Here is a 138,780-nt window from a genome sequence, read left to right as displayed (position 1 = left end):
GGGAGCCACAGGGATGATAGCTCCACTAACCGTACGGTGTCTGCTCCCCCGGAGGAGCTCTCTGCTGCTCTAGTTTTAAACAGGTTTATTCTATTACCTCTGATGTAACATATTTTAAAAATAAAAAATTAAAAAATTAAAAACCAAAACCTGCTTGTGGCTGCAGACACCAGTTCTTGCCCTGGTGAAACCCGTAAGAATTTCAAACCCGTTTAAATGAGGACAAGGCAAAACCAGGGGTTGAATGCTCGCTGTCTGCTGCCAGGCTGGCGAGGGGGGGGACTAGCATTGCTTTTGGGATGGCAAAGGATTGGGGGGGGCTGCGGGGACAGGGCAGGGAAGCTGCTGCTTTGGCACGTCAGGATTTCAAATACGGGTAGGGGAGACTAAATGAGAAATGAAATTACCCGTTTTCCTTTAGGAAGACAAATCGATACTTATAATTTGCCACTTTTAAGCGCGGTGAGGTTCCGCAGAGTTGGCGAGCGGCCCCGGCAGGCAACTTCAACCCCATTCCCTCTCCACCTCGCAGCACCGTCCCTGTTAACCCTTCCTTCCCTCGGAGGAGCGGCAGCTGGTTTATAAACCGCAGGACTGATTCGGGCTGCCTTCCCACCCAGGGCCGGGGCCGGGCTCTGGCGGGAGATCAGCTCCCGCATTGCAAGGAACCCCAGGGCAGGCTCTCGGACACGCAAAGCCGTGTTGAAGAGAGAGCATCACCCCCCTTCCCTCTTATTTTTAATTTGCAAAAACTCTCTCTGCCGCTCACGGCTCTGCCCCCCCCCCGCCCCCCCCTTGCTGCTCCGGGCACCGTTACCTGTGCTGGCCGCCAGCCCCACGGCTCTCCGGCTGCTCGGGCACCCAGCAGTAGTTGTCCGCTGCGCTTTTGGCCGGCCGCTTCTCCCGCTTGGCCACCCTCCTCCGGCAGGCCAGCAGGGCCAGGGCGAAGGCCAGCAGCAGCAGGATGGCGACCAGGCTGCCCAGGATGTAGTAGAGGAGCAGCCTGGGGCCGTCGGCGCTGTGCTCGGGGCCGGGCGCCGACCCTACTGCCGTGGGGGCCGGCAGCGTTGCCCCAGCGGGGACGCCCAGGGTCTGGGGGATGGCCGTGGTCCACGGGGCGCCCGCGGCCCGGGGGATGCCCGTGGTCCGCAGGCCGTCCATGGCCCGGGCGATGCCCGTGGTCCACGGGGCGCCCGTGGCCCGGGGGCTGGCCGTGGTCCGCAGGCCGTCCGTGGCCCGCGGGCTGGCCGTGGTCCGCGGGGCGCCCGCGGCCCGGGGGATGCCCGTGGCCCGCAGGGTGCTGTTGGGGGCCCCCGGGGGCTCCTCTCCGGGGGCGGGTGTGGCGCGGCAGCCGCGTCCGTCCTCCTCCGGGAGGAAGCCGGGCGGGCAGAGGCACTCGAAGCCCCCGGGCAGGTTGCGGCAGGGCCCGGGGCAGGGCTCCCGCAGGCACTCGTCCACGTCCACGCAGGCTTCGCCGCTGCCGGGCCGGCGCTGGTAGCCGGGCCGGCAGGCGCAGCGGAAGGAGCCGGGGAGGTTGAGGCAGAGCTGGGGGCAGACGCCGGGCCGGGCGCACTCGTCCTCGTCGCGGCAGTGGCGGCCGTCGGGCCCCGCCGGCCGGTAGCCGGGCCGGCAGAGGCAGGCGAAGCTGCCGGCCGTGTTGCGGCACTCCTGCGGGCAGGGCCCGGCCAGGCACTCGTCCACGTCCAGGCAGCGGCGGCCGTCGGGCGCCAGGGCGTAGCCGGCCTCGCAGCCGCACTCGAAGCCGCCGGGCCGGGCGCGGCAGGTGCCCTGGCAGGGGTTGGGGCGGCAGGCGTCCTCGGGCAGGCAGGAGGTCGCGTCGGCGGCCAGGACGAAGCCGGGGTGGCAGGCGCAGCGCGGCGGCTCGCCCGGCGCCTCCAGGCAGCGGTGCTGGCAGCCGCCGTTGCGGCGGGCGCAGGCGGCGGGGCAGAGCGGCCCGGGCGGGTGCCAGGCGAAGCCGCCGCCCGCCAGCGGCCCCTTGCAGACGGCGAAGGCCGGGGCCGCGCCGCCCTCGCACTCGGCCTCCGCCAGCGTGGCGAAGGGGGCGGCCGCCAGCCGCGGGCTGCGCACCCCGAAGGGGGTGGTGTAGCGCACCCGGCCGGGCCCGGCCAGCGGCAGGGGCCCGCACATCCCCCGGAAGCTGAACTTGCAGAGGAAGGCGGGCAGCGGGGCGCGGCAGGGGCCGTCGGCCCAGCCGGCGGTGCCGGGGGGCCCGGCGGGCCGCAGGCTGACGCAGCGGGCGCTGAGGCAGGTGACGGCGGGCTCGGCCAGCCAGGCCGAGTAGTTGCCGGCCTCGCCGCCGGCCGCCCAGGCGAAGCCCCGCAGCGGCTCCTGCGGCTGGACGCAGCGGCCCCGCGCCAGCGCCAGCCCGATCCAGGCCGGGCCCGGCCAGGCGGCGGCCGCCAGCAGCGCCCGCAGCCGCTCGGCCTCGGCGGGGCTGCGGGCCGGGGCCAGCTCGCCGCCGTTGTGCCGGCAGTGCTTCTGCGCGCCGCTCCAGCCCAGCTCGGCCCGGTGCAGGGTGTAGCAGGCGGTGCCGGCGCAGAGCACCTCGGCGTCCTCCCCGCCAGACCCCGGCGGCGGCAGCAGCAGCGGCAGCAGCAGCAGCGGCAGCGGCAGCGGCAGCCGGGCGATGGCCATCCCGCCGGCTGCACGGACGGGCGGGCGGACGGAGGGACTCGCCAGCCGCCGACTCACATCCCCTCGTCCCGCCGAGCTCGGCCTCCGCGCATCCTGTGCTCCCGGGTCTCCTATTTATCACCGGAGGCTACGGCTTCCTGTAGCGTGCTCTGCCTGTTGTTGGCGGCCCAGGGCTCGCCGCGCTGCCTTCCCCTTCCCCCGGCGCAGCGGGCTCCTCGCTCCCGTCCCGACGCTCCCATCCCAAGGTGCGCGCCGGCCTTCGGCCCGTGCCGCTTTTCTGCGGGAGAAACTAGCCGCGTTCCCGCTTGCCTTGGGGTTTTTCGAGGGCTCGATCGACTCGCTCACCCAGCAGATGATTTTTCTAAGCCCTAATAGGGCCCTACAGTCTTAAAGCATGGATTGCTAAAAGGGGAAAAAAAAAAACCCAACAAAAATAAAGAGCCGTGGGATCCCTCGCTATCGGCCTCTGACAGAAACTGAATATTTGGCGTGGTGTCTCATGCGCACGCTACATTTCCAGTGCATTTTTCCCCTTCTTCGTGCGCTTTAAATAGACCGACGGGCCCTGAAATGGGAGTTAGGTCGTGGGAAGGTCCAGGCTGCCAGGACGGAGCCGAGCTGGGCCGGTCCCCGATGCCGTCCGGAGCAAACCCTCCGTGCCGAGGGAAGCGCTGGCCGGCGGCTGCCCCAGCATCACACGGGTGAGGGCTGATGCTGTGATGCTCTGCGTTAATAACGCGCTCATCGCGTGACCCCGCTCCGGTGTAGTGCAGCGAAGCGGCTGGGCTTGGCTGATGTCAGTGGCTCTCAGAAGGCCATTAGAGAAAGGGCAGAGGCATTAATATAGCACGCTCTAACCTTTAAACAAACATTAATGTTGCGAAAACCCTTAAAAGGGCTTGAGGCAACTTCTCCACAACGGCGTTTTAGGATCCAAAAGCACTTTAGCAGCATGATTGCAATTGAAATATTTTGAAATATTTAAATTCAATGTTTACTGGGGCAGAATTTGCTGTGCTTATCCTTTTTCAGACCAGGAGATGCCAAGCAACACGGTGACTTCTTTTTTGCCCCGGCGCTGCAGCGGGTGTGCTCACCGTCGGGGTGCCGCAGCCACGCACGCAACCGGCCGTGCACGTATGCGAACCAGCGTTTTGCACGTCTGGGCACCCCCCCGTGCATGTCCTGCTTTGTTTTATTGTTTTATTTTACTGTAAAGCTGTCCTTCTCAAGCGGATCCCTGCCCGCAGAGCAGTGTCTGCAGAGAGGTCAGGATGGTGACAGTGTAACAGAGGGTGACGATTAATGGAGCGCCCCGAAGAAGGGAGGACTGCAGGAGAGGCTCTCCAGATGCGCTGCTCCTTGTGCTTTCCGCTTGCTGGGATAGCAAACGAGCAAAAAACTCATGAGTTTTAGCAAAAAAAGCTAATCCTGGTTCCCTCGCTGGCAGTCCGCCTGCCCTTCTGCGTCCAGGGATCATCTCCTGGAGCTTCCCTCTCGCAGCAGCTAACTCGGACTTTAACCCCTTGACCTGTGAGCCTGTCTTATCTTTTCATGCTTAGCAGGCATCCGTCATAACCGTGAATTCAATGTTCATTCCAGTAATCTTCCTATTTGTTGATTTATCTGCTTTTTGTGTGCTGAGTTAGCTCAGTAACGCGGTAGTGAGCGACAGCAATCCAACCGAGGAACCGAAACGAGAAACCCCCTTGTTCGCTTCCCTCCTTTATACCCTAAATAGAAGAGTCTCCAAAAATCCCAGTACTGAAGACTCCAGATGTCCGTCGTTCTTCCCCAGACCTGTTTATGCACAGCGTTCCTGGAAGACCCCCGCTTGCTGGGATGTCCTCTGGTCCGCAGCAGGGACCGCTGCTGGGTTTTGGCTCTTGGCACATCTGAAGGTTGCAAAGACCTTTGATGCAAAGGAGGAGGGGGCAGGAGCTGGAGCCCCTTCACCAACCTCTCCTGCACCCTACAGTTTGGCAAGCTACGGGGTGGCACTGGCTGCGCTAAAAAAAAAAAGGGAGAAGCATCATTTGGGTGACGCGGAGGTGTCGCTCCTGTCCGAGCTGAGAATAAGATGCAGGGATCCAGAGCTAACACTGTGAAACCGCGGAGCACTTTGGGTCAGCAGCCACACCGAAAAACTGCGTTGGGAGGAAAAAAATACTTTGATGCCATCTCGAATGGGTTTTATTCAGAATTTCCTACTGGAAAAAATGTGGGGAACTTTCTTTCGACTTGTACAGAAGAAGAGAGCTCAACACAAAAGCATTTCCTTTCTGCAAAACGAGTCCATGTCTTTGCTTTTATAAAAACACTGCTAGTGTTTGCTCTTTCCAGCTGAAATGGTCAGGCACGCCGAGGCCTCAGCTGACAATGTGTTTCAGCAACCCAAACGAGCATTTTTTGTCCAACCAAGTTCCATGGACAAAAAATGGCCACTTCTAACTGTAGCTCCTCCGGACATTTCCAAGCTGGGGTCATGGACAAAACCCAAAACACTTAAAAATCATTCCTAGGTGCATGTCTAAGAGGTCATTCCAGCAGAGTAATTAGTGAATTGCTGGTGATATTCTTCGTTAGGATGTGTACGAGGTGTAATCAGGTAGGAGTCAGGGCTCCTGTCCCAGGGAAGAGAACTTCTTTTTCAAGCCAGCGGTGTCGGAGCCTTTCCTTTGATTTGCAAGAATATAGCTAATAACTTTTTCCAGTGGCTTTATTTTTTTTTCCCCAATAAATGTTTGAATGTTCCTGCTAGAGCTGTTTATGGGCTGGTTACGATTTCATGGACAGGAAACCTCCCCCCCCCCACTTTTTAGTGAGATCTTCATCTGCGAAGCTTATGCTAATATTTTTACCCACGGTTTTGGCAAGAGAGTAGTTTTTGGTAACTTAAAAACACATGGTGCTTCTATTGTTTTTTATTAAATATGCCACGCTATTTAAATTTTCTTCTCAGTTGGGCTGATGTTCCCATTTGAAAATCAAAAGTCCTGGTTCCTAAGTTAAAAGGGGTTTTGTTTCTCAGCCCCCCACGGCTGAACACGTCTATAAACCCTTGTTTCACATAATAACCAAAACCAAATTATCTTCTGGAGACCAGAAATCCTGCCGAATGGTATGCCGCACAGAAAAAAAAAATATACAATTAAATTAAAAAAAATTAAAAATCAGCTTGCTGAAGGAACTGGTTAAAAAATGTTTCTCCAAGGCCAAAGAAGGAAACGTGTACCGTCTGCCTGACATCAGCCACGGCTGTTTGTGCAAACCCCCAAGGCTGGGACAAGGGACAATGGGGCCGGGGGGGGACACACCTGCGCCAGCAGCGGCCGGAGAAGAATAGGAGGAACTGGGCTTCCTCTGGGGACGTCCTCAAGGACGTGGCGTCGGGTCGGTGGTGTGCAGCAAACCGCCCGCTGCCCCGGGCGAGGAGCGGGGCCTGGCAGCCCCAGCGCGGTGGGTGGGCTCTTGGGATGGGACAGCATTTTTTGCTTGTGAAATTTGGGGGAATTTGGGCAATGTGGAGCTGGGTTGACTCCTGCTAATGCCAAACGCGGGCACTGGAGAGGCTGCTGCGTGTTTGCATGAGTGCACTTGGGTTTCGATGATTTCCAGCAACACCTTATTGGGTATTAAGATTTTTACCATCTGCTTTTAAAGCAAGAAAATCTTAATACTGTCAGAGCTGACTGGAACATTTTCCAGCCAAATATTTTTGAAGGATGATGCTCGGTGGCCGGTGTTGGAGTCCCTTGCTAAGAAGCAGGAATTAGCAGGGCTGTAATGGAAACAAAATCCTAAGTACCAGGAACAGGACATTGCTTTTATTTAGTTTCTAGCTACCATCGTTATTATATTTTTGGCAACAGGAGGTGCATGTGCTTGCATGCCTTGCAGTCAGCTGGAGCAGAATACTGATTTTTGTTAAGGCTCTCATAATTATGGAGCCGTGGCGTGTCGTTAGCTTGTTCATTCAGCAACTCGAAGCAAGTATTTCTGACATCCTTTTCGGCTGCAGCCGGGTATGGGGAGGTGTTCCTCCTTCCCTGCTCCCGCTCCACCGGGCTTGCCGTCCCGGCAGGGTCAGCGGAGCCCCGGGTGCTGTCTGAGATGAGCCCCAGGAGCCACAAAGCCGGCTGCTTAACGCTTTAGCCAAGCTGCTGGAGACCCTGCGAGTTATTTAAAAATGCCTGGAAGGAAGTAGAAAAGCAAACAACATTGAATACAAGGGCAGGGAGGGGAAAAAAAACCACTTCCAAAACCCGGAGCGTAACGGGACGGGTGGAGAAAGGCTTTGCAAACAGCCGAAGCCGGCTACTGGGAACCATCTCTGCAACTGGGAGGGGAGCAAGCGGGGTCTCGCCCTTGTGGGGGGGATCCGTTTGCACCAGGTTGTTGTCTCGTCCTCGTATTCTGCTTCTCAAACTGCCGATGACGTTACAAGCCTGGTTCGCCGTGGCACCCAGGAGCGGGCTGAGCCTGCATTTTGAGGGAACGCAGCACAGTCCCACCGGTGCCGCAGTTTCTTTGTTAATGCAATACTTGTCTTTGCAGGAAATAGATGCCCTCTTCAGTTATTATTTATTTATATATATCTATATTACAATATTACACACACAAACACATACGCATACTTCGTATACAGGTTTATAAACCTTATTCTACATATTTTTATCAACAGGTATATTAGAATTCCCTTTGGGCTACAGAAGGTTCTCCTAAGTCCGCCTGAGGAATATCACGCTCTGCAAATCCTCCCAGGATTTTTGCAGGGGCCTTTACACAGAGGAAGAAAAATACTCCCTGTGAATAAATGCAACACAGTCAACTTTATAAGAAAAGCAAATGAAAATATTTCACATTCTTTAGTGGTAATGGCTCGGAATGATTTTTGTAAGACCTTCTTTTAGTGCTGTTAGTTTTTCTAAGTGGCTGTAACAAAGAAAGGGCCTCAGCGTGCAGGGGAAGGATGTGTTTCCACCTTGCTTTCGGTTGTTAAAACAGCTGGGAAGGCTCGTGAAGCACTAACACAGCCTGTGATCCCCACCGGGATAGCAGAGGTGCCGCAAAAAGCCGCTGCCGATGGCCGCAGGAGGAAGCTGAGCAGCCAGCTGGGACCGGGCGATAGATAGGACCACAGCCAGCGTTATTCGGGTTTATCCTGGAGCAGACAGACCGCAGAGCCCCAGAGATGTGGTCACCCCCAGTGCCAAAGAGCATCGGCTTCGGGCATCAGGTCCACGAAGCCATTTCTGCATCAGGCTGTGCAAATCCCGCAGGCACCAGGATCTGGATGCTTTTGAAGAGCGAGGGGTTTTTAAAATAAGACGTTATCAGCGGCTCACATGAAAGGCAGCCCCATGAAGAGAGCACTTCCCTCTCCGCCAGTCTCACTGGCTTCGCCCGCCCGCCCGGCGGAGAAGAAACGGTGCCTTTTATCCCCAAAGGCTGGGGCCGGGCATCGTGCTGCGCGCCTCTGTTTATCTGTCCCGCCTTTCCCTCCGTGCTGCGGACGATGCTGCCCGTTCGAGGTGCAACGCTGGAACGGGGGGGGGCTGGATAAAAGGGGGGTGCTGGGGTGGGGATGCTCGAAACCGAAACAGGCATTTCAGCAGGAAAGCGGTTTGGCAGGCTCTCAGCGGAGGAGGACGTGGGGCCGGATCCCGTGTCCTGCAAAGCTGGTGATTTTTTTACGGGCTCTGCTAGTTTCGGAGCGGAGCCCTTCTTGAGCAAACGCAGGCGATAACCGTGGAGTCGGGAAGGGTTACTCGATGGTCATGGGCCAGTGGCTGTGGCCGGGGAAAATGCAGCTCGTGTGCCAGCCTCTGCCACTCTTCTGGGAAAAACTGCGTTTCCCTGGGATGTTTTTTCACCTTCAGAAACACCTTTTCCCCCTGCTCCTGAGGAAGGGACTACCGAGGGCCAGCAGCAGTCCGCTCTGGTTTTCATCCCCTTCTGCAAAGATCCCTGCAGAAAGTAGCCACCTTTTCCAGAGCAAATGAAAACCTGTTTAAAATGACATTTACTTTGAAAAGTTACCGTAATTTGGCAAGCTGGCCCTGTTTCGTGATAATGAAGGTACTCAGTTGCTTATGTGTACGGAGGCAGCACCAGGGAGCCTCTTTCGCGGCTGAGCCTTGCCACACAGACGCGAGAGAAGAAGGCATCCCCATCTGCACAGCACCCAGGTCTCCGTCCTCACCTCGCCGCGTGTCCTGCCTTCCGGAAAACTGCACAGAAGCAGCAATCCCACGCCCAAATAACGCTTGGACCACCTGAGGCTAATAAATAGTCTTATTTTATTGAGCTGCAGTCCTAGCAAACCTTGGGAGATCCAGTAAAAAAAAACCCACCGAAGTATTATTGATTCATTAAGTGACGAGGGTGTTTGGGTTCCAGCTAGGAGTGTCTTGGTGGGCTGGGTGGGAGGACACCGAGACCTTACATCTCCCCTGCTGTAACGGGATTGCCGGGGTGCTGCCATGCCTTTCTCGAGGGTTTTCTTTTCCCTGGGCTCCCCTGGTTTTTTGGAGCAACATAGCGATTCATTGCTTATAATGATTCATTGCTGAGGCAAGGCGTGCGTTGCGCGAGCTACGGCTAAAGCAACTAATTGTATTTTTTCCTTTCCAAAGCGATGGGTTTTGTGGGTTTTCCCTTTGTGACCGACTCTTGGCTTATTTCGTATAGGTGATACCTGCGAAGAGCGGTTGGGTCCTTCAGCAAGCAGCCCTCACCTGGGTAGCACGTCTGCCCAGGACAAGGACCTCGGCAGGGCGCAGGGATCGCCCCGGGGATGGGACGGAAGCCACGGCGGGGTTAAGTGGGATAGATTTGTCCTCCTGCTGTTGGCAGTTTTAGTGAGGAGAGCACTGTGTTTTTTCTCCCTGGGAAGAGGAGTACAAGAAGGATGGGAGTGGGAGGAAAATTAAAACACATGTGGCGAGGACAAGATGGGAGGGAGAGGCAGCACGCATCCAAACTCATAAACTGTCCCCTTTTCACTCATTTTATTGCCTTCATTTACTTCTCTGGGTATGAGATTCCCAAGTAAATTGTGTGTCTGTCTTTATTGGCAGCTGGGGAGTGGCTCCGAAATGTTATTTTTATGAAGTTTGTTCCCCGATGAAATGGGTGGTTTAAAGGGCAGATGCTTACCAGGACTGGGTTTCTCGTCGCCCTGTCCTCTCTCCTGCGGTCCCGATGGCTGTGGCAGATCTATATGTTTTTTCTGGGGAGCTGCTTATGCCATCTATCATATGCTAACTGTCAAGCCTTGGGACCTGCACTTGCTTTTCCATTTATAACAGGCTTTGCTGCTGTTATTTGTGTAGCACAGCTGCACCAAGCGGTACCGAGCTGGGCTTGGGCTCTGCTGTGGCTGGTTCTGTACATACCCACACCAAAGAAAAAACCCCCTCGCTCGGAAATATTTGTAACCTACACAAATTCCATCTGAACAGAAGGATTAAATCCAGTGGGAGGGTTTCCATTTGCAGTCGGGGAGGGGGGTGTGAAGCGACACGAGGTGAAGGTCCTTGCCCCGTGCCACCGGAGGAGCCCTCCGCTGCTCCCACACCCTTCTGCACACGCAGGGGCTATGGGACCCTCCTTCAGCGTGCTCGTGGAAAGCGCCTGCTCCGTCCCTGTCACTATAGAGGTATACCAGCTACGTATATACGTTGTCCCAAAAATCGGGGTTCCGTTACCCGGTGTGCAAAATGCTGATACACACACAGAGCAGAGGTATTCTAGTGCATATCTGCGCAGATATGGGTGCCTGTCCCAAGACGGCGCACCCCGCATTCAAATTAAGTTATTGATACACAAAGCATTAACATATTCGACCTCCTAATACAGGTGCAGTATTCTTCTGTTAAATGATTGCTTAAAACCTCTTCGCCCAGCACGTAAATTAACACGCATACTCAGTTGTTGTTCCTCACCTTCATCCTGTGAGTCAGCGGAATAATTGGGGTAGGTGGTCCGGGAGTCGGTGGTCGCGATCTCTCCCTGCCAGAATTACCTTTCCCCTAGTTTCCTACTTTTTTGGCAGATCCAAGCGGTTCTTCATGGTTTACTAACTAGACTAGTAATACATCAGTTAAATTTCCGCTTTTCCACAGCCACATCCTGCTTATTAGACAAAGGTACATTGTATAAGTTCCTATGGAGATAGGGTAGGGCTCTACGGTGTAAAATAATTTACAATCTACGGTGGATTTCTATTAGCAGCATCAATCTTTATGTGAATCGTATACTTACATTTGAATATTACAACATATATATCAACCATAAAGGTGCTGTTCCTACAACAGCACCTTCTCCATGGCTCTGGCACTGCTGGTGCTGTCAGCATGCTGTTCCGACTGCAGGGTGGAAAGCCGAGCTCGGGGACAGCAGCCTGCACCCAGGGCCACCGGTGTATGCACGTGCCGGGGGGGTCAGCGCGGCTGGTTTCGGAAAGCACCGCGTGTAAACCCAGCCTGCCTGAGCCGACCTGCACGGCTTCCTTTTCTGCAGCAGAGCCGGCCCCGTGGTCCCCATCCCGCTCGCGACGGCACGCGCGCTTCCCTGGGTGGGTGATAATCTGCTCCCTCTGTCCCGCGTCAAGACTTAAATCGCAGCAAGGGAGATTTCCGTTAAATATTTGGAGACTTTTTTAACTAAAAATTCCTGGCCGGGAGGCAGATGAGGTGTCTTGCTGGGGCCCTCCTCCGGCATCGCTTCCACGTGCGCTTCTGCAGACCTGCCGCACTGGGACCTGGGCTGCGTGCGAAGTTAAACCACGTGTGTGAGTGTCTGCAGGAGCGGAGCCTGGATGCGTCCCTCCAAAAGACTCGGCGACAGCCTCGTCCGAAGCCTCGGCTGCAGCTCAGCGTGCTCACGGCTGGCGGGCAGAGGGGGAGAGGGGCTCGTACCCCCCGGCTCAGAGTCATGGCCACAGAGCTGTGTCTTTTAAAAAAGAACAAGAAGGTCCTTTTGGATGTAAAATGTCTTCTGGGGGCTGTTCGGAAAGTCTGTTCAAAAATAAGGTTTTCTGCATTCCAGCAGCTCTGATGGAGCTCCCCAGGAGCCTGGAAAACAAGATTAAAAATGTGATAGTTTGATTGGCAAGTGCTGGATAAAATCCAACCGGGCCGGGTCCAAAAGTGTTATTGATCTGACCCGACGCTGAACCGCAGCACCGAAATCGGAAGATCCGCAGTGTCAAGTTATATTTCCTACGTGCACACCGTTGATTTCGAGGTCTCGCTGTACTCTCTTACCTGCCAGGATTTCTCTAAGTGCGTACGTGTTCCTATGTCGTGCATACCGTAAGCAATAATTTACAATAAAATTGTGCACTTTTCCGTTTTTATTGTAAATGGCTTTCTGCTTTGCCTCCGCAGCCTCACAGGCTTTTCCCTTCTCTTCTGTGGGACTCCCTGAGCGTTAGCTGAAGAGCTTATTACTCAATATTTAAAGAAAGACCTGAGATGTCAGGGGTGTGGTTACAGTCACACCTTCAGCCACCGTGAAACCTGGGGCTGTATCACCCCCCGGAAGGAGTGGACATCATTAGGGCGGGTCGATGTAATTAGTCTCTCTGGGAGGACATCCTCTGCTTCTGCTTCTCCTTCTAAAGGCTCCTGCTTGTTTATTTTCCAATTAAATTTAGCAGGAAGGGGGCAATTAAAAGAAAGGCATGAAAGCCCGGCGGCTGGGTTGGTATCACAGGCTGCAGCGCAATGGAGCTGCATTATCTCCATCTCCCCAGGCTCTGCACTCCACAGATAAAGATTTTCTTTTAATTCCCATTTAGTGAAAGGAATTATCGCGGCCCACAATCTCTGTCTTCCCCTTCCCCTCGCCCCAACGTATCGCTGTTTGCTGTCTACAGCATGACTCTCCCAGGGGACCGAGAACGATTGCTGTCATCGAGCATCCTCCTCCTCCTCCTCCTCCTCCTCCTCCTCCTCTCACTCGCAGCACCTTTCCCCGCCTCATTAGCCTGTAGCTAAGTGTTTGGGATGGCCCGTGCTTTAACGAGCCGGGGGAAGCGACGATGTGAAGCGCGTGGGATGGGGGCCAGCAAGCAGAGCACAGCAGCGTTAGCACGAACGCAGCGCTAGCACGAACGCAGCGCTTCAAACCCCATCCCGGTGCTCTGCAGAGAGGTTTCGGGGGGCGGCTGCTGCCTTTTTGGCGTGCCTGTGACAGCTCAATAAGGCTTGCTTCGCTGCCCGCCTGTTGCACTCTGCCTCTTTGGATGAACTCGCTGTCTTCACGCCGCAGCAGCGTGCTTTCCGCCCCGCGGGGCCGGCGGACGCCTAGCCGCATCTGCTCGCCCCGATAAAGTAATTCCATAACCTGGGATAAACTCTGCAGGGCATCATTTTGCAGGGTTCAACTGAGGAGCCAACCCAGCTGCTCCCGGTTTGCTGACGGCCGAGAGAAGCGTCTCCCCCCGAGACCCGCAAGAGGCTGCGTTTGCAGGGAGCCCTTTGCCGGGAGTGTCTCTGCGTTGGCTCAGAGGAGGGCACCGTCAGGGAAGTCTTTAAGTCACTCCTTTTGGGCAGAGCTCCCTGCAAGCCCCGAGGAAGCGTCCCGGGGTGAAGCTGGGTATCTGTGCTGCCTAAACCACCCGCCACGCTGCCACGACACAGGCACAAGAGGCCGCAGCCCCTGGGGTTTCCTTGGGTTGCTGCGCCTGGAATTTCCAAGACGAGCCCAGATGATGGGGGTCAGGCAGCCCCGGGGCTGTGCTCATTAGGGTTTGATGGGCATCAGGCTTGTCCAGCTGCAGCTATTTCACTCCCCCCAGCACACTTTTTTTGAGAGTTTGGGCTGCGAAGACCTCTGTGCATCACATATTGCTCTAAATTCAATGTGTGTTGGTGCTACAGACTCCAGATGAGCATCTGCAGGCTTTGCTCCAGCAGGTAGGGGATGAAATGGCTGCGCTTCACGCTGCTAAATGGTCCGGTGAAGCTTCTCGGAGGTGGTTTTGTCATGGCTCTGCTGGTCAGTAATTCCCAAGAAGCAGTTTTGGTGGAGATTGCTGCAGGACCGAGCTGTGGTGCGTCCTGGACTGCTGTGCCCAGGCTGCTGCTGTGGCTTTGGAGGTGTTGAGCTCTCAGGCTCCTCATCTTGGTTATGAGACCGATCGCTGCCTTAAGGCAATGGGCAAGGCTCGGGCTTGTGGGTTTGTCTTGGGAGAGCCCGAACCCAGAGCCGCCCTCTCCATCTAATGGCACCAGCCCCTTCCAAGGAGAAGGGAGCTGAAGCGATCTGGCCGTTTCCCTGGTGGGTTTGCCTTTGGTGAGGGTGATGGGTAACGCCGCTTCTTTGTTGCGGGCCACAGGAAAATGAGTTGCTTGTTGCTGGTTAAATGCTTGCAGTTGGTATTTTGGGTGGTTCTCTTGGAGGACGTGCTGCTTGGTAAAGCGCAGGGGAAATGGGGCCCCAGCCGTGGATTTTTATGGGCTCCCAGCTGTACAGCAAAGATCAATGTCACGTTCGCATTGTGCTTCAGCGTATTTATGCAACACGTTGGCAAAACACAGGTCAAAATGCTCATGCAACGTTTGCCTTTTATTTAACTGCAAAAAGATGGGACAAGTCCCTCTTCCCAGAAACCACATTTTAATGGTTTGTGGAAAGGATAGCGTGGTAAATAAAAGCACGGGACCCTGGTGGTGGTTCCTGACTGATTTGATTTCTGGATATTGCAAGGAACTCGTATGGCTTTCTACTGCAGAAAACATCAAAGTCATCTTGCTGAAGAATAAAAAATAATAATAATTAAAACCAAAAAAATCTTGGAATAAATCTCCTTCAACAAAACCCGTTAGCAGAAGTAAAATAAGCCAGGGCAAAACTGGAACAAACTGGCAGGGTTCGCATGCAATACAGAGGCTTCTGGTATCTACGTGGCAATGTGGCGCGTAACTTATTACGTGCGTTTTTTCTCAATATGCTGTTTCTGTGTAATTGTGGTGAAACAAGCACAGATGCGAACTCCCCAGTCCCAGCACCCAAAGCTTGGCGTGCCCTTTAATGGTCTGAAAACCTTGTTATTCATTAATGAAGTGCAACTGGCCCGACAGATGCTGTGTGATTAATGAGTGGAAGGACTGTTACTCGGTGGCTCGAAACACTGGGGAGGGGGTTCCTGCAGCTGGCCCCTCTCTGTCTGGTGTGTGTTTTGCTCTCCAGTTACTGCAGCATTCAAAACCAGCTCGTATGGAGAGTTTGATCCTTTGGCCCTTTTACCCTGTATTTGGAAAAGCCTTACTAAATCCCAGCGTAATTGTCCAGCAGAGGTGATGTTTTTGATGGAGTAAGTGGATGGAAGGAAATGGTGAGTGAGGAAAGGAAGGAGCCATCCCCACCCAAATATTCCCTCGCTTCTGAGCACCGGCACAGTGTGCATCTCTCTTCGTGCCTCCCTTTTTTTTTTGTCTTAGAGGAGGAGGGGAGATTTGCAATTTGCATGGCAGTCCAGATTTATGGGCTTTTTTTTTTTTTAAATCCTGGCAGTGTGCCGTTTAAGGACCCTCCCTGCAGCTTTATCAGCTTCTGCAGTTTCTTGCTGTTGTCAATGTTTCTCCAACATTGAAGCAACTTTCAGGCTAAAGCCAGGGGGAGGCTGGGTAGTTTTGTGTTTTGGAATTTATTTTGTTTTAACCTTCCTGAGAGTAGATGCAATCAGGGCACCGTGCTGCTGAGCTCGAGGCAGCCCAGGCCAGCCTTGCCCGCTGGTCGTGCCCACGCAGGGGGCTGCTCCCCACGCGATGCTCTGTGCTCTGGCTGGGTGCTCTGCAGCTCTCCCGGGGTCGGCGGAGGCAATCGGCATGGGCTTTGAATGCCTCCTGCTTTTCAGCATCAATAGCCAAAAGTGGATTTTTCCACCTATTTCGGAGCTGTTTTCAGCAGAGCCGCTCAGCTGCGTAGATACCCAATGTTCAAAACAACCTTGTTATCGAGCCGTTTCATATCTCGTGCAGATAAAACCCAAGCTGCTCTTGCCCTTATCTTGTGCGTGGACCTTGGCTTGCTTGGGCAGCGTGGGTAGGTGCTCCTCCCAGCCGGGCCGCGGTCCTGCTCCTCTGCACCCGAAATCCTTTGAGCATCCTCCAGCGGGGGAGCGAGGGGGGGCTGCCAGGTCTGGCTGGAGCATGAGGTGCCAAGCTGGCAGCACGCAAGGGGAAGACCAGGAGATGGGGGCAGCTAGAAAGGTCTGCAGCACCTCTGTTAGCAGGACGGAGGTGAAATAGCGACAGCCACCAGTGCTGAGAGAGCAGCTTTGTGCCCCGAGCTGCTGGTGGCACCAGCTGAGGTTCCTTCTTATCCGTGCGTTTCTCTGGTGGCATCCCAGTAACTTGGCTGTCCCTGTCCTGGCTTGCTCAGGCGAGACGTTTGCAGGTGTGATGTGGGGTCTCTGCCAGCTGCAGCTATTTCACTCCCCCCAGCACACTTCTTCTGAGAGTTTGGGCTGTTGAGGACCTTCTCTGTGCTGTGCATCACATATTGCTCTAAATTCAGCGTGTGTTGGGGCTACAGACTCCAGATGAGCATCCGCAGGCTTTGCTCCAGCAGGCAGGGGATGAAATGGCTGCGCTTCACGCTGCTAAATGGTCCGGTGAAGCTGATGGAGCTGAGGGAGGGAGCTGATGCAGTGTGTTATTAGCAGCTCTAACGATAATGGGTAACACATGCTGCTGGAGGTCAAATAAGGACACATGTCACTGCCTTTGGGCTGAAATCCTCCCAAAGTGGGGTGCTCGGAGCCGGAATACACCTGGCAGAGGAAGGCTGAGCCACGGTACTGGTGCTGGGCTCCTTGGAGCGACTTTGATGCTGTGCCGTAAGGAGTGACTGGCTAACCCTGCAGGAGCGGCGCGCTCGGCAGCGGGAGTAACCATCCTGCAAAACGCATCTGCTTGTGGGCTGAGGTGCGCTCGCCTCCGTCCTCTCCCCCAGGACAGCTCCAGCTTGCAGGGGTCCCACGGTGGCCTGGGTTCTGTCACCCAGATAGAGAAAGCTGTGGTGGTCAGACCTCAGCCGTGCCAGCCCGCCTCGCCCATTGCACTTGGACCCTGGGCGTTTAAAGCCAGGTATTTCACACATTGTCTCTCCTTCTTCTTCCCCAAATTAATATGGGCACTGATAATCTCTGGCTGACTAATAAATCACGTTGCGCAACAATGATAACAATAGCTATAAAAAAAAAGGTAATGTTAAGAGTTTCCCCTCTCCAAAAGCAACCTGTGCTGCAGAGTCGGGAAGGAGCTGAGGAAGCAGAGGGCTCTGGCTGCTGTCCCCGATGGGCCGATAGCCACCCTGCTGCGATAGCCGGGGAAGCCGGTGGCATCCTGCAGGGAGCAGGCTGAGCCCTGTCCCTCTGCTAGAGGTGTTCCAGGGCTGCTTGCTGAGCGTCCAGGGAGGTGAAATCACACTGAATACCAAGGGCTTGACCTAAAAATGTTGGGCCTTGGGGGAAAAAAAAAAAATTGAGTGTGCAGGGGTTTTTAGTTGGCTTAGGTTATATACGGGGTGCTCTTCCCAGGCTCTTTTTCCTGCAAGGGGAAGGACTGGACCATAGCTGGAATATTAGGCTCTCATAGAAACGACCTGGTAGCAGCAGCAGGGGATGCTTTGCCTCTTAACTTGTTGTTGTAACTTGTTACAGTGATTTTATTTTATTTTTTTCCCTCGTGTCCGAAAGCTCGGTGCAGTGCCTTGCAAGTGCTGAAACTGCTGACTAGTTTGTATTGGGTGGTCTGGGGCTGCATATCGATGGGGTGTATCACATGCGGTGTCGTAATAACCTCTTGCCACATCTTCCTTGCAGATGGAGCGCATTTAAGAAAACAGGAGAATTAAATTAGATGCTGTCCCTTAGCGCTTGCATGCAGAGGGATCTCTCCTCCCACTGACGTGCTGGTAGAGCAAGCAATCTCATACAACAAATACTTCGGGGGGGAGTTACGCTGTAATGGGGGGAAGGTGAAGAAGAGGACAGACGTAAAGAAACCCCAACAACCCCTCCTTTTAATTTCAGAGGGAGATTTAGGGATATTACTGTTGGAATCCCACCAGGACACCTGGCTAATGCACACACCCTCTGGCTGCAAAAACAAACTGTGGGATTTGGACGGCCAAACGATCCAACCCACCCTGTTAAGTTTGGTCTGGGATTTTGAGCTCGGAGAACTCGGGGTGAGTGGGAACTTGCCTGCTGATGACCTGCAATCTGAAGCATTTTTTTGCTGTGGTGGCAGAGTAAGAGCCTGCACCAGGGGGGTGCTGCAGAAAATGCTTCAGCTTTGCCGGATACCCTGTTATTTCTGAATCTCATCGTATATCCTGGTCATCCGCATCACCAGGCGAGATGTTGGACAGTTTGGCAAAAAAAAAATGCAGGGTTGTGCTCCTCAGCCTCCTCGAGGATGTTCCTGAAGCAGTGGCTGGAGCAATGTGGCCGGAGGAATTGCAATACGCCATCCCAAGCAGGGACTGCCTAAGAAAAGGAAAATGTGGCTGTTTCATCTGCTCCTGCAATTACTGGCCCTGAAATACAAACTGGCCAAAGAGAATTGCTAATTGCAAAAGCCTGGGGAAGTTTTGCACATTTTTTTCCTGAAGTTGTGTGTCTGTTCTTTGCGGGGAGCTGGCGGCAAGGGCAAAATATGGTGAGAAAACATTTTTAGCATACCCTGATACTTTTTTTTTTTGCACATGATACTTCTTTTTGACTTGGGATTCTCCCATGTCAATAGTAAATGCTGGAAGGGATTTCCATTTTAGCTCACTCCATTTGGTAACTCTGTGTTGTGGTTTTTTTTTTTTTCCCCCAGTGCAAATGAATAAAGGTTATTAAATACCCATAGCAAGGACTGTGGAGTACTGATATGGATACTGGAAATTCAGACATGTGCCCGCTCTTCAGAGCCTGCAGCAGCCCTTGTGCAACACTGGGCCTGATAGTTTAAAAAAAAAAACAACCAACCCTAAACCCCCAAAGCACCCTAAGCAGAAGCGAGACAAGCGTGCCCACGCTGAGGCTGCTGGTTCCTGGCTAACGCAGAGCCCAGGAGCAGGCCCACGGGCTGAGCATCCCTGCTCCCTTTGCTAGCCCCGATTTTGGCCGATTTCCCCTCTCCGCGGCTGCTTAACCCCGTGCAGCTCCTCTTGCATGGAGCAGGAGCGTGGGGTGAGGGACTACAACCCCGCTGCTCCCGCTCCCCGCAGCGGCGTGAGGCTGTGGTATTTGATAGCGGTGACGCTTCGCCAGCGTTATGTTGCATTTCAAAATAAGAGGCAAAGTATTTCTTTGCTTCAAAAATGTTGGGGGCTCCTGCGGTTTCCTTTGGTCTCCAAGTGCTTCAGAGCTGGGTGTGGGGAGAAATGCTTTTACTAATGCTTATTGCTGAAGTTTTTGCTTCTCTTTTTTTTTTTTTTTTCCCCCTCCTTTGAAATTGTAAGATTTCAGCAAAAGTTAAGACTCAAGAGGCTCAAAGCTGAGGTTTTCCTCGGTAAACAGATACTACTTTCAAAGCGGTTATTCTCCAGTATATTGAGGAAAATATTGCACAAGGGAAATATTGTATGAGTATGGGAGGAGAAGAGACAAGCAGGGGCGTACCTGAGTCGCTAACCACACTGAGGTCTAATAAGGAGCTTACTGTGCACCCGTAGCTTCTCTGCACCTCCCGTTCCTGCCTGCAAATGCAGCACAGATACTTTAATTCATTGCAGCCTCAGAAGTGCTATAAAGATGAATAACACATCGACCGGGAGCTACAGCGGCCGATGCTGGCTGTGTTCCCGCAGAGAGTGCAACGTATGGACGTGGGGCAGCATCTTCTCGAATAACCCTGCCTAAAACCCCAGGGGATCGAGCGCTATCCTAATCAGCTCTCGTTATTGCTGGACTATAATGATATATCTCATTGCAAATGGCTTTTGCCAGTGTAGATTTGACACTTTGCTGCGCTGGTGGATGTACAGCGCTGATCACCCCGAGCCGGGCTTGCTGGGCGGCCGACGGCTGCAGCGAGCCCTCGGAAACCAGCCCGAGCAGGAGGGTGGACATGGGTGGGTGAGCGAGTCGCGGCCTGTCTAAATATTGAATTAACAGAAAGAAAGTATTGCACCATCTCTCTCTCAGGTGATATGTGAGGACTTGTTTCCCCTTCATATTTATGGTTCACAAGGTTTTTCCCATGGAAAAAAGGTTGTCCTTATTACGTAGGAATGTCAAGCCGTGGGAAGCATCTTTGACCTAGAGCCAAGCTTGGGTGGCAGGCAGTGCAGAGAAGTCTTGAAGATGCCTAGAAGCTTCAGCTTTTAGTTTTGCCCTTGCAATAGGAAGGGAAAGAAATGGGTCTCCGTTAGGGCTGCAAACGAGACTCGAGATGAACAAAGCGGAGCATGTTCCAGGGCTGGCTGTCCTCGCCATCTCAGAGATGCAGAGCCGTGGCCGCGCGAGGATTCTTGCACGGTGCCCCATTTTCACTTAAAACTGGGAGCAGGGGGGTCCGAGGTGGTCGCCCATACTCTGTGTCCCCCCGCTTTGGTGCCAGAGGGGGAATCCCAAAGGCAGCACCACCATCCCTTGCACTCGCAGATCCGGCCCCCACCATATGCGATCCCACCAGTGGGGACGGTCGGGTCCAGGGCGGACGTTTGGGGGGCTCTCCTTGACGTTTAGGACAGTTGTGCACATGCATAAATGAAGGTGTCTCCAAATGCCTACGGCTTCCTTTCTGGAGCAGAGCCATGGGAGTGGTGGGCTTTTTTTTTTATTAAATATTAATTTCCTCCCTTTACAGACTGTTTACCCGTAATGCACAATTTCCTGCCTGCTTTCCCTCGCCCTCCTGTTAGAGTTTCTGCATTTGTGGCTTTTCCCCCAAACTTCCTGGCTGAGGTTTGCTGCCTGGCAGCCCCGAGTGTGAAATGCATGGATGGGAAAGAATTCAGGTGGCACAAACCGGTTTAAATGGGGTATTGGCTTGCTCTGGCTTTGCAACCCAAATTCCAGCTTCTTGCTGCGGAGCTAAGTGTGATTTACTGGTAATTCCCACACCCTGTGGGCCCAGGAGGGACTGGGGTGACTCAGCGGGGAGGGTGCTGGTGGCACCATGCCTTTGCCTCCATCTCCAACACACCCAGCTGGGTTGTTTCTTACTTTTCTATTTTTCTTTTCTTTTTTTTTTTTGCTGTGCCAGCCCGGCTGCATTGCTCTTCCTCTCCCCCATTACCTCCCGCTGATGCACTCGCTCACGTGAAGGAGCTGGGTTTGGAGGCAGCCGAAACCTGCCTGAGGGAAATGTGAAGGAAAAGGCAGGGTTGTAAACAAACGGGGGGCTCGGGAGGGATGGGTGTTGCCCTGCCTGGGCAGCAATAGCTGGAAGGAAAGGGAGGGTGGAAATCCTCCGAGGGGACAAGCGGCTCCCCTGGACCCTCCCTGATTTCGCAGGAGCATCAGTTGGGGCTCGGTCGGGTGGCGTGGGATGGGTTTGCTTCTTCCTCCCTCCTCTACAGCCTGGAGAGTGGGTTAAAAAAAAATTAATATAGCCCAAATGACCAGGGATTGATCAAGGGATGTGGCTCAACAAGGTCATGAAATTCAACCTGCAGCGGTAGAAGAAGGATAATTAATTCTTTGCTTTCAAAAGTGGTGGTATCGTTCTGCTAATAAAATTTCTGCAAGCAAATCAGTCTTCTGTGCGTATTCTATCCCCAGAAGGATAAAATTTGTATGACATAGACTGGATCTTGGGTCATTTGTGTGCACTGCCCCTCTGGGGGACTCTCGGGGGCTGCCCCGCGCGGGATTGGGTTTGAGCTAACTCTGGCCACGACCATAGAAATGGAAGCCGCAGCATCCCAGCCGCACTGGCAGAGATGCCTCACTGTGGCAATGCTTAACGAAAGCGTGGCCGTAGTCTGCGTGGTTTTTGGAAGATGACTCCCAAATTCAAGGTTCGCAGCAGCCAGGCAGCGCTGCCTCCCTCGGGTACCTCCTCCGCGATGCTGCAGCTCTGCCGTGCCCTAGCTGTGCACCTTTCCCACCCACTCCGGAATCTCCAGGCATCTCCAAGAATTATTTTTGTGCGTATTTTGCTGTTGTTTGCTTTTTTGGGGCTGCTGAGCTGGCAGGAGAGCCCTGAGAATGGTAGCGCAGATCCAGGCAGGCATAAAGGGACAAAGGGTCAGAGCATCCCAATATCCACCCGCCTCTGCACTCTGTCTTATGTGATTGCTTTAGGGGAAATTCAGGGTGCAATGAGAATAGTCAAATTTGCTGCCGACTGAAGAGGCTGCAATGCGCTGCCAGCACCGTTGGGGTGGGGAGAACAGCATTCCCGTAGAAAAAAGGGGGGGGGTTTACAAAATGCTGTCATTAATTGGGGAGTATATCCGCCACCCGCGGTGCAAGGAGGCTGGCAGCCCCTCGCTATGGGATGCGGTCACCCCAGCCCCTCTCTCCATCTGCTGCCAGGGAGAGGTCCCATCAGGGGGTGCATTAAGAAGGAAGATGAGCCTACAGCTCAAATGTGGTGTGTGGTGGGTTTTTTTTCCAGAAGCTTGGCAGAAAAGTATCTTGCAGCACATGAAAATGTTGAGGTCATCCCCCCCAGGGACCCCGTGCAGAAGGAGCTGATCTGAGCAATGCGTGGACTGCTCTCGCTGAGAGCTTTGCAATTTGTGTCTTCCACAATCAAGCTCTTTTCGAGGCATTTCTTTAGTTTTACCCGGCAAATGCTCGTCTTCAGAAGAGGAGGATGAGGGTGGACAGACTGCCCAGGAGGGGCAGGTACCTTCGGTTTGCCCTGGGAGTGTGGGTGCAGCGCAAGCGGCACTTGCCCTTCTAGTGACATTAGAGCAACCCCAAGAAAAAAAATCTGTTTTCCTTTATGCTAATGAAGTTTGTCACTCAGAGGCGAAAGAAACTCGATATTTATAGCTGATGTGCAGCGTGAGGAGCTGGAAGAAAGATTAGCCCCACTCACTTTCCGCTTCCCCGCTGTGAGTGTGGATGCTGGCTCTGGGCATCTCTCACGGTACCTCCAACTGGGAATAGCGTGGGCTTTTCATTCCTATTTCTTTCTTTTTCTCCTCCTTTTTTTTTTCCCCCCATTTCTTTGCAAATCCAGACTTACATTCTGGGAGAGAGCATTGCTTTTGGGAGCCCCAGCCTGTGCCTTTCTGGGGCCAGGGGCTTTTGCAGAGCATGCCCCTGGGTTTCGGTGGAGCTTTCGCGTGTGCCCACCTCTTTGCAAGAAGCTGCCCTGGCTTTTTGCAGGGAGCTCAGCAGAAGTTATGGATGTGTCAGGAGCCAGCTGGTAAGCATTGCTGGAGCTTTATTTCTGGTGTCATCAAAGCTGGCTGAATCCAGTATAAACAAGTGAGTTATCTTTAGCTAACATTATTCAATATAAGCCTCATAATAGAACCATATATAAACAGAAAGTCAAGGGGAAGCCAAAGATAAGCCCCATCCATGTGAGCTGCCCCCCGTTATTTTGATGGTTTTGTTTTCTAAGGCACAGGGTTCAGCTGGAAGTCATGGCTAAGGTAGCAAAAAAAAGTGGCTGGCTCTTCATTCCCGAGAGCCTGGATGCTGGGAGGGCTCTGGGTTTAAACTCCAAAGGTTTGGATCCCAAGTTCAGCAGATGCCCTGGAATAACTGTTCCCTTCGCTCCTTCCCCTATTTCTAGCTCGCATCCCCTGGGATTTGAACCTTGGAGGCTGCGAAAGCTGCGGCTGGGTCTATTTTCTCACCTGGGACGTGTGATGCCGTGGCTCCCAGGGTGAGGAATTCCTGGTCGTTCCCTGCCCTGTGGTACATGGAGCCGGGTCCCACTCTGACCCCTTCTCAAATGCACAGAAATCCCCTAAACTAGTCATTTACCTGCTGACTGCATCTGCTCACGTGGCAAGTATTGCGCTTAACCGCGGGCAAGCAATGAACTGTGAAGACTTTTCCAAGTGGGAAATAAACGTCTGTTCCCACCCAGGCCAAAATAAGTAAATAAATATAGGTAAATTTTCCTTCACATCTCAGTCCCTGGAATCACACGATGCTTCAGCTTTCATTTTAAAAAAACGAGTTTCTAGCCCCTTTGGTTGTGGAGAAATGCTCAGAAACCTACCCCATCCTTGCACTTAAAACCCCAAAAGGAAATAAAATGGGGGGGGGGGAAGCTAAAAAAAGATGACAAAATGCTATCAGCATGATCCTAAGTCATCGTTTTGAGCAGAAGCCGGGCTGTGAATCACATGGCTCCTGAATACGTGGGCGATGCTAACCCAGCCTGCCCTGGGCAGGGGCTGGCCCCTTTCCTTCCAGACCCAGGGGAGCATCTCTCCACACCACCGCCCCTTTAGGAATAATAGCCGGGCTGGAAACTTTTCACTTTAGTGGTTTTAACAGAAACCCACTCGTGGCCGGACCCGTTGGGAGGTGTTGCCGTAAATCTCGAGCACGTTGGGGTGTCTGTTGTGCAGCCAAGGCAGACGTGCCCTCTTCTGGCTGAGCTTCACAGAGGCCATCGAGGCTCGTTGAGCCTGGGATCGCTAACGAGAGCGGGATTGCGTGGTCCCTTTGGCAGGATCAGAGCACTAAGCGTGCATCCTGCATCATTCTGAGAGCTGGTGTAATTACAGAAGTCCTGGAGTACTTCCATTCTGGGGGAAAAAGATTTGCCTTTCACCCACTTCTTTTTTCTTTTTTTTTTAAAGCCAGGGCGATGACCACGTACAGGCTCTCCTTGAGCTCCCGGGAGGTGCATTTTGACAGTGGTTTTCATAGCTTGCGGTAGAGCGGATGGATTAAAAACCCTCACGTAAAACAGGAGGGAAGCAAAAGCCTTGCGCTGTTACAAGCTGTTGTTTACCTTAGCAATGATGGCATGGTTTGGGGGGAAAAATACCAACAAACCCCCCCACCTTTTTACACGGAAAGTGAATACTTTGAGTCATACCCCTGAGTACAGCTTGGGAGAGCTGCCACGACCTTGTGGAGTATATAGAGCAATTCCAACATGGTTTTCATTTTCCATGTGCTCAAGTTGGTCCAAGTTTTCTTTCCTTTGGTGTTTGTTTTTTTTTTTTTTTAATTTAACTCTTTTACCACTTACACCTTGTATTTACCCACGGAAATGGGGCTGCTCAGCATTTCAATGGCAGGAAGGCAGGAGCTGCCGAGCCCCGCGCGGCATCGCTGTCTGCCGAAAGGTCAGACCTCTGCATCCGTCTTATTGTTGTGCCGCTCGCGATGCTGGTGGTGGGATCCTGGGGTGCTTCCTTACGTTTAAATGGGATGGAGGAGTAATCGCTTCTGAGCTGGGCTGCCTCCCCATTGCCACCACCCTTGCCTGCAAAACTGATGTAGGGCTCAGAAAAAGGGCATCCCTAGAGCTGGATGGAGCACCTCATGCCAAACTCAGGGCAAACCAACAGCTAGGAAATCAGTATGCTTTGGGGAGGAGGAAAAAAAAAAAAAGAAATCTCTAAAATCACCAGGAAAAGGTCAAGCAAGGTTTTACTTTCTCGCTTTGACTCTGGGCAGAAGCAAATCCCACCTCATTTGAAGGCCTGCTGCGGTCTCAGGTTCTCCCGGGCAGGTGCTGGTACAAGGCGCCCTTTGCTCAGCATCGGTGTTGATTCGTGTGTGAATAAAGTCCGGGTCCTGACCCCGGGGTGCTTTGAGCTGCCGAAACAGGCTGGGCTGGCACTAAGCGGTGAGCTGGAGAGCTAGCAAGCTGGCGTGCTTAAATCTGCTCCCAAGCTGGTATCGGGCTCACAAGGACAGCATCGCGGCCCTGGGAGGAGGAAGACCTCCAGATGCAGGAGGTGGCACAGAAAAACGTCAGTAAATCTTCCTGTAATAGTCGGTGAAACAGAATGGATCCCATCCAGAGGTCACTGCAGCTGGGGCAGAAACTTCTGCTCTCTTTGGATCGTGTCCATAATTAACTTGCTCAGTGAGTGCATTTCCATATCAGCCTAATAACCTGCGGTCCGTGGCACAAGGAGCCCCTTCCCTCTCAGCTCCTCGCCCCGCAGGAGGCGGTGGGAGGGGAGACGTGCAGCTGGGACAGATCTGTGCGACGGTCGCCGTCTCCATCTGATGGCAGCTTGCAGGTGGGTAATGACCCCATCTGCAGTATTAGTCAGTCTGGTAAAGCAATGAGTAATTAGCTGTGGTCCCTGCTGTTGTGGCGCATGAGGGTTAAATGAGTAAAAGGGCACTGCTTGCAGCAAGACAGAGGTAAACGAATAAAAATTGTGTGCCCAAATTGAGGCACGGGTTGACAGCATTTGGGGATCAGGTCCCTGGCCTTAAGCCTGACTTAATTTACCGGAGCTGCCAAGCTCTGCTTTAAACCACCTCCGAGGGTTTCCTCGGCAGCGCCGCTTTGGAAAGCGAGGGTCATGCTGCCTTCCCCCCTGCCCCGTGGGCAAGGTGAAATCTCTTTTTCCTCCAGCGCGGTGCTGGTTGTGCGGTGTCCGTGGTGGAGGGCAGAGGCGAGGGCTGGCCCCCCGCCGGGGTTTTGCAGGAAAGCGAGGCGCTCCGCAGTACAATGCATTATTTCCTGCAGGGAGGGACCCTGCAATACAGGAAAACATCAGCAGTTTTCTGCAGTCATCGCTCGGGCGCTGGCCGGCCCCTAGCCGTCCTGCCTCCCCCGCCACCGTGCGCCCCCAGCACACGGTCGGGGCCGGGACCCCCGGGGCTGCACCCCACGGGCACCATCTGGGTGGGGAGGAAGGGCGTTACAAGTTTTTTGCTGTAACAATGCATATTGCAACTATTTTTTTTTTAATTATCAAGCAAGACTAGATTTTTGATTTTTTTTTTGCTGGAATGGAGCTGCTCTTCACACTCGTAGCACAGCATCTTGCATCCCTGCTGAGCTCAGATGTGGGTGCACCCTGTGTGAGTGTGCAGGTATCCAGAGCATCCGAGGCTGGCCTCATTGTTCATGGATGCTGAAGGCAGCCTTGTTTATAATTATTAACCTCCAGGATAAGAACTTCATAAATAAAAGATGGGGACGTGGCAACTGTTCGTACCGTGGGCTATAAAGATAAGAGCTGGAAAGGTTGCGCAAAGCCAGCCCGGACTGTTCTCCGGCCGGAGGACGCGTGCCCTTCGTCCAGTGTCTGCATTCCTCCTCCTTATCGCTGTGCGGCAGGAGCCGGGCGCTGGTGCCAGGGGATGTGCTGGCTGCCTGGGTGTAGGTGCCTGAGCTGAAATGTGACTGCTTTAGCAAAAAAGAAATTAAAAACAAACGTAAATAAAAAGTGAATAGCCCCTTGTCTGGTGCGGCTCTGCACTGGGGAGGGAGAAGGGCTGGGCTCTAGGGTACGTCTCGGCCGGAGGAAAATATCCCCTTGACTCTGGACCTGGCTCTGGTTATTTTTTTTCCACCCCCTGTACTGAACTGCCAAAAGCAGTGAAGAAAATGCTTACTTGGGGGTTTAAAACAAAGGCACTTTATCTCTTTTACAGCACTATTTATTTGCGTCCCCATAGGCAGGCTCCTCCCCTGCGCTATGATAAACATGTGTCTTATAGGCATCCGCTGCTTGATTCACTTACCACGGGGACGGCTGATTAACGGAGCCGGGGGCTGAGGTCACTGGTATTTTGGGGCTTTGATGCAGCTATATCCTGAGACCGCTGGCACCAGGCGAAAAATGTAAACAGCGACAAGAAAGATGTATTGGGCTCCGGTCTCCATCTCCAGAGACACCGCGACGCCGTTATCGTTTCCAAATCACTTGCTAATCTTCTCGGGAGGACTCGGATAGTCACAGGACAGAGATGTCCCATCTCTGCTTTAGGAAGGGGAAACCCACTGGCTGCTGCCCGCAGAGCCGCAGGGATCGGGGCCGTATCCAGAGCTTCTGGGGGGCCGCATCCTGCTGACAGTACCATGTGGAGGCAGCTGGTCCCGCGGCACGGAGGCGGGGTTCTCCCCCTTTCCGAAGCTTAATGTTTTCCCATATTTCAGTGATACACACGCAGCTTTGACCTGTTGATGAGTGCCTTACCGTAACTGCAGCTGGTATGGGATTTCATTGCCATCTGGTTAAATAATGGCCAACCTCACCTAATTCTCATGTTTATAATTTGGTTGAGATGAGCAAGAAATCCTGTCGGCGTCTCGGGCGTTCCCTCCCCTGCAGTATTTCCAAGGCTTTTTTATCTTTCCCAGGAGCTAGGCTATCTGCGGATGCTTTCTGAGCATCCACGGGGATTTCGGTGAAGGACAGGGTGGCCCAAGGACAGGTGAGCATCCCGCTGGAAGTGCGGGGTGACGGAGGGAAGAGCCCTGCAGATAAGCATCTGGATCCTGCAATTGTTATCCAAAAAGGAGTAGCGGGAGGAGAAAGGTGGGGAGGAACAAGGGATGGTCCCGGTCTGGGGGGGCCGAGCGTGGGCTCACAGAGGATGGGACTGTTGTGGGGGTGTTTGCAAACTGCTGCGAGCCCTTGGGGGTGCGAAAGGAAAAATCCTAGCTGTGCCGCAGTGCCTCATCCCTCCCAGACACCTGCACGCCCTGGCCTGATCCAAACCCAGCTGGAGGCAAGTGCAGCCTTTCCACTGACCTCACTGGGGAAATATTCCCTTCCCCCCCTGTTTTTGCAGGAAGGAAAGCATTGGGGAATGAGAGACTGGACATGCAGAAGGATTTAAGGAAAAATGCATGCCCTTGGCTGCGGCAAAACGCAATGAACCTGTGCCTAAAAGCTTAGCTTGTCCCCAAAGCCCTCTTGGGACTTCCTGATGAGCAGGCACCCCTTTTTTTTGCTGCCAAGACCCTACAAGGGCTTCTACTGAGACCAGGGCTGTCTCCAAGCCAGACAACTTTGGCTACAGGAGGTCCGGGGGTCAGCCCTCCCACCCCCCCAAAGTAAAAGCTTCAAATTCTCTTTTTCCCCCTAAGGCTGCCCTTTGGGACCAAGCAAAAGCGCTGTGCTGAGGCTGGGCTTCCCGTTAACCCCTCCTAACGAAGCTGATTAATTTCTCTGTTTAAACAACTCATTCTGGGTGGTTTGGCGTGGTTTTCAGAAAATTATCGTGAAATGCTGGAAAAGCCTCGTCAGTCAGCTCTGCCTATCAATATTGCAACACGCCGACAGGAGAGCCAGAGCTGGGGGTTCGTTACAGCAGGCAGAAAGAGCAACTCCGAGATTATTCTTAGGGAGGTGCGTTTGTGCCGGTGGGGAAGCAGGTTGCACCACACGTGCGCTGTAAATTAGGCAATTCAGAAAATAAAGAGAATATGATCCCCATCTTGCAAAGAAACAGAGGGCAAAGTTACTTTCCCAAGTAGATGCCATCAGAGTTATAGTATTACCGGCATTGCTGCAGCACCCAGGCTTGGGTGCGAGTCGGGGCTCCCCTTTCCCGTGGTGCAGCAGACCCTGCGCCCGACGTGGAGCCGGGGCAGCTTGCCCTCTCTGCCCCTCTGGGGTTATAGCGGGTGGACGGGTCGCTCTCAGCTACGCAAGATGCTTAATTGCATTTTTGTATTGGCAGAATTTAAAACCGGCAACATCTACTTGAGCCTTTAAAGGGCAGGGGTGGAAACGCAGCATCCCACGGTTCAGCTCCTGGTTGCAGGAGTGCGCAGTGCTGGCGCTGTCCTCCTCCTCTTCCTCTGGGGCTCTTCCCTGCCCTATTTTTCAAGCTTGCTTTATTTATTTATCATTTTTGCTACTAATGGATGGCACCAAGAACAGCAAAGCCGTGGGGTGACGGTCTAACACTGCTCCTGGTGACACCTCGCTTTACCGGAGTAGCGGAGTCAGTAACAGAGCCCCATCCAAACCACAAATTCCTTTCTAGGCGATGAGAAATTTCGCCTGCTGAAATTGGAACCCCTTTATGATACGATCTGCATGTCTTCTGAGAAAGAGAGGTTTTTAACCTAAGAGAGTACTCCTTCATTTATCCTCGGCAAATTCCCATCTTGGCTCATCAGAGCAGATTCCTGCAGCCCCCCCCGGTTTAGGTACAAAAGCCACAAATCACTGGACGCATCGTAATGCTGCAGACTGAATCTCAGATATGATCTTGCTCGTACGTGTGTCTCAAAGTTCGCAGCGCTCGGGACTGACCTCCTGTGTAACCCAGGCTATAAATTTCACCCAGCAGTTTTGGTGCTGACCGAGAATAATGTGTGTTTGAATTCTCACGTAGCTTTAAAAAGCCGTTTGGTCTTGATTAAAATACTGTAAAGGTGGAGAATCCACCGTGTCCCCGGACAATCTGTCTTGGGGTTAAACAGCCGCAGCTCCGGTAAGGGGGAGAAGAGGAATGAGTGTTTTATTTATGTGTGATCAATCTGTGCACGTTGGCCCCAGTATGTCTCCAGGTGTTCCAGCCGCAGCCGCTTACTGAAAACACCAGCGCACATATTTGGGGATAGCCAGCGCTACGCAACGGCCTGAATCCTCCTCAAGCCTTTCGTTGCTGGCACGAAGCAAACTCCTGTTTTGCTGATAGGGCATATAGCTTCTTTCTTTGTGGAAATCATCACGTACGTTTATTACAGCCACTAACTTAGAAGGAAGGAACGCTGAAGCTTTGCTGTTTTGAAACTGAAGCTGCGAGTTGTTTGTGGCAGTCTCGTGTGCGGTGTGCGTGGCTTCGGTTGCGTGGCCAGCCTGCAAGCTCAGGGTTTCAGAGAGCAGAAGGGCCACGTTGCTGCCGTGCCATCCCTATGCCGTTGCTTCTCCGTCCTCCTAACCCCACTGCTCCGTTTAGGGCCCTTCGGGATCCCAATCCCATGAGCATTTTCCATGGAAACTAGACGGAAAGCATCCCTGAAATGTGCTTTTATTCCCACACTCCCCCCCCGTTCACGCACTTGCACTGGGTTGAGCTATCCCTCCTTTCCTTGCGGGCTGTCTGGGATATCCATCACTTATCGAGGACTCTTAGGGGCTGTGCGACCCTCTTCACGCCGCACGGCCGAACCGGCTGCACGTGCAGTACGTGAGCAACGTCCGCGGCTCTCGGTGCCGAAGGGGAGAGAGCAAACCCCCGGCAGTCCCGCAGCCCCGTGAGAACAGGCTCTCTGGTATGAATCGGGAGCTGCTGAGATCACGCCAGAAAAACACATGTTGTGGTCCTCGCTCTGTTGCCATGGCAATGAGCTCTTGGTTTACATCAGCGGAGCCGGACGGGGTCATCCGCGTTTTGCCTGCCTTCCCAAGGAGCTCCCATCTTCTCCAGCCGTGCTGCTTTCAGCCCCAAACCTGACCGGGGCAGGAGAGAAACTGCAGATCTGGTTTGGTTAAGGAGATGGCACACAGAGCTGCACTGCCTTAGTTTTTTTGTGATAAACGCTGGTCTGCACAAAGGAGCTCAGAGACAAAGGCAGGCGGGGGCCCGATTTACCAGCAGGGAGGAAGGGACACCCTGTCCGGACCCTCCCGGGCTGTCCCGAGGGAGCCCCGCCATCCAGGTGCGAAACCCATCGGGATGAGTCGATGGGAATGGCTCTGCGGGCACCGCTGGGACCAGGGGGTCACTGCCGCAGGGTGTGGGGTGCTTTGTGCTCAGGATATTAGTACCTTGGCGGGGAATTGAGAGCGTCTTGATGTCTGCGAGTACGATATTTTTATTAAAAAGCCAACTGCATTCTTTCTTCCCATTGCTTATCCTCGTTAGCCCCAATCTAAGGAGAAAAGATGGATTACGCTGCCTGCAGCGGCCCCCCAGGAACACAGGGAGCAGCAGGCAGCAAGCAACGGGAGGTACCTGCTCCATTTTGGGCTGCTCTCGCGGGCTCTTGCTATCCCTTTTGCTGACCCAAGATCACGCTAGAAAAAGGAGGTTATTTTTGGATATCCAAAAACGGCTTTAAACTGGCAAAGGGGACAGAAAAATTGCAAAATGAGGATATGCTCCAGTATTCCTTTCAAGTATTCCAATCATCTCTGGGAGGAATGTCAGAGGAGCTGCACCGGGCTGGGACGCTGGGCACGGGGGTGGGATCTGTCAGTCCCCCCCTTTCTGCCTGCTCCTGCCAGGCGGGTTTGCAGAGGCATCGCGATGGTAGGGCGGGCTCGGAGCAGCCAGCGGTGCTTTTCAGGAAAAGCTTTTACATCTTCAAGTAGCCTGGAGGGGATTAGAGGGAGCAGCCTCTTTCCTTCAGGGAAATGGTGTGAATACACAAACTCCAACTCTTGCAAACATTTCAAATTTGGGACAGCTTGAAAGGATTACAGAAAATCAGCAAACACGGGTCCCCCGCGAGGGCCTTTGAGGCTGTGTGACTGCCTCGCTCCGTCACAGCGTGCGTGCTGCCTTCGTCATCCCAGCCCGGCTGACTTTCAGCTTACTAAGGGATTAAACACAGCATTTGTAGTGCTTGAGTCCACATGTGTCACCGGCAGGAACCCCCCGGACGGTAGCTCTTGTCTAGTGGAGCTGCTCCGGCAGGAGGGTGGGTGTCTCAGCACAGCCAAATGCATTGGCTGTTTCCAAGCACTGCCCGCCAGCCCACGACCGTCCGGCTGAGATGATCTTTCTCTTTATTTTCTCTTTATTTTTACAAAACCTAGATATGCAGAACTGTTGTGCACAGCTCACGGGCTCCGGGCGGACAGCCCGTTTGGAAGGAGAGCGGATTCCGTGCCGATGTCACGTTAGTCCCCAGGCACCAGCGTCTTCGCACCTCGGCTGCGTTTTTGGGGCAGGCAGTGTGGTTCCCCTAAAAACGCAGCCCCAGAAGCACCTGGGGATGTGATGTGCCTGCAGCGAGGGCCTGACGGCTTTACCAGCGGTTCAGAGGCAGGAACTCCACCCCAGCTAGCGCAGCCCTGCCAAAATAAACAGGCGGGCTGCATGCTGCTGCCCCAAGGTGTTGAGGAAAAGGGAATTCCCAGGCTCGTCTTTGGAAGCGGCATGTTTGTGCTGCTGCTCGAGGGAAGAAGGGTCCTCTGGGAGGGGGGCCCTGCCTGCACGACCCCCCCAAGCTGCCATGGCTGAAACAGCAGCCCTTGCTGAGCGTGATGCTTTGGGTGGGATGCACACCAGGAATGTTTCAAGGGCGAGCAGTTGCTTGGCTCTTTCCAAGGATGCCGCAGGTCCGAGGCTTGCAGCAAGGTGTGGAGATCTTCCAGCCTCTTGTTTTTATCTTTCCCGTTTGGGTTTCCCAGCAAAATAACCTAAGTGACTTTTTTAGCCCCATTTAGAAAGTTCAGAGGAGGGGAGCGGAGGGTACCACGCCATCTTTCTCTGCTCCGTCTCTGCCAGCGAGTTAGACACCCAGCTGCTTGACGTCGTGGTGCAGGTGCTGCACCCTGTCCTTTAAATAAAAGGATGAGGCTACTGGGGTTTTTTTCTGTGCAGAAGCAAAGATGGGATGTTCCTTCCCATGCACTAACATTTTCCAGAGGAACAAAATTCCCACCCTGATCCTCACGGCTCAACCCACAGTGATGGGTATGGCATGACTTTGTGCACCTTGTCCTGCGGCTGACGGGTTTCTCACGGGCTGGTTAGCACCGGAAAAATGCAGGAAATATTGTGCAGCCCAATGGTTGGCATTTACTGACATGAGATTTCTGGGCTTATAAATGGCTGTTTGCTTATATCTCGGTTCTAGGTGTGTGTCTTGAACTCCCAACCTCTTGCTCTGGAGAGGAAAGTGCTATTTGCAGAGCCACGCTCACACGGATCCACTCATAAACTTTTCCATAACCTCTGCTGGCGAGCGCGCAGTTCCCTTGGGAAGTTTTAAATGTCATGTTGCGCATCCGCCGCGTCTCCTGGCAGCACGGGGTGAGGAAAGGTCCACTGTGTTTGAAGGTCTGTTCCTTGGCCCCGGAGCCAAGGAGTCCATCCAGGCGAGATAGACTTAAAAATGAAAGAAAAAAACCTCTGCTCCCAGAGCACCTCTACCCTGCGCGTGTTTGGGCAGCGCGTGCCACCACGGTGACAATTTCCAGCCAGAAGCCAGGTGATGCGGGGAGAATGTTTTGGTCCGTAAGGAAGCTGATGTATAAATGTTGCTGGCAGTAAATGGCTGAAGTCTAGAGACAGTTAATCCTCCAGGGCTGCGAACAAATGCAGAAAGAATCTGGGGGGGACAGTCATTTCTGGCGGCTTTCAGTGGCCTCTGATTTTCCTCTGCTTTCCTGTGCCACCAGCATGTGCTGAGGAGGAACTCTGCTTCTCAGCCTTTCAACGTGCTGTGGCAAGCTGTGCTCTCGGAGGTCTCTGGCTGAGCTGCAATAACTCACAAGATTAGCTTAAAAAGTAGTCTTGGATCTTTTTCACTTCCTTTTGGCTTCTGAGCCTTGCTAAGGCATTTAGGTCTCTGCCAGACTTTCCTCTGACACTTTAAGGATACAGCCTGTTGTCTTTTTTCTAAGGATAGGTTTTTCATGTCTTCATGTGTCTGAGGTAGGGCTTAAAAATACAGACCCACTGTATTTTGGGATGTTCTTCAGCCACCCAAAGCAAGCCTGGGCTTGGCTCGGGTGCACCCCGAGCAGTCCCACCTCCGGTCCTACAGCTCTGCGGCAGCCCCACAACTGTGGCCAGACTGGCACCGTCCCCGCACGCTCAAACACCTCCCGGGGACCGCAGAGCTGCAGCAGCAGAGATTTTGGCTAGTCGTGCATGCCAAGGAGACACGTCTATTTACCCACCGATGTGATCGGAAAAGCAGGGAGTGGTGTTGCTGTGGGGTCAGCGCAGCAAGCCGTGCTTCGCTTGCAGTCTAAGCCTGGGGTGGGGAGCAGGTTGCATATGTCTCCCGAGGAGAGAGAGGAAACGTGGGACGTTCAGGACAGCCTTTGATGAGGAAAGCATCCTGCGCGGGAGCGGGGACCTGCCCGGGGTGGTGCAGGAAGGCTGGCACGCATGGCAAGCACACCCTGCCCTTCCTCCTGCCCCGGCTGTCTTGCACAACACCCTCGCCCTGCTGCCTCCTCGCTGGGATCCCCCGAAACCAGGGGTAGACGGCTGACCTCAGAGCTGAGCCCCCCGGTAAAAAAGTGGTGGGCTTCAGAAAGGGAAAGCCTTTAGCAGAATTGCCGGCTCTTCTAACAAAGCACATCAACCATTTCCTCTGCTTTCCACCAGCAGCGATCTCGAGAGATCCACTGCAGAGTGGCCAGGAATGGTAAAATACCAGAAAAGAGGCTCTGCCCACATAGAGCAGCGGGGCTGCGGCTTGCGGAGCCTCCCTGCGCCGTCGGGAGAAGCTGCAGTGGGGACTGCTCGCTCCTGCCAGGCTTCCACCCACGGGAACCCACATCTTCTCCTGGGAAGCCCGCAGCAGCCTGATGAGACCACACAAGGGCTCGAGCCGAGGCGCTCCCCTTCATCAGAGCTGAAAATCACCCCACAGCAACAGCGATAGCGAGTTCGGAAACCTTGCGTTCGTTGTTTTATCTTCAACAAGTGAAACGTCTCTGGGGTCGCCAGCATTAGTCAGCTGCGGGGTGGGTGGAGAGAAAACAGCCTAGCAACTGAGCAGCACGCCAGCGGGACTCCTGTCCCCTCCCTTGTCTTTCGGAAGCTCACAAGTCATCCGGGATCTGTCTTTGAAACGATACAACTCTGTGTAATGTGTTATTGCGAGTGGCGACAGCCTGTAATTGCTTCAGAGGTGCGGAAAGCCCTCGCCATGCCGCAGCGCTTTTGCAGCTCGGCTGCTGGTGGAGGAAGATGACTAAGTTTCCTCTCCTTCCTCGCCCATGGTGGTTTTGAAAGGCTCATCCCCCTCGGCTGTGCGGTGACAGTGCACGGCTGGCTCGGGACGAGATGCTTACCGTGGCTCGGGACGAGATGCTTACCGTGGCTCGGGACGAGATACTTACCATGTCTCAGAATGAGATGCTCACCACGGCTCGGGTGCTGTGCACGCCCAGGAGCATCTTCCCTTGCAAAACCTCTGGGGGCTGAAAGAGCGATTTTGGGATGCTCTGCTGGCATAAACAGTGCTCCGTAAATCTGTTGTCAGGCCCTCCATGTAAGTGCAGTTGGGATGCTCTGGCACATCCATAATAAATATAATTACACTAGCAGTAGGCACCTGGTGCTAATTAATCTTCATTATATTTCAGTGTGATAGGTGAAAATTTTCTTCCTCTACATAAAAACATGCTGCTTAACACACTGGGAGAGCCTCCTGGAATAAGAGCAGCACAGCTCCGGGAGAGGTTCATCGTTCGTGGAGGCCACGGCAGCGTCTGGCACGTCTCCGTTTCCATCTTGACCTGCCACCGAGATCGCAGGCACGCAGGGCCAGGTCTCCGGCCGCTGGAAATCCTCGCAACCCCACGCCTTTCTCTGAAGCTGAGCGCTCTGACAATTTCTGAGCTGCGAAAAGCGATGCACAAAATGTCAGCCGCCTTTTTTGTCACCTTTCAGATGCTGGTGGGGACCCGGTGGCTCTGCCAGTGTGATTCCTTTCCAAGAAAAAAAGAAAGTTTTAATGTAAATAGATGTCCTTTGCCAGGCCTGCGTTGTTCTGCAAGCTGGTATAAAACGTCTTTTTCCCCTCCAGCGGTTTCCTTATGTTGTTCGGCTTCTACAGGAACTGGTAATTCAAGCTGATTTATACAGATTCTTAATTTAATTTTTACCGCTTTCAAACCATGAGATAATCGCACTCTCCAGGGCCGTGCGGCAATTAAAAATACATTTTTATAAAGTGACACGACTGCTTACAGAGCCTACCATTAACGTCAGAACGCTTTATCGCTGACGCGGTTCGAGCATGAAGATGGAGAGGAGTGTGAGAAAGACGACACGCGCCTAGTTGTATTTAACCGAAAGCCCCTGTATTTGCCCCGTTTCCAAGGGCGCTTAGAAATAAATCAAACCAAATCAAGCCGAGGTTTTTGCATGCGTTCTGGGGCTGGTTTGCGTGGCACGGGGGGCTGCAGCTCGTTATCATCCTTGAGCATGTTCGTTTTGCTGCATGAGTTTAGATAAACGGTGCGTTAGCTGAGCGAGGGGGATGACCGAAGGAGGGAGGCAGATGATGAATGAGAGCCCTGGCCTTTGCTTCATTTCAGAGCTTCTGGCAGGGAGTTTTTATTTTGATTATTTTCAGAGCAATAACAGAGAAATGAAGCAAACCACAGCTCTGAGGTGCAATGCACGTTCTCAAAATAAAACCAGAACAGAAACCTCAGCCCGATATAAGCCAGTATTGCTCACGGCTGTGATTTATCCGTGTTTTTTTTCAACTAGTGAAAAGGCAGGAGTTTCCAAGCCGAGATTGCAGGAGGGCCAGGGTGTGTTTAAGCCAGCGTGGTGACTCGGAAGCGTCGCCGTTTTGTGCGGCCGCGTGTTTTTGGTGCAACGTGGATTGCACCAACGTGGATTGCAACAACGTGGATTGCACCCTGCGGGTGGGAGGTGGAGAGGGGCAGGAATAACCATAGCCCAGACCACTCCAGCTGCGCAGGGTGTAACAGATCGTTTTCCAATTAAGCGGAGCAGACTAATAAAGCAATGGGTGTTAGGTATGGGATAGGAAGCTGCCTGGTCATGGCCACGATTTCTGTAATTGCTCAGCGGTCCTTCCTTCCCAGCCTGCCTGGGCTCAGCCCCTCTTCTCGCTGGGTTTGCCTTCCAAATTGCATCACGAGCGCCCAGCTGACTGTACCTAAAGTTGCTTGTCGCAGAGGAATTCGAGTCAAACTGCTTCTGCATGCAGTTCAACGTTTCCCCTGCAAAACTCTGCGCCCGCCGTGCCGTCTCCTGCGCGTTGCAGCATCGCTCGCACCCTTGTCTGACATTGTCTCCCCTTGGTTTGTTTACAGTCTCCAGCCAGCGCAATCGAGGGACTGACTGAATTTACATCTTTTTGCATTGATATGTGGGATTAAGAAAGCAAGCCACACTGGCAACGTCGTTGCCAGTTGCTCAGCGAGTCTCTGCACACAAAACAGGGTTGCTTTGCTTATGTTCATGCTCAGAGAAATTGCTTTTTCCCCGCGAGTGCATTTTATCTGGGGTGAGGGAGACGGAAGGCTGGTGCTCAGCGTAGGAGAGGTCAGATCCGTACCTTTGGGCACTGGAGTTCATTTTGCCTGTGCCTATCCCAGTAAACTCGGCCTCGCCCGGAGCCTTCTCCAGCCCCGTGCCCAGCTGCCTGGGCTGGTCTGCATCCCTGCTGTTAGACTCTCCCCTTGCAAAGCTCCGCACATGCAAGCCGCCTTAAGTTCCTGCTCAACCTCAGGCTTTCCCAAAGCAGCTGTGAATACTCGGGTGCTGCCTTGTTTAGGCAGCTGCTTCAATGAGACCCATCTTTGGGCAAATCCTGACCTCGGACAGACAGGTTCATCCCCACTTGCAACCAGGAGAAGCCGAGCTGTGCCGCATATACACAGCACAACTTCGCCTTCAGGTACAAAAGGTTTAGGCTTGCATTAGAGTTCCTGCGAGAGCATGTTTGCAGCAACGTTGTTTTCTTATTTCTCTGCAATGCTAGTTTATAATCATATAAAGAGCAATGAAATAAAAATGTAAAAGCCCATCAGCGCACAATGTTCTGGGATTTTAATTAAGGTGAATTAAAACTCTGTAAACTCAAACTCCACCCGAAGGAATATTTTTCCTTTCTCCACCCTGGCATTTCTACAGCTCTTGAATTTGCGCGTTTCTGGCGCTGTGCAATCATTAAATATCCTGAAGTAAAAGCAGATGCTTTTAACAAAGAGCTCATGGCCTGAACAAAAGTCACCGCTGCTATACCAAAGGGTGTATGGCCTCTCACTAGCCCTATCGCTATTTAGGAATTTTTTAATGGTAGTTGGGGAAACATTCTTTTACAAAATATCAGTTATTTGCCTGAAAATGTTTCTGTATACTTATTTTGTGTATTCGAAGAGCAAGGTGGCCATCGTTCTGCAGTGCAGAGCAGCAGGTCTCAGCTGAGCTTACGCTTGGTCCTGCTTCCCGCAATGAAAACCATCCCTGAGATTTACTACTACATAATTATTTGAGATAAGCACAAAGCTAGTAAATTATTGCAACCTTGGTGAAAAACTCTGCAACCCTTCTCTTCCTCCTTCAGCTGAAGTTAATACAGCCCCTCACCTTAGATGTGGAGTAATCTTGACTTTCACAATGTACAAAGCAAGCCGTATCATGACAAAAACAGATGTAAAAACCAGTCTTCAGTTCCAGCTGTCGCTCTGCCTGTTCAGTCCATTAACTCCTGCACAGACTACGCTGCGTTTCACTGACCCATTGTTAATCTCCTTAGACAGATTAATCCTCCTTTTTATTAATTATTCATACGCTCAGGCAGCGCGACCCCACGGACGGACGGCAAGCAGGGGTAACGCAGAGCAAGCCCTTGGCAAGGCAAGCGCCGTTTGCTGACCTGGAAGATAAGCAGTTCTATAGCCAAGGATACAAGCTGTAAAAACAACGGGAAAAGAGGTAAAATGAAAGCAGAGCGCGGAGAGCCAAACAGCCGGAGGTCCCCTCCCCAACCCACTCTTTTAACCCCGAGGCTGGCATAACCCTGAGCTACAAACGGGTACCCTGCTCGCAAGAGGCTGATGGAAATGCCCGTTGCAGTCTTCCCACTTGCACCGTCGGAGCCCTAGGGCTCTCAGGCTCTGCCTGTACGAAGCAATTTAGACATGCTCAAGCCCCGTCCTGGGACTGAGGAGGGGAGCAGCCTGCATCCATGGCACTAAACTCCATCTCCCGCACAGGCGGGCCTTTTGGCATGTCCGAGCCTCCTTCCCCAGTTGTTTGGTTTTTAAGCTTTTCTTGCAATTCAGGAAAGATGGTGATCTCCAACTGCTCCAGTTTTTATCATAATTAATATCTGCAAGAGGGAACGGTCCCATCTACACCGAGAGCTCCCGCAGAAGTGGGACATCACTGCAGCTCCACCATGGCTGGAGCAAAGGACCGGGCCTGCCCCTTCCCGCACTCCCAGGAGAAGCGGACCCACCTCCTCATCAAGCAGAACAATGTTCTCATTTATTTCCTTTACTCCTCTCCGCTGTTACCCTACGAGCGAAATAATGAATTATTTCCCATCCAAACATGGAGCCTGGGGGACTGGAGAGGGCAAGGAGGGCTTAGGGGAAAAGCAAAACTCCCTGGGAGGAGTCCAAAAATAACCAATTTGTTAACTTCCAGCACAAAACTTTCCTCCTCCTTTTCTGCGTTTAATGACCGTGCTGGGAACAAATATTGATGGTTAAAAGGGGATTAATTATGTTTTTAATGAGCTTGAACATTCCACTTGCACAGAAACTGAAGCTCGCTGCGGACCACGCAGAGATCATGATGTCCCATCGGCATTTTCTGTTAGCGGTGACAGATCTCGGCATGGCCCTTCTCCAGGCAGGACAGCTGAAAGGAGCGTACAAAGACGGAGTAAAAGATGAAGGCTGGTAAGAAAACCGCATTGGGCTGATTCTGCATCCAGGAAACCTGAGTCAGGTTTTCACACTAGTGAAGTGTTGCAGCTAGACTAAATGCGTCATACGCTTCCATTTATATTAGTCTGTTATCTAATTACCCCTACAGGAAACATAAAGCCAATATTATTTAAGTAATCTAAAGAAGTTTTCATGTCTCTTTTCTGTTTGATATCTGGCAGGTAATCATGCCCAGTGCTGTGGTGAGAGCTCTTGGTAGTATCAGAGGAGATACTGCAAATTACAAAACCTCTGGAGTTAGGCTCGACAGGTAATTTGATAAATCATTGAAAACAAAAACAGAGGCTAGAAAGGTATTGCTGTTCGGTATCTATGTGAATCACGTATTTAAAAGGCAGGCTTCGTTCCCAGTCTGGCGCTGGTAAACATGACGTGCTTCATGAGCAGCCATTGCATGAAACAGCAATTTGTTGCCAAGAGTTCCCATTGCCTTCTTTGCAGTGCCGCTGTAATTTGCCACAAAATTGTGTCTCTGAAGCGAGAAGCAACGTGAGAACCCATTTATCTGCAGGTTTATGAGCAGGAAGAGCATTCTCCGAGTCTGACAGCAAATTCTTCTGGTCTCCAGCTGCAGCTGTGAGATGACAGATCTGATTCAAAGATATCTCAATGCCAATAAAAACCGGGGCTTTCAGGCTGCATCTTACTGCCCTGTGGCTGGCTGAAGCCCCCCGGCCCCACCTGGTGCAGTTTTCCCGAGGCAGCAAATGCAGAGGTGATACTGGTATATAAATACAGAGTTCATTCCCTGAGCCAACTCCAGCCTGTTCTCAAGCAGGGTCACCCAGAACCAGGTGCCAGGACCATGCCTGGCTGGCTTTTGAGTATCTCCAAGGATGGAGACTGCACAGCTTCTCTGGGCAGCCTGCTCCAGTGTTTGACCGCCCTCACAGTAGAAAAAAAAAGATTTTTCTCAGACCACCTCCAGGACAAAGTGACTGGAGCTCAGTGGCCAGCAGCAGGGCTCTCGGGGCTGGGGAAGGACGTGGATCACTGCTGAAGGTTTTAACAGGGCAGCTTTCCTTCCAGTGTACCGGCTGAAACGGCTTGTCCTCAACTTCTCCCTCTCATTCTCTGCTGTAGCATCTCCTTCTCCTGGTGTGTCTCCTCTGTGTTGTCTCTTCTTTCCCCATCTGCAGCACGCTTGCTTCTTTACTTGTATTTCAAAGTGTACATATCAGGTTTCTTGGATGAAATCCCAGAGCTCCACATGTGGCTACTTGTGCTGGCTTTAACCCAGATTTCTGGCCAAAGGAAGAACGTGGCGCTGCAGGACCTGGTAGTTATGGCCAGGGATCGCCTGCTCCCGTGGTAATGACCTCTTCCTGCCCAGTATTTCGGATGCCCAGCACAGCAAGGTTGCCACCTGCTTTGGAGGGAGCTGCTTGAAACCCAGAGCAACCCTCAGGTGACATTTCAGATGCATTCAGTAGTTAAAGTTCAGACCTGCCATGCCTTGGCAAGTCCTCGAGCACGTGCTTTGTTTTCAGACCGCAAGACGCCCTGCAGATGTACTTGCGTATTTTCAGGTAGCTGCACCTTTGAGTCCATCCTCACCTCCTCATGGGGGTTCAACAGGTGGGTAATTTACATGCATGTAAATTCATGCAAACGCACTCTGACCAACGGAGTCAGTCCATCAGCTCTAACCAAGGTGTTTCTTCTGATGGTTTGTTCCCCAAAGCCGCTACCAACTGATGTAGGAAAGGAACATCTTTAGACCAGCATCCATGCTGGAAAACCAAGGGCACGCTAATGGATAAAACCTGTTGACTACAGCCGCAGCCTTCAGGAATGCTTCCCGGGACCCAAGCTGCGCAGCTGGGGTCCGACCTTCAGGAACGCGCAGACAATGACTAATCATGAAATGTCCAAAAATATTTTGCCAGGTGTTTATTTCTCCAGGCAGCTGCCTTTTGCATGTTTACTCATCGCAGGCGAATACTCCACGTCCAATGTGGTGATAAAAAGGGCATTTTCTCATCGCAGGCAGGGAACAAGCAATAGCAGTTGGAGGTACGAATACACCCACGGCAAAAAGTTCAGAGCCAGATCATACGTCCCTGAAGACACTTGGGTCCAGGACATGGCTTCCACCCCTCCACAGAGAGCAACCAGATGCAAACCTAAATTCTCATCTTTTTTCCAAATCATCTGGATTCTCAGATCATGATGAGGGCCCATCGCTAAGGAAAATCATCACTGGGGGGGGAAATATATTATCGCTGTGAAGACAGGAGATGTGTACATATTAAAAAAAAAAAAAGAAGCGTATAGGCTACCTCAGATGTCTAAAAGTCAAGGGGCTTCTCTGAGATTATATGGAGGGGCAGACCCTTCCCAGGGGTGACCCTATTCTTTTGGATGCGTTCCCATCTGCCGTACGTGAAGCACTGCGGGCTGGCTCACGCCAGGGCTGAGATGGGTATGGGAACATGAATCGAGTCCTTGCCTAAATTAATGGCTGCATTATCATTAGAATACTGAATTATGGTCAGAGGCAAGGAAAGAGGTACAGGTGTGGGATTTTTTTGGTTTGTTTGGGGTTTTTTTCTTGCAGTAGAAAAATCTTGGTTGAGGACGAGCTGCAGGAAGGCACCTAGGTCCTGGCTTGCCGTGCAATCACCTGGTCCCAGGCAGTAGCCAAGCTTTTAGGGATCCACGTTGGTGCAGAGCGGGGATTTTGATGCCAGCTGTAGCCTGCAGGCACCAGGGATGCTTTGCTGCTTGACTGGACTTCGCAGGAGGGGTTTTTGCACCAATTTCAGTGAGTTTGGGGTCTTGCAAGGCAAGGCCACTTTCTGGGGATCGAGGGAAGATGCAGCTAGTCATTGCAGAAGAGCCCTAGTCCAATGTATTTGGACTTATTTCTTTTCTTGAAAATTCTCATCTGTTGACAGCTGGGATCAGGTGGAGTTTGTCTGGCATCACCCTCACCAAATCGGCAGCTATTTTAATAGAAGTCTTGGTCAAAATAAAGGCTGCTAACATTAGCAGTGCAAGGCTGGGACTGTATATCTGGCAAGAAATTGCTATTTTCTTGCCATTAAGAATAACTTTTGGGTTTTTGCTCTGTTTCTTTTGGCTGGGAGCAAGGTGCTAATATTAATTTATTCTCTGCGATCCTCTGCTAATCCATTTGGCCTTATGTAGGAGAGAGGAAAAAAAAAAAAGCCTTTTTTTCCCCTCTGCTGATTGCATATTTTTTTTATATTTAAATGCCTGTAACTAAACAGGAGGCGGTTTGTTTCCAAGAGGAGAAAGCACTAGCATCCTGCAGATATCAGCAGTGTCTGTTAGCCAGAGACTAAACATCATCCACCTGCTTTCTAGATTCTGGACAGGGAAACCAGATCTTTATAATCTTTCACAAACCCCCAGACTCAGCAAACTATTTGAATATGGGCTTGCCTGGAAATGTGGAGAGTTATGGAGTTAAAAAAAGGTTTGCGTACAGAGGGAAAGCTTGCCTGAGCTCTCCAGAGCTGCATCAGACCTTCGCTATTTCCTGGAACGTGACAAAATCATACGCTTCCAAAGGCAATTGCTGGTTTTGATGCCTATAGTTTAGCACGGGTTAAAATATTTTGCTTCTCTGGAAGGTACAGGGAGAAACAGAAGTTTACAATGTGCCAACAGCTTAAATATCTGTAATAAACAAGGGCACATAACAAACGAGCTGTGCGGGGGATTTATTTGGTAACAAAGGGAAGCCATCCGCTGATGCACCTCTCACATTTGGCTTTCCGTTGACCTAACAGGCCACTTGTCAAGAGCGTGGTGTCAGGATTGTAGTGAATTAACTCAAAAGCAGTCCACCCCGAAGCTGTGGGAATATATCCTATCGCCAATGCCTAAACGCAGGAATGGGCTACAAAGAAAAATTAGGTGGGGAAAGCGCTGCTCTGCATCAGTAATTCACAGGCGAGAGCCAAAAGCGCAGATGCCCTAATGCCAATCGGGTGACGCTGACCTGGCTCCAAGTTCATTTCTGAGAGACCTTCTCAAATAAGGGTCCTGCCCAGGGCCCTCAACCTCAGTAGGAGCCCTTCCAGTGACTTTTATAGGCTTTGGATGTGTCCCCACAGCAGTAACATGAAGTTAACATCAAAACTGTTGGCTCAATAGCGCAAGGGAACAAGAAGTGTTGAAAAGAGCTTTTCCCACCACTCCAGCACACCAGATCTCTCTTCACAACCCCTGCACAAAACCAGGGATCGTTTGGCAGGCTTTTTTTCTCCCTATGTAGCAGCACCCAAAATTGTTTACTGCATTGGTTAAAGTAAGCCCCATAACAGGAACGTGCACTAAACTACCTGATAGTCCAATATCAGAAAAGTGACAAACACTGTTATGTTTTCCAAGTGACAACTTGGCAAATAATTATTCATCATCTTGGTACCAGACGAAGGCAGACGTTAAGGTCATCGGCTTTGTAAAGCCCCAAGTTCTCGTGGTGGAGCCAAGCCTCGGGTAGGAAGGGATCATGATTTTAACCGCCCAGTTGAACCGACTCATCTAGCATAGGCCTGGAGAACATCATAGATCTTACACAATTTACATAACTTATACATTCCTAGAGTTTTAAAGCCAGGATGGGCTGTTAGTCCATCTAGTCTGATCTCATTTACCACCAAACGGACAATGTCATCCAGTTATTGAGTGCAGTTGTGGCTACCTAAAGCTTTCCCTCTGGAAGGGCGCTGGAAATCATCTGGAGACGAAGAAACTGCTATTTCCTTTTGGTTTGCTCCAGCAGCCAGTCTCTCTCCAGTGAAACAAACTGCACCTTGCTGAGAATTAAATTTTGCTTCTCTTTAGTATTGTAATATCTCCTTTTCAAGAAAAAAAATGCTAAGAACTTTTATCAATTCACGTGTTTTTCAAGTGACACCAAGGTCTTGGAATCTTTTGCCAGAATATGTATAACTCCTCCTTCTTGAGACTTAACATATAGGCAGCATAAGGGGGAGTATATATGGTATGTTTGATTTGTAGCAAAATCATATGCCAAAATGTATTATGCAGAGTAGCATTAGAGGCTAACCAGTACGCACCACTGACATACGGACCAAGAGCCTGATGTTTGTTTTTCATTAGGATTTTGTCTGGAATTTGCATTTTTAGACTATGCTGAAAGCTCTGTCTCTGTTTTGGGGACAACACTAAGGTTTGCTGAGTGGTGGCCTGGCTCCCTTTCAGGAGACCTTCAGTTTCATCAGCTCCAAACTTGGGAAAAACGCATTTTGAAGCCCCCTCCTCCTCAAAGGCTCTGCAGACCATGTGGTCAGATTCTTCCCGATGTGACGGTCAGCTGAACAGCATGGGGGATGAATCTGTCCACCAAGGAAACTATTCAAATTGGCCTTTTTCTATCCTTCCCAGAATATTTTCACTCCAGGCTCCTTAACTATTTAACCCATCTTTTTCCTTTCTCCCTGGCAAAGGGGCAGCCCAGCACAGACTGGGCTCCTGCTGCGAGCCTGGCACATAGGATACCCTTCACAGGTCTGCTCCTACCCTGCACAGGTCTGGCAGGCGCTCCCTGCCTGCCTGCAAATCCGGCAACGCTACCAGCATACCGGAGCGCTGCTGGGCTGCCGGCGGGACCAAGCCCACCAGCCAGTGGGGAAAGGCCAGCAGGAGCTGGTGGTGAACCCGAGCAAAGCTGTAGGGTTAGCTTCTCTGATTGCAAGCGCCTTAAAATAATTTCGTCTTGCGTGCGAGGAGGCCGAGGTTACGTCAGTGAGCAACTGGATGCAGATCTCTGGATCCTGGAAAGGATGAGCTGGGCTGCAGGCTGGGCTGCTTTTTCCAAAGTCTGCAGCATCCTCTGGCGGAGCGACAAGGAAAGGATGGCCATCCAGTGGAGAGGCACGGTGAGGTTTCGTCTTGCGTTGCCAGGGAAGAAGGGTTTGGGGCCTCTAAAAATGTACCCCAGCTTCACTCACCTGCAACGTGACTGGGAAGAGCCAAAACTGCAAACACCCTAACACCGACCAGGTGATGTTGTGTATGGGGAGCTACCCCCTGCGCTCCAGAAAGGAAGAGGCAGCCCAGCAATCAGCCTGGGATTTGGGGACTACATTTCCATTCCTTGCTTTGCTGCAGATGTCCTGGCTGACATCGGGCAAGCATCTGCAAATTTCCGACAGTTTGGTGCTGCAGGAGCAGAACTTGTATTCGCAGCAGAGTGACCTGGCTGGCAGAAACGCTCCCCAACTTCTCCCCTTTTCCTGGTCTTAGTCACCATGACCAAAGCCTTCACTCCCAGGCGAAGGAAGTACTCTGATAAAATCTGGGTTCCCAGGCTGCCGTTCTTTCCTGGACTTTGCTGTGTTTTGGCTTAAAGGGCAAAACGGGTTGTTGCGTCCTCTTTTATTACAACAGCCCTGCATCTGGAGCGCTTGCCTCACGCGTGGGGCACCTGGGTTCAGTGTCTTCCTCAGCCCGAGAGGACTCAGACGCCTCTGGGCTGCCTCCCAACCATTTCATCTCTCCTGTTGAAATGGTGCAGAAAAGAATTAATGATTCAGAGCGAATAAGACACCAGTCCCTCCCTCCTTTCCCCGCCCCCGCAGCAATCAGGACACTCATCAGGGATAAGGGAGACAGGGCTCAACTTCTGCTCTAGGAAGCCACGGGGTACCGTTCACCCCTGAAGTGCATCTGAGCGCCCAGGACATTTGGAGAATCAGTTCATCTCCTCCAGCCTGAGAAATGACTGGTGACAAAGGGTGGTGTGAAATCCAGCCTAGAGTCACGCAGTCGCCAGCGTGCTGGAGGAGCGTTGGGAGAATCCCTCCTGGGCAGCTCCGCAAAGATTGACACGCCGATACGACCCAGCGCAACAGCGCTGCCAACTTCTGCAGCAATTCACTCAATCCTTATGAAAGCAAGACTAAATTGGACAGGAGCCTGCACTTCATCTTCTCTCCCAACTCCTCTGGGTGAGAACTGTTGAGCAGACCAGGTTTCCGATAAAGTAAAAGCAAACACCATTCCCTTGTGCTAAGATACAGGAATATTATCCTGACATTTTAGCATGGATCACTCTTATTGCTGGCTCGTTCTCTCCACTCCTAGAGCTGTGTCTTGACAATAGAAACATTCCCCGAATACAAACAAAATAATCAGGGTTGAAAACCAAATTCATGGTGGAAGCATGCACTCCTCGGTGGGAGCTATCTGTCAGGCTAGATTTGCCTCTTGGCCTGCATGAATCTAAGCAAGTTGAGTTTGCACTAGTTATTTTTATCCTAAATATTTTTATTCTGTCTTTCCTACGGTACTCTTGTTTTCACATAAATGTGTGAACATTTTCTAATATCTGGCCAGCAGCCTGATAATTATAGGATCCGGGTGCAAGTTTGTGTGACAGAAGTATAGAAAAGAAAGGTAAATAGCGTAATAACTTTCAGTGATGTCTGCTTCTTCCTGTTTTTTTTTAACAGAGGAATTTATTTTATGTTGCCTCAAGGAATTACAATCATCGTCCAACATTTTTACAAGCCATTAAAATTTGAAGATTAAAACCCGCACTTCAGTAAAAAAATGCTTCCAAGGAGGAATTTATCTGTGATTTGTCTTGGAAACAAGATTTGTGTGTTTAAGTACTTGGCAGCCCACAGAGTGACTTGCCCCATCCATCAGCTGTTTAAAATTATTTCCTGTGATAAATGACAGCAATACAGGGTCACCGGTGAGAAACAGCAGCTCGTCCTGCAGGAACAGCGGTTCTGAGAGATGTGAGACCCTGTTTGTGCTTCTCCTAAGCCCAGACTTACCCCACCAAAGTTCAGATCCTTAAGTTAGTTCCTATAACCTTTCTCTTAACACTGGAAATAATCCGCCAGTATCCCTACTGGGAGATGGTGAGGAGCTGGATCTTGCTGGCAGAGCAAACTGGGCTGTAAAATGAGCAAAGACATTTATTGCGCCTCAGGAACAAACCCACTGTGGACAGCCATTGGCAACAGGAGCAATTTAACCTGATGGAACGCTATGCTTTGCAAATGTGAAAACCAATAGTTTTGACTTGGAATTTTTTTCAGTTTTGTGGAAACAGCTAAGCACAAGCTATGAAAATTCATGGATTTTTTTTTTCAATTGACTCTTCTTAGTGAAGATGTGGACGGATCATTGGAAAAACAAAGACCCACAGAAACTGTTAATTTTATTGTAGTCTGGCCTGGAGACATAGAGAGATGGTACTGTACCACACCAGAGGGAACCGAGCCCTGGTAGCCAGCTTGAATCGGTTTTCAGGTCTGGGGCCCTGAAATCTGATCTGCTGTGAGACTGGAGCAAAGCTGGCTCATCTTCTCACAGGAAAAGCCCTCGTCGCACAACTCACACAGAGATCTGAGATTTTCTTCTGCCTGAGGCGGGTACCCTCCACAAAATATATCTGTGGACTGGCCTATGTGAATAGGCACAAGCAAGGCCTGGCACCCTGTGCTCCTCCTGACAGTGGGCCTCTGCTTGCAGGGGGACGATGCTGCTCTTTCTTGAGAGAAAATAATTAACAGTATAGCGGGAGGCACTCCAAGTAAGGGGGTAAACCTGACCCCTGCCTGCAATTCTGAGGAATTTTGAGAGATTCGCCAGGAGACCGTCCCCTGCAGCGCCCAGCAGCTCCTCTCCTCAACGAGCGCGGTGAACCGCAGCTGTGCGGGCCCCCTGCCCGCGCCCAAGATGGCTGCCTGCTCCTGCCCACCGCCTCCCTCACTCAAGATGGCTGTAAAAGCCAGGCGGCTGATGTGGCGAAGCCGGGGCGGTCATGTTGCTTTCGGGCAGCAGGGCCCTGCCAGGATGCCTTCCCCGCGCCGTACCATTCCGCCGAGGAGGAGGGAAGGGGGGGGTGGCGGTGGTTGCGCCCGGGGGCGGTGCCCGGGCGGGAGGAGCGCGGCGGGCGCGGCTGAGGCGGGAGCGGGGCGTCCCGCCTGGCAGGGTAAGGCCGGGCGGGGGCCGTGAGGGGACGGCCGGGCTGGGCCGCGGGGAAACACCCCCGGGGCCGCCGGGAAGGTGAGGAGGGGGCCCGGCTGCTGCTGCTGCTACCGCCGCCCTGCCCGGCGGGAGGATGAGCACTGCCGTTGGGGCGCAGGCCGGGCCTCGACGCCTCGCAAGCAGGCATGGCGGCGGCGAGGCCTCAGCCGGGAGCGGGGCGGCCTTGCGGTGTCCCTGGGGGCGGCCTGTCCCCTGCGTGGGTGGCGGGTGGCAGCCAGCCTCCCCATGTCTCTGCGCTGGCGTTGCTCGGACCTCCGGCTGTCTGCTGTGCCGTGAGGAGACTTACAGTGTTGTCAAGCTCAGGGAAAAATGTCTTTGGTTTCTGGCTCCCTTGCAGGGCTCAGGGGGAACCTGTGTGTGCTGCAGGCTGTTTGTTTACACGCAAAGTAAATGGTAAAAATCAGAAGATGATTGCAACTGCGTGTTATCAGTGGTGTAAGGAATGACATGGTGCGGTATCTTTCAGATAGGATTGTGAGCGTTAGTGCTGTTCCACCTGGAAAGTGCGGTCAGCCTTGATTTTCTCACGTGAGGAGCATTTCCAGTTGTGTCTCAAAGGTAACGTACTTGTTTTTTAGAAAGGCAGAAATCAAAGTTCTATATGTTTTAAAAAAAAGAAAAAAAGTACCAAACAACTTTGACTCTTGGAGGAATTTGTCCAGCAGTGTGCTGGAGGATAAACTGGGGTGCTCTGGATGGCAATTCCTCAACTTACCCAGCAGTGCACAAACAGGCCAGAAACTGTGGCAGGAGAGGTGCAGTTGGTACTATTTGCTCGGTGTCCTGACGTACCTAACTTTACGTATCTGCATCGTGTGGGAGTTTACGTGAATAAGCTTAACTTCCCAGGTGATTAATACAGTTGAGTAACTCCAGCTGTTATTTATGTCCTTGTAATGCTCTTTTTCACCTATGTTAGCTTATTATCTCACTCCTATTGTATTTTTGTTATCACAATCCGTCTTTAAGACAGGCAAATGTTACCTGATTTTACAGGAAGAAAACAAAGCAAAAAATCAGACAAAATATCACAGGTATGGCTCGTTTGAGGACTGAAGCTAGGTCTTAAGCATCTTTGGCAATGAGTCTTACTGCCCCTTACTTAGGGCAGTTTGTGTGCTTTTAAATATTCTGCCTGTTGTATTGCAGTTCTGGTTGTTCAGTCTGACCTCGAGAGGTTCGTTTTATCGGTCAGGATCTGGGATGTTGCACTGCTGCTATGATCTACCCACATTGGTCTTATTCTGCCAAGTGGTCGCCCAGGTATCAAGAGGAGCAATTACATGCTCTTACACTATACCAGCACTTCAAAGAGTGCAGTTTGAGCAGTTTCTGCAGAGGATAAAAACAATCAAGTAAGAGCATGCCAGGACTCTTCCCCCCCCTTAACACCATGAATATTTCAAGGGTTCTCATTTTGATCACTGTTGGGGCCCTTTGTTATACACGTACACACAGCTATTGAGAGTTTAAAGGAACCCTTCCTGGGAAAACAAGTTAAAGAATAATTTCCTCCTCGCTTCTCTGAAGAGAAACTTAAGATCTAATTGAAAAGGCTTGGGGAGAATCAAGCAACCAGAGATTATCTGTATTTTGCAAACAGCAGGGCTTATTTCTGTGAACTAACAGAATTTTTGAGAAGTATGCAATTCAATTTTTTTGACCTATTGGGTTTTTCTCCCCTAGATACTTGGGTGTATAAATCAGTGTACCTTCGCTGTCTTCACTTCAAAAGGGCTATATTGTATAACACCATTTAAAACTCTGGCCCATAGAAATTGCAAAGTAGATGTGAACAGTGAAAGTCCAAGAAACAACGATGTCTTAGAAATGTTTACTGTCCTTCCTACAAACATCTTTGTTTACTGTGTTAATTATCCTGAATTAGAGAGCTGCTATCGACTATGTTGTTGCATCATAAAAAAAAAAAGGCGCTGTAGCGCAGAGCAAATATAAATCTCTTCTTGGAGATTGGAAGCCACTGTTAGGCTTTATTTTTTAAAACGGTTGTATTTATTCCAGTGGCCTTATCAGGAACTGTAATTGAATTGAAATACATTTTGGCTTTTGCAGCGGTTCTGTTAGATTAATTATGTTTTCTGTAAATCTTGCATACGTGCAAATTCTTAAAAGTATTTATTCCCTTATTACCAGGCAAAAAGCTAAGTTACAAACAAACACGTAAAATGCAATATGTGGAAAAAATATTGTTTTAGTTTAAATTTTTCCCGTGAAGTCAGTGTCTCGGAGACTAGCAACTTGTTGCTTTCAGAAGTAGCTTCAGGGTACAGCAGGATGATGTTTATGAGGGCTATTAACCTCTAACCAGCTCCCTTTTGCTTCCTGGTTTCCTAAGTGTAACGGGATCAGTGGTATCTTTCTCCCAGCAGGCTGTGAACCCTGCTGCCTCCCAGGAGCAGCTCCGAAAGGGTTTCTGAGGGTGTGAGAAAATAGCAGAGGGGTTGAGGAGCGGCAGAGCGCGCTCCTCCTGCTGCATTGCACTTTTTCCGCCTTCGTGACTTGTCCCATGTTGCCGCTCGGGAGCTTGTTCTGCCGGGTTAGGGTGGCGTGTTTGAAGTAGAGCAGGAGAGAGAAGTGCCGATCATTTCGAGATTTGGGCTGGCTAGAGCGCTGGAAAGCGAAAGAGATGGGGTGCAGCTCTGGGAACGTGTGGTTTACGGCTGCAGTTGGGAGCGAAAGTTACAATTATGAAGACTGGGGTGCCTTGTGTTCATAGATGGAGAGATAGAATTAAACCTATTAATGATGTTGCCATTATTTTTCCTATTCGATTACTGGTGGTTATTTCAAGCCAACGTTAACGGGCAATTAGAACAAAATATGTCATTCTCTTTGAGTCAATAACTGAATGATTTACTGCAACATTTGTCATCTCTGTTCCCATTGCTGTGGATGGGAATTCCTCAAGAATCTTCTCTTGTCATTAAGTGTTAATGAGGTGTAAGGAGAAAATAGCTTTCCTAATCCATTGGAGATAAGAAGCTGCTTCCTTACCCCCAAAATGAAAGCAAAATACTCAGAAATCTTCTATTACCACAACTTTTTTTTGGGGAAAAAAAAAAAATCTTACATACTGTTTTATACCCCTGAAACATTGTGTTCTCAACTTCGTGAAACCGTAAAACATGAAAACAAACTATATGCAACACCACTTCAGAAAACTGAAGATCAATTTCCTCTCCAAATGGTAACAAAACATACAGTCTCATTTTTTTCTGAATTAAAAAAAATTGATGAATTTGTGGTGTTTTTCATTGGAAAGACATTTCAGTAAATCATTTCTGGGCTGATTTAATCTAGAACCAGCTGAACTAAAGAGATGATGTTGGAACGTACCTCTCCATTTGGCTTAGTATCAGATACTAGTGTTAGTAGAGCTCACATGGGAGCGCGTATCAAGAATTTATCACAGATGGGGATCTTGAGAAGGAGGAAATTAGCACATGCTCTGCTCATTGATTTCTTTAAGCACTACTGATCGGTGAGCTTCGCAATGCTGGGGTCAGTTCTGTGCAGAAATGAAGAAGGATATCCTGTTGGAAAACGTTAAGAAGGGCAAGCCAGGGGACAGATTAAGTGGAAGCTTTTGTGAATTTGTGGGCTGAATATAGGTATTAACCTCCGGGTCTTTGTTTTTTCCCCGCAGCCTGCAAGTGTGCCGTAGGAGCTGTTAGGGTTATGTCTCCACATAGCCGGTGATCGCTGGTAGGGAATAGTTGGCAGATGTTGAGTTGGGAGCGTTTTAAAGAGGCCTGCACATTTGTAAGACAGAGGCTGTGATAATTATCGAACGTTTGTAGGAGTCTGGATGTGAGCAGTCCTTTTCTGATAGAATTTAGACAATGCTATTTTGCACATCCCTCCCCCTCAATTTCTAGCTTCTGTGGGATGTTTCAACACGCAATTTGTTTGTCTTTTTCTTCTAGTTGCTTTTCCTAAGCATTTTTCCTGTAGTACTATTTTTGTTTTCTTTTCTCTGAGTAAACGTCTTTGAACTTGCTAGCAGTGAGGAGTGCAGGAGTAAGGAGGTTCTGCACCAGTTAGGTGCAAAGGCTGAGATCCCAAGCGGTCCCTTTGATTGGGTCGGGACTTCTCGCAGGAGCTCATCAAGTACTCAGGATCAAACCCCCAATTAAGTACAAATATTTGAGGTTCTGCATAACTCACATTTACAGACATCTTATATCTAGTAGAAATCTTCTCCGTTTCCTACAAACATAGCTGGACACGTTCCAGTGGCACTTAATGGGGTCATTAGAAAATCAGTTTAAACCTTTAAATGCAGTTTTTAAAACATTATTTGGGGTGTCACAAGCATTGAATGACTTACGCCTTGCAGATTAGAAGATGATTATCCTCTGCGGCACTTGCTGCGGTAGCTTGTAATAGGAAGAGTATTCTCAAAGCTATCTCTTAAGCTTGCTATTCAAACTTACCCACTCTAGGCTATGTATTGTATTCAACTTCCTGGTACTTTATGTTGAAGACACATTTGTCTTCTTAATCAGACAGTTTATATCTGCCAGCAATGTATTTAATATAATGTCAAACATAATTTAGATGAGAAGTGAAAGTACAGTTTGGTGTCATTTTCTGCCAACCATTATTACTGTGGGAGGGAAGCACATCAAGCCAAGCTTAAACAGAGCCTTTAAGCAATAACAAGCTGATTCCTCTGTTTATTTTGGCCTAATGTTCTTCCCTTGGTTACAAAGCTGTTGTAAGCATGTGCTAAATAACAGACGTTTAAAAACCATGCTAGATCAGGAATATGAGCTTAGAGGATCAGATCAGAGCATCTAAAGGTCTCAGTAAGGTTGACAGCATCGTTGTTGTGCTTTATGGGCAAGGATAAATGAGACTTCTTGTTCCAGCAGCATAGGTGTCATATGTGGGTTGAGACAGGAAAGCCACAGAGTTCTCTGGCATCGGATTTACTGTAATAATAGCTACTGTTTGTCTCTCGAGCTGGTGGGGAAATGCAAACCGTTCTTTCTGAAAATGTCAGAAAACTTCCGACCCCTGTGTTTGTTGATTGAGAAGAAGCAGTTCTGAAATATTTTTCAAATAAAACACTACTACCTCCTAAAAAAATTTGTAGCTATTTGTAGATACGTAGTTTGTCCTTGTATATTATTTAAGTGGCTAAATATAATAGAAGCTTACTAACTATCGTTATTAACCCCTAGGTCTGATTGCTTACAATGGGGGGGGGGAACAGAAACAAAACTGAACCAGATCCAAAGTTTTATCCCCCTGCTTTGGCACAAGGGGCTGCCTGGCACAGTGAGTGGAGCCTGGTGGGACTGTGAAAACACAGGCTCTGTTTCAACACCAGCCTGGAAACAATCAGAAGTGAAGTGACTTGCTATGCTTCAGTTCCCTTGTGGTACAAGAGGGGTGGGGAAAGATGCTTGTTTCCACTGTAAATTGTTGTGACCTCTACTGTTGAAAAGTGCTTGTATGAAGAATGTTTTGTTATTAAGCTGGGCCAATCACATTACTTGTATTTCGTTACTGTTACCATCTGTGCTACAGAATGCTTGCTCTGAAGGGTTATCCTAGAGTCTAAATAAACCAAGTGTGTTTGCTGATGATGGTTGCCTTGATAGAAGTAACCTTGAGGTCTTTACCACATCTTGTAAATTAGGAATTAGGACATGGATCTCCACTGAGCTTTTTCTTAAGTGATTGATGTTGTACATGAGTGCAAAGATAGCTCATGGAAGAGGGAGAGCAAGCATTCAAACATTTGTCTGTTTTTCTGGCAGGATGGAGAAAAAGAAAATTCTAATGAAATCCAAGGTTGCTGCTCCTAACCTCCTGAGGGCACTGCATTCTCTGTACCAGTTCGGTCACCTCTGTGACGTGACAGTTCACACACAACACCTCGGAATACAGGAGGAGTTTCTGGTTCACAAAGCTGTCTTGGCAGCTTCCAGCAACTATTTCAAGGGGCTTTTCCTGCACAATGAGATGCTGGATACCAAGAATTGCACAGTGACTCTGCAAGACATTTACACGGAAGAGTTCACCTCCTTCCTGGAGTTTGTTTACACTGCAGAAGTGGAGATTGAAGCGGAAAAACTGCAACGGATGAAAGAAATAGCCGAAAGACTTGAATGCAAGGATTTGCTTGATATTTGTGAAGAAGTGAAAGTAGAGGGCAGGAAGGGTTTAGATTTGAGCCTCCATCTGAAAGGTCAGCTGTGTGAAAATGGCGGGCCACAGTGGACTCGCATCCAGCAAGAGGAGAACCACAAACCGAGTAACTCTTCCCAAGTTGTGGCAATACCCATGCAGAAGAAACTTTGGGATAGGCAAAAACATAAAAAGTTGTTGGCTGGCTATGAACTCATTGAAGGCCAACCAGCAAGCCTGGAGCAAGAGGACACTGCTTTTCCAGAACCAAAATCCAGGACAGCAAAGCTACCAAAATGTAACAAGACAGATACCAGAAACAGACTCAGCGTGGATGTCGTTAGTCTGGAAAACGAGAATAGTCGTTCTCTCCTAAGTCAGACTGAGTCAAAGGAAGCCTGTGTAGTAATTAGGAATGCGCTGCCTGAACAGTGGGAAGATGAAAACAGTTTAATTTCCAAATTTGCCAGTAAAACCGAATGTAGGAAATCAGCGCGGCACATGGCAAAAGTCTTGCCGCGGATCCCGTGTGAGAAGTGCAACGAATCGTTCCGTGTTATCAAGCAGTACCAGTCACACATGGAGCTCAAGCATGACGTTAATCTGGCTGTCAAGTACAGCTGCAACACGTGTGAGCAGCTCTTCTCCACTCACCAGAACCTCCAGCAGCACCGCCTCGCTGTTCATAGTGACGAGTGGGGCTTCTCCTGCATGTTTTGCGACAAGAGGTTTAAGCGCCAGAAGGACATAAACGACCATGTCCGCAAGGTGCATGAGAAGAAGCAGGATCCCCAGGCCTGCCCGTACTGCGACAAGGTCATCAGTTCCAAGTGTGGCCTGACAGTCCACATACGAACGCACACGGGGGAGAAACCTTATAAATGCGAGCGCTGCCCTGCCAGCTTTGCTCAGAGGTCTGCTTACAATACTCATGTAAGGTATAGCATTCTCTGTGTGTGTGTGTGTGTGTGTCCATGCGCACGCAGGAAAACATGTTTTCTTTCTGGGTGCCAGGATAAAAGTGTTCTTGAAGTCCTTGCTGCTTTAGTTCCAGAATTCCTTGGATCTGATCAGAAGTGTGTTGAAATGGGCACAGATTTTTTCCATTGACCTCATCAAGCTCTCAGTCCGGATTACTGGATTGAGGTCTCCCAGACTGGGAATTTTTCCCGTTGAATCAAAGGGGACTTGTGCAATCGGATATCTTAGGTGATTTTGGAAGCCTCAGATTTGGGGTTTTAAATAGGAGACTGAAAAAAATCGGCATCTGTTTAAAAAGCACAAGAAAATGCCCATTTCATAACCGTCAGGGCAGTGTGGTGCTTTTTAGTATGGTTTTCATGGGCCAAATATCCTGCATGCTGTTTTGCTGGGCAGCGTGAGCTTCCAGATAGGCAGCACTTAATAAGCCTGACTGAAAAGAAGATGTTGAAATTGTGCAGTAGCTTCCAGAACTGCAGAAGTCACTGTACATGTCAAATATCTCCGTACCCTGCCTGTGTGGTACAGGAGATAGGTGGTTTTCTACTGGGTCTCAGATTCCCTTTTAAAAAAGTCAAAATTTGTTTGTAGTTCAGTCCAGTAGGAGAAGAAACATTCCAGATGTGTCACGAGTGCAATGACACTCAGTGCATGTTCCATGTTCCACGCACTGAGTAGCGATAAGTAGAGTTAACTGCTGCAGTTGATGGCTTACAAGGGGATCTGTTTTGTTTTTCCGTGTAGGCATTTAATCTATATTTCCCTTGTTTTAAGTCCATAATTTCTGACCCTGTCTACCATGGCCTTGGAGGAAAATTCACAGTCCATCCTATGTTACTAGTCAGTTGATGAATACGTACACTTGAGAGGCTCCATCCTTGATGAGCTGAGGCATTTTAATTTTCTTTAATTATCTGGTTCAACTCTACACAAAATTTCCCTGTTGTTCGGCTTTCCAAGCACGCTGTTAATTTCTTAAATGGTGTGAAGAACAATTAAAAGGAAATGACTCTTCCTCCAAGGCAAATGTGTCTGAATTGAAACAATTAAACTTATTGAAGTTGTGCTGTTTTTATTTTAACAGAAAAATCCATGAGTCTGGGCAAGAGAGGAAACTTATGCCTGTCTATTGGATGGTAGTTCCGCCTGCACATAGACCAAACGCAACAAGCTGTGACAAAGATCCTGACAGAGAGACGTGGGATGGAACATCGGAGGCTGAACGACAAAAGTGTGCGAGGCACGAAGAGGCCACGAGTCGTGAGGAAGAACTGGGGGGTTCATCTGTTACCGAAGCAGACTGTAGCAATGAGCAAGAAGAACAGAAGCGGAAATATAAGGAAGCTGAAGGAAGAAGTGAAAAAACGAGTGAAGAAGGGAATGAAGATGAAGGTGACATGAGTGTGAAGGGAGAGGAGGAGGTAGATTACGAAGCGGGGTATTCGGAAGTTGAAGACAATAGAGATAATGAGGAGGTCTGTACTGAGGAGGACGATGAGGATGATGAATACTCTAATGAGAAGGATGGTGAAGAACGTGAATCGGATGAAGAGTTTAAAATAAAGCGGGTAAATAAAAGTGGGGTGAATAACAAATCTACCTATGTAATAACGTGTGATAAGTGTAACGAGCAGTTTGTTTCCCGGAAAAAGTATGTGGATCACTGCAGAGATGTCCATCAGTGCTTGCCTGGTAAAGTCTATCAGTGTGACATCTGCAGCAAGTCGTTTGCTAGTTACAACAGCTGGAAGGAGCATCGAGCGTGTGTCCACACTGAAGAAAGGCAGTTTGCCTGCACCCTTTGCAACGCTACTTTTAAAAGAAAGAGAGATGTGAGGACACATTATATGCGGAAGCACGAAGGCAGAGTCAAACGTCCTCTCTGCTCTGTCTGTGGGAAGATCCTCAGCTCCCGAACAGCACTAGTGTTTCATATGCGGACGCATACAGGAGAAAAACCTTATGAATGTGGCATTTGTCATTCAAAATTTGCTCAGCCATCGCAACTTAAGATCCATACCAGGTCAGCCTACGGTACTGCTTCTCCCATTACCACTCCCTGCATGCCCAGTGTACTTCAGCTCTTCTTTTTCCTCTTCTGACTTCTCAGTTCTGAGTAATTCTCCTTGTGTGTCCTTCTAACAGGAACACTGGGATATAATTTGTTTTGTAGTTTCTGTGATTAATTCTTTTACGTAAAGGCTTTGTGTGCAGCTGGTCATTGCGTCAGTTTTAGTAAGGATTTTGAAACAGATGCTCTATCCAAACTTATAAGCGAAAGCCAGTCATTGGAGACAGTCTTCAGAATAAGATGATGGCCTTCCCTGATGACAAGTAGGATAGGCTGAAGAATTAGTCAGGGACCTCAGAGAGCCAGATGCTGAGCCCTGCTCACTCTTTATCACTCTGAGCAAGTCGTTTAGTGTGGGATTTCATTTCTTGTACGCAACACAAAAGCTGGGCTTCTCATCTTGGCTCCCTCTGTAGTCATTGGAGCTAGACCGGGTGAATTGCTCTCTGGTGGTGTCTATATTAAATGTGTCCTCTCCCAGGAGAGGGTGAATCATCCCATGGAATTTCACATCTTTCTCCAAGCAGGGAGCATAGCAGATAGCTTATAAGACAAGGTTAACTGTTGGAGGGCTAAATGGGGCAAGAGAGATGCTGTTACTAGAGACTGTGGACGCATACAATGGGGAGAGTAGCTTGCTTCTGTCTCCTAAGTGTTCTTACCGTGATTTTAAAAAAATTGTGAGGCATACTGATTCGGGACCAGCAAAACATCTGAAATGTCAAGATAATCTCTGGAGCGCAGCAGAGCTGCGCCGCCTGTAAGACGCGGTATGACTGCAACAAAACAGTGACTCATGGGGTTTGTGTTGGGTAGCTGGCTGTCTCATAGTTGCAGCATTTTGCCTGACAACTCAAAATTATCCATGTTTTTGCACATCCGTACTATTTGGGTTAGAATAAGGGAGGTCAGCACAGTGTTAAGACCAAACATTAGGCTCAGACTTTCTCTGATTTGAGCTAGTTTAAAATCAGATATCCAGCATGTGTTTGGAAACACTGCTTGCCTGACTTTCCTTAGTGCCTTTTGTCTTAAAAATGGGAATATCCTGCCAGTTAAAGTTTGCAGGCCAGAGGACATGAGGCAGAGGGATTGCGGAAGCCAAGAATGTGGCCCACGGTGTCCCAAGAGATCTGCTGCTGGCATTGTGCTGGGGACAATCTGGATGCACTTTCAGTCTCTAGCACAGCAGCAGCTTGTCATCTTCCCTGCTTTCTCCCTTCCGATGCTGATACTGTGAGCTGTAGCTTGTGAAAGAAAGGTGGAGAGTGAGGAAAAGGCAAACCTTAAATGGGAATTTTAGTGCTTTAGTGTAGCACCTATACTGGCAAACTCTCTATTTCCTGAGTGAGCAGAATGTACTTTTTTCCACTTCATTTAAAAAAAATGAAGTATGCTGCCTGTAGCATGTGGAACGTAATTTCAAATACGGTATTTCAAGAACGCACCACGAGCTAGTTTATTAATAGTCATTTGTGTTTCGCTTCATTTAGGTCCCATACAGGGGAAAAGCCATATATTTGTGAGGACTGTGGGGCTTGCTTTGCTGATAAAGGCAAACTCACCAGCCACAAAAGGACCCACACAGGTAGGCATTAAATACTTTTGTTCCTTCCATCTGGTTTCTCCCATCGCCTCCCTTTATACTGCTAGAAATTGCTAGTTGGGATTTGAAGAAGATGCATGCTTTTTTTTTTTTGGTAACTCGCAGAAGAGACTTCAAGTACCAGGAAGGAACTACTAGGGCTAGAAAGACATTTGAAAACCAACTTTGAAGTACAAAATTCTGCTGAAAGAATTCAGAAGGTCTTTTTCTCTTTACTCAGGAGAGCGCCTTTTTAAATGCGATGTGTGTGGAAAACATTTTGCCACCAATGAATATTTAAAATGCCATAAACGATGCCACATGGGTGCCAAGCCCTACAAGTGCGAGGTTTGTGGGAAGATGTTTGGACTGAGAGCCTCGCTAGCCCAGCACAGTAACGTCCATGCAGGTAACGAAACAAACTAATTGGGGCTGGGAAAATAAAGAGCACTGGAAGCTTGGGTCTGAAGAACTTTCCAGTTTGGATGGTGACATTTTATTCCAGAACCACTTTTATAAGCCCCTTGAATTAGGTGCTGAGGAGAAGCAGGGCTCATACCAGTCCTGACTTGTTAAACAGGGCACGATATCGTCTTGTATCATATCAGATGATGCTTGCCCAGAAGACTGAGGCCTGTTTTGTGTTGCTGAAGGACGTCGGAGCAGAGAGCGGCTGTAGTTGCTGCTATTCCCCTTGCAAGGTCAGGGAGCTGTTCTCAGGCTTTCCTTTGCAGCCAAGAAATATTTATCACATAACCTTAAAAACCAGGGCCTCAAGCACCTCTCTCCTACGTACAGCGCTTTACCAATATTGATCTCTTAGAAATTCTTTACGCTTTTTGTCTGCTGAAATCAAGACCAAAAGAACCTGCCTTCTAACTCTGTGCTTCCTGGGTTTTGTTCTCGTTTTTAGAGACCCGTCCGTATTTCTGCGAACAGTGCGGGAAAACGTTCACCCAACAGGGCGCACTCCGACGCCACCAGCGCATTCACACCGGGGAAAAGCCGTACAAGTGCAGAGCTTGCGAGAGAACCTTCACGGACATGTCCACCTTGCGCAGACACGTGTCGGTACGCTGCCCTTTGGGCCTCTTCGTGGCAGGCAAACTGCGGTGGTGACATTGAACTACCGAGAGAAGTTTCTTGGTTTGATGAGGATTCACGTTGGTGCTTAAGTTCTGATCTTTATAAAAAAGAAAAATGTGGAAGAATGAATGTTAGGGTTGGGAGATTGCTCTACCATCTACAGACAGCTTTTAAAAATACATTTCTGAAGTGTGCAGAGTTTTCCTCCAGCAGCACAGCAGCTCCCACTACTGGCTGTCAAACCAGCCATCTCCCAGCTAGTTGTATTGTCTTCCAGAGGAAAACCTCATCTTAGACAGTGGTTATTTAAACTGCTTATTACTGATGAATCCTTCGCTTAAAAAAAGCAATGGTACCGCATTTTGTGTTACAATGGTCTCTGCGGTCTTTCAAGCCTCTTACACAGAGGCCGTAACATGATGGTTCATAACGTCTTCATGCTGCAGATGAATATGATTTTATGTGTTTCTGGCGTTGCGATGTGCTGAAAATTGGATTGCTGAGCTTAGCTGTTTTCGGAGACCTTCGGGTCCTTGAAGCGGCTGCTAAGACAGAACATAAAGTTTTTTTCCAATTACAAGTTTTTCACTTAATGTTTGCCTGTGTGCTAAAATTCTGCCTTCTTTTGGAAGCGTTCCCTGACAGCGGAGCCAGAACATCAGAGCCTTTCAGAGTTCAGTTTTGCATTTGAGCACAAAATCGCTGGGTTAACCTTGGTTCTATTTGATTTTTGTACTGGATTAAATCTTCAGTTATTGTTAGGAAAAACTTGGATGTAATTATGTTCTCCCCCCCCCCCCTTTTTTTTCCCCTAGATTCACGACCGGAATGCTCACTGGAGAAGTTTCTTAATAGATCTTACAACCAAAAAAGACCATAATTGGTCCAAAATAGAAACATTCTCGGAAGCCTGTATGGGTGAAGAGACTGCGCCGGAAATTTGGTCAGTTGACCAAGGTAAACTTTATAAACCAGAAAGCGTTATTCTTAAAAAAGTAGAACACGTGCCATCTAGCGTTAGTAACGCGGCGGACGCCGATCGCTCCCTTTTATATTTATAACGCTGGTTATCGCCAGAGAACTGTGCAGGCTCTCCAGGTCATAAGAGGCCAAATTAGCTCTGAGCGTTCGTTACAGCTGCCGGGTTCAGCTCTACCGTGTGGTGTCGTCTTCACACGGCTGAGCTGGAGTCCCAGCCCGGCAGTCGGAGAAGGGGTTCGTCGTTCTTGTTAGAAGTATCTCTCCGGTTAGATTGTAGATCCATGCAGAGGTTTATTTTTTACAAAGCCTTGGATACATCGCGGGGTGTCTCCTTGGGAAAGCACGTGCAGGTTTGTGTGTGTATACAGTCGATGGAAATTGATTGGGGGTTGTTTTTTTTTTTGTAATAAAGATGCGCTCATAACGTCAGTGGCCATCCATCCCGTCACTCATTTATTTGCCTAGGTTGGACTGCGTTAAACTCGTGAACTGGGTAAGAAGAAAAAGGCGGGTGGCTCTCTATCCGGTGGTGCTGGGCCGCGTTGCCTAGCAACGGCCGTCGCACCTCCTGACGCCACTTCCCGCGCGTCCCTCCCGCGCCTGCGCCCTCCCCGGCCAACGGCCGTTGTCAGGGCGGGGGGCGGGGCTCTCGCGCGGCAGCGCTTCCGGCCGCCGCCCGGAGGCTGTGCGGTGAGGAGCGGCGCGGCCCGGCCCGGCCCGCTCCGGCTGCGGGGCTGCCCGGTGAGTGCGGCGGCGGGAGGGGCCTTCCCCCCGCCTCGGCGGCAGCCGGCCCTTCGCGGGCTGCCGTGGGCGGGGAGCGACGGCGGCTCTGTCCCCGGCCCCCCCGGCGGCCTTGCTGCCTCCCTCAGCCACTGGCCGTTACCCTTCCCCTCACAGCCGGGGGTCCGCTGTGGCTCTCGGCGCGGCGGCCGTGGCGCCGGCAGCTGCTCTCCGCCCTGCCCCCGCCGTGGGGAGGTAGCGGGACGTGCTCCCAGCGTTCCCGAGCGGCCCGCGGCCCTTTCTGAAGGGGAGAGGAAGCGGAGGGTGGGGGGGCTCCCCTCAGCAGGGAGGGCGGTAGCCTCGTCGCCCGTCCTAGGTGCGGGCAGCCAGCTGGGCATCCGCGCCCCGTTACCCCTTCGGGGGCTCCTGCCCGCTCTCCTGGCCGGGTTGCGATGTGCGTGTGGGCTGCAGCCGGTCCCCAGGCCCACCTTCGGGCCGCCGTGGCGAGCAGGGGAGGCCGAGGAAGAAGCCTGCTGAGGAGGAGGAGGAGGAGGGCGGCTGGCCTTGTCACGTGAGCTGTGGGGAAGCATGTGGCGATGCCCCGTCCTCCTTCCATGCGGGAGTCTCCTGGCCCGGTCTGGGGTCAGTGCACCTCTCTGAGTGCCCCTGCACCCTCACAGGGGCTGCAGGGCCTCTGTGGGGTGCCCTAGCCTGACATCTAACGCTCGGGCTGGGTGTTTGCCGCAGTGTGCTGCCCTTTGCTTCGTAGGTGTAACTTCTGCTTCAGCCCTGTGGACTGTGCCTGTTGTTGCGGTGCCGTTATTGTAGCTTCAGTAGCTGGAGCAATGCTAAACGAGGCAGGTTGGTGCGTAGCAGTAATGTCTTGTGTTAGACTGCATGGAATTGTCGGTGCAGAAGAACAGACGAGCTTGTGAGTTCACAATCTGTTAATTCTAGCTGGCTCTCCTCTTTTCAGCTAGTTTTGCCTCTGGAAGGGGACGCATTCGTGGTGTGTGATGGCTAACTCTATGCAAGAGTTGCTTTTGCTCGAATGTCTGTTCTACAGGCTAGTCCTAGTGAGCAGGCTCAGTCTGCAGATTTTCAGGCCCTGTCTTTTTTAGGATGAATATATCATACTTCTGTTGAAGATGTGCCAGCCCCGTGCTCAGCAGCTCAGTCCACTTGCCACAGGAGTGGCAATGAAAAGCCTTCACGGCGCAACGTATCTTACTGTACATATTGGATTAGCACCTCTCCTCTGAACAAATTCCAAGCCAGCGGAAGGCTAGCGACGAGAGTGAGCGATGCGTTCTCATAGCAGCTTTTGCTTCCGCAAATACTATAGCGGGAAGAACAGGAGGTTTCTGTTAGAGAGAAGAGTTAGAGACTAAGAACTGTTAGAGAGACTTAAGAACAGTAAGAAAACCAGGAGGTTTCTGCAGCCTTACAAAAAAAGGAATTGTCACAGTGTATCTGTTAACGCACACGTCTGTGGTCAGCTCCTGACACGAGCAGCTCGCCGAGTACAGTTATGAGCTCGTTCACCCCAGCGGGAGAAGTTTGTGGTTTGGGTTCTTGTTTCCTGCTGGGGATCGCTGTTGTCTACATGTGACCACAGCTTTTGCTGTGTGCTCAAAGAGAAAATAGGTGGATAGTTGTGAAGTAACATGATAAGTAGTTTGAAAATAATTGTATTGGGGGAGAAAAAGTTATGTTTTTATATCATCGATGATTTCAGATAAAGCATTTGGTGAGTCTTTGCTTAATTCATCCTCAAATACGTGGAGTGCCAGTGTGTCATATAACTGGGAGGAAAAAAATCGCAGGCTGACTATGGAGAAAGGGAAGTAAAGTTTAACCGTCATCTTTTATGCTTATTTATAAGAGTCAGCCTTTCAGTCAGGAGTCGAATCATGTCATTCTCATTCATATACAATTTCTATCAAAACTAAAGCGTAGCATTGGGGAAAAAGCGGACGATGTTTTGAGATGCTTGTGGAGTTCTGAGCTGGCACAGGTGATTCTTTATCCCCTTCCTGGGTCTTTTGTTTTAGGTGTAGTAAGTGTAACTCAGTAACAGTGGGTTTTAGGTATTTGTTAGAATAATGTTAATGGAACTATTTAAATATTAATAGTAAGCTTACTGAGCTGAAGATTCAGAGGCTAGAAAATAGGAAAGGTTGGGTTCTGAGGATAATATTTTTCTGTAGAATCTAAGGTAGGGGTTTGGGTGCCTGTGGTGGCTTGTGTTCCCTGTTCTCCCGCTTGCTTGTTGTGTGAGGTTGAGGAAACGATTCTACTTCCCTCAGGTCTTGTCTGCCTTATCTGTGAACTCCTTAGGGCAGGGGCTTTTTACCTTGTGTAGTATCAAGTCCATGAAGCATTCATTTTACATGGCTACTAATAATCTCTATGAATCTGTGTATTTTGTAGCTCTCCATTTTACAGTTTCTTGAAAATATTTTATCAAAACTGTTTTAACAGAAAATTGCATTGGGATGTGAGTCTAACTTTTGGGTTGTTGAAATTAGTATGGACTAAAATGAGTTTATAGCTGTATGGGAGGAGAAAGTATCTCTTTCTGATACTATGAATATTATTCTCATGTCTCTCTTTCATGCTTAATATGGCTTCCTTACTGTTATATTAATATAAATTTTGTTTCACTTGTACGCTATTTTTTTGATTTATCTTTCTGAGCAAGATTTCTAGCATCCTGTGTATAAAAGGCTGCAAGTCTACTGTACCTGAGCACGTACAGAGAAAAGAAACTAACTTTTAGGAATCGGAAAGAAATTCTTCAGAGTCAAAACGCGTGCGTACGTAGTTGTTAGGAACACAGTGAAATGCAATAGATTCCGGGGGGGTGTTGTTCAGAGCATCTTCAGAGTTCACAGAAATACTGTTTGTTCTGGGGTAAACATTTTTAAAAAAACCCTTCAATTCTTTTGAGAACTTTGGAGCAGCTTAAAACCTTACTTGGAAACGCGACATAACCTAAACAGTAGAGGGAATAGCAAAGCCCTTGTAAGGCTGCAAATGGGCATTCAAAATTCAGAGGCTGGAAGTCCATTTTGAGTGATGAATTTTTTTAAAAAGAAAACACTTTGAGGCAGTTTTATGATTTCTTAGGTTTATAGTTTGAGAATGTGATTATGCAGTCTTCTGTGCTTTGGTCGGTTAAGCATTTGGAATTTTGGCCGAGTCTTGTTTAAAAGTCTTATCTCGAAAGCCTGTTTAAGGAAGTGTTTATTTAGGATTGCAGTTAACTTTTACTTCATCTTACCTTTCTCTTATTGCCTGATTAGGAGGGAGAATAGTTTCTTAATTCCACATGCCTTAATGAGAACATGTCTTTTGATCTTCCTCTGTTTGCTTTGTCCCTATTACAGATTCTAATAGTCTCTAGTGTTTCAGGTAAAATTACGGTTGAGATTTAAACTCCAATTAACTTCAGAGAAATCTCAGTGTATGACTGGCGGCATGGTTTTAGATATGAATGCCTAGGGTGACACTTCTTGAAATCTGCGCTTCTAGCCAGACTTTTCACAATGCTCCTTTGAAAGTCTGGTCTCTTAAGCTCAAGCACCTTAAATGCTTAAATCTGAAGTGAAGCACTCTCGAAAGTCTGGACATGACTTTTGGCCGCTGAAATCTTTGAGTTTTGTTAGCTTCCGTGCAAATGGCTAACATGCAGTGTTGTTAACAGCTTTTTGCAGAGAGAAGAAAGATGGAAAGTAATGCAGTTTTGCTGGAATCCAAGTCCTCTCCTATCAACCTTCTGAATGAAATGCATCAGCTGCGTCTCCTGGGCCACCTCTGCGATGTGACTGTCAGTGTGGAGTATCAAGGTGTCAGGGCAGAGTTTGTTGCTCACAAGGCGGTATTGGCAGCAACGAGCAAATTTTTCAAGGAGGTCTTCCTCAATGAGAAGGGCATGGATGGCCCAAGGACCAACGTGTTCTTGAATGAGGTCCAGGTCGCTGATTTTGCTTCATTTCTTGAGTTTGTCTATACTGCTAAGGTAGAAGTGGAAGAAGACCGAGTGCAGCGTATGCTAGAAATAGCTGAAAAGCTGAAGTGCTTGGACCTCTCAGAAACCTGCTTTCAATTAAAGAAGCAGATGCTTGAATCGGTGCTGTTGGAGTTGCAAAACTTCTCAGAATCACAGAACTCTGAGGAGGAGAGCACTACCCAGCCAAGCGTTCTGCTCGAGTCCAAAGCAGCTGCTGTGGCAGAAGCTGACCAGGCAGACTGTCCTCTGGATCCTCCAGATTCCCCAGTAGACAGGCTCAGCAATGGAATGTCTCCTGAGATGCCGGCTACCAAATCAAAAGAGAAAATGGACAAAAAGAAGGAAATGATGAAGCCTCCTTATGCCAAAATCAGAAGGGCAAGTGGGAGACTGGCTGGGAGGAAAGTATTTGTGGAAATCCCGAAGAAGAAATACACAAGGCGGCTGAGAGAGCAGCAGAAGAATGCAGAGGTTGCTGTTGAAGAAAACCAATATCCTCAAGATCAGGATCCATGTGATATGGAGAGAGAGGAGGAGCAAGCGGAGAACAACATCAAACCTGAAAGCGAAGAATGTGATGGCAACTTTGAATCAGAGGAAAACCTGCAAAAATCTGAAGAGGATAAAAAGAAACGAGGCAGTAACTTCAAGTGCAGCACATGCGAGAAGGAATTCCTGTATGAGAAGAGTTTTCTCAAGCACATAAAGCACAGCCACGGCATTGCAGCCGAAATCATTTATCGGTGTGAAACCTGCAGTCAGACCTTTGCCAACCGGTGCAACCTAAAAAGCCATCAGCGCCATGTCCACAGCAGCGAGCGCCACTTCCCTTGTGAGCTCTGCGGTAAGAAGTTCAAGAGGAAGAAGGACGTCAAGAGGCACATTCTCCAGGTTCATGAGGGTGGTGGGGAGCGTCATCAGTGCCAACAGTGTGGAAAGGGGTTGAGCTCCAAAACTGCCTTGAGGCTCCATGAAAGGACGCATACAGGCGACAAGCCTTATGGGTGCACAGAGTGTGAGGCTAAATTTTCTCAGCCTTCTGCACTTAAAACACACATGAGGTATGAACAGACTTAACTGGCCTTGTTAGATTCTGGGGGGAGAAGCAGAATCCCCTGGAACACACCTTGAGCCTTCAGGTGAAGTGGGGATGTAAAATGTGACTGACTGGAAAGTTTTCATATTTCCTTTTTTCAAAGCTTTTTTTTTTTTTTTTTTCTGCTTTTCAGGTTAAGGGAGTTGCTGTAATTTTCTTTAAGCCAAAGTAGAGGTGCATGGGCCGGGGCCTGCTGCTGCTGAAGCGCACAGTTAACTTTTCTCATGGGAGTAGACCTATTAAGAGTCAATGGGATGTTTTACATGAGAAGAGCAACCCCCATGCCAAATTATGTGTAGGATTAGGGCTATAATTATTTCAGCTAAGTTGAGGCCTCTTTATATTCAATAGAAAAATGTTATGCAATAAGGATGAAAATATTCTTAAAAGATTTGGCCGTGTATTTAAATGTAAGAACAGCAGATTTGGGTGCTAAGCATAGAAAACAACTGATATGTGACTAGAAACAGGCTGACACATCACTGTCTGGAGGTGAGTGAAGCACCGAAGGCACCCACACGGAGCTGATGAAATCAGTTGTAGCACTTACATTGTAGGTGGAGGACTCAAAGGTGGCAGCGCAAACGCATGGTCTTGGGAGAGACGTTTTTATCAAGGCAAAAATTCTAGCTATTAAGAGCTTCAGCCTGCTTTTATCATTCTACCAAAGCAATCATCTGCAACCAAAGTTCAGATTATAGCCAGGGAGTAAGCGTGGAGAGGGAGGTGTAGAATAAATAGCCTGAAGTACTACTACTCGGATCCAAAAAGAGAACGCAGTAGTGTCAGTGTATTCCTAGGTGGCATTTCCTGCAAGGTGGAAGGGTTCATTAGCCACTACTTTGTTTCACCGCCCCTTTTGAAGTCAGTAGGTTTACTCCCAGTGGTAGAAAGCACATCCAGAAGCATAACTTTTGCTAGAGTGCTCCTGTGATGTTATTGCTGATGCAGCTGTACGGCATCTCTCTTTCATCATGTGTCCTTTCCTAACCGCAAGTAACTGCTTTGTGCTGCTTAAAAAATTCGGTTTTGACCTAAGTGGAGTTTCTCCTCCGTTGTGTACCACTGTGACTATTCAATAAGCTTGTTCAATGCTGGAAACTCAGTGTTGTCCTAACTTGTGTATCGTGACAGTCTGTGGTGAGAAATTTCTCATCTTTTTGTATACGTTTTTACATCTGTGCTCTTCCTGTTGACGTATAACACCGTGAAAACTGGCCTCTGTTGGCTGTGTCCCTGCAGCACTATTCAAAAGAGTCCTGAAGTGTGCATGGGCTCCAAAATTTAAGCTAAAGTGGCGCAGGCAGCAATTCTGTAAACTGCCTTTCCTGTACACACAGCCTTCCTCGGGCAATGATACCGCAAGCTTGGGGTGACGGCAAGAAAACTGACTGTACAGAAGTGGCATCTTTTTATTCCACTCCTTGGGTGCCGCTTGTTCCAGAGTAGCCCGTGACTCTACTCCATGGCGCTGCAGGAGCAGAGTGCCGGGGAACACATCACTCACATTCTGTGTGGAATGTTTTATTGATAGTGTCAGCAATATAAAGATACTTGCTTTACTTCAGATCCCAGGATGGTTACATTTTTCTTCCAGTCTGTCTATCTGGATACAAGTTTTCTAAACTTTACTCGATTGTTACCTTTAAAAATTTGGTTTTCCCCTAAAGAAATTTCTGGATCTGGGCCTTGATCATGCCGCACATGCATGATCGAGCAATAAAGGCAGCACTGCAGAAGCCGCAATGCAGAATTTGGCCCAGCTGAAGGTGTTTCTAAAAGACACTAAAATCTTGCGTACAGTCGCTCTTCAGAGAGCAGCCACGAGGTGAAGACAACTTGCCTTGTGCCTCAAAGGAAAGAGATAGACCTCGGTGCTTTAATGTTGCTTTCTCATTTCAGAATCCATACTGGTGAAAAACCTTTTGTCTGTGATGAATGTGGTGCCAGGTTCACTCAGAATCACATGCTTATATATCACAAACGATGTCACACAGGTAAGGCTTTCTTTTGCAATGTACTACGTATAGGAGGCAGCCTGCTGTGAAACCAGGAGATGTTATTTTCATTCAGCAAATGCTTTTTTGTTGGTTTTTTTTATATAAAATCAGATATTCTCATCCCTAGACACGATTTTACTGAGAAAGGTTCCTATAGGTGGATAGGCAGACAGCGGAGAGAGTAAACGGAGCTGATTAAACTGATTAAGCCTGTTCCCGTCTGGCTGGGATCCAACGTCTGAAGTGTGGACTGAGGCTGCTTTGGATAGTCTTCAGTATCCAAAGATCTGTCACCAATAAAAGGTCTAGTTGAATTCTTAAGAGAAAAATGATTTCTCTGTAAGTCTGGAACAGTTAGCCCAAGGAATATAAAACAGCTGTCTTGGCTTATTCTGATCTTTTTAAAAGCACATGTCCTTCTCCGGGGTATCCTTTGTGGTGTAAATTGGTGTTTTGAATTGACCTTTTGTACCACCCACGAGTTCTGTGTGGTACTTTTGCATCTCTTAATTGACCTGTCTTAAAACGGCCTGCCTTCTGCTGGTAACTTGTAACTAAATGTGGATAGCAGAAAACATTACATTACAATGAAATATAATTCCAAGAACGCTTCTCGAGACGCGTGTAACTAAAATTGGCTGCGTACAGGTGGAGGCCTTTCATCAGAGGCATGCAGCGTCGTGTTTATGATGAGAGTAAGCCAAGAATACTCTAAAGTCGGCGAGAAGACTGCTAGCTGCAGATCTCCCGGGGCTTTTCATATGCCGTGTAGAGCTGTTAGTGTACTGTTGGATAGGTGTGCTTGCCCCTGCACTTGGAGGGTTTTGTGCAGATTTAGTGTACTGTTGGATAGGTGTGCTTGCCCCTGCACTTGGAGGGTTTTGTGCAGATTTCTCGCAGGAAGGCTCTGTGCCTTACGCAGAGATCACTGCTGTCACTGCGGCCCGCTCAGATCCTTCTGTGAGGCTGGCATGCGGTTCATTTGTATCTAATAGCGTTCGGTTTTTGCGTGCGAGGTTTAACAGCATTCTCAAGCGCTGTGTTGGTTTAATTCTCCTTTTCACCCTTGCTGTAGGGGAAAGGCCTTTTATGTGTGAAACGTGTGGGAAGAGCTTTGCCTCTAAGGAGTACTTGAAACACCATAACAGAATCCATACTGGATCCAAACCGTTCAAATGTGAAGTTTGCTTCAGAACGTTTGCACAGAGGAACTCGCTTTACCAGCATATAAAAGTTCACACAGGTAGGAGGCGCGCTTTTGGTCTGAAACAAACCACCACAATTTAAAGACGTAGAACTCAAAGTTGCATAATGCGGGCAAGGAATTTCTCAAGTCGGATTTCCCAATACTTTAATTCCTACGCTGCATGCACGTTTTGATTCTCGATGCAGTGTGTTCTTTCATCCACTTGCCTTCTCCTTGTACTCCCTGTGCTTCTTACTGAGTTACAGCAATTCTCTGAAATACTTCCAAGAGCTATGCAGATCTTGTTAATAATACTGCTAGGATTATTAGTGACTGAAGAACTATGTCTGCTTTAGCTCTGAGCAAAGCACTGCGGAGTGCTGATCTCGTTCGTGTCTGCTTGCCCGCCTTTCATGTTCGCTTTCTCTCCTGCTTGGATTTTCTCTTCAGTGTCTGTTTTATTCCCACCTCCTCCTCTGTTGTTTTTGAGTAGGAAGCAGTGACCATAGGTACAATAACACTGACTTTCAAGTGGTGCTGTCGGTGTCACCTAGGCTTTGTGTCACTGTGGAAGGACAAGAGAACAGTCACTTTCACTCTTTGCAACCTTAGCGTTTCTCTCCATTTTACATTCTCTTACCCCGCCTCTTCAGAGGGACAGCACTCTGGTTTCTTCCTAGTGCTAGCTCTAAATTTCATCCCTCCCATGGAATCTTAGACGTGCTTCTTCTCTGAAGTTTTCTTACCCGCTCTCTCAAAGCCCATGTTATTCAGCAATACAGCAGGTTGCAAATACTCATGTTACTTTCGTCATGCAATAAATACCACGCTTTCTTATCCAGCGCCACCCTGTAGGAAGCGTCCTTGCCGATACCCTCTGTTAACAACAGTCTTGTTTGGCTGCCGTGTCTTGCTCTTTCTTTACTTCCTGTGTCTTTGTGTCTAGTGCGGTGTTACTGTAGGGGGAGCAGGGGACATCGGCAATGGCAGTGCTGATGTTAACATTTTTTTCCTGTTCTGGAACGTCATCCCTTTTCCTGTGACACCACTTGGATCTGTTAGAAAAAGGGATACCAAAAAACTTTCTACCTTAGCCAAGGAAGGAGTAAACATGTGGTTGTTTCAGAAAGTGCTTAATACAGTGACTGCAGCAACAGTTTATGGTGTATTTGGAGAGGATCTAGGGGTTATGAGCAGCTCTGGTATTCATGCTCACAGAACGTACCTTGTACATAGGAAAACTTGTATTCGGGGACAGGACTTTAGCTGCTAATGGGAAATACGTGTAAAAAACGTGGAGGCTTCAGTGGTTGCACACATCTATGCTGGCCATGGGTCTAGCCCTTACCCTGTATCTGCTTACTTCAGGTGTGTCAAAATTTACCCAGCTGTGAGAATTCTGCAAACGTCTTGTTTTTTTCTGAAGATGCTTGTGCGTGCCTTATCGTTTCATGAAGTGCAGGGGTTGCTTGAGGTTCCCCAGTGAGCAGCGCTCGTAATACCCCGACATCACCGCTGTGCTCTGCTTTCAGGTGAACGACCCTATTGCTGTGACCAGTGTGGTAAGCAGTTCACACAGCTGAACGCGCTGCAGCGTCACCATCGAATACACACCGGCGAGAAGCCGTTCATGTGCAACGCCTGTGGGCGAACTTTCACTGACAAGTCCACCCTCCGACGGCACACTTCGGTAAGAACCTGTCACCCCGCTACCTCGTAGTCCTAGAGCTTTCTCCATGGCCACGTACGGACCTGTCAACTTTGTCAGGCCCGGAGGGGACTTCCTATCCAGTTTTTGTTGGGTTTAGCACATCGTCCTCTCTCTGACATGGCATTACAATACTCGAATGGTTTGTGTTCAGTTCTGTTGCTGCAGGGAAGCCGTTCTTAATCCGTTGTGGCACAGCCCGTATAGGTCACGCCTGAGGACTGTTCAGTCACAGATTTGTTCTGTGACCTCTGAGCGTGTTCCCCATGCAACTGGCAAGCGACAGGAGAATTCACTGTCGAGGCCAGGCTCTCTGCTGCACCGGTTAGATGCTTTATGAAAACAGGAAGCCCACCGGGGACACAGATTAGTGCATGGATGTATACTGACCTAGTTATGTGGGATGAAAAGAGAGAGCTTTTCTACCACAGTCAGGTATGAGTTGAGTCCAAGCTTTTGCCTCCCGGCCACTTGTCGTGTGTTCAACCTTCTGTTTTCTTGGTTTGTTTTTTTTTTTCAGATACACGATAAAAACACACCCTGGAAGTCCTTCCTTGTCATTGTTGAAGGAGCATCTAAGAATGATGAAGGTCACAAAACAGAGCTTCCCGATGAAGACTACGATGTGTCACCTAAAATACCGGAGAAGCTGCTGTCTTTCTCTGAAAACGGCCACTATCAAAACTTGACTGCTGTCCCGGGAAGTGTGACTGCGCTGCACGACAACGGTTCTGCCGCGGGAACGGACTGTAAGTCAGATGGGACTCCGGGACCCCAGGAAGCCCTTATAGCTACCACTTTAAGTGAGCTGACAGTGCTGCATACGCAGACGGACTCTATTCAGCCACAGCTTCATGCTCTGGTGAATATGGAATAATTTGGTATTTAATCCAGTTTAAGCTGCACCCTTTGTATAGTCCTTTGACTTTGCCAGTAACCTACTGAGGGAACTAGGGGAAGCTGTTCCAAGGAAGCAGGGCTAGAGGTGAAAGACAGGCACTGGATTTCCAGAATTTCCTCAAAAAATTCATTATCCACCTCCAACGTGTACAGCTCCATCTCCTGAAGGTAGGGCAGAGTTAACACCGCGACAGGGTGGTGGTGGAGGAGGCCGAAGTCCCAGGAAGTTTATTCCCTACGGATGAAAGGGTGTAGTTCAGCTTGTTCGCTCTAGCTGGCCTGCAGTAAGTACCTATATTCAGATAGGTTATAAAGAAGGTGCGAGTTTGATTTCCGGTTGATTTGATGACACACGTACAATCAAGAGAAATGATGTTGTGTTTCTCAGCCTAGTAGCTTAGTGAAATTAATCGCGTTTTCCCTAGTGGAAATTCATACATAAAATAAGTTTTACTAAATTGCTTTTCAGGAAATGTTGGTTTATCTCTGCTTTTGCCAAAGATCCAAGCAGTGAGCCAGCTCACTCCTTGGGAATACGAGTGGGAGCAAGCTTCGGAGAGATGCAGAGTTTCATTCCGGAAGTTTTGATTCTCTAGTTGCAAAATGGGCAAGTGGCAGCCAAGCGCTGCGTCTGTACAGGTGGTGGCATTATTTTTACCTTTCGGTGAAACCGCTGCAGTTTGACGCTTGCCTTCAGTCAGTCTTCAGCTTACATGTAACTTAGCAATTAAGAGGCCAGAATGTCTCTTGTAAAAATGTCTCTGAAAAGTAGTGCTTCAGCTGTGCTGGAAAAGCTAGGGTAGAAAGACAGCTTATTGCCATTTTCCTGGTAACTTCTACCTAAGCCCTTTTCTGCTGGTTCAGATAGGTCAGCAAAGCTCTTTTCTCCACTGTCACTTAAACATCGCCGCTGCTCGGAACTGCAGACTTGCTTTTAACTGAAGTAATACTCCGGTGGGAAAAGTTAATTACTGTTTTGCTGTCGAGCTGCTCCAGCTAATTCCACCAGTAGTGCAAGAGTCTCCAGAGGTAAATCCCGTTACAAACGGGAGGCAGTCAGGGTTGGTTTGACTAATGGCATAAAAAGATGCAAATAAGTGAAAAACGTACTGGACTATTCAAGGGATTTGGGCCTTTATTTCCCAGATTGTGAATACTTTGTCCGTTGGAATCGGAATGGCAGCTTTAGGCTGGTGTCTAAGGTGTTAAGAGGCAGGCCTTGAGAACAGAAGTGATGAATAAACTTACAGTTCAAAGGCTTTTCCTGATAGCATCTGCTGCTCAATTTGAGTAGAATAACCCTGGCAATGCACCTTTTTTTGCTTGTTTTAAATAAGGAAATGTGACAAAGTGAGCAGAGGGACCAAGGGTCCCAAGCACGACTTCTGTTCAGCCCACGCTCCAAAACTGTGACTTCACAGGGCCTGCTCCACCACCCACGGGGTTGGGATCCCAGCAGCACCCATCACTACGAGAATCACGCTTCGGTTTGGGCATTTCTTACCAAGACAGCCAGCCAGCTCTTTCCTTAGTATCTCCTCCCCTTCCCCAGGGAGTACATCCCCTTTTCTCCCCAGTCACGCCCAGTAGCTGGGAAGGCTCTTGCACAGGGAAACCTGAGAGAGTTTCTGTCCAGGGTAAGCATTTTCTGCGTTTCCTTTGCTGACACCAAAGCTGGGCTGGCAGGAGAAAGTCGCTTTGGTTGGCCTCACGTTAACCTCACCAGAGTACTGGGGAGGATTTGAGGTATTTATTTCCCCTGCGCAGGGAAGGCACCTTTGAAATAGCTGGCACTGACAAAGAAACCTCTGACTGGGAAGACTCTCGGTTTTGGGAGCAGCTGTGAATCAACAGCGCCTTGCTGGTAGGGTTAACGCTTCAAACTCAGGACCAGCTTCCCAGTGCCACCGTGTCAAAATCTGCAGCTTTTCTAATTCGTTTTCCTGTTTTGCTTTTCTGTTCTCTCTTTATTTTAATATTCATGTAGTATTTCCACAGAAGCTTTCTCAGCTGAAGCTGTGAGAAAAACTTTCTGAAAGATTGCATTAGGGTAAAGGTAAGCACAATCAAGCCTTGGTAGGGCCCGTTCTAAGGCTTAGGGGTTGGCAAAGCAATAAACCCAAACTGTGGCACAGAGCTATTTTTGAACCTTAAAGGGATGTCTGATGTGTTACCAGGGAATCATAACTTAATCTAGAGAAAGGGAATTTTTTTAAAGAGAACACTTCCAAGAGGTTATATTTGAAATATTTATTCAAGCACGCTGTTCCTGTTGAAGCTTAGTATTCCCAATGACCAATGTAAAGAGGTTGTAGATATATTTAAAGTCTGAGCATTAGTACCTGTAGCCAGGGAAACTTTTGTACTCTGTGAATGTACAGAAGTGAGTTACTCGTATGAACTGTTCTTATTAAAATATTGAAATCTTAAGACTGACCCTTCCAGTGACTTGATGACCGCATCAGCTGTTTCTGTACCCTCCACATAACGCATAGACCCCGTCGCTGTGAAGACGGGGGTGAGTCCTAACTTGGCTCTACTGCAGGCCTGAAGCTGTTGGGTGCCACTCTTCTTCCTCAGGCCCTGCTGCCCGAGAGTGACAGTACAGCACTGGGCTAGACCTCACCTTTCTACGAGTCGGGATGGGATTCTTGGAGCTGACCTTTAGCTAGGTGCTAAGAAACACACCTGAAAAAATAGGAAACATGACACTCTGGGATGTTCCCGGTTCCTGCAGATGACACGTCGTACGACAAGTCATTAAGTGGTGTGACAGTCACTGTAAAATGATCAGCCGGTGCTTTCCTATATGCGTTTTCCCCCGTAGGATGTATGTACCTTACCAGGTCACCAGACTGACCGAAAGGAAGCGCTGTGCACACTGGCTTTTATCGTCACACCCTACGGCTTTAGGTCAGGCTCTAGCTTTAGCCTGCATTTTCCAGGAAAGAACATTTATCACTACTTACATTCATGATTTTCACTTTATTAATGTACAGATTCACACGAAACATTATATTCTCGCTAAGGCCATTTCATTAATAAGTTTTCATAGTACAGAGTTGTGTACTGGGGGGGAAATACAGCAGAGTGGCAGACTGGCATTTTAAAACTGTCACAATTTACCACTGATACACTGGAGGACATGCTGTAGCCTACTTATACAGAACTAACATTTGTATTTTAATGATATTACCCCAGAGCACAGTAACAGACCACACAACTCCATGGGTACAGTCCTCTGGTCCACCCGCTCCATATCCATCTTACCACAACTGTGCGTAACACTGACAACTGGAAAAGTGAACACAAAAAGGCATCGAATACTCGCCTCAGTTCCGTGTGACGCTAGGAAAAGTAAACCTCGCGGCCCGTGCCTTACCACCCCTCACCAAGGCTCCAAAGGTGTGGGCTACAAGTCGAGACAAACCCGTCAATACAGGTCTTTGCTCGCTAAGGAAACCGGTAAATGAAACAAAAATGGTTCCGGGCCCATCCTTTTCACACAGGTCTGTTCAGCAGCGCTTACAGCTTTAGGCCCTCTTGTCCAAAATGAGAGCAAATCTGCAGCTAATCCAGCTTTAGCGATGAGATTACCTACCTACCAACCATGCTAGCTGCGTCCTAAGCCCAGTATTTTCTCTGCCCGGTGGAGGTGGCACAAGCACGCAAAGGACGCTGGTACCGGAACGGGACGCCCTCGGAAAACGTCAGCCGGTCCTTGTTTCTGGTGAGCTGAGGTGCGCACCCGTCTCGGGTGGAGACAGACCAGGACCGCACGCTAAACAGAATTTAAAGTATTCCTTGGCCAAGTTTGTGGGAAGACATACGTGACGCAAGGTGCTCTAAGTTAAAGTGACGGTTTTGTTGCGGACAGAGGTTGAAGGCAGTAGCCTTAAAAACACATCGGAGGAGGGAAGAAACGGAAGTTGCTTGGAAGAACGAGCATCATCCATCCAGGCTTTTTTAATGCACTCACCTTGCCAGTTCTGCACGGCTCGTGGGTCTTTTCTGTCAAGTTAGGATGCACAGAACAGTCTACAGAAAATAAGCGACCAGTGAGATCAGTCGGGAAAACAAGCAAAAAAAAAAAAACAACTTGGCAGGTACCAGGAGTGGTTTTGGGATTTCTTTTTACCACTGACTTGCAAAAGTACCACTTTAGCAGAACTGAAGCCCTCAGACCGATAAGCCAAACTGTGTTCTACTCAAAGAAATACCTAGATTAAAAACAAACTGAAGGGCGAAAGCCGGCATTTTGGCTGCCAGAACATGAGCAGAGAACAATTGCTTCATCAAGAGAAACAACGGGCAGAGTCCACACGGGGTGGCAGTGCCCACCAAGGGCTGCTACGCTATCCCTGCTCTGGCCGTGGAAGAGGGGCCACTAAACAGCGGCTGTGCCAAATAAAGCCATTAATTACTTTGTCATTCTTTACAGGGCAGTAGCGCAGCTGCAAATCGCTTCATTCCCAAGAAATACTGCGTGCCAACTCCCGCTGACACACCGCATAGGGTCCCAAGCCCTTCTTAATATATACGCACGAAATAATAGGTAGCTTCATCACCTCTAAACAAAGCATTGCACGGAAGAGCCTTGGGTGCAGACATTCTAAAACACATTTCTAAAATTACCGCAGGAATTTTGAAACGTATCTCCACCTTTTCAAAGCAAGCTCGATTCACCTGTCGCCCAGACAACTAAACCAAGGTTTCTGTATGACATCAAGTCGCGGTCAACACCTTTGCACGTCACAAGAACGAGGCAGCTTCGCCAACAGCAAAGAGGTCAGAAATTAACGGGTATTGCCCGGCGCACACAAAAGACCTGTAGCAGAGACGGCAGCGGGAGTTCATGTAAATGAAAAGTTAGAAAAATAGATTATTACTCGGGTCAAGCCATCTCGGGGGTAGGGGGGATGGGATGCACCACAAAATAAAGTAAGTGGAAAAATAGATCCAAGAAAATATAGAAGAACCTTACATTTTATATTTAGATCTGAAATACAAAATACACCGTTAACTAGGTCTACTCGCGACGACTGTCCGGGGGGCTGACACCGATCTGAGCAGTCCTGTCCCCTAGCGTGTAACGCTTTCAGCACTAGGTCATTAGGTATGCTGTATTTATACGTGCACACATGGATCTGTATAGGATGTATACACACACAGGCATACTGTATATGAGAGTCACAAAGCCTTTCACTAGCACCATTAAAAAAGCTCAATCGTTTAAAAAAAAACAAAACAAGGTCCAAGTGTATCTGACAGAGGTCCAGTGAGGAACAGAAAACGGGAACAACACAGCAACAGAGCAGAAGCAATTATTTGTACTGCACCGGCATGGGCAAAATATCTACGTGCTGGAATCGATGGTACTGAGCCTTAAGACAAAACAGCAAGAAAAAAAGAGTAGTTGCAAGTGCAGACTTTGGGTTCACAGCTAACAAAACCAAGAAAGGCTTTCTGCCAGAAGCGCTTCTTTCGCCTCGGAAAGATCTGCCAGTGCTACCCAGAGGATCGCTTCTCAGCTACCCATGTTGTCACGACAAAGAGCAGGATACTAAAGAAACACACAAGTCATTGGATTCGTAAGCAACAAAATAAAGCGAGATAATTCTATCACGTATCCCATGGTGGTCCTTGGCTGTAACACAAGAACAGATTACTTAGGCTGCATGCCACAAATACCACGAACGATTCACTTCAGGTCGCCATCCCCTTCTCCTTGGATTGACTTTTTGATGCGAAGTAACATGGTTGTAAGCCACTGATCCAACCGCGATATTGAGTCGAATTCTTTAACCTATTCGAAAAAAAACAGAACGGTTTAAGGTACTAGAAAGCAAACGAGACTGCTGCAAAAGAAGCGTTCCGCAGCTCTTCAGGTACAGTCTTTTAAAACGTCTAGTCTTCCCAGAGAAGAAAATAACATCAAAGGTATTATCTATCCAAAAACACCCAGAGCACTTTAAGCCGCTGTCGAACACCGAAAAGGGCTGGAGCAAAACCAGGCAGGATCTTTACTTAACTCTCAATGATCAACTAGGAATTTTAAAGTATTACGTTTGGGACTTGCTAGAGCAGAGGCTGGAAGCAGCTCTGCTAACGGCCGTCTCTCCTGCGGGTTGTTTCCTGGCAGGGTGGTTCAGCAGCGAAGTGCGCCGTGTTTTGCCCCACTGGACTCGGTCGTAGCGCTCGGAGCTCGGGCAACCAGTTACCCAACATGTAACAGCACACACACCCCAAAAAGATAAAAATAGGAACAACCCGCCATCCACGAGCGCACCTCAGCAAATTCCCGACTACTTACTGCCTCGGTGTACGCCTCGCAGTTTTGCTCCTCGTGGGCTTCCAGCAGTTTCTAGGAGAACACCGTTAAAAAATTAGAAAATACTCTGTTACTGTGCGTGTGCCCGCAGGGCCGGTGCGCAGGCATCTCGTCCCCAGGAGAGAGGGGACCTCTGCACCCGCACTGCGGGGCACCCACGTGTCCGGCAGCCTGTTCAAACCACCCGCCGTGAACACAAAAGGAGTTTGGGGTTTTTTTAAGTTCGCTAGAATAAGCATCTTCCTGCTGCAGCTACTTCCACCAGCCTGGTAGAAACCCAAAGCAAAGTGCCTCTGACGTCCTCTAAAACATTCGAATAAATGACCAAATCCACGGCAAGGCGAAAAAGCACACAGTAAAGGGCCGTATGCGTTTTCAAGCGTGACTATTATTTTAACACTGGCTTTACTCACTTTCAATAGCTTGCACTCCCGTGAATCTGTGAACGCTGGGAACATTTCTTCATATTTCTCGAGTGCAAGCTGAAAGAGAGAAGATCGATAACCTTTACGCTCCTTTCACACAAAACTACTCGCTTTTTATTTCAGTTTTTGCCTTCCAGTCCTCAAACCGCACCGAGAGCTTGGGAAAGCATTCACAGTACATCCAATTTGACACTACGGCACTTCAAGCTTCAGGCCACACAAATGCCTGCGCACGCAAGAGCGTGTCTCAGCAGGCAAAGGTTGATGAAGAGGGATGCAGAAAGTTGGGGACAACCGCTCCGAGCCCACCGACCTTTGCGTTCAGCTCATCCACGATGAAGTGGCACAGAGCGGCTTTGAAGAAATACTCTTTCGCGCTATACTTGAGCAGAGGATTATCCATCGTGTTTGTTCCGACCTAGGCACAAAAGGATGAGTCGGGAAAGAAAACCGCATCATTAAGAACTGAATTAAAAACAGGACAGCTGGTTAAAATTATGCACAGCACCACAATGCAAATAAAGACCACGGGGAAAAATGCCAGCGTCCGTACAAGAAGCTATTGGGAAGCCAGACAGATTTTTTAACTAACCCCAAGGGAGGTGAGAAACCCGCACGCAGCTGCGAGAGCACCCACGCAGCCCGTCCTCCCAGGGAGCCACTGCCCCAGTGCAGGGGTGCCACACCGCTACCTCAGCACGTCCTGTCTGATGCGGAAGGGGAAAGCACGTCGACTCGGTGAAAACCTGCTCCGATATTAACCCTCCAGAAGCGCAACAGCAGCACCACAAGTATTCCCAGGTAAATACCTGGTACAAAGGCAGAGCAATCGAGTTTGCAGATCTGGGGGAGGGGGGGATTTTCTGCCAAACTTATTTGTAAATACGCTCAAAAGTGTAATTACAGATTTCCTTCCCCCAGCCTTTCTCTAGAAACAATAGAATTCAGGGGAAAAAATGCCTTTGGTAAGTTAAAGCAACTCTTAAAAGCAAAGGCGCAAACCATGTCTCGTAAAGGCATGATCAGCCCCGGAGTAAGAAAGATTAGGAGCTTCTAGGCCATGGCAATTTTGAGAGACCGACGCACTGACCCACTTTTCACTTTCGAGAAATTTTCAGCTCAGGATTTTCTCTAATTCACATCTGTCATCCGATCTGCAGCACCATTGAAACAAGAAAGCCCTTCACCCCCGACCAGACCTGAAACGTCCCACGTGTAGGAGAGTCCTTAACAATTTAACTGCGGGTAACTCGGTCCTACAGCAGAAAATTCATCACGTGCCCACCACCGAGATGGCCGTAACTGCCCCGATGCCAGCGCAAGGGACAGGAGCTCAGCCGCCGAGACGCGACAGCCAGCACACCATCCTCACCTGCTCATAGATTTCTATCGCCTTCTGGTACTGCTCCAGCTGCGCGGCGTAGGCAGCCACCTTCAGCAGACACTTGTTGGCTGAGCTACAATCAATTATAGCATTAAAGTAAGTAATTGTGTCCTGGGGGGGGGGCGGAATCCATACCCTGGTACCTCCAAGCACTACCCTCTACCACTTAGCGTATCTAAAAGCGGGACCCAAAAGCTGCAAATTAGGGGAATTTTCTTTTTAACAGCCAAAATTGAAGCAGACGGAAAGGCACGCAGACCTTCAGCTCGGCACAGAGCTGGTGTCAGACACCGCTCAATCCCTCCGTGCTTTCCCTGCACCCCCAGACCAGATGCGCCTGCGTGCAGGATGAGAACCTTAAACAGAAACCTGTCTAAGCAGGACCTGGGCATCCCACCAAAGGGCATCTGAGAAGAGGCTGCAGGCGAGGTGTGCAACGCGTGGGCCATCTAGGACAAATCCCCGTCTCCAGCCCTTCCCCGCTGCGACTCTTTTACAAAGACGACTTGCCTGTTAGACTCCTCTCCTTTGTAATAGTCTGCAGCCTGCTCGTAGTGTGCAATCGCCTGGGGACAGAAACATCGCGCTTGAATGCCACTTCTGAAGTACAATTTTTGGTCAGACCAGCGTACAGCGACCGCATTCACAAAAGCTTTTCCATCCCGCGCACAAAGGGAGCGGCGGCACGGCACACCACGGGGTTTCCGGTGGAGCGAGGTACTGCCACGCATCCCCTGCGCGCTCAAAACACGAGGCTGCCCTTGGAAACTTGACCGTGAACTTGTTAAGAGTCCCGAACTGCCGGGCAGGTTTAATACAGGTGACCCTACTCTTGAGGTAATGACCACACACACTTACAGTCACGGTGCGACAAGGCTTCTGCCAGGTTTGCCACGATAGAATAAATCGCTTAAGAGAACAGCCCCAACACAGCAGGGCTTGATTTAAGTGGGGCTGCATGTGGAGAGGCAACGCTGAAGGCATTAATAGAGATAGATAGCATCCAACAAAGTGGAACTGAGGAAGCAAATGATTGTCTAGAAAATAATATCTAGAAACCATAGATTTTTGTTCTGCGAACTTCAACCAGAAGATCTGCAGCCAGTTGAGCTGCTGCAGGACTCTCTGAGGGACCTCGGATACGGGAACAAGAGAGGGTCGGTGCTGAAGCGTGAACTAAAAGCGACAGCAGCTTCCTTTGGCTGCATCAGAAACCAGCCATAAAACTGCCCCACCACTTTGCCAAAGCGCTTTTCAGACGTGCAACACTTCAGTCGAGAAGGTTTCTCACCTGGGCGTTCCTGCCAGCCCTGCCGGGCTGTTGCTCAGCAGAGGGGCACACAAGAGAGTCAGGACTGCCCCGCGAGAGACCTGTGCTGGGAAAATCATCGCTCACCCCGTTAACGCGAACTTCAAGTTACGGGTGACTTGCACCTGCATACGGAAGCCTGGTGCCCGACGGGAGATGGGTTTTATCGGCCGCGCTGAGCTCGGCACTGCTCTGGCCGGAGAAGGAAATGCAGCCGCCGCCGCAGCACCTGCAGAGCAGTACCAGCAGCGCCTTACCGGCATCCTTACCTTTTCAATGTCTACCAGCTCGGCCTCGTAGATCTCCGCAATGGTGATGTGGTGCTTGGCAGCGATAGTGAATCGCCCCTAGAGAAGGCAGAGGTTGCACGTGAGATGGGGGCTCCCCCTCCGCCCAGCACACACAGCATTTACCGAGCTGCATCTCTTACGAGCACATCGGTCCACAAGCTGCCAGTGCAGCTTCTTACCATGTCGGTGTAGATATCGATAGCTGCATTTAAGCAGTTGATGGCCTCTGCAGCATGAGTGTTCAGGAAAAACAACAAAGTCAGCCAGCACGTCAGACTTCCCAGCCCAAGACCTCCCCCCTCCAAAAATCAGATCTCAGTAACATTTCTCTTCATCAGACCACGAACCAGCTTCTTCGATAAACATCTACTCACGCATGTACGTACGGAGGCCTGGAACAACAGACATAGCGTTTTCAACCCCTAAGGCCTACAGACGTAACGTCCCTTGCATTTTTGCACCCGCAGATCCGATCCCGATTCACCCAGCCCAAACACCCCCATCCCACCGACAGCCTGCCGGTTCGCCTGGGCAAAAATTCCGATGCTGAGAGGTAACAGTCAAAAATTAGGATGGGCGAAATACAAACAACTGGTACCCCAGGTTTGTCAGGCTGCACCCTCAAACAGAGCAAAATTCAAAATGCTGATCTCATAAACGTGCAGAGGCTGCCATTTTCTAGGAAATTGGGGTGGTTTACAATTATAAAACAGTAGCGTCAGGCCTGAGTTAGTTTCTTCAGCCCCCGGCACAGGAAAGCGTGGGCAATACCGGTGGGTTCGTCGGTTTGTTTCCAAACACTCAGCTGGGATAAGGGGAATCGGAGGTCTTCCAGAAAACCACAACCCTGCTCTTCATGACCAGACTGAAAGAATCCAGATCCTTTACCCTCGTCCCTTCAAAGGTCGGTCCGTTTTCCTCCCACCTCTCCTCTGCCCCGGGGAAACCCCTGGGAACGGGGCTGGGGCTAAGGGCAGGGATCCCACCGCGATCCAGACCCGAGACCTGCCTTAAGCACTCCTTAAGAAGCGAGTATTTCTCCAAAGTCAAGCTAAACCAGGAAGGAAGCTACCGACGGCAGTGCTTCACAACCAACGCGCCGCAGCGCTCAGCAAAGGCTTTGGTACAGCCAAAGCGCCAGAGATCACCTAGAGGAGATGACACCCCTACGCGTGCCGGTCCACGCGGCAGACCAAGACGATGCTGACTAGCTCGCCTCATCGGGAAGCCTGCTTTGGAGAAGCAGAAGCGCGGGAGGTATTACGGCTTTCAAGTAGCCTGCAGCAAGAATCCGCAGCCCCGTGGACCCGGTGACTACCGAAAGCCTCGGCACGCCACCTCTCCTCTGCCGCTAAGCAGCTTTGCAAGAAACAGTCCCGGATTTCGCTCCCCTTACCTTGCGGGTCTGCTTTTTTGTAGGCGTTCCCGGCGTCCACGAAGCTGGTGGCCGAGTCGTGTTTGCTCTGCAGCTGCATGTGCAGCTTGGCCGCCTGACAAAACGCGTTTCCTGCAGCTGGGAGAGAAGCGCACACCGACCCCGTGTACCCCTCCGGCCCGGCAACGGGGGGGATCGCCGCAAAACGGCAAAGCACGCGCGGCTCCCCGGGACCCAGAGAGGCCGAGAGATGCAACGAGCCCCAATAGTTTGTGGCCAGGTACTGCTCGTCTGCCAGGGGTTGAGCCCGTCCCCACGGGGTGCGGTGGGGCATCCCACCTGCACGCTCATCCCTGCTCCTGGCTGCGCCCGGCATCCACTGGATCAGCAAGGGGGACCCCTTGGATCTCGCAATCCATCGGATTTGACGTCCCACCCCAAAGGTATTTCCTCGCCTCATGAGCAAACCCAGGGCAGCGCCCCTTCGGCGGGCTTCCCTGCAGAATTACGAGCTTTCATTTTAAAACGGTAAACGGAACCCAGGCTAATTTAACACCACAACCCCCCCTGTCGGGGCACCCCCCTTTGCCCACCCTCCCAATATTTACATCATCGCAGGGCCGGGCAGAGCAGAGGAATTGCATCGCCATAGGGACCATCCCCATGGAAACAGCCCGGGACGTAAAACTGGGCTGCGATAATTCACAGGAAGATGCTCGGGCACTCACGGGTCACCCTGGCGTCAGCCCCCCCACGACGGGGGCTGTACTCACCGCTCCAGTTTTTGGCGATCTTGAACATGTTGGCAGCCCTAGTGTACATTTCACAGGCTTCCTCCACCCTGGTGTTGCCCCTGAAACGCAGCGAGAGAGCCCCTGAGCCCCTGCCGGGATGGAACGCTGCCCCCAAAGCGGGGGCCGAAAGCTGAAATAGGGCTTGGGCTGTTGCAGCCCCCCGTGCTCGGGCCACGTGGCCCCTCCGGGCTTGATGAGGCTGATCATCCTAATTTGAAAATGCAGGGTGAGCACCACGCTGCTCAGAGAGGGGAAAGCTGGATTTGGGGGACCGGCAGCCCCTCGCCAGAGCCTCTCCCAGGGGGTGCCAGCTCGTTATCAACGCCCGGTGGAGACGGGGAGAAATTCGGTTAGTGCCTAACGGGATCCCCCCCAAAAAAAGCAGAGGGAAACCCACTCCTGAAATGGCAACTTAGGGTTTTGGCACGTTCCTCAAGAGGTTGGAGCCTGGAGCAAGCCCCCGTCTGCTCTTTGACTTGGGTCCCTCCTTTTTGGGCAGGAGCAGCTGGCTTGTAAGAGTCTCATGAGACACTCAGCAAAAACACCTGCAAAAAGCAAACTCTAGTACACGACAAACTACCCCACCGTTTAGGGAACATAAAGCAAATCAAAAATTAAGAGATGCTAGACAACTTGCTGCTTGCCTAACACACACAGGCGCGCGCTCTCCGGGTCCTGACAAATAAACCTCATCAGACCAAGCCGCGACACGCCGGTGGGTTTTCACCTCTGCGTCTTCCGGTAGGGAACGCAAGGGAGAGACCAACTCAACGCAAGTCTAACGGATGGGGCTTAGCAGCGTAACTCGGCTCCCTGAATCGCGTGATTAATAATTTATCTTGAGAGAGAAGTTAAATATTTTTCTTCATTAACTTACTCCTCCCAGCTCGTTACTGCCGTCTGTAGCGCACAGTCCTCCTGACACCGAAAAAGGGCTGGAGCGCAGGAGGTGAAAACATTTATTATTGCCATTGTTTTTTTCCCTTCCTTCTCCTGGCAGCCGACCAGATTTCATTTCTAAGTACAGGCGGTTTTTTTGGACCGCTCTTTCTTGCTCTTGAAAGCTGCCTTTTGCGTGAACTAAAGCCAAAGGAGGCGGCGCGAGGTAACGCTACACCCTGCAAGGCGTCCAAAACGGAGCGGTTTTCACCCTTTTAGTCTCAAAAAAAAACCCCCAAAACCACAAAGCAAAGCACTTGTGCAAGCTAATGGAGGTCTTCAGGAAGAAGCCCGGCTGTCGATAACGCTTTTGGCCGGGCACTCGGCGTTCCCGGGCACCCCCTTTCACCAGGAGGATGCCGAGAGCGAGGTCACCCACCACCTTTTCTTCCATTTTAAAAGCAATTTTTCTTGCATCTATTTTTAGCCCAAGAAAATGAGAAATTTGCCTCTCAAAATCTCTGCCGGTTCGCTCCAAGGATTTTCGGCAATTTGCCGCCCGGATTACACCCCTGGAGCACGCCCTGCCTGATTAATCTGCCAGAGGCTGGGGAGGAATTTATTTTTAAAACTTCTGCTTTTAGGGCTGCGGGCACTGGATTTTTCCCAGCTGTTGTTTAGAAACATCGAGGCCTCCACAGGAGCATCACTCCATAAATGCTCTTTTTCTTAAAAATAAATTTAAAAAAAAAAAGCCAAGGTTGAGGTAGCCAAAACCGCTAGTTTTTCCAAACCCTTCCAGGCGCAGCTCTCGCACCCCCAGGAATACCTACTTTTGGACAAAAAGACCCAGTAAAAAGGAAGCTTTGCCTTTTTTTGGGGGTATCGCTCCCCCAGGCAACCCCACCCCTCCCGAGGGTCTCCGTGCCGTGGGCCAAGGGCTCGGTGCCGTGAGGGGCCGGCGGCTCTGCTGGGCAGAAAATCATCTGTAACGCCCCGAGCCCGGTCCCAACCCTCCCCGGAGCTGCAGAAGGCCTCAAGGAGGATGGGGCTGCCTGCCGCGCCCCGGCACCGTCTGCAGCAGCCCGAGCAGAGCCCCTGGGTGCCGCTCCCCGGTGGGTGAGGGTGCTCGCCGGGAGAAGGCGAACCCCGGTGACACGGCGGCCGTGAGAGGATTACCAGCGGCGAGTCCCCCGAGCTAAAGCTGGGATGAGCAAGCACAGCCGCCGTGGGACCGGACCCGGGCTGGGGGGGGCACAGGCAGGACCCCGCGCTGCAGAAGCCGGGCGGGCTCATCGCACCGCTGTGCCCACGGACAGCGGCAGCAGGCGGCAGCCGGGGGGGGGGCACGGCGCGGGAAGGGGGGGCTGCGTCCCCCGCGCCCTAACACAGCCCACCCGCTCCAGAGGCCACGGGAGACCCCCACCCACCCTGGGGGGCACAGCCCCCAGGCGAAGGGGCAGGAGCTGGGGCTGCCCCCCTGCAGGCCCCCACGCACAGGGCCCAGCTCCCTTCGCACACCTACACACCCCACCCCCCCGCTTTTGCAACCCCTCCCTTCGCACTCCGCGCACCCCCCCCCGCAATCCCCCCCCAACCCGGGCACCCCCTTCGCAATTCCGCCGCGGCCCCCGGCCCCGCAGCCCCGCTCACCCGAAGAGCCCCCGCAGGAAGGAGTGGGAGCCCTTCACCCGCTTCTCGGCCTCCGCCATCAGCTGCACGGCCTCCCGCTCCTTGCCCGTGCTGTCCATCGCGGCCGGCCTCCTCCTTCCCCCTTCCTCCTCCTCCTCCTCTTCCTCCGCCGGCGCTGCACCGGCCGGGCGCGTGCACGGGGAGGGCGGCGGCGGGCGCGTGCCCGCCCGGGGGGGGGCGGGGCGCGCGCGCGCTGCACGGTGCACGCTGCAGGACGGACGGTGCAGGTTGCAGGATTCCTGTTGCAAGATGCACGCTGCGTGTTGCACATCGCACGTTGCATGCCGCACGTTGCACATCGCACGTTGCACATCGCACGTTGCACGCCACACGTTGCACGCCACACGTTGCACGCCACACGTTGCACGCCGCACGTTGCACGCCGCACGTCGCACGCCGCACGTCGCACGCACCCCCCAGCCCACGCCACCCCAGCTTCGGGACCCCCAGGCGATGCTCACCCCAAAGAGGAGGAAGGCAAGGCGCCCGGCAGGGTTTTCCCTCCAGCTCCGCTCTCCTGCGTTTCGGAAGCGGCGCCATCGAGGCGTCGTGAGCCACGCGTCGTGCGCCGCGGAGGCCTGGGCGCTGCCACGCGTCGTGCGCTCTCGGGATTCTTTTGCAGCTTCTTTAAAAGCAAGCGTCCCCACGCCTGCGCGTGCAGCCGGAGTCAGTCGGCTTGCGCGGCTTCGCGACGAGGGGGAACCATGCAAAAAGGGTTAAAATTGCGCAGCTGCGTCGCCCCAGAGGCGTCTGTAACCCCCAGGACGACAAAAGTCATTTCTAAAGGTAGATTCACGCGCCGAGGTCCGTCCCCGTGAGGAAATGAGCCGTCACTGGGACAGGAACGCTTAAAATACGGAGAAATGGGAGCGGGACCCAGCCCCCGGAGACAGGCGCGAGCAGCACGCGTGGCCGTCGGCCAGACCTTAGCCGGGATCGATCCTTACCGCTCCGCAGCCAAAGCGCTTACCCGCTCCCACGCTACCTGCAGCTACAGGCTGTGCCGGAAAGAAGAAAAAGCAAATTTATCCCAGCCTGAAGATATTTTTTTTCTTTTTTTCTTTTTCCCCCAGCTCTGATTCCGCCGTTATTTATGTTACTCTCTGAGTTTCCACGGAATTACTTCAACTTTAGCACAGGAGCTAGAGCTGAAGTTTAGGCCTCTGGGAGAAGGGCTGTCGTTTGCAGTGGATATTCTGCATTAAATGAAAGAATACAGAAAAAGTCAGGAGCCTAGACAAGAAAACGTGCCCGTTTTCTCTCTTTCATGCATTTGTGTCCTACCCCCCCAATTATCTGAGCACACAGATGAGTCCCTCACTTCAGCAGTTCAGCACGGGGCCTACAAACTTCACACTCGCACAGGATGAAGGGAGAAATTCCTCTTATTTTTTTTTTTTTACCCTGTGAAGCTGCACCAGCCACGCTTCTTAACTGAAGGCCGAACGGCCGAGGCCCTGCGAGGGACGCCCGTTAGCGAAGGCCGAAGCGGGAGCCTGGGTCTCGGGCAGGAGGGACCCGGCGTGAGGAGGGACCCCTCCGGGTGCCGTCGCTACTCACACAGCCGCTTGTTTCCTCAGGTTCTGAAGGCAGCGGCGGTGCCTCCCCACACGCACAGCCCCCTCAGCCCCCGCGAAGCCAGGCAGGGCGGCGGCGGGCAGAGCAGGGCGGCGGCGGGCAGGGCAGGGCGGCGGCGGCGGGCAGGGCAGGGCGCGCACCCGCCCGCACAGCGTGAGGATTAAGGGGCTGGAAGGGCCGGGACTAAGCTGTGCAGACAGCTGGCCCCTCGCTTAGGCAGATTAGCGGCCCGGGGCCGGGCCCTTCGAGCCTGAGGCTGCCGCTGAGGGCGGGCGGAGGAGGCGGCGGCCTGCGCCACCCGCACCCAGCGCCGGACTACAGCTCCCGGCGTGCCCCGCGGCCGGGCGCCCCGCGATGCCGTCACCGCCCCGCGCCCGCCTCCCCTCCGCCCCCGGCGTCTCCATGGCGACGGCGGCGCATCCCGGCGGCGGGGCCCCGGCGCCTCTCACACCGACACCCCCCGCGCAGGGCCCTGCAGCACAGCAACCCCGGGGAGCGGCCCCCGGCAACGGGCCGGGCCTCCAAAGAGCGGGGGGAAGCCGGGGAGAGGCCCACGGGGGTGCCAGCCGCCAGCCCCCCACTATGCCGGCAGCAGGCGCCTGCCTTCCACCTTCGCCCTCCACCCTGTCCACAACAGGAACCGAGTTGCGGTAATCACGGTGTAATTAATCCCCCCACCCCGCCCCGGGTTCCCATCCCTGCCCAGGAGCTGTTTGCACGCGCACAGGCCCGCGGTGGCGTGGGGACCCCCGTGTCCCCCCGCTGACAGCCGGCTGCTAGGAGCTAACGTCACCGTCACCTCGCCGTCACCGCCACGGGAACCGTCACGCTGCTGGGAACAGCCCGCCACACCGTCCCCGGCACTCGTCCGCAGCACCGTCCGCGCCGGGAGCCGCGTGGATGCGAACTGAGGGACGGGCGCGGGGCACCCCCGAGACGCGGCGCTGAGCGGAGCCGGGCGTCCGCAGCGGGAACGCGGGGGGAAAGGCAGGGTGCTGACCTCGTCGCAGGGCTGGGAGAAGCTAAAGCCAGGAGCGTTTCCAAAGCCAGGAGCTGCCATCCAAATCCAAGGCCGCTGGTAAGACTGGTAACCGTTACGGACTGCAAAGGATCCCAGATAATCCCAGGGTTTGTTTCCCTTTTCCAGGCAGGACGCAATGGAGCCTCTTTCTCTCTACGACCTCGGGCTCCTAACAGAAAACAAAGCTATTCAAGGGATCCTCTGCCCCATGGCTGCGCAGCTCTGCCATCTAATCCTCGCCCTGGAATGGGAAGATGGGATTTGTCAGGCCTTTCCCAATTTAGGGCAGAATGCAGAAAAATTAGCCAAAGCCACGGAAGAACTCGCTTCCGTTGCAAGAAGGTAAGTTTGCTGGGTGTCTCCGGGCAGAGCTGGGGGCTGGGAAGGAGGAGGAAGGGATGGCCAAGAAACCGGCAGGGAGCCTGCCTCTCCTGCCTGAACCCCGCTGGAGAGGTGAGAACGTGAGGAGGAAGGGATGGGGAACGTGAGGGGGGGAACAGGATTAGGAAGGGACAAGGAGAGATGGGACAAAGCAGGGATATGCGCTTGGAAGGGAGGTGGCACAGTAAGCAAAACCTCAACGAGCAACGTTTAAGCTAAACACATCTTAAAATAGTCGTCGGGCACTTGACCAAACGCTTCAGTGAATTTACTGAATGCTTCAGTAAACTGGAGCCCAACACCACAGATTAGGCACTGGCCGCTGGGTTATTCTGCTGTTACAGCTAGGACCTGGTAGATAGAAGACACCCCACCTTCAAGTGACTGCAGCCACCGCAAAAGGTTCCGCAACAGTTTGCAAATACAGCTAAAATCAATTCAAGCCCAGTTAAGGTCTGGCGTGGCTAATTGTCGTGATAAAGCCCGAGACCGGCACGGCATCCTTGCTGCTACCCGCCGAGGCTGGTACTCACGGGATGGCGAAGAGCTGAGCCCAGCCGCTTCCGTCGCAGGTTGGCCGAGGAGTCCAGCGACGAGGCGTTCAAGGAGGAGACGCGTCCTGCGGCCGAGGCCCTCGTCCTGGCAGGGAGGTGCGTGCTGCTGGCAGCCCGCAAGCTCCAGGTACGGCCCGAGAACCCCAGCCACAGGGAGGAGCTGGCTGCGGCGGCAAAGAGGGTCTTAACAGAGACAGCGAAGGTAACGGCGGAGGGGGACAGTGCCGGAGCGAGCAGGGGAGGAGGGCAGGCTGGGACGCGGCGGTGGGTGAGGGTGCAGCTGAAGGAGGGACAAGAGCTGCCCTCCACCAGGATGGGCTGGGGCCCGGGGGAAGCTCTAGCTGGAGCAGCGGTTGTTTCTTCACCGTGTGCTCGCTAGGGCAGGTCTGTGGAGCAAAGCGCACCTCTTCTCTTCCCTCCAAGGGCTGGGCGTCATCTGGGCTGCACAAGGGCAGAAACAGTGAACAGGGATTCTTGAGCCTTAGCCACTCTGACCGCTTTTTCTGCCGTTTTTTTCTGGTTAGATCCTTCAGATCGAAGACGCTGCTGGGGCGAGGAGGATAACTCGGGCTGCCAGCTGGCTTTTGGAGTGCCTGAGCGTGCTGCGGGATGCAGGGGACATGCCAGGACTGCTGGCTGCTTTCCGGGTCTTTTCTGAGGCCTTGCTTCTGCTGAGCAATCTGACAGCAAAGCGCCTCGAGGAACTCAGAGATTGTCCTCGACGGAAGAGCTTGGCCCAAACTTTGCAGCTCCTTCAGAAATGCATTCCTTTGCTCCATGCAGCCAAGCACAGAGATCTTAAACACTCCTGGGATCAGCAAGTCAACCTCTCCAAAGACTACGCTTTCCAGCTGACGGAGAGGACCGTCAAAGAGCTCACTTCCCTGCTCATCGACAATACGGGCAGCAAGGAGCCACGGGACAGACACGGGACCTTCTCCCAGCACTTGAGCAGGCTGCAGGCTCTCCTCTCTTGCCCAGACCCAGTGCACCTCTCCGACAGCGAGTTCAGTGCTCACGTGGAAGCTGTCATTTTCTACTGCATGCTTCTAGCAGACTCATCCAGGCCAGATCTAAAGCTGGACCTGGTAAAACATTGCTGGGTTCTGCTACGGCTGAGGAAGAGCATCTGCAGCCATGTAAGCCAGCAGGAGGCACGGCCAGGGCAAAGCTGGGGAGAAAGCAGCCTGGAGAAGCAATGTCACACCATGAGAGAGGAGGTGGAGACTCTCGACCAGGCAGTGCTCACAGCTACTCTGTGCCAAATCCTCGACACCTTCTTTGAGGGTAAGGAGCCCCTGAGGCAGTTAGTTGAAGATGCCCTTAGCCTTGCCGGTACAGGGTGTTTTCCAGCAGGACAAGGAGGACTTCTAAAGAAGCTCCAGCCCCTCACTGCCACCTTCTTCACACACGCCCAGCAGATGCTCCGAGTGGCAGACTTTGTTCTGGCCAGGTGCACCAAAACCCAAGCGGCTAGAGAAATCGGAGAGTGGGTAGAGTATTTGAAGAGACTCCTTGCCAGTCTCCCTCCACTGCTCGCAGAAATGAGCAGAAATACAGCCCAGACGAGCGCTGCTGAGCAACTGCAGTCCTTGTACCACGCGTGGGCTGGAACAACAGAAAGCCTCTTGCAGTGTTTTGAGGAGACGGTCAGCACGCGTGAATTCCTTAAGCTGTCCGTCCAGGAAATGGCCAAGCACCAGGAATGGTGTGAAAAGGCCCTGGAGAGTCAGGACCCTGAGAGGCTCTCTTGGCACACAACTCGCCTCACCAGTTGGGCTCGGTGGGTGGTTGAAGCTACCACCAGGTACGTGGACAGATCCCCAGACCCCATTTTCAGGAACGGCTTGCTGGTTTGGGTTGAGCAACTGGCCAACTCCATCCTTGAGCTGAAAGCGGTCACAGCCCTTTGCCCAGAGAGACCCTCCTGCCTCCAAACTAGGGATGTCTTTTCAAAGGCAGCAAGCTGCCTGATGGATGCTGCTCACCATGTCCAAGACGGGCTGGATGGGTCCAACCACCCAGATATCCTCAGCCCTCTCCGGACACAAGTGCGAAGCACTGATGTCGCAAAGGCGCTTGAACTCAGCCTGTCGCACGCTGGGCTAAAAAGCGTTACTGATGAGGCTGCATTGCAAGAAGACATCTTAAGTCGTCCGTCTCCACGAGCAGGTAACTCACACCCGGATGTTTCTCCAAGGAAGGGAGATACGCACCCTGTCATTATGGCTCTCCTGGCAGCAACAAGAGCCCATGATATGGCAGCTGTCAACGCTGCTTGCTCCGCCTTGCTTGAACTCTCCAACGGCTGTATCGATGCGGCAAAGGAAGCGCTGCCCGTTGCTGAGTCTCCCCAGACGGAGACGCTGGGGCAGTACCAGAAGATTGTATTACTGACGCCATGTGTTATTAGCCTGGCCAGGGAAACGGCCCCAAGGCAGCTTCGTCGTCCAAGGAGACTTCTCCAAATGGCACTCGCGCTCTCAGAAAGGATCTGTGAGACCAAAGAGTGCCTGGCAGCCGTGGCAGGCTCTTGGTATAGTCTGTCTCAGCAAGTATTTGGCTTTATCTTGTCTGATGACTTTCCGAGAGGCAAACAGGCTTTGGATGAGACCATGATGGGTTTAGCAGGAGCAGTTAAGTTAGCAGGAGACATTGCAAGCGTAGCCTGTAGTAAGGAAAATCCTATTTCCCCCGATGTCTGGGAAAGCTTTCTACAGGTCCAAGCCAAGTTTTCGCGTGCTCAGATGAACACCAAAGTGTTACTTGAGAAAGCAGCATCCTTCGAGGGCTCCTGCAGGGCGGGAGAGGCCAGCCTGGAGCTGCACTGTGTCCAGTGGGCCGTCAGCATGCACGTCCTGCTGGGTGCTGTGGATCAGTTCATAGGCAGAGACGTCCTGTTCCTGAGGGAGCTGAGGAGCGCCGTGAAGAACAAGCTTTGCTCGCAGAGCCTCTTGGCTGCTGTGTCCGAGAACTCCCTCAGGCTGCAGGAGGCCGCCCGGCTCTCTTACTTGTCCTGCCCTGAAGACCACGGTCGCAGTGAAATCCTAGCGCTCAGGGAGGAGATAAAGGTGCTAATGGAAGCACTGCTGGATGCCTCCAATACCCTCTCAGTCTCCTCACTGTCTACTGCCAGCTTGTACATTCGCTTTGAGCTCCTGCAGAGAGACTTGGCCCTCAGGGCCAAGGCGTTATTGCTCCACCTGGAGAAGGTCAATACCGAACACCTGCAGGTCATCCGAGATGTCGTTGGACCAGCCCTGTCCCCCCTCTCTCAAGAGGAGAGGGAGAGGAGCCAACAGGCCTTTGAAGAGAAGGCAAGTCGGCTAACGGCTAATGTTCAGTGGGTCAAAACCACCCTCCAAGACGTTCTGGAGGCCAGCGTTCAACCGCAGTTGCAGGTGAACCTGCTCTCTGTTGCAGACCACCTCCTGGTCCTCACGTCTGACGCAGTGGGCAGCGCCAACCAGCTCTTCCAGAGCCGCCAGGACAAAGGGCTTCTCCGTCTAGAGAGCATTGTCTGGTACTGGTCAGCAAAGGCACACTACCTCGTCACGCAGCTTCGGGCTGTCCAGGGCATCAGTGGACACGTCCTGCGGCTCATCAGACGACGCTTGCAGAACGCAGGGGATCAGTGCTCTCCGAGACAACAGCCAGCCCGAGAGCTTGATGCTCTGAGCCACACCAAGTCAGCAGAAATTTGCCCAAGCAGGAGCGGACGAGCAAGTGGAGCTGCCAGGGAGGCACGTGAAACGGTACAGTAGCTTTTTCCCTCGTCAACGCTTACTGCAGGGTGATGGTCAGGGCTGTCAGTCAGTCCTGTTACCCACACCATGGAGCATTAAGAGAAGCGATGCTGGCAGGGACCTCTGGAGGTCAACAGTCCAACCCCCTGGCCACCTTCAAAGTTAGATCAGGTTGCTGGCTGCCCTACTCAGCTGAGTTCTGGGTATCTGATCTGACGGACACTCTTGCATATAAATAAACCCATCTCCAAAACGCTGTTTCTGAGGAGCAGAGGGCTGTAACTGCTCTCCCTCCCCTGAAACACTACCTCTCTCTGCTCGGCTCCTCACCTCCCCACAAGCACCCTTTGGGAGTACCAGCAACTCCGCTCCCACAACAACTGCTGTCGGTTGTCAGGAGCTGGCAAAGGCTTCAGCAACACGATCCAGACCGCTCAGCAGAGTGGTTTAGAGCACTTAATCATACTTCTCAGCCGCGGGTGCTGTCAGCTTACATGACAGCTACCACCCATTTGGAGATAGCTCCAGGAGATGGCAGCACGGGGCATTTGGATTTGATAGTCCCGCTATGGGCGAAGGCAGGGGAGAGAAGGGCTGGTTGGGAAGGCAGAGCTGACCCACAGAGGTGGCGGGCAGCTCTCCCGTCTCCTTTACTCACCAAAAACTGCTTCAGAAACACACAGCTGGAGACTTCTCAGCATCGGTGCGTCTGCACGCTCCAGGCTTCGAATCTGTTCAGTTCTTGTCTCAACAGCAGCAGAATGGTCCTCCCAGCATCTCCCTTGCCAGCGGCCCTGCAAAGCATGAGAGAGAAGACAGTGACACATGGCAGGGTGGCCCCAGCAAGATGTCCCAGGTCACCAAGGACATGGCAACAAGGATGCTTCACATGACCCAGTTCCTGAGGAAGAAGGGCCCCATCGTGGTATGGAGTGTTTCACCCCCTCCACCCCAGCACATTTCTTCCTCAAGAGCACGGTCAAAGCCAGTGACAGGGCTGCCCAGTGCCTGCTGCAACCCCTGCATTACCCTGCTCTTGTAAGCGCGGCACAAAGCACCAGAAATTACCTCCTCCCGATTAGATGTGAACTTGGCATCCAGTCCTTTCCTTGTTTCACAATACCTCTGGGCTTGCTGGAGCCTCCCCTGTCTTGCAGGAAAAGTGGTCTTTTTTTCTCCTTCTCTCCCCAAACACATTTATTTCTATTTTGTTTTAGAGCAAGGACCAGCTTGTCACCTGCGCGAGGCAAATTGCTTCCGCTGGGCAGGTGTTTGTTAAATTTGGCCGCATCGTTGCAAAGCACTGCCTCGACAAGAGATGCTCCGCAGAGCTGCTGTGCGCCGCAGAGCAGACCCACACCATCAGCAGCCAGCTCGGCATCGTGGCCAGGTGAGTTGCCGGGGTCAAGGACAAGCTCTCCCAAGGCTGGTGGTGCAAAGAGATGTGCATGGTGGTCTCCAGAGGTCCTTGTTGGATCCGGGTGTAGCCCCTAGAGTTCGGTTACAATGCCGTGGGCTCCCTCTCCTCCCCCTTTTGCTGTAAACAGCCCTTTCCTCCCCTGGTTTTCCAGCCTCTATGGAAACCTCTGACAGTGCAGGGGACAATCTTCTGGCTTGGGAGTAAGTGACAGAGTTCTGGCCACACCGGGGAGGCACGCTGTCTGATGCTCTTCCAGTAAAATCCTCTAAAATGTCTTTTAAGGGTAAAAGCAGTCACTGCAGAGAGCAAGTCCTCTTCTGAGCTGCTCGTGAGCAACGCGCAGAACCTAATTCAAGCGGTTTTGCATGTTCTGAAGGCAGCCGAGGCAGCATGTATCAAAGTAAGTTAACGCTGATGGCATCAAATAGGTTTTGCAAGGTGGAGTCCATGCTGTGGGCAGCGCCTACAGCCAAGTCTGGTTATGGGAGGTGGGAGCTGGCTGCCGTGGGACCGCTGTCAACTCCAGCTGGGGGTAAACATTCGTACTGTGATGTTTTTATTTTATGCCTTTCTGTCTTGTTTCCAAAGCCTGCTACGCCTCTTTCCAGGCATTGAATCTGCTTTGTCACTGCTACCAGCTCTGAAGTCATCTTTAGCTGGTCGGTTTCCCATTTCATTTTTGGATAGGAGAGCAGCAGCATCTTGTTGGAGGCCTTTATTTGGAAATAGTCCATGTCAGTCTTAGCCTTTATGTTGTCTCAAGATGAGCTTTGATCGAAACTCCCAAGAGCTTCCCTTGCAGCTGCCAACGATGGCGGATTGATCCAACTGTAAATAGTTTGTGAGAGCAGACTTTATCTGAAAGCACTCGGAAAACAAGTGCAAATACAACCAGACTCTCCACTGATGCCGTCGTTTGTTGTGTGCCTTAGCTTCCTACATAATCCTACAACTTTTGCTGAGCACATCTTTTTGAAAGAGACAGTTTTGGTTAGAATCCTGTTTGACAGAGAATCAGCCACAAGCGTGGAAAAGCTCATCCTATGCTTAATTGCCCACACTGTTAAAAACATACTACATATGTCCATTTTTTACTTTGTTGATGTCAGCCTGAAGTAACTAGCCATTCTTTTATCTTGTTTGTCTAGACTACAAGGTCCTTTATGACCTGGCTTTTTCCCTTTGGAAATCTCCCTGCTTGTCAATAAACTAACTATATTGTATTCCTTTCATCTCTCTGCAAGCAGGTTTTTAAGCACTTTCAAGCATTAAGCATTTCAAGCGTTTTTTAAGCATTAATGGGTAGAGATGCCACACTAGTCACACACACATTGATATATTCAGACTTTTATATCGTTTAAGATATTTTAAACTAGTTCATGTACAACAATATATTAAAGCATGCAAATATTTTGTCTCCTCCTAACAGGGTTTGCAACAGCCCCCACCTGACTCTGAAGATGAAGAAGTAGCTGCTTTCTGCATGCAGTGGAGACAAAACTTGTTGTGGCACAGAGCCAAGGAGTCTTTAAACTCAGACAGGGATGAATTAGGCCTCCGCAAGACTCGGGCAAGGGCTGAACCCACCTTGACAGCTATGGTGCAAGAACAATCACCTCAGACCAAGAATACCCCCGAGCATCCAAAACCTATTAAAGGACATACAATTATGGATAGCCACCTGTAAAAACAGGAAGGAACTTCTGCTGGAGGGGAACCGCATCGCTAACTGGCCTCAGCAGAAAGAACGCAACCCGAGCTGCACTCCTCCCGGCTCACCTCTCTTCTGCTAGAGAGCTCGAGGCCTGAAAAGGCTTTTGTGTGCTGGCCGCTCCTCCTGTGGCAAATTCCACCCTGCAGAGACACTGCTTCCTTCTGGCAACTGAACAAAGAGAAGAATAAGATGATGCCACACGCTAGTGTATTTCCTAAGAGGCCCCTCGTCCAGATGGCGTTTGAAGTTGAGTAACAAGATGCAATACCGAGCCACAGAGGACACGGGAGCTGGGGAAGAGCTTTAAGGCCCACTCAAAGGGAAAACAGGTGGTTTCCTGTTCAGTAAAATATCATTCGTTGATCTTTGTTATCTGGCATGGGAGTCACTCTGAAACCATTACTCGAATCAATGGCCACCAAGTGGGGCCACATGGGAATGAAATTCTTTATATTCATATACTGCATGCCCCCATCCAGCTGTGAGCCAGCTCTGGCTCTCAGGCAGTCCGTCAGGCTTTTTTTTTTTTTTTTTCTTTGGCAAACACTGATACAGGGAAGACAGCATTTGATGAGGTACCTTCATTATATTATTTTCAATAACTGCCAGTTCTGTGTTCTTCAGCGCCCAAGATGTGAACAGAAGGACGTAGGAACACACTTGTAGCAGCACCAGCAAATCTGGCTGGAGGGAAGAATCAGAGGTTCTGCAAATGATTGAATCGCTCATCTCCCGCACAAGAAAGCCTCAGAGCTGGGAGATCTTTCTCAGGCCCTGATCTTTTTAGCACACTATCACACTTTTTTGCAACCATCACCTTTTTAGCAACCATCACCTTTTCTTCTAGGGGTAGGAATCCTAAATACTGCACAGGAAGGGCAGCCAGAGATATATAATCCTGCAGAAGAGCCAGCGCACTGGGTGGAGCTCGTAGGCAAAATACAAATTCAGAGGGTAACATGCACTACAAAAGCTGGAGGAAAGAACTGAATGAGAAGGAAGACTAAGGGATAGGATCACTGACTTTTGAAATGCAAAACAGGAGTGTAATTAAGTATTCCCTACTTTGCAAGAATAAATTGATTTACTTTGCAATACGAAGGATTCCTGTTAGAGTCTTTTGATCACGATAGAAATATATTAAAACAGGCTACCTAGGGAGACTAGAAATCTCCCTACAAGTATTTTTATCATGGGGCACCGAACACCAGGTGGTGACGTAGCAATGCTCAGTCTTTCTGAATTGCAGAGAGCAGATGAGATCAGAGACAAACATTTTACTCTTTCACATCTCCAGGGCTAGCAGGAGTGGGGAGCATTTTGTCTCACCTGCTGCCTCTGACTCAGCAGATCCTGCAGTCTGCAGAGAGATGAGACTTTTCTCCCCAAATCCCTCTCAGCCCCAGGACTCTCTTACCCAGAATAAAACATTCAGTGCTGATGATCACCCACCTCGTAGCTACAGGCTTCCAGAGTATCCAGGACCAACGATACCGGCTGCTCCTGTTACTGCTCTCCACACCCGGGCTTCACAGCCTCAGGGGCATGTGTTGCAAGCGTCCGAGGGAAACGCTGCTCCGTGCCAGCGTACTGCACGTGCGGAAGAGACGGAAACGAGCCTCCCCTGCGAAAGACACAATCAATCCGCACAGCAGATCAGACTTGACTTGCCTGGTGGCTGCAGCCCATTCCAGCCCACCTCGGTGTGACAGGACCGTCCCCACCTGCCCCCTCTGACACCCCAGCACCTTCCCCCTATCAGGTAGTTTAGTACTTGCGCTGTAGGAATGGATCTCCTCCTCGTTTCGAGAGCGCGCAGTAGCAGCGGGCACACCAGAGCAAGCGTAGACTCGGGGAAGAAATCTGCAACAAATAAACCAGCAAGCACAGGTGGACGGAGGAGCCGAGCAGCAGCCCGCAGACCCTCGCGCCGTAGCTGGGGAGGCCCATGGGGACCTGCTGGCTGGGCACGGCTGGATCTGGGAAGAAGGAAGGAGGTGGTTACACATGGAGACAACAAGCTGCAAGGATTAGCTGGCCCCTTCCAAATTACGTTTCCTCCTTACTTTGTACCCCTTCTTTTCCAAAGCGTAGAACTGTATTGTATTGAAGATACTGCGATGGCAGTGGCTCTCCAAGGTTAGAAGCCAGCACTCTGGGTCCCCCTACCAGAATATGCTTCATTTTGATCTGCAACTCCAAAACGGGTCCCTAACCAGACCGATGGCAAACCACCCGAGACCCTTCGATTACCTCAACTGTAAGGCATGTCATTTTTCTCTTGGTATCAAAGCTTTTCCTTTGACTCTTATTCTTCCAGTACTTTCAAAAAACCACAGAGAATCCAATTCAGTGATGACGTCGTCACCACCCTACAAGAAGCTGTAACGTCAGGTTAGAGCTGCACAGCCTACAAGTACTTTCCCCATCTAAATGTGAAACCATGCATTTGGCTTCAGTACTGTCACTTTTTCTTTGCTCCCCTATCAACCCATGTGCTATTTCCAGACTATTTCTGTTTTTCCCTGCTGTCCAATTCTGCTGGCTTGGTTTTTTGATGAAATTCTTGAACAGCCAAGCTTGTCATCAGCTGAAGAAGTAATAAGAACTAGTTATGTAGGACTACTAGATTACTCCAAAATAACAACCCAGTTTCATGTCTGTTACCGAGCCTTCAATTATTTTGAGTGAGCACGATTCAAAATATCATAAAATAAATACAATTTATACTCTGGGAAATTAGAAAGGCAAAATCGAAACCAGTATTGCCTTCAGCGATGTCTCCTCTGCCATGTTTTGCACACGCAGAAATCAGCAGCTTCCCTCTGTTCGTCCAAGCTCTGCTCCTCAATGCAAGACACTCGCAACTCTTGCCTGGATTACTGTTTGTCTCGCAGGCACGAGAAACCAAAACCTCAGAATTTGTAATACATGTTACACTGTCCCAGTCGCAAGCATTACTTGGGCCACAAACAGAAACAAAGAGGAGAAGGTCCACCAAGGAAGAGACTTAATGCAAAGAAACATTCCAAGTGGGCGGGAACCAGATGGCAATTGAGCAGACGGCAAATTTTTATTGTAAATGTAGCTAGCTAGGTATGACTACATTTCCTCTATATAAAAAGCAACCCAAAAGGCAAAACAAGAGAGGCTTTGAGGACAGTTGTGCTCTCGGCATGCAACATCTTCAGAAATTAAAAGAACATGCATGACATTTCTCATAGCGATGCTGATAATTGTAGCAAGAGAACAATGACGACTCTCTCCAGCCCAGCAGTCTGATCTTGGAACCACGCAGCAAGCTAACTCCATTCGGATTCAGTACAAGGTTAGCTTAAAAACCCACTACCGTCTGGCTGTAAAGCGGTGCAGCGGCTGTCCTAAAACCAGTTTTAGTCACCTTCATCCTGCGGACACCCCCACTGCTCTTTCCCCAGCGCTGAACTAGCTGCCAACATGTCAACATCACAGTCGTTACCAGACTTTAACTGTACCCTTTTTAATTTTTTTGTTAAAAATGTCATAAAGACACCATGAATACAAGTACTGCAGTTACATCAATACAAAAAAAGCAATACAAATTAAGCAGCTGAATACAAAAATACATTGAAATACATGAACACCACAATGTAACTTATAGCACTAATCAGAATTGTGTATGCGTGAAAAAATTAAATAAAAACCTTTTCTGTATTAGACAACTTAGGTATTCTCCACTTTTAACAGTAACTTTCTTCTAGTTATGTACTTCACAATTTCTTCTATATACAGCATAGAATAAAATACTTTTAAAAGATATGACATTTTTAATCCTCAATATGCGATATAGGTCTCTTTTACACTAAGAATATTGACTGCATGAATAAAAACTGTCAATGTCTTACATCAACTGATCTGAAAAGGACGATCAACATTTTCCTTTTAAATCATTTACGTAGGTTTTAAATCAGTTAGTAGGTTTGGCTTGATGCGTCAGACAATCCTTGTCAAACAGTGTCTCTCACAGTAATGTACATAATATTGCTTGTATCTATACAATCATACAAATGTGGCAATCATATCTAAATGTTGTTTATGAAAGAGACAGCTCACACATATACAGGTCTTCGGACTTTCTTAATGACTTATTTACAATGAAAGTGCTTTTATCAGCTCTAACACGATACATGGGGGGTTTTCTACATGTCAATTATTAGTCTCCCTGAAATTGGAAAAGTATTATATAGAAAATACCACAGCTTTGCAAACACTATAGCATACTGTATAACTGCATGTGGTTCTGAGATTAGCAGCTGAAAAGTGTTGATAATTATAATTTAAAAATAAATAAAGCAAAGAGGTAAACCAGTTACAAAACAGCAGAAAACTGCAATATTCACAACAGTAAAAAGACTTAAAATCAATTGCTAACAAAACGGTGAAGCAGTTGGATCGAAAGTCTTGAAAACATCTTTTAACGACTTATCATCTGATTCCCCATTCGGGTCACTATCCTGCGTTTGAGTTACCTGTCCAGGCTGTCTAACCTGCCTTGGGTCGCTGTACTGCGGTCTGATTAATCCTGATAAAGCTTGGATAGGAAGATTATGCACCGCAGGTGCAGCGCTGGAGTGTTTAGCCTGAGATTTACTGGTGCTATTTGCTTTATCTGAAGTAGCTTCTGCTGATCCTTCTGTATTTTTTTCCACGTTCGAGGCAGCCTTCGGCAGCGATGTATCTTCTGAGAGACTGGGTTCATTTTTACCAGAATTTTTCAAAATACTTTTTTTCTGGTTCTCTCCGTTCTCTCCTGAACCAGCTGGAGCTGTGTCCAATGATGAGCTGTGATCTCTCGGATCATACAAACTAATACCGCTCAGTATCGAGCCTGGAGTTCCCAGCCTAACACCACTCGATGATAATTTGGGCGCGTACGGAGGCAGCGCATCTGGGTCAGGTTTAGCAGTCGCAGCTTCCGAGGGCTGCGATGAGCCAGCAGCAGATCTGGCGAGGCGGGGGTCAAACTTCGGAGGGTGCGAATCCTTTGCGACTCCGTGATGCGTATCTGCACTCGACAGTCTGTGGAGTCTGGGATCGACATTTTTTTGTAAGCGAGGATCTCCTAATTTGCTTGAGCTACTGGCATGCGAATCTGCAGAGGGATCCAAATAGCCGCTCCTGCCCGTTAAGTTGTTTTTTGCCTTTGCAGCTAGTCGCGGGTCAGCTGGCATTGCATTTGGATGGGGATCGTTTTTCAAATTCCGCAGTTTATTAAGTCTCTGGTCAGCAATGAGTGGAGGAAGAGGTAAATTGATTGAAGAGACGGGGTCAGGCTTAGGCAAAGGTATTGGGAGCAAGTCTTCGGGTGCCCATACAATATGCTTAGCAAAGTTTGGTTTCATCAGGGTAACGTCCATTTTAATGTGGCTGAACTGCCGAAGCTGAGATCGGGGATCCCTTAACGTTACACCAGGCAAAGGTTCCAACGGTATCAGAAAAGCTCGTTCTCTCAGTTCTCTTTCTGAGTCCTCTTCATCATCATCCATCCCTTTTTGCTTGACTTTAACTCCAGTGTGCGCATGGTGTAAATCTAGCTTTGCTCCCCCAAGGGACGAGCTGGCATGACCACCCTCACTGACCTTGTGCATCCTGGGATCTCGTACAAGCCGTGGGTCCAAGGACGCGGATTCTGAAGGCTTTCTGGGGTTGGACCTTGGAGAGGCCCGAAGTCTCGGGTCAGCAGCCTGAGGCCCTGCTCCTTTTTCTTTTGCCAGCCTCGGATCGGTAGGAATACCAAGCATGTGCTGCTCTGTGGAATGTTGTTGCCGATTCCTAAAATTTTCGCTTTGTTTCTTTAAGGTTTTTAGTATGGATTTAACACTGCTCCCCTCTTCCTCTTCACTACTGGAATACCAGTTGACATTGTCATCTTAAAAAAAAAAAAAAAGATTATTCAAGCAAACAATCACTAGGGAATACAATACGTTTATTCATATAAAGGGTAACTTCTCAGTAAAATCAAACTGAAAAGACCTGATATTAAATCATCACTCCCTGTATTATAACAACCGTAACCTAAAATGACAAAAATCAATTTCAATGAAGAACTGACATAACAAAAAAACCCTGTAGCTAGTTGAGATACTCCAAACTCTGCTGCATTCTGTCTACGTATCTCTCTGTCAATATTAATCTGGGAAAATAACCTACTTTCAAGCAACTATTTCTACCAGTACCAGTAAAAAAAACATTTAAAATCTGAGTCTTGATGAAAATGACCTTTGCTGTAGGATGGTAGAACGAAAAGTAAAATGGCACCTTACAGTAGTCTTAGAAACAGATAAATTACAAATGCGGAATTTGCTGCCTTATTACAACCCGATCACAAGGTTTTGGGGAGAGGTCAATATTCAGGAAGGGAAGAAATACGCCTATTTAATTTTAAAGGATAAATTCTCAACTACCTTCTGCAATTTACTGGAAAGCCTTATCAACACAGCTTGTGCTCAGGTCCACATCCTAAACTTGCCTACTCACTGAAGGAGACTAGTGGTTTATTCTGGCTCAATAAAACAAGAAACGAAGGCAAAACCCACCACCATCACCACTATCTAATGCATAATAACGCACATTTCCTCAACGCTTCTTGTACCACACAAATATTCAACAACAGGGAGCGACATGTTGTTGGAGGCAGGAACATTTTTCCATTCTAGTGCTTTCCAAAAGCCCTCTAGACAGGAGGACCAGTCACTCTAAAGCACTGGTGAGAAGTCTTCACTTCAGAGTAGATTACTGTAGGTCGCTCTGGTTTTGTATGTAGCCTGAAGGGCTGCATTTCCAGATCTCTCTCATCATTTGATCGGAGTTATATTGGCAATATCCTCAAAACCATTTGATACAGCCACTGCCTTTTGGTCAGACAGAAGATGCATTTCTGGTCACGTAACTTAGCAGCCTCAGAAAAGGGTGCAGCAGGGAGGAGGCCAAGGGACAAACATACTCTGTGTGGCTGAATCTGATCTGCAGGCTTACTGCTCTCCATTGTCCAGGTTACGGCAGAGACACTCAGATTAAACACTGCAAATTTCAGATATCACAGAGGAAAAAATACTCCTCTAGAGAAACAGAATATGCAAAAAAGATCAAGAGGCACAACTGAATGAACAGAATCTAAGATGCACTTGCAGTACTGGCAGTTAGAAATAATAACCTTTCTGTTTCAATCCGGGGTTTTAAGAAGTTATCAACAACAGAACCTTTTAAAAGTACAAACTATATCCAAAAATTATCCACAGATCTTTCTACTTGAAACTGGAATGCAGCAACGAAGCGTATACTAAAATGCTGGAACAAGCTGGGAAGGAAAGCAAGTATATTCAGACGAAAATATTATTTGAGTTGGTACTTGAGTTGGTATTCACAATAATTGTCAATGGTAACATGATGAAAATCCAAGTCAACAGATGTGTTCCAAGCTAATAGGTGGTCAATAAGCATGTTTAGAACTCTAACAAAATTATCTTTACCTTCATCTTTGCTCATTGCCCTCTGGCCCTGGCTGCTGACAGAGTCTCCATCTCTTTGATGCTTTTGACTAAGTCTTACATAAAGGGCCTTCTGCATTGCTGGAAGAAAATCGGGTACATTAATGGCTGGTTTATGGCCCATATGGCTACTCATGCAGTCTGACTCGCTTCCACCTTGATGCGACTCTTGAGCCATGAGGTGAGCCTGGTGATCTGTAAATTCTCCATGCCATGTTCCATCTGCAGTACAAAAAAAGTAAGTTAGCAGCTAACCTATATAAGCTTTTACAGCAGAGGAGATAAAACATAAAACACAATCAAGCAAAACTAGTGTGACTTATATTACACGACTGGAACGCATCAGCTGAAAAAGCCTATACACTGAAGACATTCCAGGAGGTTTGGCTTTCTACCCAAAATTCTTTCAGCTGCTCAGCTTTGGAGCCGTGATGTTTTAATACCGCACAACTGCAAAGCATCGTATCAAGGAACAACAATTTTTAAATGTCCTTACCACCAGAGTTATTAGCTGGCTGGAAGTTATGTACGGCTTGATGAGAATAGTAATTGTCATAGAAATCAGCTGGGTTCTGAATAGGCTCGTAATTCATATTCGGCTGCCGTTCACCAGGCATCTGCTGGTATTGTGGCCCCGGAGGACAATGATTCTCTCTCGGCATATTCACCATATGTCCTTGAACTCCTGGGGCATTGTAAGATCCACCGAGACCCGGTGGCGTGAGAGGCGGACCACCTTGCTGTCCTTGCATAGGCATACCAGTCTGGTTCTGTGGTCCGAGAAAGCCTGGTGGAACACCCTGCATAGGAGGACTCTGTGGCATTCCTGGGCCTTGAGGCCCTGCGCACGGATGATGTCCAGGAGAACCTGGGTGCATTGGCGGCCCGTTATGTCCTTGTGACATGCCGGGTCCTGGCCCTGGACTTGAACCTGGATTATACATATGCTGAGAATGTGGGTCATTTCCCTGAAACGGTGGTCTTGGTGGTGATGCGCTGTTATAGAAGGTCGGTGGCCTGTAGGCAAAAGAAAATTAGTGAATCAAATTTTGCACCCACAAAGATCAACAGGCTATTAGCTATCTCCTCCCTCTCCTCGCTCTTACAGATTTCTGTTCGTACTTAGTTGATCTTAAGTTGGATAAAAATCTGAAACAAGCAAAATAATTTTCAAAGAGAGCAACTATATACATTACACATGACAGAGTTTGTCTGGAAGTTGAACATTTTTTCAATATTAGCCCGTGCAGAACCGGACATTTGCTGCAACCAAGAGTTTTAAACATCCCAAGGCCAACAGTCTCCAACAGTCAGGAGTGTCGATTGGCTTCGGTCAAGAAAAAGCTAACTATAAAAAGAGTTTAGAAGAGAATGAACTTTGCTCAACCTGCAAATGGAGATAGGCAAGGCAGGCACAGAGCCAAAACAACCATCGGAGTGACTTTCTGGAAGGTCAAGGCTCAGTAAGCTCTCTTCTACGGAAAGCATTAAATGAGTAAATAATTATGATAGACAATATTTGGCAGATCATTAACTTAGCAATATACTCAGAAGTATATACTTCTGACAGAAACAAAGAGAATTGTTTAAATATTTATGCAGCCATGTTTTCAGGAGAGTTCTACACAAAATTCTAAAACCTACTTTTTTCCAATTTTGTGTGCTAAATCCACAGTGGGCTTCACAACTATTTCAAAGAGAGATGGGATTTTCTTATAGTCTCCTGAAGGATCTTGATAATTTTCTATATCAGACTCAGAAAACGGGTATTGCTCTGGCGGGGTTGGCAGAAGTCCAACACCTGGTGGTGGCTTAGGGAGAGGAACTATGCCACGCTTTCTGAGTTCCTCCAGTTCTTTCTCATCTTCATTTTGTGGTTCCTCCTCAGTATTCAAAACCTAGAATGAAGCAATGTAACAAACAATTCATTAATTTTGCAGTACGTGCAATTCAGTTTAGTCTTGCACTTTCCATTTAAGTATAATTACCTGCTACAATACTACTATATATTGCCACCAAACTCAGATGAATTATAAATCTATTATTACTTGTTCTGCAGGATTCACAGCCAGGAAGAAAACTACTTCTGTAGCCAGGAAAGGACAATTTCACGCAAGTCCATTTCCTTCAAACAGTAATTTTAAGCGACAGGAATTGAAGGACTTATTCTAAGATTCATAATGTTTCTAGTGTTAAATTCAGGCCACTTTTCTGTTAAGGCCTGTTGTACAGTAACTGGAGAGAGACACGAATATCCTACTTAACACAAAGGTCAAGATTTCATGAATCATTCAGAGGAGGCACCTCATTCCTTTCTCCACCCTGAGAGCCGAAGTCAGTCAGATGGTATCTAACTTCTAGGCAGGTAAAGGCAGGTAACATTAAAGCCACACTTCTTGTTACAGAGTACACGAAGATTTCCACAGAAAGGGACACAAAAGAAAGTTCATGGGCAGAAACCTGAGGTGTGAAAATAAACAAGTCTGATATGGCTAAAAAAGAAGTGAATAACTGATGGCAAGGGGAATTCCTGGTACTGAAACTGGGCACAGACTTACTGTGCTAAAGAGCAACAGGGAAGCTTAACAGCATTACTGTTTAGCACCACACTGCCCGAGAATCCTACGGAAGTTTCTAGCAACCTCCCCCCCATTCTTTCTAGCAACAAACCTTGTGTTTACAGACTACGAATTGCTCACCTTATCCAACAGCTCTTTTGTTTCTGCAGTCAGGGGAGCATGAGAAAATTTGCACTTATCTCCTTGGTAGCATTTTGCTCCTGTATGGTAGAACTTGCAAGGGAATTCATGTAAGCAATGTATTAAGGATTCCTAACAAAAGCTGATTTCTAGTTTGCACTCTTTGGCAAGTTTATGAAATTCAGCTGTCAACTGTCCTTCAATTATTCACCAGCACTTAATCTTTCCAAAGCAGTATCTTAAGAATTTTGAAAGCTAATAACCAACTTACCTCCTAGTTCCACTTAACATTCTACTAATAATTACATTACTGTGGCCTTAACGTTATTTTTGACTTGATTCTAAAATTGTGATTAAAAAGATGAAGGTCTCAATTCCAGAATAAAACACAAGTCCTTTACAACAAACAAGAACAGATCAGGGGTTTAAAAGTATGTGGACAAATGCATCTAACTTCAACGGGTTTTATCTTTTAAAACATTAAAAATCCTTAAAACCGAAAACAAACCAATACTTTTATATGTATTTTCTCCTAAGTATTTGAGCAGAAAAAGAATCTTCGTGTAGTAAATCTACATAGTCTTTGGTACAGTCTCTGAAGAAAAGAAATAGCTACCCTTCAAGATCACTTACATCAATTAAGAGTAAATACAAACTTTCAGTTTAATTCAAGTATTTTTTTTAAAGGATATTGTGCAAATAAATGCAGTTCTCTCCTTTGGTGCAGTAACCCTGTATGTAGAACTTGCAGATTTCCTTCTTCTTTTCAATCTCTGCATCATGATCAAATTTACACTGCTCTCCCTATAAATAAATTAAAAAAAAAAAACCAAGAAAAAACATTATCAATCTGAATTGCTGAGTAATTCCGTTTCATAATTAAAGAAAAACATCCTCCTTAGCTGAATTTAAACTTTTTATCTTTACTAACACAGAACTGCATTATAAGCATGTCCCTAAAAACTGTGAACAGGGGGGCCTGGCCATAGAGAGTCAGGAATTCCTGAATCGGGATTCAATCAGGAATACACGCAGTGGTCACAGAAAACAAGCTGGCCTTACAGTACCAGTTCTCTTCTCTGTCTCCACCTAGCAATTTGCATTAAAAAGGCATTTAAATGAACACTTTACTGAAATTCTTTTCCATATAAACAATTACGCGCTTGATCAGAAAACCTGATTTTGAGAGAACTTAAAAAAAGACCAACAAGCAAAGTATTAAGACTCTTCCATGTACGAAAAACAGAGTCCAAATAATATCAAGTTTATATCAACCATATCATGTTACACATTAGGATTACTTTGCTGGAGAGGTTTTTTTGCATACTTTTTGTATTTATTTTCATGAAAAATACACTAAGTGTTCTGTCAGCCACTGGTTTTAAAACTGAAGGTGGCAGCAAATGCTCATCTTACTGAGCATGGCATACTAAAATATATAAAGGCAGCAACAAATGCATTGTTTTCAATTCCCCCCTGGTTTGGGAAAAAACCATACTAATTTTCACCCTTACTTTGACCATTTCAAAAAGAAACAGAAAACATTCTATCTCTAAATACACAGAGGAACCAAATATAAATGACGCACTCACTTATTCGAGAAGCATGCAGTTTTTCTTAAGTGTGTTTTATAACTGACTGAACTAGTCTCACATCAGAGGATTCAATTCCACAGCAGCATAAGCTTCAAAATGAAGCAATAGCAATTTTTTTTATGTAATAAGAGACTGTCTTGCTAGGGCTTTTGCTTGCCAGCTGACTGCTCTGAATAGCATTCTCTTCTTTCTGCTGCCTTCCACTTGCTGGCTGAAGGAAGATGATTCTTTGGTAGGGGAACTATTACTACAACCCCACTTTTTACTTTGGAGAGAGAAATAATTTAGCATAATTAAGCAATTCCTTCAATGTTTCAAAATTAGCAGTAGCACATAAAAGAGAGATAATCTAATACATTCAGAAATCACTGCCTATTTACAGATTCCGTACTTGTAAGATTTGTATATTTACATATGATACATTGTCAGTGTAAGTTTATGATACTATAACAGATGTTTTTACTGTATATACTAAGAGCAAACACAATCATTTTTAATAGAATTTGTAATAATTCATAATGTGTAACAGAAGGGGATATTTTCCCACAAGTACTTCTGTTGGCATTCATCTATAAACATGCAAAACATTAGAAATCAAAACACTGAGTTTCAACATACAAGTTTCGTTTGCATCAGCTGAAGTAAAAAAGAACAGAGCATCGTCTCCCCTTCCTCACACCAAAGATGACGACCGACAGAGACAGTGCATAATTACCTTAATACATCTCCCTTCAAGGAAATATTTACAAATTTGTTTGCCTTTGTGTTCCACTGTATGCTGATTTATGAACTCCTGACTCATATTAACCCATTTCTTCACTGGTTTGCCGTCCTGTAAGAAAAATGAACATCCTACTGATGCTTACTTATTAAGCACAGTTGCAAAAATATTAGAGCATACTTGGTGCACTAGTTACCCCAAAATGTGATTAACTACACCATGATTTAAGTTCTTAGAATTATTATACCCACAGCTCAAAGTAAAGGTAAATACACATACTTTTTCTTAGCTGCTTTGATACAGAGTCTTTTTTTATAAATGCAACCAAGTCAGAAACTTCTTACAATATAGCAGACACAAATAACTTCACTGAATGGACAGAGAATCTCACACTTCATCTGACAATGCTGGAAAGCAGGGCTGACTCCTGGGCACCCACTAAGTCAGTGCCAACCACCCTCTGATCAAGGGCACCTCTGCAGACAGCCAGGAGTTGAGCAATCACCCAGGCTTCCAGACCACCACCTTAGCCACAAGGCTATACTTTGCCAATCCTTCCCCTCTACGTGCTTCTCACATGATTGTTATCTCCGGATTATCTATCTTCTTTTTTCTCCCACTAGGAGAAAAATAACCTGTTTGCTTATACCATGAGGCAAAGCAGAGAGGAAGCACAATTCAATCATGACCTAACACGTAAGAATTATTACGTACCTGGGGAGGCAAATAATTGTTCCCTCTTATGATTTGATTCCCATGTGGCATCTGCACTTGAGATAAACTAAAGAAACTGCAGTAAACTCATCTAACTAGAGAGTCTGGGTCAGGTGTTGAGGGGGCCTGGCAGAGCTAGTGAAGTCATGGAAGTCGATGGCCTTTAATGAACTGCTGTCTATGACACTGCAACAGAGGGCAGAAACAAATGTCGTCTTTGCAGTGCTAGGTGGTGGCCTACTGATCTGGTGATAGAGGGAAACAGGCTCTTCCCATTTCTCAAGTTCACAAAAATGAGCAGGGATCTGACTGCTGAGTGGGAACTTCTGAAACAGAATGGACGTGGTTCTCCACAGTCATCACACTGCATCATGAGCACACACGAGCAGCAGTACATACAAAATGTCCGGTCTCATTTTGCTCGGCAGATTAAGCAATGTCACAAAACATTAACACTAAGAATGATTTGTGGATTTTGTTGACATTGAGAAGCAGAAATCTGTGAGCTAGAAATGCCAGTCCTGGATCAGTCAAGATCCATTTTCTACTCTGAACACATTAAATCCAGAGAAATTTCAGCTGCTTCAGACAAAGCAGCTTTGAATCTAATACCCGATCCTCTTCAAGGCTAACGCAAATATCACATAAACACAATGCTCCAAGTCTCTGTGGGAGCACTGCAAACCAGCAACCGCCCCACACCGCAAAGCACTTGAAACAACGGCCCAAGGAAGGTTGAAACGCTCCCACCGCGTCCCCGAGAATCCCAGGGATGCCGCTGTGCGGCTTGGAAGTCTCGGCAGTTACCCCACCACACCGCACAGCTCAGCATCTGTGCCGCAGAATTCATTATTTTGCTGTAGCCAGGAGCCCAGCTTTTTCTTTTCTGCCTCCCAGCCCTGCTGGGACCTGCCTGCAGCTGCCTCCTCGCCTCCACCCTTCCCCACGGCTTGGGAGACAGCGCTGGAGGACAGGGCATGCTCTACAGCAACAGGAAGGAGGAGTCCTAGAAATGAGGCATCATCCTAACAGATCAAACAGCTGCCCTTTTCCCTACCACATGCAGGGCAGGGAAAGGAAAATCTGATCGGGACCACCCAGGAGCCCCAGAGAGTTAGGCCAGCTGGAGCACACAGAGAAAAATTAACATGGCTGAATTACACATCACCACATTAGCAAGAAGCCAGCCATGTGCATTCTGGAGTGCAGGAGGGAGGAGAACCACAGACATTTTAGTTGCAGTATGCAGACTTAAATATGATTTGGCTTAAATAATGTATTTCAGCCATGGATGGATTTGATCCATTAATCATCGATTTTGTATTTTTTTCATTTAAATTAAGACTGGAGTGAGAAATCTACAAATACCGTGGCAATACTGAACACTATGTTTCTCTAATTCCTGTGCAAAGAATTACTAAATGAAAGCCAAGGTCACATGTATTTCCATTTCCACAGTCACAGCTATGGAAAGAGAAGGAGAATTCTTCATGATTCAGATGGAAACTGGAAAAAGCTGTCCATTTTCTTTGCTGAAAAATCTGAGGTGAACGGGTAGTAGCAAAACATCTTTTTTCAGCTACAGTTAACATTGAAGTTCATGCATCATTCAAAACCAAAGGTCATAAACCACTTTCTGCCAGTTTTTCTTACTTCCAAGAAAAACAAGAAAATTATGTATTAGCTTAAGTTATAATTCATACATCAAGTGTTGGAAAATTCTAGTAATTTTCTAGGTAAGAGAAAAAAGTTTAAAGATACGTATTTTTAAATACTCTTCGTTAAAGCAAAGCATCCAGGCATTTGAAACTACTACATTAGCAATTCAGCTTTAATTCCACGTACCTCATGAAAGCCATCAGATCCTTTATTGCCCCCTCTTCCCCTTCCACGATCTTTACGCTTCAGCTTCTTTTGCATTCCACGCCCTCGACCAATATTGTAATTATTACCTCTTTGAGAAATACCTGAAAAACAGCAGTGACCTCTTTAAATGACCTCAGAAAGTAAAGAAAAATGGTTAGCTAGTGACATCGAATACAGACAAATCTAACAAACTAAATATCTACCTTTTTGCAGTCTGAATTCCTAAATACTATCTTGAATCACGAGTTGGCAAGTACAACTACACCAGCCAATTGTAATTCTGTGCAACTGCCTGCTCTTTGAAAAGTGCTTCAAATCAATAGCAGACTGACAAACTGAATATAAAATTAATCTTGTTCAAAGGAGCGTCTCACAATTAGAAGTGCAGACATTATTTCTAACCAGGCCAAATACCTGAAAAATTTTGTGCCATTTGGTCACTTTCTGAACACAGAACTAACCAGTACAACTGGCATCCAGGGGTGTCTGTGTGTGTGTGTGTTTCATTGTCACAACATGCAAGAAACCTGAGATTGTAAGCTAAGAAATATGACAGAAGAATTGAATATAAAAATGTTTAATGGTAACTGTTTGGAAGCCTCAAGACAGTAATTATCCAGCCAGCAGCATGCCAGAAGTCATGGTCTCAACTAAAACCACAGAGACAGAGTATCTGCTTTCTCATCAATTTAAAACCAAAGCAAACCAGTTAGAAAGTTCTGCGGACATCACACCCGCTTCAGGTGGCAGCCACCCTGCGACATCAAGGCTGATTCCAGTGAAAACGCCTTGACTTCATCTCAGATGACTTGCAGACAGAGATTTTGAAGCAGTATTGCCAAGCAGCACATGAAGAGCCATTTTTGTCTCAGCTAAAAAGATTCTGCCAATCTTCTGCCACTTTATTTTATTGTGAACCAAACCAGAACACAATCAATCTTCACTGTAGTAAATGAAAAGACAGCTTACTACCTTTGTGTAACACACAGTATCTTCCCAAGAACTAGTAAGGTATTCATACTGTCATTACAAAACCCTGCTCGAATTCTGCCTGGGAGACAAACTGTTAGCCATGATTAAGGGGAGAAAATTTTGCAAACTGAATCAACAATTTCTGAAATGAGAACTTGATCTCATAGAAACAGGGATGAGAACAAGTTAAGCATTTCTAGATGGTAGATCAGGCTCTCTCTGTCAATGGTATACACGGTCTCTGTTGCCTGACCTTCCACACCCCGCAGCAGCATGCGGTAATTTAAGACAACTGGGGAGTCAGAAGTCCCTTCATAATACGGAGGCCAGAGACGTAAGCTGGCTCAATGAATTGCATTACAATAGTAAGGAAATGATGAGACACCCAATGAAAGGTGCAAACAAGAATGCTTGCATAACTAGGTTTATACAAGTAAGGCACGAAATAAGGGCAGCAGGACTCTTTCAGGAATATGCTGCTTAGGAGGAATACTTCTTCACCAGCATTTGTATCAGCCCAGCTTTGAATGCAAGAAAAGTTGTGAAAAGAAAAGTAAAAGGATACTAGCATACTTGTGGGGCATACTAATAAAAGTATTCAGGCATCTATTAAAATTTCTAGGTACTTAAGGGGGGGAGCTAAATTAGGTTTTGGAATTGACATATTTACATTCCTCCCCTCAATCAAGTCCCATTTCAGACTTCCATAAACTATCACCAGAAAGTCACTTTACAGCCCTATTTCTTACTCAAGCAGTTACACAACGAAGATCTTGGCTTTTTAATAGGATTTTATTTCTTTATTTACTACATATACACTACCCAACACTTGATCTTTTTCTTCAATATATGCACCAGTGCGACCACATGCTATTATTCCTTCACGATGAACAGCATTATCACTTACTGATGGGAGACTGCAAGCTCATAGGAAAGCCACCACTGGCGGCTTTCTTCATTCAGCTCTCAAGACAAACATCCTGAAATGACGGATGATACAACTGCTGCCACCATCCACTACTACAGTTAACAATTCAAATTATCTTACCTTTCTGGATCCCTTTCATCCCCTGTTTTTTCACTGGTTCTTTCGGGAATGGAGGTCCTAAATCAGTACTGGAGGTCTCTTTAGCTTGCCTGTATTGTTTAAGCTGATCAGCAAAATCTTCATCTTTTTCTTCCTCATTATAATTACCAAAGTTTTCATCACTGTAATGACTATAGTCGTCATACTCCTTACTTTTTACATTTTTTTTATGTTGCATTTTCTGTGAACTCATGTAATTTCCTGATACGTGTCCATGCTGTATGAAAGGGATTGATTGCATTGTTCAGAAGCAACTCAATATTTCAAAAAACACCCCTCCAAACTGCTCTACAAAAACAATTGTTTTCACCGTTTTACTGTCATGCTGTCTACCAGACTTGCACAAACAAGCATTAATAATAAAGAGTAAAAATCAGTTATTCAGTAAAAATTAGTACTTTTGATTCTGAATGCATCAAAATAGGAAAAAGGACAAAGAACAACAGCATCAGCATCTACACTCCAGAAAACTTTTCAGTGGGGTTGACAAAGCATTTTAACGTATGCAGTTCTAAGTGTTCTAAGTGCTACTTAGATGAACTATGATTAAAATAATTTTTTTCCATTCATGATCTCCATATCTGGACGAACCTGGACACAGATGAAACAACCTGTCCTGTCTGTCAGTCAGGATGAAATACTGCTTATCGCCACTCCTAAGCCAGCACTGTCCCTTCTCCCATTTCTGCAGACAGCATCTTCAGTCTGTTAATAGCTGGCTTAGAGGTTTCTGGAATGGTTTCAGGCTAAAAGGAAAGTCTCCTCTCCTCTGAAGTACCAGTTTCATCAAGCCCCTAGCTGCTCTACCTCAGCTTTAGAGAACAGCATTCTCTTTCACCCAGTGGTCTCAGGAGGGCTATCGAGCTGCACAGACTGAGAAAAGCCAGGACAAACTGAACTATCAGAAAGCAGAATCAACTCCAGATATTTAAAGGTGGCTTTTCAAGAGCTGTTTCCTCTTAGTACCACCTAAATCCAATGCAGGCAGTAATAAAGATATCCTAATTGTTGCCTGATGGAGGAAAAAATAATATCAGGCTTGTTTACACCACCTACATTCATGCCACAGATAATGCTTTACATTTGGAGATCTACCCAAGGAGATGAGAACTAGATGTGTTTCCTGAAATCTGTGAGAATGGCACTGCGATCAAGTCAGCTTTCAAAAACCGCATCATTTACATACACATTTTTTAAATTGCGCCTAAATAAAGACATGAGAAATCAGTTTAAAAAAATACTACCTGACTGAATGAAGAATCATAATCTCTGTATGAGGAGCTGCTACTCTTTTTATGTGGTCTTTCGGTACGCTCAATATCAGAGTCATGGCTGTAGTCTGAACTGTCGTCACTGGAAGGAGAGTTATGCTGAAAAAAAGAAGAAAATAGCGCTCTCAAAGGCTGTTATATAATTCCTTAACTTGTCTGCTGCATATGAACTCAAAGGAAGCATTAGCCCAATAAATAAAAGTATTTTCTTATCTCTCACAAACCTCTGCTTCAGGGGGAAGCTAAAGAAAGCACACTCTTTGATGACCCACTCTTTTTATCAGAGAAAGAGGTCTGATCCAACAAGGCTTCCAAATGTAGGAATTGAGGGCCATGTGGTTTCTCTGGGTTATATCAGCTTCCTACAGGTCTCTCTGAGCCCCGCTTCTTTGCGACACAGCAGGGATTCTGCTGGAAGGCTAACAAATCTGGGAGATGGCTAGAAACTTGCATATGACCGTAGAAATGATTAGCATCCTGTCATTTTCTGCAGGGAGGAATCTCAGCGTTACTTCATTACAAGTGTTTTATTTAGATGTATTGTTTTGCAGAAAATTTAGAGGGGAAACCATACGAGAATACTATATTTCTGTGATTTTTAGAAAAGGACCATCGGGTTTAATTTTCTAGGTTAAAATTTTGTGAATCTCTTGCATATAATTTACTAAAAAAAAAAAAATCTATTAGAAACATTATCTTAAAGAACTTAACTGAAGAATTCACTTAACTAGCCTGAAATATTTTCTTTCCATAAATATGATCATTAGCACAAAAAGTGAAATTGATAAATTTAAATTTTGCCTCTTATCCTAAAAAACTCTCACTCGCTATGGTTCAGCTACCATTATCACTGTCAGTGGCCAGTGCTTAACTTACACTGCTGCTTAAGATTTAAACAATTTAAGAAGTGGTTTAACACTTTGGCCTTTCACGTCAGAACTACCACAACCACTGACAATAGCAGAGAGTAAAATGCTCGTAAATGTCGGTATTTTGTAAACTGCTATTAAAAGAAATATTGAAATAAATAAGCATCTGATGAAGATGTATATCACAACATAGCTACACTCGCAATCTGATTTTGTACTTCTTTTAAATATAAACAGATGAAACCCAAGTTTATGAAAATGCATTTAGGCAAAGCTAAAAAGCAAGCTTCCAAACTATCATTTGAAATGTGCTATGGCTGGATTATTTAATGATTTACTGTCTCTTGCCCCACATAAACTGTGACTGAAATGTGTGAATATGCACCTCCATGTGTCAAAAGTCTATTTAAACAAATTCTTTAATACTGAAGTGCATTGGTAAGACAGGAATCCCCAAACTTGCCCTCAGAAACCAAAGATTGCCTAAATAGTAGTAAAACCATTTTAGTTTTCTTCTCTAATTCCATAGGTTCTTGTCTAAACCTGGAAACCTGGAATTAAAATAAGCACCTCCAATATTTTGGTTTGCATTTCCTAACCTTATGCTTATCCCGTCTCCTCCTTTTTGATTTTTTCTTTTCTTTTTCTTTTTTGCGTTTCTTCCGTGATTTTCTATGTCCTTTTTCATTTTTCTGTTTATCATCACCTTTTGTACCATGTTCTTTCACATCTTCATATGCTGCATCATCTATTTCACCATCTTCTAGCTCTCCATCTTCTCTGTAGGAGGAAAAATATCGACACAATAAAATTACATGTTATTATTCATCTCATCTGTCCAACAGCACAGTAAAAGCAAACGCACCCAGTATTTCTTTCCACCGGTTACATTTTTATACAGGTGCATATACTTTTTAATACATGTAACACCCCAAGAACTACTAGGATTTTAGAATTTTCTTTTATAGTTCAAGAAAAATGGAATGCAAACCATTAAATGGCATTGAATTGTACCATAAAATTAAGTTTAAAAACTATGTATTTTTTTCCTTCTCAGAACAAAGGTCTTCTCTTCTTACATAGTTTTCTCCAACCTAGATAAAAAAACCTGCTTCAATATATAGCACTCGGTTGCCCTTAAACACTTTTCAAACTGAAGAGGTAGTTTAACCATTTCTAGAAATACTTCTACTACAATGCTATTACATGCCTTTATGGTGCTGTATTTGCAGAACAGATGTGATCAAAATTAAAGGCAATTAAAACTCTCGGAAAACCATATAGTTAAAGAGTAGCAATAATGAAAAAAAGTAGTTGGGCACTGCAGGAAAAACAATGCATAGTAATACAAACACATTTCCTTCAACACACCGGCTCCTGGAACTAAAGATGGGTCTGTAGTTGCTAAGGTATAATGGCCAAAGTCATGAGCAAGTCAAAAAAGGAGAATTAATTTAGCACTTAAGTGGACTCTTCAAAATAAATTAGTAGTAGTAGTTGACAAGAAAGGAGTAGTTAACATTTGAATTTTATTTGCTAGAATCTAACAACTGACAGAAAGCAGACATCTGATTATGCTATTTCTCTAAGCTACCCAGGGTTGTTTTTTTCTTTTCAAAATTTGTAATATTGACATGTGTAGGGGGTTGCTTCATACATCAAGAAATACTGTAAATGGAACAATAGGCATGTGAATGTAACTTCTGCATATGAATGTGACTGTCTCAAAAAACTTCAAATTGGAGTAACATCAAAGGATGATTAAAAATAAAAATAACACAAAATCTAACACAGTGCTTGTAGACTAATTTAAACAGAAGGGCTTGCACTTATCTCCATCAGTAGGGAAAAAAAGTTTCTATGATTATGTAAGACTTTATTTAAAGTTTTGTCTACTGACCCAAATAATAACAGCCCTGAAAATATTTTGCAATGAAAGAAACATTTCGACAAAACACCAGCTAACCTATTTCTCATCCCTATTTCAGACATACTGCTGAAGCAATCTCAACTCCCCTTCTACTATTTGGTATTTGCTGGGTTTTGGTTGTGGAAGACTTTACTGCTTTTAAACATTCATAATTGGCTCTATATAATCATTTCTACGTTACCACTGCTTCAGGAATTCAGTCTTTGCAGGCATCGCAGAACCTTACAGAAACTCAGTCCTGAATTTTTACATGGAGATTGCTTGAAAATGCCATCAGTCCTATGGCGTCTGAAACCCTCACTCTAGGAATGTACCCGATTCAGCAGATGGCGGGGGCAGCAAGGAGAGAAGCCTGTAGATACTAGAAAACTATATTTAAAAAAACAAAAAAACCCACAAAACAAAACAAACAAAAAAAACCAACCTAAACCAAGACCAAACTAGTGCTGGGGGCAGTAGAAGGTATTAGGACAGAAGTAGTAATTAGGCTATATTAAATTGCCTTACAATTTGTCCACCTCAGTCCTGTATTCACAATGTATTAGCTAACCTGATGATCAACTCCGTCTACTTCAAGGGACTGCAAAGAGTAGGAAGGGGGAAGAACTCACCAAGAAGCAAAAGACCTGAGTCTCCACAGTAAAAAAACAGTGGTTAAGAAGTTAGAAGCAACCCAAAGTTCTGACTTTCTGTAAGAGGAGTAAATGGATATGCCAGGGAGAAAAAAAGGGGAGAAGTGACTGCAGTATTGTCACCTCGTATGTCCTGCAGCTTCTTAGAACTAAATGCTCTTAGCAACCACAATGCAAAAAAGAAAAAAAAAAAACAAAACCAAACAAAAAAAACCACCAGCAAGATATGATCATAGATCACTAACCAGCCAAAAAATGGAAGAAAAAAACCCCCATGTTCAGATTATCGACTTGCATAAAGGCTTTGGAGAAAAACTAAGGAAATCAATCATTTTCAAGGTACCACCTCTTCACCTTTTAATTCTCAACTATTGCTGGGATCCTACAGCGTATCTACAGCAACTGCGACACTTTCCTATCACCTTGTGGCAGCCCACTGCAACACGTAAAGACAAGCTATATACATCCCAGCCTCATGAAGATGCTTCGCTGTATTACATGATCGAGAAGGCGACTCAAAGAACATTTCTAAGCAATGCACAAGGGCAGCTAGCCTATCTAGCGATTGAAAAAAATACTCTGGAATATGGGAGAAAATAAACTTCTAGACAAGTGTCGAAGATAGTTTTGTTTTGCTAAGTAGCATGAAGTAGCAGGACTGAAAAGAAGGAAAGTTCATAAGAAGCTTTCAAATGTCAAAATATTACAAAGTGAGCATAAAAAATCAGATTTAATCTGATTAGAAGATTCTGCTGCAGAAGGTGTCATTTAAAGACATATTCATATTGACGGGCAGTAAAAGAAAGTTCACGGCAGGCAGTGAGTGAACTTTTAGGACTTACTGCCACAGGCACTTGTTGAAGCAAACAGCAGCAGCTGCAGAAAGGGACCGGACAAAGTCACAGAAAACAAGCCCATTAAAGGCATGGCTGTTCCTTCCAACACACCAAATACAACCATGGATGCTAGGAAAACAAAAGGGAACTTAGAAAGAAGGTAAGAAAAACTGCTCAACTGCTATGTCTTAAGTTTAGCTACACTGCAAATGCAATTATCACTGGTTTTGCTAATGGCCTTAAACATTTACTTGGACACATTTTGAAACGGACATTATCTTTTAGTGCAAATATAAAACAATAGGAAGCTATGAAGTCAAAATTAGCTTTTGAACAAGCAATGGAAATTAATAATAATAAAGGTATGCCCACTACCAAGTGGGCACCAAACGAAGTAGAGAGGCAGCTTCAGAACCCATTTTTATGAGATTTTTACAAGGTGCTCGCTGAGATCAGCTCATACACAATCCTTACGCTGCCTCGCAAAGGAGAACGTAACACCAAGATATTCCCATACTTAAGAAGAGATAAAGGATCTTCAGAATATGCATCCCAAGCATAAAATAAATCCTGTCTTCAAACACCAGTGTCCATTATCTCCAGCATTCCCTGACAAATTCTGAAGTACATCATATAATATCCCACGAAAGCATTTGCCACATCTTTCCAGGAGATACTTGATTAATGAAGTGTGCCTAATGAAACTGAAACACAAATATTTCTGAAAACACCTGCAGCTATTAGAAAAAACAGTATTTCATATTTTAACAAAGTGAGCTAAACTTACTCTCTCAAGGGTGTCTACTCAATTAAAATATCCTCTTAAGTAAAATGCCTACTGAAAACGCTCGCTGGGAAATAAGGTATTTACCAGTTCCTTTGGGAACTGCCGTCATATATTTACACTTCGGGGATACATCCAGGACTTGAATAACTTTCTAGGTAAAACAATCGGGCAGAACCTCAGTAATACTATCCTCTGGATTGCATTTCAGAGGTAAGATTACAAAAGTCCTCTAATCCCCAAATGCCTAAATTCTTTCCACAACATCCTACAATTTTCCAAGCATTGACTTCAAGAATGTAAAAAAGAAAAACAACAAAAACCAAAAAGAAAAACCAAAACAAAAAAAAACCCGACCAGATAAATATAATTTGAAAAGCTAATGGTCAAAAATGTACCATTTCTGGGAAATAATTTAATTATTATTCAGAGACAGTTTAAAGGAAGTGATAGGGGAGAAACCACCTTCCGTTTTATAGGCATTTTTTTCCCATTTAAAATCCAAACTGGAGCTGTACGCCAGAAAGTGAGTGCAAAACCTACCCCTTTTAGAAGTTCACTTCCTAATTTTATTCCACAGACTTGGCTATAGCAAGCAGCTTTGGGAAGGGCTTTCAGTGATGTGAACCAAGGCTACCTCCTTTTTCACTATGAGTAATAAAAGTCAAACAAACAGATGTGGTCTGGAAAAAACACAACTAGCAGATGATTTTCTAGGAAATGGGTCCGAGTCTTCGGTTGCTTTCCCTTTGGCAGTATCTACACCAAACAAATCACAACACTGACCTAACAAGAGACAATATGAACTTCTGTTTTGCAAAGTACAGCTTCTTGCTTACAAAGTATCTTAGTATGCTTCTGTTAGTGCTGGAAATGCCCAACACACAAACACCAACATTTGCTTGATCTAGAAAAGCAAGGAAGTATAATTTTGTTGTCTTTTTCAAGGTTCACTTCTCTTTCACCTACCCTACCCCACAAAACAATACACCACAAAAACAACCTTTGCTGAATAATGCCAACAAGCTGTGGGGGGAACAGTTGACGATGCCTACACAACGCATACCTCAGGAGTCAGAAAGACAGCCTCTGCGCTGAAGGAACAAACACTGGCAATTTTTAAGTTCTGCCATGTGTTATTTTCTTGGATTCCATACTTGTATTTGCAAAGGCTGAACTAAATCTGATGCATCTTCAGATTAACAGCATTAACAGAAGTTAATCCCTGACCTATTACAGCGCAGACCTGCAGTATAAATTTCTGCCACAGAAAAAACAGCAAAAGAGGTTCCTCACCTAGCTAGCATTACCAAGCCCTTCCCATCCTAGTGCATTTAAAGTCCTTTTAGAAGAGAAACAAAGGCAACTTCATTAAATGCCCAGTTTAAGTTGCTCAGGGGTGTCTGGCTACCCTGCCTGACCTACTGGAACTCCTTCATCAAGAGCCCTGGATGACTTGAATGATTAAAACAAGTTGCCATATGGTACTACTCTTTCGTCATAAACCACGAGACAGCAAATGCAATCTTGCAATCCAGAACACAGGAGATGCAAAAGTAATTAACATCACCTAGACTCCACAAGCTAAACAAATCCTAAACTAAACAAAAGGCAGCATGCTAGCCATGCTCTTTCCTATGAGCCCCTGTACAAGGACTAGACACCAAAAAAATTTGGTTCATCTCCAAATCCGAGAGAGAGAACCAAAACCGCTGATGGATCATCACTCCCTCTTCCACAATCTCCAGATACTTGGAGCTTGATGGATATGTGAAAGCAAAACCATAAAGCGTTTCCACTGTCCCAAGTGAATTTCTGGAGCATCTCCAAAATGGATTAGAAAGGCACAGAAGCCAAATTATTTTTCAGGGAGAATCAGTCTGGTGAAATCACTGAAAGAGCAGTTATGCAACTATTTGGTTAGGAAAAATAGAAATTCACACATAAAGTAACTCACCATCACTCTAGGGTTAACAGTTTAATTTCTGACATCCAAGCTCGGCTTTAACTTAGCTTTCTTGCCCTTAGTCCAAGTCATTTTTAAAAACAGGATTATTTATGTTCAAAGAAGATTTACAACTCAAGCTCCCTAAGTCCGAGATACAAAAACAAGATGCCTTTTCCTCAGTGCACTGAAGATCGTAGCTCTGAAATATTTCAAGAAAACTGAAAGGGTTTTCCCTGTGGGACTGTTTTTCCAATCTTCCTAACAGAAGAACTTAGCGTACCTGCAGATACAGCAGGTGCTACATGAGAATCATACTTCTGTACGTTTTAAGAACTTACATGAACGAAATCATACGACCAAAATGTGAATCTCTATCATCAAGCATTACTTTCTGTTAAGTCCATTTTTGGTAGGTTTGCTTCACAGGTGAGGAAAGGTCTCATTTTAAAATACTTACATTTTGTTTTACAATATGATGCTTTTGACTTCATTTATTAGAATAAGCCTTAAAGAGAATATAAATAGCCAAGAGCTTCTGAAAGCATTACCAAGAGTAGGAAAAGTATATAGCAGATAAAAATTAAAGGCTGCAAACATCTCCCTTTTACTTCTTGTACACAGAGATTTGCTGTAGAGAAAGGACACGGTAACAAGAATGCAAACATTATACACAAGCAGAACTCTAACGCATTAAGTAATTATTTTTAAGAAGCTACTAATTCCTGGTGATAACTGAATATTACTGTCCAAAAATAAAATCAAATCTGTTTCTTCCTAAAGTGAGTGCATGGTTAAACCTTGACCTCTTTGTTCTGTGATTAGTTCTAGAAGAGATGGTTATCAGAAAACATTCAGGATGTCCAAAAACTCATCTTCTCATATAGAAGCAGTACGTTAACAGCCCTTAATTTACAGGGGCTGCTAACAGCATCATACACCTGTTCTGCTGACCTCTGAATATCAGTGATAAGGACATATAATGCAGGGGAGAAAGCTTAAACTGATGGGAAACTACCTGAGTGTTTTTGACATCAGTCAAGACTCATTTAGTGAAAAAGCCTTACACCCCTCCCAGATATTTCTTCTCCTTAATTTCCTTTGGGCAAGTTTTCCTTAGTATCCCAAACTAGATTTCGCCCTCAGCCCCTCTATTCTAGCTCCTCATACACTCCTGCTGCTTCAAATAACCCTCCTGCACATATTTTCCACACCCAATGCATCTAGAAAAACATGGTGCTATGCAGCACTCGTGACTGCACAGACATACACAGCTATCACTTCTCATCATTACATTCTTACTTTCTGTCCTGTTCACTACCACGCAACAAACCCGCAATACTCTCGCAGGTAAGATTTTGTTTTTATAAAATTATGAAGAGCACAATAACTCAGATGCAGTTTGATGACATGAAAATTACACGTCTAAAGTAAGACTTCAGAGGGTTAAAATTCACGAAACAAGTTTGTCCTAGCACGCTGCTACACTACAGAATTTATTAACGAATAAGGAAAAGAAGTACAAACCTACAAGGTGTTGTTGCAGTTAACACAACAAGCCAGTGTCTAACTAAAACTGGCACTGGCTTCTTTGACAATCTTATGCAGGTCACTTAATGGCATTTTTCAGCTGCCCATTAAGTTCTGACCACTCTGCAAATGTGAAGTCATTTTAATCTACAGCCAGGCAGCAAAATTGCATCATGAAAAGTTACAGACCAGATTGCTTGGGTTTTTTAACCTCTCTTTTGCTTTTATCCCCAGGGCTGGCTTTAACAGATACTGTGTTCCCATAAAATGGGGGAAAAGAAGTGCGAAAGACAGCAGTGAGGCAGGCCAAAAAATAACTTCCTGTGGTGGTACTGGAGGCCAACAGGCAACTTCTGGAAAGCCCACCTTCTCACCCTGCCGCCTAACCATCTCCAGTCTCTGGGGTTTAATTCCGTAGAAGAAATTACAGACATTCACAGAGGCCACCTCTTCCTCCCCAGCAGGATGAGGAGTAGCAGCTATGTAAGCCAGCTGCGTTTTTGCCACTCCTGCAATGTTTGCTGGACGGCAAGTAAGCCTTGTCTGCCCACAGGGCATATTTGGGAGTGATTATCTCTTCACTTCCTAGTTTCCTAATGTCAAAGCAAGTTTTGAAATCATGCTCGAAAACAATAAATCGCTACAAGGCTGCATTCAGTGATCACAAATGACTTCAATTTAACATGAACACATTCTTTGGTGATTAACTATTACTGAAAAAAAAGCTCTAAAAACAGCTATAAGTAAACATTTTCAAAGAAAATTATGCACATGTGGACAGAGGGCATTAAAGCACCAGGTAGAATAAAAGAAATGCATTTGAGTCGTCAAGTTTAACTAAAGATGGATAGAAGCCTTATGGCAAGGGAAACTGGGAGAGCAGTCAGGCTGGACAATAGCAGCTGCGGATTAGAGATCTTTAGCCCTTCTGCTCCACAAATGCTTCCCTGATCTGTAACGCCATGGTGCCTCACGGAGCTGAGGAGCCATGCGGATCGAGACAAGACACGGGCAAAGCCACTTGCAGTATCATGTTGACCAAAGCAGTAATGGAGAAAACGTACAGCTAAGGTATATAATACAGATTTCAATTTGCTGTTACTCATCTTGGTTACAACCCAGCACTTGCATTTTTCCCTTTACTTGCCACCGGCTGTAATTTAGCAGAGCAGGTCTCCATTACGGTGAACCAGACAGACCTGTTAGAGCAGCAGAGTGTAAATCATGCTCGCCGAGGACGGGAGTGCAAAACTGGTACACTGAAAGGGAGCAGGCAATTCCTAAGACAGCTGGAAGAGGAAACCGGGAAAATAAAATAAAAACGAAGGGGTGGCTGGGTGGAACCTCTATTCACCTGGCTCATCTGGACTTACACCAGGCACAGGTAGCTGGCGAAGGAAAGGGTTTGGAAGAGCAGCACCACAGCTAGAAGCGGGCAGACTGGCATAATCAAACACTTCAGCTATGCTTCATAAAACTCAAATCAGTTTATCTTGAATAAGAAAGTGACTGTACCAACTTCCTTTTAAACTGTAAAAAGTATATCAAACAGGTAATGAAAAGTGTACAAGGAGGATTAGTATGGTTCTGGGGAAAAGGAACCTGAAATGCAACAGACAAGCCCAGCTTTGAAGTGGCATTTCCAAACATCCTCTGCAAAAATCAGGACAATTTTCTGAAGAAACTTTGCACAGGCCACTCGGGTGTCTGTCAGAAAGCTGCCTCTAATGTAGAATTTCCTTTATTGTACTGTGAGCACGTAAAAAGGGGCCTGATACTGACACTTGCAATGCAACTCATAAGACCATGCTGGCTGCAGAAGCATTACTTGCACCTCTGTGATCTGTGAGTTAGCATCTCTATGTTCAGACCTATCATTAGATCACTACTATTTTTACAGCAGATAATGGCATAAGAAATCTCCAAGTCTGGAGATTAAATTACAGTAAAGCAGAGAAAGTCAACAGAAAGTATCAGTACCAACCTACCATTTTAGATTTAAAAAATAAATGAACTCCGAAATATTTTCTAAAGTTCCTGGCAATTATAAATCTGGCACCGATTTCAAATGCAGAACCAACTGTAGCAAACAAGTCCTTCTCATGCCTGTAATAGCTCACTATTAGTCAGAAAAATCAAAGTCTACAGAAGTCTGCATAGATCATAGAATCGTTTAGGTGGGAAAAGAGCTTTAAGATCATCGAGCCCACCACTACACCATGTCCCTAAGCACCTCATCCAAACGGCTTTTAAATACCTCCAGGGATGGTGACTCAACCCCTTCCCTGGGCAGCCTGGTCCAGTGCTTGACAACCCTTTCGGTGAAGAAATTTTTCCTAATATCCAGTCTAAACCTCCCCTGGAGCAACTTGAGGCCATTTCCTCTCGTCCTATGGCTTGTTACTTGGGAGAAGAGACCAACCCCACCTCACTACAACCTCCTTTCAGGCAGTTGTAGAGAGCGATGAGGTCTCCCCTCAGCCCCCTTTTCTCCAGTCTAAACAACCCCAGATCCCTCAGCTGCTCCTCATCAGACTTCTGCTCTAGACCCTTCCCCAGCTTTGTTGCCCTTCTCTGGACACGCTCCAGCATGAGGACTGAATTATTTTACGTTTGTGACAAGTGTTTTGTTCTTCTCTTAAGCACGTACATTCATCTACAGCATGGTGTAGCAGGTTGGGCAATGCCTACAAAATAGAGTTTAAGAGAAACATGAAGCACCCAGTCCTGCAGATGATGGTAACAGCAATCACAAACTATCGCAAGTAATCAGAGCTCAATGACCTCCGAAGAGAGCGATAATTTGCACATTTGTGTATTTATTTGCTGTAGCTGTGTTTGCCTGCACCCTGCCTCGGACTTCTTTCTTACCCTATCAAAGATTACCTACATAACAAGCAATCCTTAATAAAACCTAACCTCACAGGAAAAACTTTTTAAAAGACACTTGTTATCTGCCTGTATAGAAAGTCTCAAATACTTCATCAAAGAGAACGTCTCCACAACGAGTTAACTAAAAATATTTAAAGAATGAGAAACCTTCCTCACTTAATCAGGTGCCCCATCTCTAAACCAAGAAAACAAAGACTTTGGATTAAAACAATCTTCCAACTTAGAACAGTCAAAGTGTGGACAGACAACGTTTTTTACTATTTTCTACTGCTCAAAAACACTAACCAACTTCTTTGTAATTCTACAGATCAGTTCAAAACCAAACTAAACGTTAACAGAAATGCTATTAATTTATGCTACACAAATTGATCTAATCTGTAAAATTATTTCAGCAGCTTCCTATTATGGGCTGTACCTACAGTAAACTAGTCCTACTGAGCTACTAATGCAGTAAAAAATTGATTGCAAGATAAAACGTTTTGAAACGAGACGTGTTAATTTTAAAATACCAAACTAGTATTACAGTGAGACTGCAACTCAACGTAACTCAGCATACTCGGCGTATCAGGTACTTGCATCCCTCCTCTTGAACTTACAACTGGCTTTTCAACTGACTACAACGGAGACTGGACAAAACCAATTCAGTACTAAAAATCGTTCGTAGTTAAAGCTGTGCTGCCCCTCCCCTTGGCGAGTCAGCCATGTTTTCTGCGGAACAGGAAAGACCCCGTTTCTCTTTAGGCCTTCCCAGTCACCAGCTGGTAGGGAAATCTTTATAAACTTCAGAAAGTTAAAATATTACATTTTGACAGGATTACATTTGCAGTCCTAATATAATACAAAACTTGTATTTGGGGCTCTAGGTGTATTAAGAATACACTTTACTACACGTCTCAGATCAGAGGGGAGCAGAAGTTTTAGCAAAGCCTTGTTTACAAAAAGTATTATTTAACAGGTAAATGTGTTTATTGTTAGAGTCTTCTGCTCTCCTGAAATGAAAACGTTATAAAGCAATGTTTATAAATTAACCTGTATTAAAAGTACATTAGACTATTACGTAGTACTTATTTATTCTATTTCGTAATTTACCAGTGTAACAACAGGCGTACTGGTGAGAACAGCTGGTTAGAGGAACTCTACTTGTCAACATCGCATGAGTAACTCCAAGTTAGAAAAACTATGCTTCCAGCAGAACAGTGGGTAACTTGGGCTTGTCCTCAAGGAGGACTTTAAAACACGAAGTATTTTCAATCCCTGAAACAGTAAAAAGTCACAGACTTACTAACTCCAGGAACTCTAAAACACTTTGTCTGCTACTGCTGCACAGTTTTAATAGTTATGCCCTGTCTTCCAGCAATCCCAGTGGATTACTAGGTGGCTTTTTACACAGCACTCTTTTTGGAACATACAGCATGACACAACTTACGCTATTTCACAATTAAAAGCAGGAAGGTGAAAACAAGAATCAGCAGCTCTGGGGTCTGCCCTGAACCTGTTACTAAATCACAGTACGATTTTTGGACCAGTCAGTCAGCTCCTGCGGCCCTCCACTTCCCAATTTGTAACACAGAATTAGTAACTCTTTCTCCAGCGAGGGAACGGTTATGTTCGCTCACCAGCCCTTTGTTTTTTTCCTCTCCAGTGTTTTTCAGTCCTCTGAAGCAAGTACCAAGCACGGTTGTGGAGCTGTGTGGGGAGGACAGACTGAAGCCCAGCTGTCAAAAACCAGCATTTTTAACTCCTGCAGTTGTGTCACAAATGCTCTGAGTAGATGTAGACTGAAAGACTGGTAGCTGTCACCCTGGCACAGTATTTTTGGAACTAGTTAGGAAGGCCAGGGCTGCCTGGAGAAAGGATTTGAATTTCCAGCAGCTGCAGGAGAGAAAGGGAGGGAGGAACAGAGGTCCTTTCACCAGGAACAGGACTCTGGTTTTCTGCGCATGGGGATTGAGAGGTGGCAAAGATAACGTCAGTCAGACCTTAATCTGCATAAAAAAAGATCCAGTTAAATGTGTAAGGTGTAATCTGGCAAGAAAATGACGTTAAATATGGATCTAGTGAGAGATTCTTGTATGAACAAAAACAACAACCAAAAAAAAAAAAAAAAGAAAAACAACTCAAAGCACCCTTTCCTACCTGACTAGCAGCGCCAGGGCAAGGGAGAAAAAGAACAATGGTGACATTCAACAGACACCCGCTGGAAAGTGCAATTTATGGAAAGAAATGGAAAACAGTCCCCCTTCCCAGCCAGAATAAATAAATGAAGATGTAAAATGCATGCATTCGAAAAAATAAAACCCTACTAATAATGCACTTCTAATTCAGTGACACCCCCCCTCCCCTCCTTGCATTCCCCCACCACCACCCAAGTCCTCACCCCGGTCTTCCAGCCTGAAGGTGACCTGCCCCCACAAAAACATCGTTAACCCCCTAGGCACATTAACACACAGCATCATCATCATCATCATTATCAGCATCATCATCACCCCACTAGTATCACCATTATGAGAAGCGGAGAGAGAGAAGAATGTTACTCGACCTTTCGTCCCCTGCATGTTGCCTGTCAGAGTCGGGCATGTTTGGGTCAAGAACTGGGTTTGGGGGTTTGGAGAACAGGCTTTCAAAGGCCATTGTGCTGGCTGTGGTGTGGTGAGGAGGAGGGAGGTGGAGGAAGGCAGGACACTGCCGCTGCCCGTGGTGCGGAGGGAGGAGGAGGAGGTGGCGGCGGCGGCGGCGCGCACAGCCGCTCTGGGGGCGGCTCGGTGAGGAGGAGGGTCGGGTCCCTCAGTGAGGAGAGATGATGAAGGTTTCACTCACGGTTACTTAGTGAGACACTAACGGGCACTCAGTGCAGGGCGAGGCTGCACAGGCTGAGCCCGGCCGCCCCGCGCGGGCAGGAGGAGGAGGAGGCAGCAGCGGCGGCGGCTCGGAGGAGCAGGCCCGGGGCACAGGAGAACGAGAGGACACACACACGGGGGAAGGGAGGTGCTGGTGGCCGGAGATGGCTGCCCTAATTCTTCCTTACAAACATGGCGCCCGCTCGAGGCACTCTCACAAAATGGCGGCAGCGGCGGCGGCGGCGGCAGCGGCGGCGGAGGAGAACGGCGGCAGCGGCGGCAGCGACCCCCGGCGCTTGCCCCCAGCTCGCTCAGCGGCCGCGGCCCGCACGCGCCGCCGCCACCACTGCGTCTTCCGCGCCCGTCGGGGCCGCGATGGCGTCGCCTCGCGCTGGCCGCCGCCGCCGCCGCCCGCCAACACGCTCCTCCTCCGCCGCCGCCGCCGCCCCGCCCCCCGCCCGCCGCCGTTGGCTGGCGGCGCCCCGCGTCACCGCGCCGGCCAGGCCGCCCATTGGCAGCGCCGCGCCGCCCGTCACGCCGCCCGTGACGTCGCGCGAGCGCGGCGGGGCCCCGCCCTTCCCCCGCCGCCCCGCGAGGGCGACGTGTGCGCGCGCGCGCCTGCGCGCGCACACGTCGCCCTCGCGGGGCGGCGGGGAGGGCGGGGCCCCGCCTCGCCGCGTGCGGGCTGGCGTCACGTGCGCGCCCCGGCGGCCGTTATGGCGGCCCGCTAATGGCGGCCGCCGCCCGTTATGGCCCTTCCGGGCCGCTCCCCTCCCCCCCCCCGCGCTCCTCGGGGGCGGCTTCCGCCCTGCCCCGCCTCGCCTCGCGAGAGCCCAGAGCGGGGCCCCGCCCCCGCCCCGCCGCCACCCCCTCCCCGTGTGGTAACCGGTTGCCGCCTCTTCCCTCACGGCCCCCCCCTGAGGGGACCAGGCCTCCCGCCCGCCCTGGGGAGCGTTAGGCCTCCCGGGCCGGGCCTCCGGGCAATTAATTAGCGCCGAGATTGACATTTCTAATGAAAACAAGTGCTCGCCCCCCCCCTCCGGCTGTAAGACCCGTCGGCCTCCCCAGGTAAAGGCCCTCACCGGGCCCTTCCTCAGGCTGGGGAGCGTTTAGAAACGAGGGGCCTGGGAAAACCTGCACCTTAGCCGAGACGGGGTGATAAAATTGTTACCTGGAGAAGGGGTTGTTGCCCAGGGCATGATAAAAACCGGTATTAAAGAGGTTAAGGGAAGATAGATGGCTTTTGTAGACGTTAAGGGAAAATAAGACGACTTTTGTAGAAGTTAAGGGAAGATAGACTTTCGTTAGCATCGCTTCAATGACTGTTCTTTTATTAAAAGGGAGGAAATTCAAAACTGATTAAGAAATCCTTAACAGAGCTATGGAACAAAATGCTGAAGAGCATTATTGAAGACAGTAATGAGGAAAAAAAACACCAAACCACCAAGCTTGTAGTGTTTGTGTTGATAATTCTGTGATAAATTTAACCCCCTGCTGTAGCCAGGGCAGGCCTGACCCGCACCTTCAGCAGCTCTTGCTGGACCACAGCCCGGTGCGGGCTGACATTTCCCACGTTCTCCCTGCTCCGTAGTCCGGTAACGCGGGCAGCAGCTCTCGGTGCACGTTGTTTTTGCATTTTCAGTGAATTTCATCCTCTTCTGCGGTACTGCATCTCCAGTACCTTCGCCTCAGGACGATCTTGTCCAACTCAAATAAATAGCATCAGCCGCAAATGTTGTCACCTCATTGCTCATCGTTTCTTCCATAAACTTTATGTGTCTGTTTACAACAACACTGGCACCAAGATGGAGATATCCCACCTGCTAGACCTCCGCATGCTGAGAGCTGGCCATTTATTCCTAGCCTGGTTCTGCTGACTCTCAGCAGTTCATAGTCCCCAGGAGAAGCTTGTTTGTTGTTCCCTAACCATTTTAACGATATTTCTTTTAACATTGTCTTTTGAGGGACTTTGTCAAAACTTTCTGGAAAAATCCCAAATAAGTTACATCAACTTATTTTCCTTTACAGGCTAGCCTCCCTGGCTTGCAGGGCTTTTCAGGACATATGACTCTCTTTTTCCAGTGCCAGCAATCTTAGCAAAAAAATAAAATTAAAAAAGAGAACACCCACATCGGTTCCCATTCGGGAAGGACATTTTTCCCCTTACACAGAGGCAAAGTATGGCCTCGCAGCCATGAAGAAGGAGCCATCTCTCCGTGGTTTCACACACCAGGCGGGTACCCGAGCAAGATGAGCAGGGCAGGAGATCACGGCCAAGTTCAACTGAGGGTCCAGATCAGCACACACATCCAAAGCCAAGCCAGAAAACCAACCTGAGCTGGAGCCCAGCACTCCTGCACCCAGGGACTGAAATAGGGCCGCGGGGAGCATGGGAGGGGTGTGGGTGGTGGCCTCAGGTGGGGCTGGTGAGGGCCATTAGGGCTAATTAAGGCTAATTAGCCCCAGCAGCATGTGCACATCTCAGTGTGGTGTGCAGCCCTGGAGCCAATGCTCACAGGGCTCGGCCCCATGTCCCCAGGCAATGGGGAAAAAAAAAAAAAAAAAGGGATTTCAAATTCAGAATAAAAGCCTGGCTCCTGCTTTTCTTGCAGGTGCAAAAATCCCTTTTAAGCAAACAAAAATGTGTCAGCAGGAGCAGCAGCGTGCAGCAGGTTGTTTAAATATCCCTACGCGTCTTTGCCTTGTCAGGGAAAAAGGTACGCTTGTGAGAAGCTCCTGAATGGCTTTTTTTTTTCTTTCAAAGTATAACTAAATTTGGCAATAGCAGCTAAACAAATTCCCCGGTTTGTGCTGTCGGATATCGCGAATATACTGGGATCGGGGGTATGGTGTGGAGAGCGTAGCAACATACCCAGCAACCATAACAAATAACAATGTGGTTCAGCTCTTCATTACAGCCCGTAACAGGATTAATAAGTGTTTCGGCGTGCGTGCGCGTGCTTTCGCTTCGGCAAGGATTCGAACCGCGATACGAATCCATGGGGTGGGAGGAGACACGGCAGCGCTGATGGACGTGCGCCAGGCGGGGACTTCTCAGGGATGCTAGCTAGGCAATAAGATTCAGATTTTAACCTGCAGTTGAAAATAACCTGACATTCTCTTGCGTGTTAAAGAGAGAATTATAATTCTTTTGTTTGTTTGTATCTCAGTAGACTGAAGGCGAGGAGAAGCGCAGGGATGCTCAGGACTTCGGATGCTCAGCAGAGAAAGGCCCATCAGGAACGCGTTTTGGAAGGAGGATGATGAGTAGGAGGAAAAAATGGGGCATGAAGCCGTGGTGGCTTCCTCTCGCCCCTGCCCTGAGGCTGGGGCTTGTCTCCCCGCGCAGGGTGAAGAGGAGAGGGAGCACTTTCCCCGCAGACCCCGGAAATTCAAAGGTGCCGTATTTCTCTCCTGGCACCTGGACAGGCGCTGCATAGCCTCCCTCCAAGGCCACGTCCGCGCATGGTCTTCAGCTTTTGCAACCCCATCTCCCAGCCATTTGGGGCGAGAGACTGCGGCTTTGGGGCTCGGGCAGGGCGGCCAACCCCTCCCGGGGTGCGCAGAGCACATCTGGAGTCGGCTGTGCAGGGGACCGCCCGCCTGCAGCCCGCGGAAGGGGAGCAGAGGCAAACCAGCTATTTTTTGAGCTCCAGAATATTATTATTCCAAAGAGAAGCTGTATTTACCAGGGCCAGAAGAGCCTCTCTCCGCACATTCCAGGCTCTGGAAGTCTGCAAGATGCCGGAGTGGCCGCTCTGGGAGGGGAAAAAAAAAAAATCTCCTTTAGTCAGCTCAAATGCTGGCCAGAGGTTTGCAGCCCAGTCCAGACACTGGAGAGCCGACCTTAAACGTTTCTGGGGCTGAAAGGGAGATCTGCAGCCAGCTAATGCTGGGAGAGACGGCTGAGCTTCCCGGCTCCCGTCCCAGCCCTTGAGGCGGGCAAGAAGCGGCTGGGAGGACGGGCACGGCTTCGCAAGCCCCGGCAGCATGCCCGCCCGACCTGGAGAGGGGAAACCAGTTCACCCTGGCCTTGGGAATTAGGAAAATGTTGTCAGTTTGGGGTTGCGCTGCGAGGAAAAGCCTCCAGTGCAAAGCTCCAAACGCCTGTCTCCAGCCTCGTTAGCCGGTTAAAGCATCAGACGGAAACTATTCTGCCCCATCAGGAACTTATCCTCTTACGGACTCCTGTTTTTTGGCTCCCAGAGCCCGGCGAGGCAGGAGGTGGAAAAGCGCAGTCAGTGCAAGGATGATGAAACACATCATTCGCCCCGTCAGAGGTACTGCAGCTAGGAACGGGTGATGGAGGCAGCAGAGGTAAGGCTGCAGGAGCTGCTCCTGGCACATCCCCGGCCTCCTCTTCTGCATCTCGTGGAGGAGCACATCCCCACGCGCAGGGATTTCTTCATCATCCCTAAAATGCTGTAACGGCGCGTTGCAGAAGCACGTCCAACCGCTCTGGGCAACCGCGGCCGGGCAGACCCTGCTCCGGCAAACCACAGGCTCTGGGCTGCCTGCTCTGTAGCCTTCTTTCTCATAACTTTGTTTTCTTTCCTCAAAGCTGTCCATCTTCAGCTTTTCCTAAAAAATAAAATAAAATATTCCTTCTCATTTCAGCTCAGCTTCTTTCCTGTTACGGCTTTTGTCTTCCAGCAGCGATTTTCGGTGGCGTACGAGGACGCAGCCAGCCGCCTCCGCAGCGCTGCTCTCTTATCTAAGGCGCTAATTTAAAACACACGCCGGGCTGGGTTCACAGGGATAACTGCTCCCTTTCCTGGACGAAAGGCGACTTGGCCGGGGTCCGGGTAGCTCCGAGGAAAACCTCGTCGCCTGCCGCTCAGGGATGCAGGGCGCATGGCAGAGAGGTCCAGCGGCGTGTCCCGCCCGTTCCCTGTCCCTCCTCCGACCGTGCCCGGCGGCGTCCTCCGATCGCAGCCCCGGCTGCGCACGGAGCTGGCACGTGCAGGATTTCAGCCCCGGCATCCCGGCAGGGGAACGTAAGGGTGGGTTTCCCCAGGCGTACCCCCACGGACCAAATTTTCTCCGTGTGTTTTTCTCCCCCCGCTCCTCTCCCCATACCCTGGGACCCTTTGGGTGGCCTTTGGCAGAGTCCCGAACGCCCGCGGGTGCATCTGCCTCTACCCCTGCTCTTGCGCCATGGAGCTTTACAGGACGTTTCCCTCCGGCAGGCTTCATCCAGCCCCATGCACGCTGAGGACACAAAACCGGGCATGTCCCCTGCCGTCCCCATTGCAACCCAATTAATTTCTCTTGCAGCACAACCTCCTGCGGGGCCGTCCCCGACCAGGTCCAAAAAGCCTTCTCCTTCCCCGTGCTGAGGCCAGCTGCACGGTGACACCCCCCCATGCCGCCCCAGGATTAACGGGGTGTCCTCAGCAGGACAGAGAGGTCCTCCTGCCACCTCAGCGCCCTTTGAGGGAGGCAGCACCGAGCCGCCCCACCAGCCGCTCTTTTCTCCTCTCCTGCTGGTGCTCCTGGGCTTTGTCCTCCTGCAGCTGGGGGTCTCGCCACCCCCCACCTAAAGGTGGGCAACCCCCAGGTCTGCTGCTCTGCAGGCACCTGCGCTCCCGCCGGAGCCGGGCCACCCCTCTCCACCACCGCTATGCTTTCAGAACAGCATTTTTAAAAATTGTTTTTTTCTCTTTTTAAGCACTCAGGTGGAGAAGCGAGCCTGTTAGCTTTTCATTTCCCTCCCCCAGCACAACCCTGGGATGCATTTCCCTGCCCAGCTCTGCCATCCAGCCAGAGCGCTTGCCAACCCAAACATCCTCCAGCTGCCGTGCCCGGGCTCCGGCAGCCCCACGCCGACAGCGGCGAGGAGCAGGCACTGAATGTCGCTCCTTGTTCTGCGCAGAGGGATCCTGCTCCCACTTCCGAGCTCCCACGGAAAAGCCGTACCCCCCCAAAAAAACCCGGGAGCTCGATCCCCCAAAAGATGCAGCACGGATTGGTCTCGTCGGGAAGTCTCTTCCCCTGGGGCAAGGAGTGGGAAGGATTTTAGTGGGTGCAGCTCAGCGCAGACACCGTGCCCCCCGAGGGGACTCTGCTGCCTTTTTTGGGGGGGCAGCATCAGGCTCCTCTTCCTTGAGGCCTCCGGAGGATGCTCGCGGGGACGGATGCTCGGGGATGAGCCGCCCTGCCACCAGCCAGCCCCTTCCACGCAACACAAGGCAGAAAAATAAAAATAAGGGAGGTGGGTTCTTGCCCCCCGGACAGCTCCGGGTGAGCACGGCCCCCTCGGCCGCACACGCACCGGGTACTTGCTCTGCTCAGAGGCTATATTATCGTTTAATGGTACTAAAACCAGCATAATGAAGAAACATGCATAACGTCGAAGTTTTGTGGTTAACATGCACAAGCGCTGCACCGAGGAGCAGGTACCGAGGGGGAAGGGGGAAGGCTGGGGAGGTGTGTCCCCCCCCGGCACGCGTTACAGCCGAACCCCAGCTATTCCCGGGGCTGCTTACACAAGAGCGGGGTGGAGGCTGCGGCTGATGGATTGAAAAATGAAATATTCACACCTCGAGCTCCCTCAACGCAAGCACCAAGCGCAGCCGAAGCCCTCCCCAAGGTCACGGCGGGGGGGGGATGCGCGCGCACGACCCAGTTCAGGAGCTTTAAGGAGCTGCTGCCCGTGAGCCCATCGCCAGCGCTCCTGCAGAGCCCGGGGGTTCCCCCTCCGCCCAGCAGCAGCGTCCCGCTTCCCAAGGAGGGCACCGAGAGCCAGCCAGGCCTTGCAGGGAGGGATGTTCAGGGATTTTTCCGGTCCCAGTCAATCCCGGGGGACTGAGACGCCGGAGCAGCCCCCTCCCCGCAGACTGCCGTGGGTTTTCTCGGCATCCCAAGGGGAGCAAAATCATGTTTTTACGGGGCTGGGCTCGGCACAAGTAAGGCTGGGCCAGCGGGGAGGAGAGCGGTAGCTGCTGTGAGCCTCCCTCCTCCCGCATGCACCAGCTTAACTTCTTTCCTAAAGAAAAAAAAAAAGGAATTAAAAAGGAAATAAGGGCCGTGGCTTCTATCCGCTGTTTTCTGTGCTGCGTGGGTGCCAAGGCTGCGGGACGTGGCCCTTCTGGAGCCTCGGGGGAGGACGATGCTCCGCTCCCGCGCCCCGGCGAGCAGGGAACCCCTGCACCTGATTGCTTTTGCACCTCGTTTGCTTTTCTTTCCCCACATAGGGGGGTGTAAAAGCCAGCTGGGCAGAATAACCTTAACGCAGAGGGGAGGGCGGCTGGCTGCAGAGGGGCTGCGGCGTGGGATGTCACCTGGAGCTCCCATGACACGCCTGCCTCCAGGGCTAGCGCTTTCGGGTGGAGGATGCCGAGCAGGGACCAGCGCTGTCAGGGAAGCCGCCCCGGCTGCCGCCTCCCCTAAAACTCATAGGCGGAGACGAAGACGGTGATTTTGGACACATGCTTGGCCTGGAAGACACGGTCCAGGTACTCGGACATGTCCACGTCCACCTGGATGGTCTGGGGACCCTTGAGGCTCTGCACCAGGATGAGCTCCCCGGTCTGCCGGTCTGAGCGCTGCATCACGAA

General features: G+C 48.9%; 7 protein-coding genes across 22 annotated transcripts in view; 3 read left to right on the top strand and 4 right to left on the bottom strand.

Annotated features, from left to right (window-relative positions):
• CD93 (CD93 molecule) overlaps positions 1 to 2,963 on the bottom strand; it is a 5,215-nt gene extending 2,252 nt beyond the window's left edge. Inside the window, exon 1 of the mRNA XM_072857634.1 lies at positions 818 to 2,963. Within this exon, the coding sequence (XP_072713735.1) occupies positions 818 to 2,655 (1,838 nt within the window). The 5' untranslated portion in view covers positions 2,656 to 2,963. The remainder of the gene's footprint in view (positions 1 to 817) is intronic.
• A 46,071-nt stretch (positions 2,964 to 49,034) lies between these two features.
• Positions 49,035 to 62,438, top strand: LOC140649838 (uncharacterized). 6 transcript variants are annotated; one of them, XM_072857621.1, is made up of 8 exons: positions 49,035 to 49,075; positions 49,598 to 49,689; positions 54,924 to 56,231; positions 57,359 to 58,297; positions 59,839 to 59,933; positions 60,172 to 60,339; positions 60,844 to 61,001; positions 61,832 to 62,437. In XM_072857621.1, exons 3-8 carry the CDS (start codon positions 54,925 to 54,927, stop codon positions 62,075 to 62,077), a joined length of 2,913 nt encoding a protein of 970 aa, XP_072713722.1. In that variant the 5' UTR covers positions 49,035 to 49,075; positions 49,598 to 49,689; position 54,924; the 3' UTR covers positions 62,078 to 62,437. The 6 variants fall into 6 exon arrangements, 5 of the variants coding, with proteins under 5 accessions (XP_072713722.1, XP_072713726.1, XP_072713723.1 ...); XM_072857622.1 differs by lacking the exon at positions 49,035 to 49,075 and adding an exon at positions 49,085 to 49,149; XM_072857624.1 differs by lacking the exon at positions 49,035 to 49,075 and adding an exon at positions 49,129 to 49,149 and having other exon boundaries at positions 49,602 to 49,689.
• A 205-nt stretch (positions 62,439 to 62,643) lies between these two features.
• LOC140649839 (GDNF-inducible zinc finger protein 1-like) lies at positions 62,644 to 85,596 on the top strand. Of its 3 annotated transcripts, XM_072857628.1 has the most exons (8): positions 62,644 to 62,738; positions 66,427 to 67,793; positions 69,731 to 69,825; positions 70,904 to 71,071; positions 72,547 to 72,704; positions 73,243 to 73,471; positions 81,539 to 81,858; positions 81,989 to 85,596. In XM_072857628.1, the coding sequence occupies exons 2-7, from the start codon at positions 66,448 to 66,450 to the stop codon at positions 81,595 to 81,597; spliced, it is 2,055 nt and encodes a 684-aa protein (XP_072713729.1). In that variant the 5' UTR covers positions 62,644 to 62,738; positions 66,427 to 66,447; the 3' UTR covers positions 81,598 to 81,858; positions 81,989 to 85,596. The 3 variants fall into 3 exon arrangements, with proteins under 3 accessions (XP_072713729.1, XP_072713730.1, XP_072713728.1); XM_072857629.1 differs by lacking the exons at positions 81,539 to 81,858; positions 81,989 to 85,596 and adding an exon at positions 74,092 to 74,229; XM_072857627.1 differs by lacking the exons at positions 81,539 to 81,858; positions 81,989 to 85,596 and having other exon boundaries at positions 73,243 to 74,205.
• Positions 75,991 to 89,125, bottom strand: NAPB (NSF attachment protein beta). Of its 5 annotated transcripts, XM_072857633.1 has the most exons (13): positions 89,087 to 89,125; positions 88,563 to 88,785; positions 88,063 to 88,340; positions 85,510 to 85,589; positions 84,758 to 84,874; positions 83,541 to 83,587; positions 83,341 to 83,418; positions 82,273 to 82,328; positions 81,751 to 81,835; positions 80,692 to 80,796; positions 80,367 to 80,435; positions 79,936 to 79,986; positions 75,993 to 79,428 (listed from the first exon to the last, which is right to left on the bottom strand). In XM_072857633.1, exons 3-13 carry the CDS (start codon positions 88,158 to 88,160, stop codon positions 79,324 to 79,326), a joined length of 891 nt encoding a protein of 296 aa, XP_072713734.1. In that variant the 5' UTR covers positions 88,161 to 88,340; positions 88,563 to 88,785; positions 89,087 to 89,125; the 3' UTR covers positions 75,993 to 79,323. The 5 variants fall into 5 exon arrangements, 3 of the variants coding, with proteins under 3 accessions (XP_072713734.1, XP_072713731.1, XP_072713733.1); XR_012041776.1 differs by lacking the exons at positions 83,541 to 83,587; positions 88,063 to 88,340; positions 88,563 to 88,785; positions 89,087 to 89,125 and having other exon boundaries at positions 75,991 to 76,916; positions 77,232 to 79,428; positions 85,510 to 85,858; XR_012041775.1 differs by lacking the exons at positions 83,541 to 83,587; positions 88,063 to 88,340; positions 88,563 to 88,785; positions 89,087 to 89,125 and having other exon boundaries at positions 75,992 to 77,403; positions 77,602 to 79,428; positions 85,510 to 85,858.
• Positions 89,126 to 90,100: 975 nt separating this feature from the next.
• LOC140649836 (uncharacterized) lies at positions 90,101 to 101,570 on the top strand. Of its 4 annotated transcripts, none has more exons than XM_072857617.1 (8): positions 90,101 to 90,329; positions 90,827 to 91,042; positions 91,654 to 91,837; positions 92,160 to 95,390; positions 96,136 to 96,306; positions 96,599 to 96,771; positions 97,084 to 97,201; positions 98,231 to 101,570. In XM_072857617.1, exons 1-8 carry the CDS (start codon positions 90,262 to 90,264, stop codon positions 98,486 to 98,488), a joined length of 4,419 nt encoding a protein of 1,472 aa, XP_072713718.1. In that variant the 5' UTR covers positions 90,101 to 90,261; the 3' UTR covers positions 98,489 to 101,570. The 4 variants fall into 4 exon arrangements, with proteins under 4 accessions (XP_072713718.1, XP_072713717.1, XP_072713716.1 ...); XM_072857616.1 differs by having other exon boundaries at positions 96,121 to 96,306; XM_072857615.1 differs by having other exon boundaries at positions 96,055 to 96,306.
• An 82-nt stretch (positions 101,571 to 101,652) lies between these two features.
• Positions 101,653 to 131,651, bottom strand: ZC3H6 (zinc finger CCCH-type containing 6). 2 transcript variants are annotated; one of them, XM_072857619.1, is made up of 12 exons: positions 130,924 to 131,651; positions 118,435 to 118,615; positions 116,940 to 117,065; positions 115,657 to 115,912; positions 113,616 to 113,737; positions 111,051 to 111,167; positions 109,433 to 109,544; positions 108,741 to 108,850; positions 107,686 to 107,939; positions 106,538 to 107,058; positions 106,024 to 106,263; positions 101,653 to 104,423 (listed from the first exon to the last, which is right to left on the bottom strand). In XM_072857619.1, exons 1-12 carry the CDS (start codon positions 131,013 to 131,015, stop codon positions 102,922 to 102,924), a joined length of 3,633 nt encoding a protein of 1,210 aa, XP_072713720.1. In that variant the 5' UTR covers positions 131,016 to 131,651; the 3' UTR covers positions 101,653 to 102,921. The 2 variants fall into 2 exon arrangements, with proteins under 2 accessions (XP_072713720.1, XP_072713721.1); XM_072857620.1 differs by lacking the exons at positions 115,657 to 115,912; positions 118,435 to 118,615; positions 130,924 to 131,651 and having other exon boundaries at positions 101,654 to 104,423; positions 116,940 to 117,066.
• Positions 131,652 to 137,534: 5,883 nt separating this feature from the next.
• FBLN7 (fibulin 7) overlaps positions 137,535 to 138,780 on the bottom strand; it is a 6,119-nt gene continuing 4,873 nt past the window's right edge. The window contains exon 8 of the mRNA XM_072858612.1: positions 137,535 to 138,780. This exon is cut by the window's right edge and continues 202 nt beyond it. Coding sequence (XP_072714713.1) covers positions 138,610 to 138,780 — 171 coding nt within the window. The 3' untranslated portion in view covers positions 137,535 to 138,609.

The sequence above is a fragment of the Ciconia boyciana genome, chromosome 3 (assembly GCF_034638445.1).
Source record: "Ciconia boyciana chromosome 3, ASM3463844v1, whole genome shotgun sequence".
Classification (NCBI taxonomy): domain Eukaryota; kingdom Metazoa; phylum Chordata; class Aves; order Ciconiiformes; family Ciconiidae; genus Ciconia; species Ciconia boyciana.
This window is presented reverse-complemented; position numbering and strand designations above follow the sequence as displayed.

Bases quoted from the DNA above. Each gene is read 5' to 3' on its own strand.
- LOC140649838 (XM_072857626.1), top strand. From the start codon at position 54,925: ATGGAGAAAAAGAAAATTCTAATGAAATCCAAGGTTGCTGCTCCTAAC. The intron at 56,232-57,358 runs GTATAGCATTCT...TTATTTTAACAG, and splicing joins GCTTACAATACTCATGTAAG to AAAAATCCATGAGTCTGGGC. The intron at 60,340-60,843 runs GTAACGAAACAA...TCTCGTTTTTAG, and splicing joins GCACAGTAACGTCCATGCAG to AGACCCGTCCGTATTTCTGC.
- LOC140649839 (XM_072857627.1), top strand. From the start codon at position 66,448: ATGGAAAGTAATGCAGTTTTGCTGGAATCCAAGTCCTCTCCTATCAAC. The intron at 67,794-69,730 runs GTATGAACAGAC...TTCTCATTTCAG, and splicing joins GCACTTAAAACACACATGAG to AATCCATACTGGTGAAAAAC. The intron at 71,072-72,546 runs GTAGGAGGCGCG...CTCTGCTTTCAG, and splicing joins GCATATAAAAGTTCACACAG to GTGAACGACCCTATTGCTGT.
- NAPB (XM_072857630.1), bottom strand. From the start codon at position 85,737: ATGATCAGCCTCATCAAGCCCGGAGGGGCCACGTGGCCCGAGCACGGG. The intron at 82,329-83,340 runs GTAAGGATGCCG...TTCTGTCCCCAG, and splicing joins AGCTGGTAGACATTGAAAAG to GCGATTGCACACTACGAGCA. The intron at 80,436-80,691 runs GTCGGTGGGCTC...TCTCTCTTTCAG, and splicing joins TGGATGAGCTGAACGCAAAG to CTTGCACTCGAGAAATATGA.
- LOC140649836 (XM_072857615.1), top strand. From the start codon at position 90,262: ATGCCGGCAGCAGGCGCCTGCCTTCCACCTTCGCCCTCCACCCTGTCC. The intron at 91,043-91,653 runs GTAAGTTTGCTG...CTTCCGTCGCAG, and splicing joins CTCGCTTCCGTTGCAAGAAG to GTTGGCCGAGGAGTCCAGCG. The intron at 91,838-92,159 runs GTAACGGCGGAG...TTTTCTGGTTAG, and splicing joins TCTTAACAGAGACAGCGAAG to ATCCTTCAGATCGAAGACGC.
- ZC3H6 (XM_072857619.1), bottom strand. From the start codon at position 131,015: ATGGCCTTTGAAAGCCTGTTCTCCAAACCCCCAAACCCAGTTCTTGAC. The intron at 117,066-118,434 runs GTTAGGAAATGC...TCTTTTTTTCAG, and splicing joins GGAGACGGGATAAGCATAAG to CATAACTCTCCTTCCAGTGA. The intron at 113,738-115,656 runs GTAAGATAATTT...GCTGTTTTTCAG, and splicing joins GATGAAAGGGATCCAGAAAG to GTATTTCTCAAAGAGGTAAT.